The sequence below is a fragment of the Lathamus discolor genome, chromosome 2 (assembly GCF_037157495.1).
Source record: "Lathamus discolor isolate bLatDis1 chromosome 2, bLatDis1.hap1, whole genome shotgun sequence".
Classification (NCBI taxonomy): Eukaryota; Metazoa; Chordata; class Aves; order Psittaciformes; family Psittacidae; genus Lathamus; species Lathamus discolor.
The window spans coordinates 7,560,919-7,692,372 of NC_088885.1; the positions used below are offsets into that span (position 1 = coordinate 7,560,919).

The 131,454-nt window shown below is 41.8% G+C and overlaps 2 protein-coding genes across 4 annotated transcripts; one reads left to right on the forward strand and one right to left on the reverse strand.

Annotated features, from left to right (window-relative positions):
• Positions 1 to 33,668: 33,668 nt before the first annotated feature.
• RAMP3 (receptor activity modifying protein 3) lies at positions 33,669 to 106,722 on the reverse strand. Of its 3 annotated transcripts, XM_065665634.1 has the most exons (5): positions 106,545 to 106,722; positions 103,591 to 103,711; positions 63,977 to 64,006; positions 61,205 to 61,337; positions 33,669 to 34,631 (listed from the first exon to the last, which is right to left on the reverse strand). In XM_065665634.1, the coding sequence occupies exons 3-5, from the start codon at positions 63,993 to 63,995 to the stop codon at positions 34,376 to 34,378; spliced, it is 408 nt and encodes a 135-aa protein (XP_065521706.1). In that variant the 5' UTR covers positions 63,996 to 64,006; positions 103,591 to 103,711; positions 106,545 to 106,722; the 3' UTR covers positions 33,669 to 34,375. The 3 variants fall into 3 exon arrangements, with proteins under 3 accessions (XP_065521706.1, XP_065521704.1, XP_065521705.1); XM_065665632.1 differs by lacking the exons at positions 103,591 to 103,711; positions 106,545 to 106,722 and adding an exon at positions 80,789 to 81,127; XM_065665633.1 differs by lacking the exons at positions 103,591 to 103,711; positions 106,545 to 106,722 and adding an exon at positions 68,008 to 68,050.
• Positions 106,723 to 108,095: 1,373 nt separating this feature from the next.
• PDIA4 (protein disulfide isomerase family A member 4) lies at positions 108,096 to 121,267 on the forward strand. The gene is made up of 10 exons (XM_065665635.1): positions 108,096 to 108,387; positions 113,650 to 113,821; positions 115,387 to 115,592; positions 116,238 to 116,376; positions 116,877 to 117,082; positions 117,758 to 117,916; positions 119,028 to 119,179; positions 119,582 to 119,738; positions 119,831 to 120,064; positions 120,612 to 121,267. The coding sequence occupies exons 1-10, from the start codon at positions 108,288 to 108,290 to the stop codon at positions 121,025 to 121,027; spliced, it is 1,941 nt and encodes a 646-aa protein (XP_065521707.1). The 5' UTR covers positions 108,096 to 108,287; the 3' UTR covers positions 121,028 to 121,267.
• Positions 121,268 to 131,454: the final 10,187 nt, after the last annotated feature.

A 131,454-nucleotide genomic window follows, 5' to 3' on the forward strand; every position in this document is an offset into this window, starting at 1 on the left:
CTACCTCTTTCTTCCTTTTATCCCCTGTCTATCCTGCACTACTTGGGATGGGTTTTTTCTTCCCAGCATCACAAATATTTTGCTTCCACACAGGGCATATAGACCTTCGCAATCCATAGAAGAAAAGAAAGGGAATAGCTTTAGAAGGAGTTTCTTGTGAGTCACTCGAGACTTGGGACTGCAAACATTCTTTCTGTGTGCAAAGGGCTTTCCATATACTGCTGAAATCTTAGCCAATGCATGAATCTTTTTGCTAGAACTCTTGTGTCCTTAACTAACCTCTTCACACTAATGAAACCAGCCAAATGCAGGACAAGATCTCATCAATTTTTATACTCGGGCTGCAGGAAAGCATACAGCTCTGGCTCTTCAAGGTTGAATTGCACATCTCTTTTTGAAGAATTGATTTGGTTTTCATGTAGTGAAACTCTGCTCTGATCCCAAAGAATAAGCAGCAGTTCAGAGCCCAAGATACCATGGATCAATGGAGAGAGAAATAGAAAGGTCAAAGGGGCATGCCTGAAACAGTTGATTTATGTGTGCATCACTGTTATAATTAAGTAACTCTTGTGATGGATGGAGCTATGTTATAGACCGAGGTTATGTTTCTACAAAAAAAAAAGTCCATTCACTCTTCCTGGAATGAGTTGTCAGCATCTGGGTGTAAAGAGTACAACTTTGGGAGGGGGGAAGAAACTGGTGGAAGAGTTTATGCCTTGCAAGAGATCCATGTGCGAAGAAGGAGAAGAAGCCGAGATTCACCACTGTCCAGTTCTCAGCATTGTACTTCTAAATGTAACAACACGTAAGAGTTGAGTGAATAAGATTTGTTCTGTAAAAGCATTGCTATTTGGTTCGTGCATTAAAGTGGTAAAACTTATGTTCTGGGGCACCAGAAATATTAATACAATGTCCCTGGGTTTCTGGGTGACACCTGTTTTCCCTCAAACTTTTTAGATTTGAATCCAGCCCTTGCTGCTGCCCATCAAATCGTGACATGGTACAGATAACTGTAAGGAGATTAAGCTTGACTAAATATCCTGATCTTCAGCCCTTGGAAGCTGTCAGGACAGCAACATTTTCATATAAGCATTAGCTCCATGAGTTCATAGAAAGAAATAGAAATTAAGAGAGAATGGGAAAAAGGTACCTGGGGCATTCATGGAGAAGGTTGAGTTACAAGAGACCTCTGATACCAAAGAGCTTTAAGTTTTCTTGTACATAAACGTGTGACAACAAAACAAGCTGGTATGAAATTCAAAGGGCAACATCAATGTTGCCCGGTCAGGCCCATGGTAGTTTGGATTTAATAACATAGGTTTCAGTAGTAAATACACAACTTGAGTCTCTGACAGAAAATCTTCCCAGAGATTCGATTTTGCTGAAGTGTATACTTTTATGGATAACACATGAACTAAATAGATGTCTTCCTACATTAGAACATACATTCAACCTTAGCAGAGCATAACTAAACAGAGCATGAGAAATCATACAACAGGGAGAGCTGGATTTGCTTACAAGATGTCAGGTCACTTCACCCAAACAAAGCTTTGTCTATTTGCTTTTCTTAAAGCAAAAAAAAAGTGGCTCTATATCAGAAGAAAATAAATGTGGAGAAAGCACTAGATATTCTTTGGAAATTCAGTCGGGACCATCAAATCAAAGAAATTCTGCAAAGTATTCGCAGGCCTGTGTGAAAAGTGCAGTAGGTAGTTCAGTAACACACAGAAATGTTTGTACAGTTCATAAGTGGCTGTAGTGATCTACTTGAAAACATGGATCAGCTGTGTCTTTCTGTTTCATGAAGAATGTGTTTTGCTGGTAAATCAAGGTTTACTAAATAGACTGAGAAAATCCAGAGCATGAGCATAGTGTCAAAAGGATCATTCAGGGCACTCAATGCCTATGTTGTCCTGAAGCCCCTTAAGTATGTGTGTACCTTTCTGAAGATGTGGTATAACAGAACAATTCATTACATCATCGCACACATGAGCTAATTTCAAACAGAAAATTCTGCTTAGTAATTCATTTTCATTCTGAACTGGAACAAAGTTTCAAGAAAAAAGGTTTTCAGATGGATTGAAATATTTGCTTCGTCCCACTCTCATTTGTCCCTATTTACATGTTGTTGAAATCTGTAATAAAAGTGTGGAGTGAAAGTCATTTCAGTACAAAAAGGAAAGAAACCTCTTTGATATGGTCAAAAGCTGAGTGTCCCCCTAAATACAATGTTGTCACACTGATAGGGAAAACTTATTTCAGAGGAATAATTTCAGCAGAAAAACTCTGAGCACAAAAGCAGTTCATCAGAAATAACTTGATCACTGCAGAGCTCCACCAAACCAGCTCCCCCTTTGTCAGAGTCTATGGAAACAGTGAGCTGGGTTACCGGCTTGTCTGGTTCCTTCAGAACACAGGATGGAACCACCCTTACTTTCACTAACAATTCAGAACTTGTATTGAGCAGAAAAGCAAAACATTTCTCCTGAAAGAAACTGACTCCACAGGCTGAGATAACTTCTCAAAGAAAAATAAACAGGAAACAAATAATTGAAGCCCTCATAGCAGCCTTCTAATATCTGAAGGGGGCCTACAGGGATGCCAGAGAGGTACTTTGACAAGGGGTGAAGGGTTCAAACTGAAACGGGAAGCTCAGGTTAGATCTTAGGCAGAAGCTCTTCCCTGTGAGGGTGCTGAGGCACTGGCACAGGGTGCCCAGAGAAGCTGTGGCTGCCCCATCCCTGTCAGTGTTCAATCCCAGGCTGGACAGAGCCTTGAGTGACATGGTCCATGTGAGGTACCCCTGCCCATGGCAGGGGATTGGAACTGGATGATCTTAAGGTCCTTTCTAACCCAAACCATTTGATGAATACAAGAAAGGTGACCATACCACAGTAACATAATTAAAGGTGAAAACCTCTAGGAAAGAAGTGACTTGAAGGAAGATCTGATCAAGCAAGCTTTTAGCTACACATACCAGAGCTGAGGAGAGAGAGGGAGATAGTCCTTCAAAGTGAGACTTTGCATCTGCCCAGCTCTTACTAGATTAATCCAGTAGCCACTTGAAAACAGAAGCAGTAGCTGAACTTCGCAAAGTCAGCAAGAGCTATGTAACAGTTCCCTGATACATTTGAAGTGGGAGACCAGGTGGTGATAGAAACCTCAAGTGACACTGCAGACTGGCTTTGTATATGGAGAGAATCAAAGACGTTTTCCTGGAACTATGTAGTTAGTGAGGCCATTTGCAGTTTGTGTCAACAGTCCAATAGAGAAAGTAGTAAGTAGTGGATAGAGTAGCCCCATGGGGAAAGGGCAGGAGGAAGAGGAGAACTTGCATGCACAGGTACCCAACATCATGTGAAAGCCTGAGTCCACGGTGGAACTGCAGCACACAGGGAAAACGTGCCAGCCAGGACTTAGCCACATCGAGTGGTTGGAGTAAGTGTCCTGTCCCTCAGGTCCATGCTGCCAGGCAGAACTGGACCAGAGGAGTTGAGGGCTGATTTCTGCAACTGTGTGAGAACGTTACAGGACAGAAATCACTGCTTGTCTGCGATACCTGTCTCACTTCACAAACAAGCTTAGAATTTTATCTTACTTAGTATTGGTTCTGTTCTTGTGTCTACTCCACCTAAATTCCCTTTAGCAACTTGCTGAGACAAGAAAGTATAATTTTTTTTCAGACTATGAGAAATAATAATCTTAATAATTAATTCTGAAGGGCATAAACTAATATATATATTTTCCTTTGACAAAGGAAAACCTTAAATCTTAGCGTGCTTGTTAGGTGATACAGGTATTGATATTCCTGACTGGATAAATTTCAATATGTCTTTCCATCTGCTTTTGCTTTTACAAAATACCTCTAGAATAGCCTGGGAGGGGGAGCAGGGAGCAGAGTTCAGCAAGTAGTTTTCCACTCAGCTATTTTCACTTTCCTGCCTCTTTTTCCGAAAGGAAAAAGGCTAGGCAATTTTCCCATCTGCCTCACTAGGTAGTGCTGCCCAACCGTTGCCACCAGGTGTAGTGGTGCACACACACCTCACCGGGGAGGTGGAGGTCCAAGTTGAGTCTCATGTGTGAGGCCACTGCTGTTTCTGTTCAAACTGCATCATTACTGAGGCTCTGTATTGACCAAAACGTGCCCTACTGTTAGTCAGGGAACCAAGTTCCCTAGAGAACTCAGGAACCATAAATCACTTTATAACAGTCTATCTGTTGCTTACACCAATTTTAGGTCCCTTTGTTCAGGTCACTATGTTCCAGTGTTTTGTTTTACATAGCTGATTTTGTGACACACATACACACACACCTCTCCACTGAAAAGCATAAGCTATTGGAGGAAAAAGAGGCTTTGTTTCCTTAATTTCATGGGAACCCCCAGCGCTTCCAGTTCCCAAAACACAATGAAAGCGTGACGTTGCAATTGTTGCGTGTTAGTGTTCTTGCTGGAGTATAAATCCCAAGGGAATGAATTCCCCTGTTCCAGGGGAACCTGGAACAGCAGCAGAAATTCCAGGGGTTTTTCCTCACTTCTTTGACAAGCCTACCCATACTATGGTAACTACTGGAAAGGATCTTTTCTACTTTTTTTAGTGTCTTTCCTTCTGGTGTTGTAGTAATACTGGTGAAGCCTTTCCTGTCAGTGTTGTCTCCCCTGTAACAAGGGACATAATAAGGTCACACATAGTCCTTTCTTGCCTCAGAAGATACATCAGTGTTCTCAGCCTTGTAGTTTTGGTCTTCTTACCCCTTTATCCACAGAAACCAAGCAAGTACTTCACATGGCTGACATCAAAACAACAAACATTGCAGTGGATTTGGAACTGGTCCACACATGATGGTAACATTCAACTTGTGTTGTCAAATCCAAGGAGAGACCTTCTTAGCTTAAAATGTCTGATTATAGTTTTTGCTTTAAGTTTTGTCAATGATTCAGCTGCTATTCCTTTAGTGGTGAAACTGCATGCAATTTCAAGGGGTACAGGCGGTAATCAGTTGTCAGGAATTAAGCTATAATTTGCTCAATTGTAGATCAAAAATAATAGAGGTGACTTGACTGTAATTTTATATGAGATAGAGTTTCAACAAGGCAGAGTTTCATAATTGAGATCCCAAAAAAGTCATCATACTAAATCCGTAGAAACAGCAATCTAATCATTTCATCAATTGATAAAAGCAATAGACCATTTAGCACCAATTTAGTTCTTTTCCCCAAATTCCTCAGCATTTCAAAAGGGAGTAAAAAAACCAAAAATCATTTGCTTAAGGCTCACTTCAAACTTGTCATTTTCAGGTGATTTAATTATTTATTGGTTTAGAAAACCATTTTTCAGCCTGGGAATGACTGTTCTCTACCTGGATCACTAACATTACTATTAGGTGAGTAAGTTCTATGTAAAAACACAGCAAGTTCACTCTTTCAAGTAAGCCCATACACTGAGATGATCTTTATATGTTCTGAAATAGCTCTGTTCAAGCCAGCAGAGTGGTATCAACATAAAACTAATGCGAGGCAAAGTCCTCAGACCTTAGCTACCTTATCAAAGTTGATGTGGATTTCTCTCTTACCCCTTACCTCCCACCCCCAGCCTTCAGGTGGGTACAGTAGTCATCACATGTGAGGCCACTGAGTACCTCACCGCCTGAGTGACACCATACCAGTAGAAATGTTTATAGTTATGCTTCCTAGAGAATGCTAGATATTTTCTATCAGCTTTACCACATCCAGTTAAACTTTCATTCTCCTTAAGTAAAAAATTGAATTGATTTGCATCACTCATCTTCTAAGTTTTTTTTAATCAAACCCTATTTGGGAGAGTCCATTATTTCATTTGGAAACCATAACAGCTTTACTTGTCTGGAATTTCTGGGTAGTTTTATGTAGATGCTGAGCTAACACTAATTCTAGTTTTCTGAAGATTTGCCCAACACTTCAAGACTTCAGTTTAAGGTACAGTTTAACTCCTTCATCAGGATCTTCACTGATGTTTAGATCATTCCATATACTTACTGCACTCAAGGCATCATTCAAGCACGTGTGGGAATGATGCACAATTTATTCACCTAGGACAAAAAACCCTCCCACATGCAGTGACCTACACTTTACGGAGATCCTTGCTCAGAGGTAAACCTCCAGCTATACCTGTAAGGACAAAACAAGACTTTCCTGACAGTGTTCTGGAATTCTCTGTGGCAGAGTCAGCATCACGTAACTGCTTCTTTCCTCCCATCTGAAAAAGGGACCATTACTTGACCGCTGTGCAAAAGGTTGGGTAGCACTTACCCATGGTAGGTCCCCCCCAAAAAGGCAGTTTCTGCAATGTGTATCATATTTTGAAAACACAAACTGCTTTGCAACAAACCCATAGGCATGACAGAGCCTCCATTACAAATTCCGACATTCAGAGTGCACGCTACAAAACATGATCAGATCATTTCATTATGTCCTAAAAAACATAGGGAAAACTACTATTTTGACTTTTATTTCAGTAACGAGTCCAACAATCGGACCGGCTCAGCATGTCCTAACCCCAAGGTTAAGGGAAGTAACAACTGCTTAAAGTACGGGAAAGGAAACCAAGTTAAAACAAGGAACAGAGGAAAATATGAAGGGCTGCACTATTACATATATTGAAACAAAAGTACCCATGCTGACAGCAACAAGTTAATACAGCTTACATGAGGTTTCTCTACCTGTAAGGTGAGCAGGGACACATGAAAACAAGGCACCTATTGATTGCAAATCAATTGATGAATTTCTCTTTTTTAATAAGAACCATTTCTCTATAGGTGTGAAAAGGGATTGTATTGTATCAGCTGGGCAATAAGTAAAGACTCATCTGCAGCGTCTAGCCGTTACACATCCCTGCTCCCAGTCAATCACATGAATGCGAGGACTGATTTTGAATAAATGCTGGAACTTCATAATTTGGCCTACCTTTTCCCTATTGCTTTAAGAAATTCCCTTTTGCTGGAGCCAGTATCCCTTTTTGAGTCATAATTTATATAGCCTTCTTCCTTAATCAGATCAGCAGTAAAACTGTATGCAGTGCATCTCCTAATGTGGAGATTAATTTACTTGAGAAATACTACAACTGGCCAGTATTTCTTAACCTCATAGATGTAGAATAAGAAGTATCCAGCTAATGAATCTCAGGACCAGTTACTGCAACTCCTAGGCAGAAATGATAGTACTGCCATTACATACTTAAGATAATAGCTCCTAAACATCTCACTGATGAGGAGATGTTTAGGAGCTGTGATCTTTGGGAGGGCTACCATTGGTACTAATGGTGCTAAGTTTTGTCTCCTGACACTTGAAGGATTAGATACTTTTCTCGGTACAGACCTTCAAAACAAAGTTAGGGGAAATAGTTAACAGCAGAGGTTTGCTAAAAAGAAAGCAAGCTACATCAGCTGAGGTAATAGCACATAATTCATAGCGCACTGTTCTGACTCATATTATACTCATATAAATAAGATTTACTGACACAATCAGACTGGGAAGACTTGTGTGATGACATCCAACATGCTCAGAGCCTGAATCTGCTTACAGAGATTCTACCTTGATTTCCCAGGCTAATCTCAGGACAAGGTCCTCAGAGCTACTAGAAAGCTGATTTTCTCACCTTCTAATGCATCCATTTACAGAAACAGGAGAGATTGGGAGACACACAAAACCCAGCATAGAGGAAAAACAATACCCATGGAAGGGCATGTTCCTACTGCTCCTAAATCTTAGCCATTAGACAAAGGATTGCCAGATTATAATCCCAGGTTCCTACTGCTTTCCGGTGCACTCTACTTCTCATTAAACCATGAAGCCTAGAGTTTACAACTGGTACAACATAGTTACCCAAAGAGAATGGCTAAACTTATAAATAACCACTAGATTTCATGTAGAAGTGAATTGTGTAAGCTGGTAACTGGTTGTAACAGCTTTATGTTTTATAGTAGAAAGGGAGAAGTCAGGTGTGTGAGGAAAATGGTTAGAGGGCTAGAATGATCTATGTGAGGAAAGGCTAAAGGGATAGAGACTGTACAGTTTTAGGATGAGATAAATAAGAACAGACACAGCAGATATAGCTGTTATTGAGACGGTAGATTATTCACTAATTCCTTCTTTGGAATGATGTGTCTACCATATGTGTCTTTGGCTCTGAGCTAAAAGTAAATGTGTAGGAAAAATGTATTGCACATTGTAAGTTAATTATGTGAAATTTATTGCCTCAAGAGATCCCTGCATATCTAGATACATGGATATCTATCTATATATATATATATATATATATATATATTTGGGGAGGTCTATAAAAAGAGCTAAACATTCAGGTAAGTTTTAGTCAGGTAGATGATGGCAGCATTTGCATTTAGCTGTATTAAAACAACAGTAAACCTTAATCCTCAGCCATAAACTAAGCTAACTTCCTCCATGCTGGTTATTCCCTAACACTGTACACTTCCCACCAGCTGATGCCTGACTATGTAAACATCACTTGCTTCTGATCTCTGTACACAGGAAAACACTTTCAAATTCCTGAAACCCAAACTGTTTAAACTATTTCAAACACTGTTTGTTTGAAGGTATTCACTTCTCATCCCAATCTATTTTCAAGTCTAGTAATCGACTGTACAATCACAAGCCTTAGTGGCGTTTAGGAAGTCTCGTTTTACTGCCCAGTTTCAGATGTTTTCTGTGGTTATTTCAAGAGATATTCTAAGTTTTTACTTACCCAAATGGAATTGTTTATACCTGAAACATATTCAGCATCAAATCTGGATTTTTTCCTAGTTCCAAGTCTCTGCCTTTGCTCTATCAGAAGCAGAATTCTGGTATTTTTCTAGCTGTCCTATATATACACTTGAAACAGGTTTCTGCCTGGTTTTCGCACAGCTTGTTCCAAGCTTCCCAAAGAAATTAATTACCAGTCTTTGATATTTCAAAAGTTCCTCATATAGCGTGTGTCATAGCTATGACATGCTTTCATCCAGGAGATGTGATGGATTTTACAGTGTCTGAATCCTTGTACAAGCTGGAGCTGATTCTTAACCTCCGTTTCTGTCTACTTTAGAATTTTGACTAACCTTTTACTAGAGGAACAAAAGGAAATTTGGCAGACTGTTTTATTTCTGCCATTCTGAGACATAAACGGAATCTATACAAAGAATACAGATACAATAAAGATACTGTGAGGAGCAAATACTACTAGAATCATTATAAGGCCACTTGTATAACTTGTGGAGCAGGGATTTCCAATTGCAAGGTTGTGCTAAATTGTTTGGCACTGAGCCACAGAAGATGAAGTATTTTAAATAGGTCTTAAACAGCACCCCCCGAACAAATGCAATACTCAGGGATACTACCTACTTTTGAAAATGCTAGGTGTTAATTGCTGCAGTGATGGTCTTCTGATTTCAGTTTGTTCAAATGTCTTTTCATGATGGCAGAGTTTTGATTTTAAATGCCACGTGTTTATTTGGGGTTGGAGGTTAGTTTCCAACATTCACACTTCAAATTCAGGCAAGGTCTGTGGGTGCAATATCTAGGCTAATAGGGATAACCACTAATAAGTGGTTATCACTGACTTAATTTTCAGTTGGGAACCTGGAGTCAAATCAAAAGGTGGTAGCAAATAGCCAGTATTTATCATCTGAGAGCAAGTAATGCAGTAAAACAAGTATCTGGTATACTGATTAATCACCATGGTTAATGAATGTACCTGATGAACATGGAGCTAGATTTAATACTTTCTATATATCAGACATCAGAGCTGTCATGCCATGCAAAGACAACATCTGTTCCACATTGAACTGCTGACACTTTCACTTTAATCCTCTATAAGTTTAAAAGACATTCAGGAGAAAAAGATGGAGAAGAACGCGTACCATTCTTAATGTCCTTTCCAAATTCATATGACGGACTGCACATAATCATTGTATTGGGTGTAAGCATAGGAGGTAAAGAAAACAATGGTCTATAGTAGCATAAATTGCAGATTTTGTGCCAAGGAGAACTTGGGGAGCAGAATAACTCCTACAAAACTGCTCAGCTCTGGGAAAAAATAAATTGCTGTTTCTTGGCATTGAGGAACACACCAGCAGCAGGGTTACCATCTACTCTTCCCTGCAATAAAACATATGCAGCTCTTCTGAAATCACTGGCTACTTGTGTATGAGGATTTATGACAGCTTAATTCAGTCATTAATGCTGTAATAATTTTACCATTAGGTTTGGTAGACAAGTGAATTTTAAAATAAGCTAGCCCCACACTGAACTTCTATTGGCAAATACCACCTAACCATGGTTACCAGATAGCTCAAAGTGCATAAATCTTTACCATTTACATACAGGAAACAAAGGAGTAAATGATTTAAAGTCTTGTTCTTGCTGAATGTGAGTTCTTCCTATCCACTAGAAAGGTAACACAGACAGAAAAGCTGCATACTGGAGGGCAGTAAAGAGGCAAAGAATGAGGAGAGTTGTATGGAATACTGAAGTTCCAAAGCACAGATTGGTCCAGAGCAGTGTATCACCAACAAACGGTTGTATGTGTGAATCACAGAATCACAGAATCACAGAATCCCAAGGGTTGGAAGGGACCTAAAAAGATCATCTAGTCCAACCCCCCTGCAAGAGCAGGGTAACCTACAGTACATCACACAGGAACTTGTCCAGGCGGGCCTTGAATATCTCCAGTGTAGGAGACTCCACAACCCCCCTGGGCAACCTGTTCCAGTGCTCTGTCACTCTTACAGTAAAGAAGTTCTTCCTGATGTTAACGTGGAACTTCCTATGCTCCAGTTTACACCCATTGCCCCTTGTCCTATCACTGGATATCACTGAAAAAAGCCTAGCTCCATCATCCTGACACCTACCCTTTACATATTTGTAAACATTGATGAGGTCACCCCTCAGTCTCCTCTTCTCCAAGCTAAAGAGACCCAGCTCCCTCAGCCTCTCCTCATAAGGGAGATGTTCCACTCCCTTAATCATCTTTGTGGCTCTGCGCTGGACTCCTTCAAGCAATTCCCTGTCCTTCTTGAATTGAGGGGCCCAGAACTGGACACAATATTCCAGATGCGGCCTCACCAAGGCTGAGTAGAGGGGGAGGAGAACCTCTCTTGACCTACTAACCACTCCCTTTCTAATGCACCCTAAGATGCCATTTGCCTTCTTGGCCACAAGAGCACATTGCTGGCTCATGGTCATCCTCCTATGATTGCAGCAAAGAAAGGGTACAAGGTGCATATCTGGTTGTTGCCTGTTGCTCTACAGGTTTTAAATAACAGAAGAGAAATGCTTTAAGAATATTGTCACAAAACTGCAACAGGCACAAATTATTTTGTTTGTCGGAGTTTTGGTACATTTTAGAGGACCACTTCTGTGAGTGTCACCTGAAACACATTTCAAAAGCATGGGAGCAAAGCACACGCTTCCACTGGCAGGATGGCATATGGATTGTGTCCTGGAAAAACCTGAAGCCTGCACAGCTGCATGTTTTTTGCCAGCTCTATCCTTTCTTAAAAGTACAAAATGTCAGAGGTAATCTACCAGCTCAGTGAATCAGAGAACAGCACAAACTGTTCTGAAGAGTTACTCAAAGATTGCAAAGGATATTTTTTTCTCTATTCACCCACCCCATCCATCCACTTCAGTGATGAAAGTACTACCTACTGCAGACTGCCACAAGGAATCATGAGAAATTCTAACTCATTATCTAAGCCCTGATGAACTTTGCGTAGGCAATGCAGAGGCACATACAACTAACGCTAGCTAAATCACTAGCTGTGGAACTTGTCCCTTTCTATAAGCCTCTCACAACTTGATTTCACTAGATACCAGTAGTCTCATCACCTTGCAAGATTAGGCCCAAAGATCTAGTTTTGCTCATTCTGTTTAGTGGGAAAGGAACAGAAAAGATGGCTAATTCCCCTCATTTTCCATTTCAAGGCCAGTTTTCTATGTGTATAACTTTGATTCAGTATGATGCAAACAAAGTCAACTGAACAAACTGAATCCTTCATATCCCCAACAGCCTACAGAATGGAAACAGATGATAAGAAACAACACGTCAATGGTCTTCTAGGACACTAGAGACCTGCTGAGACACTTAAGATCTAATCACTGGCAAATTACTCTTTATAAATATTTCCTTCTTACATTAGTGGGAAAATAGAATCCAACTGGGCTCCCATATATGCAGTCAGTAGGCAGCATGCACACACCAGGTTACTCATTTGTTAACACTGATGTCATAATGTGATGCAGTATATTTGCTTAATGTATTCATCTGTATATCCATTACCTCAGTGCATGGAGCTCTGAATTATGTTCACTGTACAAGCTGGCCACTGCTGGCAAAGATATATTTGGATTAAAGTATATCAATACTGATGAGAGCATTTTCCTGGGATTTTCCCACCTCAGAGTTCTGAGAGCACTCAGTAAATCTCTGGAAATCACACAGGAAAGTCCTAAGAGGTCATGCTTTAGGATGTGGAGCAGAGCTATGCACATTTCTATGCTTGAATAAGGTGCAGAATACTCAATTGAGCGTCAAAGCCAACTGAAATCCACAGGGATCAGCAAACAGACCAAAGCGGTTTGGACCAGGCCCCAAAATAGCTGTTCACACCAGTTTGACATCTCCTATATGATTCTTTTCCTTGCTTCTACTTTTCAAAAGAAAGAGGTTATAAACACTTTGGAAACATTGGAAATCTTCATGTAGACATCAGGCATGTACTTACCAGGCACCTGTCTTAAGCCCATGACACCTAACATGTATGAATCTGCTTACAGTAATGTTGGTGATTTGGACTGCGTTTCAGATACTTTAGTCAGGCAATGATATCATTCGCTTCATAAATATACAAGGTCTCATGTCAAACTGCTATTCCTTTTATAATAAGAAATCTTTATACAGAGGGTATGAGGTAAAACATCATTTTGGGTATATTTGCTTTGGGATTTTCTAGGCTTCATGTCTTTGAGCTTTCATTTTTATTATAGTTTGTGAATCACTGGTAGGAAGCCAGGATTGCGAGTGTTTCAAATTACATAAAACCAATATAAGTACGCAATTCCATAATAACCTAAAGATTACAGGGATGATCTCCAGTTTGGTCCCTTTTTTGTTAATACTGCCATTTTTTAGATCCCTATTTGATAAAAAACTTCTTTGAAATACTTAAATTTACCTTGATAGCATGAAAAACAAGACTTTAGTACAAGCAGAAAAAAACAGCAGTCCTAAAACCTACTGTAGACAACTGAGCACACTCAGATAGAATTCTAGTCAAAACAAGAGCTGTTCAAAACTCAGCATCATGATTAGGAAATAATCTACATCAGTGAAAAGCCTGGTTAGAAACATTGATTGGTTTATGTTTAAAACCTTTCCCTCAAAACATGTTTGTTTTGAGTACCCTGTTCTTCACATTACAATCTTCCCTTCTTCAGGGACTGTAGCAATAGGACAAAGGGTAATGGATTTACATGGATTTAAACAGATTTAAACTGAAACAAATACAGGGGAAGTTCAGGTTAGATATAAGGCAGAAGTTCTTTACTGTGAGGGTGATGAGGCACTGGCACAGGTTGCCCAAAGAAGTGGTGAATGCCCCATCCCTGGCAGTGTTCAAGGCCAGGTTGGACAGAGCCTTGGGCAACACGGTCTAACGTGAGGTGTCCCTGCGCATGGCAGGGGGTTGGAACTGGATGATCTTAAGGTTCTTTCCAACCTAAACCAGTCTATGATTCTATGATATTAATGACTTCCACTTTCTTCCATCCAGAAATACAGATCAGAATGTGTTCATGTATAACAGAGCTCTCATGTGTCAATCAGTTTCAATGCTCAGGGCTATTATCAATGAACGATGCCCAGTTTTGGAGCAGAAAGCTGAGGATTTGCAAACAAGGATGTATTGAAATTTTCACTGGGAGATAGCTGAAGAGTTAGATATAAAATGTGAGTACTTTCTGAGACAAGATGTTGTTCATCTTGATGTTTAGTTGCTTAATGTCTCTAAGGCAATTTGAGACACTAAGATTGCAATATATTGCCAAAAAAATGCTATTACTATTTTAATCGTTACTATTAACTTTGAGATTTTATTTTTCTCATGTGGGTTTTTGTGTCCTTTAATTGTCTTTGTCTTTCATTGTCTGTGTCTCCTTAAAACTGTAACATCAAGACAAAAAACATTACTTAAGACTGCAGCTTCACTGACCACACTGTGGCCCTGACCACTGCCTACAGTTATGTGTTACACAGATTATGTAATGTCAGGACTAATTCTCCAAGCAGTTTCTGTTTAAAATATATACACGGATAATATTTCATCAGCTGTAGAATACTTCCATGTCTCTATCCAGGTTACAGAAACATAAATTCTAGAGCAGAGGTTTCATCTAATGTGTATCACCTGCATTTACCTTAGGGCTCATTTTCAGCTGAATTGCTTCTAAGTACAGCTAGAGAGACAGGTAGCTTCTATATGTGCTAGGAAAGATCACAGCATGGCTCTTTGCCAATTCCAAAATTCAGAAAGAGTGTGAGTGGTGAGGAGGACAAGTACTTCAGGTTTTGGTGTTTGCTATTCCAAGGACAGTGGTTACTCCTCCACACCACACTTTTCCCCCATGGCAGCAAGACCACCACATTTAGCTCTTCAGGAAGTTTGTCCAGGTTTCTGTTTTAGCTCTGGCTGTTCCTCTTCCCATAACATGCATAGCTGTGCCAGAACCACACTGTTATCCAGCATCCTTCACTCCAAACAGTTTGATTTTGTTGGCACTGCAGACAAATTCTGACCAGCCTTTCAACTCATCAGGTTTCTTCCACTTTTGCTGTCATATCTCAGCACCTGTAGGTGCAACGGCTTCTTACACTGATATACATATGCAGGGATAATAAACTGCCAAGTGCTGCAGCCTTTGAGATAGGTCTCGCTGTTTCTGAGGAGGATTTGTTGCTAATGAGCACACATGATTTTGTGAGGAATCTGACTGACTGAATATACTCTAAAAGCATCAAAATGGAAATAATGCTTCCCTTTTATGTTTTGAAGTTTCAACTTTGGACCAAAGTTAAATTATGACATGAATAAAGCCACATGTCAAATACTCTCAAGGGGAAGTAACCACAATGTTACCTTTGGACCCAAATTTTCTGAAAGGAAAACATTTCACTCCATCAAGACCATAAAAAGAGTTAAATCTGGACCACAAGTATGAAATATGCAGCGCAGATGCAAATGGCTTTCCCATTCTCAGACTTACTTTAAAAGTGTGTCAATGCTTTGACTGTGTTGTTTTAGTAAGACTGATTCTGGGTTTGTGTGCAATTGCAGAGCACATTTCGCTCAGTTGTAAAACTTATACTAATCCAGGCATTTCTGCTCATAGACAATGATAAAAACTCTGAAATTTGTTGAATTGGGCCTTGAGCAACCTACACAGATGTGGCCCAGGAGGAGAGTATTGAAGGAGAAGCCCTCTCACCAGAGCAAAGAGTTAATTTCTAGAAAAATAGAAAGGAATCAAGCAACTAAGAAAACTTTCAGACATAGAACACAGCAATTTAGAGGTAGATTTAAGGAATAATATCCCCACACTACATCTGAAATAGTTTCGTGTGATATAGCTAGAATCTCAGCAATTCTTAAATGACATCATTTGCTTTCTTTGGAATATTCTAGGAATGTTGTCTTGTCCAACCTTCTTGCTCAAAACTTGGATCAAGTAGAGCAGGTTGCCCAGGACCAAATACATAACTACGTTGTTGGATAATATAGCAGTTTAGATGTAGCTGCTTGAAAGTCTTGGTTGACAACAGAATTTACTGCTGAACAGTATGAGCTTTGCTAAAATGTTAAGTTCTGAACTTAAAACACGGATGTTTAAAGTAAAGATTTGGTTTACTTCTAATAGTCACTGCAGTTCTCAAACAGAACACTTTTAATTGGTAGTTCAAGAACTACTAATTAGAAAGCACAAAGTAACTGGTCAACATTCTTTCCATTTTGAAATTAGGCTTCCATATTAAAATGAGCTTCCAATGTGGCCATGCTTTTGTTTTGCCAGGCCTATGAGGCAAGTCTCAAGCTGCAAGCAGGAGAGAGTTTATACTTATTTCCATAGTCAGGCTTCTATACTCACACTGATTTGCTAACAATTAAGCCACAAAGCAATTGTCACCAAAGGTTAAATTAATCCATTAATCCATAAGGTATTCTTCTTCTTTAATGGGATCACATACATAAACATTTTCTATGTCAAAAGCCAGAGATCGTGATGTATTTTGTATCATTTATATTTGGAATATGGCAACAGCAGGAGCTCTCTCCCTGTGACCAGAGCTGACTATAAGCACTCTCCCATGTGCTATTGAAACTGCAAGCATTAATTACAGCAGCTGTTCAATACAGATGTGAGCTCCCTACAGGGGAGCAGGAAGACAGCGTTTCCAATTTGGAAGACTGGAAATTTAGAGCAATAAACCATAAATGCAACATGTCTGGCCAAGCCCTTGAATAAGATAGGATATGTAATATAGACAGCACATATACTTGCATTCAGATAGAATCAGCTGGGTTGGAAAAGGCCTTCAAGATCATCAAGTCCAATCATGCCCCAGCACTGCCAAGGCCACCACTAACCCATGTCACTGAGGGCCTCGTCTGCATGGTGTGTGAACACTTCCAGGGACAATGATTTCACCACTTCCTTGCTCCTCAGAAAAAGATGATTACTCCTATGCTAATTCAATTTCTGTAGTAATCTTAAATCATAATGATAATCTAAGATGAAGATATACAGACATACAGAAGATCTTCCATTCTCTTCATTGAACAATTTAGATAGAGGCTAAATAAGGCAGTCTCAAAATAGCCTTGCTTCGAATGCATCATATGTCACAATACAGACAGCTGACTTCATATACTTCTCAGAGGAGGCTAATCAGATTTCCACCACAGCACAGGAGACAAATCAGGTTGGAGCCACTGAAGACTTCAGTTATACCCTGGAACATCCACATTCACTGTAAATTCAGTTCTCGCAGCAATCATTTTATGGTGTCACAGTTCTACTGAAAAAGGAGAAAGTGAAAAAGGACTGCAAGTGCACCCATGAAATCCTGCCACCTAGGAAGAAACGTGATGGAACCCTCTAGAGGTGTAGCAGAAAGTATATGCTCTTGTACTGCGAGAAAGCAAATTGGATGTTTTCTTAGACAGTCTGCTCCTCGCATAACCCAGAATGAGTCAGTTTGGTCTGAGGGTCTGGGCCAAATCAGAATGTAATTTGGTCTTTGCCATAGTGTTCTTTGTGGATCGTGTCCTATAAAAATAAACTCAATACAAAGGGAAAGCCCTCTTGCCTCCAGTTATTTTCTTTCACTAATTCTCCCAACACAATTTCATCTCCTGTTTTGCAAAGAGATTCATTCTGTATTTAAAGAAAGAGAGACGCAGAACACGTATTTGCATGGCATTGCTTTGCTTCCAGCAGTAGAAACAAGAATTATAATTCACTGGCATACATTACAGCAGGAATATAGTAATTTCATTATTCCATATCAGGTGATGCCTGATTAAGTATAATTTCACCCAGCCAATGATTTCAGTGTGGTTTTAGTTCAGAAGACTGTGTTTGTATGTTTGTTGAAACATAACAGCATGGTGAATGCTTATCTTTGCAGTACTTGTTCAAGAGAACAATGGTCTTGGAGGTAATGCACTATCTATGAAACTTGGTTATCCTGCAGGGAGCAATAAAAAAAGAAAGTAGTTGTTTGAGGCTGATGAGGGAGATAACATACTGAAATAATGCTTCTTTTGTTTCCTTACTTCCCTGCTAACTCCATTAGGACATAAACTTTCCCCCGGTGGTAAACCAGCATAGGGCCCTGTGAGTAGCCCAGTGCCAAATGCAAGTCTGGCTTTTTGAGGAGACCACACTTTCAGACATATGTAAGAACTGAATATTTCCAATAGAGATTCAGTCAGAAGGAACCTTGCTGCCCTTACTTGTAGGGGGACTACAGTTAACACACCAAAGAAAGCTGAAATGAGTCCATTTTAATGGAGGTTTAATCTCTTTAGAATTAGTTTTCATACTGAGATAGGGGCCTTATTTTTTTTTTCCAGCTTTGTGCTAAAAGAAAACAAGTATGTTTCTTATTAGCCTCTGTATTGATCTTTTATTTTTGCCATCTTTCCTTGCAGCCACAGAGCTGTCCTTTCTCTTCTAATCAAACCCACTGGAAATCTTACTGCAGCAGTGCCATTGTGCAGTGCTTTTATTCTGAACCCCCTGGGATTTACAAGTCAGCTCTAACCATTTGTTGCGCAACCCTTGCATTCCCTAAAGTGACTGAATAACTGTGGGATACTGTCTGTGCGTGTGCTGGAGTTAAGTGCATTTAGAAAGTCTGGGAGGTTCACAATGAGCACATACAGGAGCATGCTTCCTTTTTGATACAAAAATAAATAACTTGAGTGGACTCGAGTTCAGAGGGATCGGAGATCACCCCTTTTCATCCACACATCCAGAGCCACGTACTAACCATGCAATAAGGACTAAGTATTTTATTACAAGCCAGTTCTTCAGTAATTTAAAATACCTCTGTCAGTTAGGTTAGGGGAATCTAGAGCAGAATTTGTCCTAGTCAGGCTCACACAGCTATTGTGAGACTTTCCCTGCAGACCAAGCCAAGCTGTTACTTCATTTATATTGTAAGCTTCTATAAATTGCAGTATTTCCACTTTCTTCTTTAATATTTTTTTCATTGCTGTTACATTGTTGCCATATAGTCTCATGCTCCATAGTGACATGAGATGTACTGCATTTCCTTACTGCCTCTATAATCTAATGGCTTTGATCTGGATTTGCCTTGGTGTTCTTAACTCAGCGCTCTCCATCATACATAGCGTGTAATGTATACTTATTATGTCATCACTTATACCCATACGCTTGCAATGCAAAAGATGTTACCTATTCCTTATAGGTTGCTAAATCCTTTAACTAGCCAACTTCATTCTAAAGCACAGCGACAGCAGTTTATAAAAGTAGGTAGGTCTGTGGGCCTCCTTACCTGTTCCGATTCAGCATCTGACCCTCTCATATCCTCAGCAGACCACAGGGGTAATAACTTCTGAAAACTGGCCTGTAGATTAGTGGTATAGTAATACAGTGAGAAATCTAGAGCTGAGAGACAATATTCTGGGACATCTGAGCACCACTCCACAAAAACACCTCCGATTTTTAATGGCAGACACAATCAGATGGTTTTTACTCCTACAATGGCTCGAAGTGACTAATGCTTTAGAACTTATTCCAAGCTTCACCCTGTAAAACGCTCAGTGTGTTTTAATAGAAGCTAAATAATGAGAGTTCTCATCACTTCACAAAACTGATCTTTAAGACTGATCCTACCCTAACCTGACACCGATTCCTGCATTCAGCCTTTGACAGGGAATTCAGAAATGAAATTAACCCAGTGTACAAGTAAAGCTTTTTTCTTTCCTCTTTCTGGAAACTCAGCATGTTATCCATAAACATTATCCATGCGTTTCCTCTCCACATGGGATTGCTAACAACTCTGAGCATACCCAGGCTCTTCAGTTCCACTTAAAATAAGCAGAATGCAAAGCCATACATCGTGCTTGGATCCATATACTGAGCCGCCTCTGAAAAGCTCTCCAGAACATAGCACTTAAAGACATGTGCTGTTCTTTGCAGACCCTGTGACAGAATAACAGTTGATCTGTACTGCACTTTTACTATCCCCATGCAGCAGTCTGAGCACAGGATTTCAAGCTTAGCTTTACAGCTACTTCTGCTCAACTATGAACTGAAAAATAAGACAGCTGGTCTGTAGTGTTTTCCAAAAGAGAATGGGTTCCAAAGCAAAGATACTATAAACTCCCTCGGCACAGTGAAATAGTCAAATTACATTTGGATCCAGCTTTTCCATAACAAATCCCATAAGAAATCATAGTTTGCAGATGGGAAGTGTCTCAACGAAATGTGATCTAAGTGGTCCAGTGAGAGGTTTTTATAAAAAGAGCAACTTAAAAAAAGTAATGGAGATTTTATTGCTTTTCTCTTCATCCCCGTTTCTTTCATACGCACACTCCCAGTCATACTCCAAGTCATCAAGCAACCATTTATTTACAGGCATGTTTTCATTACTATTTTACAGAAGAAATTCATTATTTTTAATTACCATTATATCCTCTAGACATTCAAAATACGTCTGTAATCGTTTCATGACCCAAAATTCAGATATGGAACTGATCTTGTCAAAGATTGCTCTGTGTTCACAGACTCAGTTGCAGCAGAAACACCTCAGGATTATTTTAAGTGAAATACCTCAGACCCTTGCAAAGAGCTGCTTTATTCAGAGGCTTTTAAGTGCTCTTGCTCATGAATACCCGACTTACATTGTTTTGGTATCAGCAGTGGTAAGAGTGACAGCAACAACTTCTCTTTCCTCAGCTTCCTAATTTCTCAAACCAGAAGCTCAGCTTCAGAAGCCAACCCTTGTATTACACTGCCAGACTTTCAAACTAGGACTCCAACCACATGCCTTCATCTACTGTCTCCACTCTTCTACCACATACACATTACATAAGATCTGAATACAAACCCATTACAAAGGCCACCAGTTGCATTGATCTCCCTGCCATATACATAGGAAGACATCCCACTAGGGCATGGAATAACACTGTTTTCCTTGAAATCAGTAACTGTACATGGGGATTACATAAGATAAGTACCATTGATCAGGCCAAAGGTCCATCTACTGATCCCTCACAGGACCCATGAAATCCTAAGGAAAGTAGAAGAAATGAGTTGAGTGTAGAACATAGTTCTGCAAGCTCCTCCCAGATTCCAGCAATCATTGTCTTGGTGGCATTCAGAAGTCCCACATCAGACTGGAGTATTTCATAATCTGTGATGAACCTGCCTTCTATAAATATTTGCTTCTTTGATCTTCATTTTTTCTGAGTAATGAGAACATATTCAAGCCGTAAAGTTAATACAGAATCATAGAATCATAGAATAGTTAGGGTTGGAAAGGAATATGATATGTAGCAAGTCAGAGCTAGCAAAGTGAAATGACTAATCCAAGATCACTCGCAGGTTTTCATCAGATGAGTTACTGATTGGTCTTTGGACATCTCTGCTAAATCAACATTGCAACAAGTTGATAAACTGCTGTCTTTGTTCATCACTTAGTTTCTTTTGACTATTGCAGCAACTTCTTACAGGCTAAGTATGTGCAGGAGAGTACTGGTGCATATTCATTTTGGGGGGAATAGAATGAGCATGTGGGTTTCCATGTCATTATTCAAGGTTATAATTCAAACACTATCATGGGTAAGAAATAAAGATATATTTATGACCCTTCCAAATACATTTTGGGTACATGTCTGTCATGATGTAGAAGCTGACAATGTCTTCGCACTTGTCAGGAAGAGTCCTGCATCCTGAAACTCTTCCTCTGCAGCAGATCCCAAACTGTGGATACCCAAATTGTGGGCCACACACAGGTATAAAATGCTGCAGATAGATTTCTCAACAGGCAATTAAAATACTAATTGGCAAGTGGCAAGAAGTGGCACATGAACAAACCCACAACAATATTCAGCATGCATATTTTAGCCTGAAGCCCAACGGATAAATAGGATGTATGCCCCACAAGATTCCCATTTTAAGTTTTGACAGAAGTGAATAGTATTTTTTCCCCTCTAACAGTTTGTAACATAAATGTGGATATTAGCAGTTCCATGCATAGCACTGAAAATTATTCATTGAAGTGCCCATCACAGTCGCTGTAACTGTTATCTGTATCATTATGTGCTATCTGTATCACTTATCATTAGTTATCTAGCACTATTAGCTTGACTGAAGTTATCGTACCTTTACTGTTTCCCAGAAGACTACATCAGCAAAGTAACACATCGCAGTTTTTCCTCATGCACTGCTAAGAGAATGTTTCATGAAAACTGCCATTCGGTTCCACTGTAATATTACTTTTTTTTCCTTTTAATTCTGCAGTTCGTAGCACTGATTGTGAACAGGCCAAGGAGGTTTTATGTTCCTTACACAACTGTCTGAATCCAGCCAGCCAACTAGTAAAATGCAACTGTTCTCAGTTGATGGACCACCTCAGTACACAGTGTGGTCTTTGGGTAAGCAGAGCAGAAGCCAAATGAGTGCAGCAGTTATTGGAAACAAAGTCAGCAAGGCTGAATTGCCTTGAAGACAAATTACCAAGGGGCAGCTGAATTGGAACATAAAGAGTGTGTCTGTATTCAAGATGGAGTGAAAACACTGGAAGTAGTAGAAGAGGGGGGAAATTGGCAAAGTTGAAAGATTAGTTGGAATATGGAATGAACACTCAAGGGAAGGTGGTCCTGGGAACACGGCACCAGAGCTAAGCTCAGGAGGCTCGATCCCACCATTAGCCTTAAAGGACCCTAGTTTTAGGAAGCACTGAGCATCCAAACTCGGAAGAGCTGGCCAGTTTAAGGTAATAGGAAAACACTGACCACAGTTTTGATTCTGGAGGGTCCCTCTTCGCTTATGGGAACAAAACATACCCAAGTTAGAGTTCTGAATTCATTATAATCACTTCTCTAACCCTGCTTCATGTGCCTCTATCCCAAGAGGTATATTCATTTATTCCCAAAGGGGTTCTAAGAGGAGAGAGAATGTCAACAGCAGTACTGCAAAGCAAGTAATTCACCAAGCTATCCACTCCAACTCTACACTCTAATACTTGGAACTGCTGCCAAGTTTGCATCTTTAGCATTCAGAAAAAGTATGTTTCCCCTCATAGCCACTCTGTGAGGAGCAAATGTTATTTACTGTGTAACTTCCATGTTCAGAAAGGAAAAAAAACCCAAAGGCATAATTCATCACCACTAAGCTTTACTTCAGGGTTGCTAAACTGAGTCAGTAGAATTAAAGCAGAATAAAACTGGAGTAGCTTGATGGTGAATCAAACTCCCAGTCTCTGGAAACTTCAGGGTACTTGTGGCCTGCAAAATGGCAGCCACTTAGAAAAATCACTGCAGCAGTCAGCGTTTCGTCCTTGGCTTCCCAATAATGTACAGCATTAATAGGTTTATAAGAAAAAATATTAGGAAAGTTAGGAAAGGATAAATTTAATAGTAACTGAGGGCCTGTGACCTAACTTGTGACCAGGCAACACAGAAGTGATTCTCATGACAAAAAAATACCAGTTTTCTTACTGAGAAGTTCTGAAAACATTGAAGGAAAAGCTTAAAATGGAAGTCAATACCTGATCCACAGTCAGACAGGGTTTGCACTTCTTAAAGCTGCAAGTATGTTACCTTTCTAATCCCTGTTTCACGTAACAAGAATTCAGCATTAATACCTTTGGGGATTTGGGGGTCTGTTTAAGCCAACAGTCCAACAGCATATCTGTATCAACACAGTCCTGAGCACTGGGGCAACTGAACCCTTCTGAGCAAAACAAGTAAGGAAACATCAGTTATTTTTCCTCCAAAGTGGTACAGTTGATAGCAAGTCAAAGCCTAGGAGACGACAAGGGGTACCAAACACAAAGCAGCAGTGCTTCGTGTGGAAAATCTCATCTCCTCTGTATTTGGGGCCTAATCTCATTCACACTCTGTAAGATTTCCTTAAGTATCAAAGCCAGTTCCTGAGGAGAACATTAAGGGTAAGATGAGATCCCAAAGACCTCCAAAGATCTGAAAAGACCTATGATAAAGCCTATGGCATGATCCTGGCTGAAGCAGTATAGAAAACAAGGAGGTGACTACTAGAATAAGCACTTTCCAATTTGTATAGCCCAAATTCAGGGCTTGACCAGTGATATTGCAGTCACACTTGAGTAGTTGCAAGCCTGTTAAAGAGGGTTTGGCAACTTGGCCGTAATGCTGTGTACCAGATATGTTGTCGCCTTAAAACAAAGGCTTGCTCTTTTTAATACTGTAATATGCATTAGAATTTAATTTACAAGTCCCATGGAAAGTAATGGCCTGAATAACAAGCAGCTGCACTACCCCTTCACAAATATATGTGACAGATGGGATGACGAAAGCCTGAGCTGCTCAGTAAATTACCTGCAGTACAACATGCAGTAATTCCCCCACCGTGCCACTTGCTGTTCTTCATTTTTAACTACACTGGGCCTATCCCTTACTTACATACTCAATGATGCTCACACTTTTGCAACTAAGTATATTATTTTTGGTCATCCCAAGTTCGGAATGAGCAAGGCACATTCCTTAATGCAGGAAGTAGTTAGAGGTATAATCAAGTAGCTACTTACTGGTAGTTAGCTAGAGCCATCCCATCCCCATTCTAGGATTGCTGGCAACTCATTGTCTGCAGGAATAAACTTCAAACTGAGTTGGCAAAGCCGACTTAGATTGCCAGCCTGTGAACAACTCTGCGTTGGGAAGGTATCTGTTCTCAAGCCTGTGTGTGTCCAGGAGACAGATTTCCTTTGCTGCCAGTAGCTTTACCTTTGAAAAAGCAGGAAGACATTGGAGGCAGTACCTGCTAAAAACACTTCTCCCCTCCCATACTTCAATTTCCCCCTTATAGAAATCACCTGGGGGCTCAGCTGTAGGCAGTGAGCAAACCAGCTCCTTCAGGGAAAATCCCACTCCAGCCTCAAACACAGTTCTCTCTGGGTTAAATGGCAGTTCACTGGTTTCACCTCCAAAGTCGTGCTCAGCAAAGCTGGTACTCCTGAAATGCCTTCTCAGTCTCCAGCAGGCAATACTGTGTGGATTCAAGAAACCAAACGAAAGTTATACAGCAAGAATGGGAAGCATGAGCACAATTGTCTGCTGCTCCTCCAAAGCCACTCTCTGCACTATATATTTGTTTTATTTAGCTTTCAAGGCAGAAACCTATATGGCCTAACAAGGACTCCCGTACTTGTTGACAATAGGAGTTATCAGTATTCTTGATTTGCATTCAGGAAGCTAACCTGGGGTTTTTGCTGTCACCAAAACCGTGATCTCAACAGCTCCCTGGGGCAGTAAGTTCCACAACTAAACCATATTTCATGTGAGGAGGTTAGACTGGAATTTTGTATCTGTTAAATTTACCTGATATTACCAGCTCCTGTGTTACACACCAGGGAAAATGGGATTAATAAAAAGATCTCATTGGAAAGCTGAAGACTGATGTACTGTACATCATACAAAGCCTGTGGTATATTCTTTGGCACAGATATGTCATCAGTGGTTCAAAAACCTTGGGCAGATACGGAAATTCTCCTGCCAACAATATGAATATACTTCCTTCTAACTGAAAGGAACTGCACCTCCTGTATGGGGACAGGCTGAGAACATTGGGGCTGTTCAGCCTGGAGAAGAGAAGCTGCATGGAGACCTCAGAGCAGCTTCCAGTGTCTGAAGGGAGCTACAAGGATGCCGGAGAGGGGCTCTTCATCAGGGACTGTAGTGATAGGACAAGGGGTGATGGGTTCAAACTGAAACGGGGAGTTCAGGTTAGATGTAAGGAAGAAGTTCTTTACTGTGAGACACCAGCACAGGTTGCCCAAGAAGTTAAATGCTCCATCCCTGGCAGCGTTCAAAGCCGGGTTGGGCAGAGCCTTGGGTGATACGGTTTAATGTGAGGTGTCCCTGCCCATAGCAGGGGGGTTGGAACTGGATGATCTTAAGGTCCTTTCCAGCCCAAACCGTTCTATGAGTCTGTAATTCTGTTTCCATTCAGTTTACTGATCTGTGACATCCTCAGAACTCATAAAGACCAACTCCCAAAAATTACCACTGCAGAATTCTCGTCTTTTGATCACTCATAAACACTCCCTGGTTAAATGGATGTATTTTTGGTGTCGCTGTACTGTGCAGTACCTGTGCACGGTACCTGGTGCTGTATCCTATGTACCTGGTAAGTGGCAAAAATCTCACCTTGCTTCTGCAGACTTCTATGTTAAAATAATGAGCCACACAATTAATGACTGAACTTGCTTTATTTGTGCAAATTTCCATCCCCTCACAGTTGTGTTTAGTTAATGCATCACCCAGGTTTTGTAACAGTTTGTTGTATGTATACACACATATATAGAGCACAGCAGAGCTCCAATTTCTCACTGTGGTTTCCAGCTAGATAATAGCAGATCATGCTTCCCAGTGGCCATACCACCTTACATGAATGAGGTGAACTAGACAAGCTTGATAAATGTTCTGTGGCCCCTTTTCTTTTCCTTTGTAAGTAATACTGGAATAGGGATATAATCAGCTATTTTCACAGAGCATCTATGAAAACTTATGTGCCTCTAATAACATCTGCACTGATGAGTGACTCCCACTGCCCAGAGCTGTAAAGTCAATAGAAAGTGACAGGCTCTCCTGTTCACATTATTTGCCATGGGTGTAGCCTCAGTATCATCCTTAGTGCCTTCCGTATCGACTGCATTGGCAGAGAGCTGGAACATGGCACCTTCTGGAGAGAGGATTAACTCACTGTCCTGAGCCTAATCATATCACACATACTAAAGAAAAGCAGCTTTGTGGCACCACAGTGTCTAACGGGGCAAACATACCTACCAAGCCATCTCTCCATCCTCTTCCACAGGGACAAACTGGTGCATAGGGTACCAGGGGAGTGTTCAGCAACAGTGCAAAGCGCACAAACCAGGGCAGAAGCAAAGGACATTCACATTAAGCACCAGAAGAGTGATTTGAACATTCAGAAGAAATAGAGCCAAAAAAGCCTAGTCAAGGGTATGGTCAGAGCGAACCCTCCTAGGATTATGCAGTTGTCTAGATCCCCATCAAAATGCAAGCCAGTTGAAATCAAAATGACCTAACTTTCCTATGAATGACGTTATAATGTAAAGAAATAAATGTAAATAATAAAGCCCTCTGTAGTAAGTGTCCATACACCATCAAGTAGGTTTCGTATGAATTGCATTGTCCTTGCCAACTGCTGAGATTATTCCTTGTCAATTATTCCTCGGCAGTTATTCCCCAGAAGAGGAATATAAATAGAGCAGGGTGGTCACTGCTGCTTCTGATCCACTGCAGGAGCCAGAAACGCTGCTAAACTGCTTAAGAGAGAAACACATAACACAATGCTATAAATATTCCCATTTTCTTCTTTTCTCAAGCACTTTGTTCACCCCAGAGAGTGGAAATAAGACTGAGGAGGCTGATCATATGACCCTGGGAGTTACTGGAATGATTGCTCTGATATGAACAGTCTCTGGTGGGATCCTAATGAACAGTATGCACTGGTGACATTAGCAGCAGTCATTAACTTCTGGCCTAGATCATCGGTCTCAGGAAACTTGTGGCTTGCAGCATGCTTCATAGTTACTGATGTTGTTCTCATATATGGGTTACTACTCAAGATGATCTTCCATTCTGGCAGACTTGTGCCTATCTCAGCTACATGGAGATAGGCACACGGAGTTACACGCCATCCTAGGGGTACTGACTGGTAGATGGCACTTTGGTAGACGTGCACTTTAACTCAAGTTTGTTCTCTGACTTCAATCAGTCAAAACATTCCAGGTTAACCCGGTGATTTAGCTCTCCTGCTTTTCTTCTCATTAACTTACAAACATCAGGGACATTTGCTCTGCAGGTTGGTCTTCAGTTACATATTGGAAGGCAGGCAGGACAAGGCAGCAGAGCCCTGGAGGCAGGGGAGACATCGTTCACCCTCAGCTATTCACTTTCAGGTTACATCAGTAGCTACAACACTTCTTTTGCAGGTTGTATATGCTGAATTCACTATCTTCTCTCCTTTAAAAGGCTGCCCCCCAAAACCAAGTGCTTCCCTGAGTCAAATGACACAGCTTCACTGAAGGAACAGCAGGGCCAACACCTCACGTGCCACCACAGTGCAGGGTTTCCACAGGCCCGTGCATCTCCTCCATGTCACAGTAAATAAGCAGCAGCTCACATCTGATGGTAGGAGTCTTCCTCCTGGCTGCACTGAAATAAGTCTGGAAGGACCTTCTACTTTTTTACTCTTTAATGTCATACTTTTTAATGTCACACTCAGTTTCGACCAAGGATATTCGCTGTGTGGGCTGACAGTGAAACGTGACAGTTCACACAAGTCATACATAAAGAGATGACTTGGAAACCCTAGCACATGAATCACAAGTGATAACAATCTACCATTAGTGGCCGATTCATTTGCCATGTCAGTAAGTGCATTGCATAAGTGCAGAACGGAGCCGGCTTTTGTTGGATGCTCACAGTACTGATGGCTGGCCATTGGGAAGCTCCACCCAGTGAGGCATCTGCTCCCTTGGCTGTCTCCTTGAACACTGAAAAACTGCTTCATATGGGACACCAAGAATTGTATTTTTTTATATATTGCAAGGATTGGGGTTTTGGGGATACTCCATTACGGAGGAGAAAAGAAGTGAAGCATTCCACTTGTAAGAAATGTTTGGAAGATCAGCAACCACAGTTTCTCCCTCCAGTGAAGTATCCCCCTGAGCCAGAAGAGCCTATAGTCAACAAAGAGAATGCTGCTTCTATTTTTGCCTGGGAGCTGGGTGGTCCAGTGGGTTAGTGCATTGGCCTTTCTCCTCTGAACACTTTGATTTTAATAATAGCTTTCAGCATAATAGAATGTGACACATTCATCCTGCTTGTGTTACAAAACCTCTGTACCATATTTAATACACTGGGGAAATTCAGAAACAAAGGAAAAACATCAGTCTGGAACTATTTTTGCCATAGTATTTTGCCATATAATTTTACCAATATAATCAAAATTTAAATGAATATTTACATTGATCATATGCTTTTTGAAACCCCACTTGTTACAGCTGCTGTAAAACTTCCATCGAGTTTTACACAAGCTAGCAATTTTGTCAACATTTATTCTTAATAGATGATCATTTCTTTTTACTTACCCATATATACATCTTTGTAACCTGCCTAGAAGTTAAGATAAAAGGGGATAGATAATATTTTCCATTAACATGCTATTAATACCAGCAATATTTTAAAAGAACCTTAAATGGTGCTTGGTATATTTCTGGGGGCCAAAAGGCTGTAGTCTGCATCGGGAGTGGGGAAATGCAGTGGTGAAGCTAATGTTTAACTGACATACGTTTAAAACTCTTGAGCTAAAATGAAGGTTAACCTCTGTAAAGGAGGGTGTTAAGAGAGTCACACACTGAGGTCTAAAAGGAAAGCCCTTGTTCTTTGAATTCTCCAGACTTCAGAGTATCTCCATCACTGGACTCAAAGGTATTTGAACTGAACAGAAAGTGCACTGGAAGACAGGAAAGATCAGATCCTTCTGTGTACTTCTTTGTCTGTTCTTAAATAGAGAATGTAAAATGACTGCCAAAGAACACACTTCTCAATGTCTTATCAGGCTTCTCCCAGAATATTCCCATCGTAATGACTGGAGTGATATTAATCTGCACACTTAGCATCCAGAGAAGGAGAACTTCAGAAAGCACCTTGTGTTCCCAGCCAGAGAGCTGGTCACCCCTGTTACTGCTCTGAGAGCAAAGGAGTCCAACTCTCATCTCTTACCATGGAGAACATTGGAAGAAAATTAATGTTTTCATAGCGCTCTATAAACACCATACACTTAGACAATGCAAAGCACAGTTTGAGCCTGTACAGTTATTCCACCTCTAATCCAGTAGATCAAAACGTGCACATTTGAGAGCTTAAAGTGAGATACCCACGTTAAAGGTAACTTGATTTTCAAATACAGAGCAACTGCAGTTCTTAACCAACATCTGCTTCAGCTGAAACAAACCACAAGATGAGCAATGTGCAGTTACCTTCTTGCAGTTAAATCAAAACCATTCAACCCTAAATCATCATTATTTCAGATTACATCAGGTATATACAGTGTTCAGACCCAGTGATCGGTCACCACAGTTGAAGTAGTAAGATTATGCTTATTGGCTTGACTTTCTTACACTCCTTTCAGGCAAAGAGAGTCTATATAGTAGATTTATGAGAGCAGTTTGCATTAAATATTAGAGCTTTAGTTATTAGAAAGGTGCTTTGAAATTCGGACTGCAAATTCTGCTACTCTGCTAAAGGAAGTACCCTAAACTCTGTTAGTTTTGCTAGCAACATCAAATTGTTGAAAGACAGGGACAGGAAAGACAGGAATCTGCAGATATTCTGCCAACGCGATTGTCAAATACTGGTGTTTCTCCAGAGGTTTTAAAATGTGGTTTTAATGCCCAGATTAATTCCTAAAAAGGGTCAAGTTTGCTGGCAGAGATTTCACTTGAAAATAATCCGGGACAAGAGAGCTGGGATTCACTCACTGCTGGCAGGAAAATTCATTGCAGCCACCTCATAAATATTACACTGTAGGCAAATATCTCTCCTTAGAGACTCAAGCTCATGGGAATCCACCCATTCAAAATCTCATCAAAGATCCACAGGTCTCTAAGATGCTGACCCGACAGAATTTCTATAAGCTGTGACCTCAATTAGCAACACATCCTTAGAAAATGTTCTCTTTGTCAAAACCTGGTGAACTCGAGTCTTCCCAAGTGAGGCTTTTAAGCCTGCAGGCTGACTCCAGGTAGCCCCAAGCTGACCAAAGCACTCCTGTTAGTGACCCGTTAGGACTAGTAAGATTTCATAGAATCCTAGAATAGTTAGGGTTGGAAAGGGCCATAAGGTCATCCAGTTCCAACCCCCTGCCATGGGCAGGGACACCTCTCACTAAACCATCCCACCCAAGGCTCTGTCCACCCTGGCTTTGAACACCCCCAAGGATGGAGCATTCACAACTTCCCTGGGCAACCCATTCCTGTGCCTCACCACCCTAACAGTAAAGAACTTCTTCCTTATAACTGACCTGAACTTCCCGTTTCAGTTTGAACCCATCACCCCTTGTCCTGTTGCTACATGCCCTAATGAAGAGTCCCTCTCCAGCATCCTTCAGATACTGGAAGCTGCTCTGAGGTCTCCACACAGCGTCTCTTCCTTCTGCCGCAACTTGTCTCCAAGATCTTCATCTAGAGATGTCCCAAAAGACTATCTAGCAAACAGGACATGGAGCTGTTGGAGCAAGTCCAGAGGAGGCCACGAGGATGCTCAGGGTCTGGAGCACCTCCTGTATGAAGACAGGCTAAGAACATTGGGGCTGTTCAGCCTGGAGAAGAGCAGAGAGAGCATGTAGGATTTCCTCACTATTCCTTACCAATCGTAGAATCATAGAATGGCTTGGGTTGGAAAGGACCTTAGGATCATCCAGTTCCAACCCCCTGCCATGGGCAGGGACACCCAGTGCACCAAGAGGCATCTTGGAAAGAAATCCTGAATTCTTTTGTGTACTTCACTGTTTCGTGTTCTCAACCATCTTTTTCCTTGCACTTCCGTAGCTCTTTTCCTCCTCTGGCCTTCATCCTTGATATCCTTCTTGAAAGCGATGGCAGCCCTCTCAGCCTTTGTCTTGATCACGGTAGTCGTTGTCTTCTTCTGGCAAGGGCTTGCTGAAGCTGTGGCACCCCATGGAAGGACACTTCCCCAGTTGTCCCTGAAGGCAGAAAACCCCGCAACTTGGAGCATTTGAGCCATGCCAGACAGCTGCACAGCCAGCCTGTCACTTCTCTTCTGCCTGAGCATTTCTTGGGATCAAACACTGTTCTGATTCTAGGAAGGACTTTAAAACAGTTACTTGCTTTCAGGCTGAATCTCTGCCTGTTTTCCTCTGAGACTCTGTTGTAACATAGAATTAATTCATAATTAGAAAACAAGCCAGATTCTTGGTCCGAGATGCGATTTCCTTGGCAATGGAAACAGGCTTTGGGGGAAAGGTAGCGGACTCCATGCATTAGAAAGTAACCACTAACTCTCACTCACATATAGCACAAGTCAGGTCAAAGGATCCAATAGCCACCACTGTGGTTCTCCATTCATGGTCACAGCTGTTAAGAACTGGACATGGCAGTTGCTTTTTTCCTTGAAACACTATAAATGTATCTCCAGATTTGACTGCTGAGGCTGCATTAAATTCAGCTTCTGTACCCTTCTGTCAAGTATATAAAAAACACAGAGGAAAATCACACTGTGGACGGGGAAGACACACAAAGCACATTTACAGCAGCAGAATCCTTCCCCCTCCCCACAGCACATGAAGGAAAGCCTATTATCTTTCATTCTTTGAATGTTACATTTCCTAGACTTGTTCATTGTAGAGTTTGTTCTCATATTAAACAGAATCCATTCAAACAAGGCATTTGTTTTAAGACTACCATACACATCTAGTAGCACGATGCCATCAAGGTGACAATTTCTTCTCCAGTCTGGTGTACATTGAATGAAGGGGGCTGATAACTCTCAGATGAGCTGTTGATCAGCTGATCTCAGTTGCAGATGAACCAGAACTGGCCAAGACTTTGGCCCACACATGGCAATCACATTAAATGAACATGGGCTTGAAGAAGTCTGTAAATATCTGTGCTTTCCAAACTGAAGTGCTGAGACTCGCTTTGAAGCTTGGTGAAATTTAAAGTAAAATGAGGATTACAGTGAAACTCCATGCATTATTTGGGGTTTGGCCACAAAAAAATGCAAAACTAAACACTGTTCTGGATCAGATGGATGGGTTGGGGTTTGTACCCATCACGAGTTTTGGTAATGCAGAAAATCATAGTTCGGTAGAAAACTAAAGCAGAATCCTCAGTGCGTGTGTCATTCTGCTTTTACAAAGGGAAGTTTTCTCCCGGGACCTAGAGAATGAAAAAGGATCTTTGGAAAAACACACAGGAAACACCTTTAGAAAATGAATCATTCGAACATGAGGGTAATGAAAAAGCAAGCCAGTGCCTTCAACCCTTGTGAAAGGATGTGAAAACAAACCAGTACAGCTGCAGGGGTTCTTTATCTACATATAAGCAATTCCAGTAATGGGGGCACTTCTGCTTTGATTCCAGCCTGGAAATGCTTCTCACACACACAGACCTAAGTCTCAGACACAGGGCCAGAATCTTAAAGGAGAAAATCTAACTAGCAGAGATACAGACTCACAGAATGGTTTGGGTTGGAAAGGACCTTAAGATCATCCGGTTCCAACCCCCCTGCCATGGGCAGGGATAAAACACCATTCAACCTGTATTTCACTTGTGTGTATGGAAAAATGAAGAGTCACTTGTGACAGATACTGCTCAAAATATAATAGAAAAGCATTCAACTGAAAGCATTTTGTGAACTGACAGAAAAGAGGTTTACAACACAAACATGGAAGTTGTTTTATTTTGGGCATATAATCTTTATTTAATCTGTTACATAGGAATAGCTTCATAGCATAAGATTTCTGAGTAGAATTTTTTCTCTTTCCTCCTCTGTCTGTTCCTGTTTGATGTTCATGCTTTAGCTCCCCACTCTTCACGGGATGAAGAATGATTTATGTACAAAATTAATTATACTCCGAAAGGCACCTCAAGCAACATGATGCCTTTATATTGATTTGTAGGATCTCTCTTGCACAGAGTGAAGTGAGAGCAGGGAATATACAGTGAACACAAGTCGTCAAGAATAATCACTATAAAAGAGGAAAAACAGACTCTGGCATAGGAAAGTTTCTTCATTATTCCTTAGTATATTTATAATCAACTGATTTTCCATTTTTCAGCTCTGTAAAATAAGACTCCCAGAGCTTGTTTGTAAGCCATACAATTCCGAGCAGCCATGCTTAAAGGCATTTTATAACCTGTTTTGAAACTGGCATGATAACTTCCCCATGGTGATAGTCACTGGACACAAATTGTTCCTTTGCCAGGACAACACTTCCAGTTCTTGATAATGATGTTTTTGACTGGCTTCCAGGAAAAGCTGCCACTTGGTTACATCCCATGTTCAGTTCCTTTGCCAGGGAGTGATCTTCTGTCCGAGTCACGGGGTTCACAGATGAAAACCTCCAGTGTCCTACACAAAAACTCCAGAGATGCCATCTTCCCCACTGTCAGGGTTACACCACATGTACATACACTTACATACAGTTCTGCAAAACTTAGTTTACCAACCAGCTTTACCCATGTAAAGTAACTTTATCCCTTTTGCAGTTAAGGGGTCCACTTGCCTGGGGACTCTCCTGTTTCTGGGAGCTGCCTGAGAATTCCATGATGATGAGGCCTGGTGGAAGTAGAGAGCTTTGCACCAGCAACACCAATAGCCAAGCTCAGAAGCAGTGACTTTGGGCAGCAGCAGGAGGCAGCTCTTAAATTCAGAGCAGCACTGTCTCAGTCTCAGTATCTCACAGGTTCCATTGCAGCAGATCTGAAATCCTTCTGTCGAGTTTCTCTCTCTTTCTTAGTGGTTTTGGAAGAAGGAGATGGAGAAGAATAAAGCCCAGAGGAAGAACTTACACCAGGATATCACTTCTCTTGCTGCACCATACTACCAGTGTTATCATGGCACATGTCAACATGACTGGGATCAAGATGAGAGTTACAAGGATTTCATCCGGTGGATCCTCCCAGTGAACCTTCTCTGAAGTACAGTTTGAAAAGAACTGTTTATGAATTCCAGTGATGAAGCCCTCTGCAAGAGGGTTTGGCCAAAAGCAACTTGCGTTGTTGGCTTCACGTTCTGTGCACTGGGTAAAGTTGTCATAATACCTGGGAGAAGAAGGAAATGAAGGAAAAAGTTTAACTAGAATGCATGTGCATATTACACTTAAGAGAAAGCTACGTAAGGCGCCACATAGAATCTGTAAGAGTGGGTCTGTTATGGAGATACTCTGCTGAAGGACCTGTACTGGAAACTGTGAGCACCAAATAGGTACCAAACAGTGAGGCAGAAGGAAAACTGACTCGCACATATATTCATACAACTGGGAGATTTCATGTGAAACCCTGAGACCCCCCAATGGACAGTCTTCTGCGTGATGCTACTACAGCCAGGACCTCCTAATGCCACTTAAGTAGAACCCTCACTAAAGGCATCTACAAGATCTTTAAAAAACATACACACAAATGTGCTAAGAACAGACTGTTTTGAGCAAAATACGGGTAATTCATGCCTTGTCTCTCATTGGGCATGACGCTGTGGTGAAAATAATGATGTGGCACTGGAACTGAGCAACAACATGCGTTACTGTGTAACAGTTTCAGGTCTGTTGTACCCTCAGGCAGTAAGGATAATGATAAGATAAACATGCAGAAAGTCAGCTTTTGACAACCTTCATCTTTTTCCCACTTCCAGCAAATGCCAGGCAGGGGGAAAAAAAGTAATTCCTAATTACACATGTTAACAGTCCTAGAATCATAGAATGGTCTGGGTTGGATAGGACCTTAAAGCTCACCCAGTTCCTACCCGCTGCCATGGGCAGGGACACCTTCCACTAGACCAAGTTTCTACTCCTGTCAGTTCAAAGCCATTCCCTGTGTCCTGTCCCTACAGGCCCTTGTTCCAAGCCCCTCTCCAGGTTTCCTGTAGCCCCTTTAGGCACTGGAGCTGCTCTCAGGTCTCCCCTTCAGGAGCCTTCTCTTCTCCAGGCTGACCCAGCCCAGCTCTCTCAGCCTGGCTCCAGAGCAGAGCTGCTCCAGCCCTCACAGCATCTCCATGGCCTCCTCTGGCCTCGTTCCAACAGCTCCATGTCCCTCTTGTGCTGCTGCCCCAGAGCTGGATCAGGACTGCGGGGGGGGGGGGGGGGGGGTTTCTCCCCAGAGCACAGCAGAGGGAGAGAATCCCCCTCCCTCAACCTGCTGCTCAGGCTCCTTTCTTGAGAGGCACTTGTAATGCCTAACACCTGATCTGAACACCCCATGTGCTGAAGTTAACCTGTCCAGGGTAACTATGAGAATTGGCTACCTCTCAGGAAAAAAAAAAAGGAAACAATAAGGCTAAATGAATAATTGTATGGCGTTTATGGTGTTATCATAAGCCAAAGAAATTCAGGAAATTCAGGAAGCAAATGCAGGAGGAGTTTGGAAGTTAAGAAGACAAGGGGTGTCTGGTCAGTACAGGAATAGGACACAAAATAAGGAAGCTGAATTATTGTCTGTTGCATTTTTCAACATTTATTTCAGTTCTGCATGACTCAATAAGCTCACTTCAAAGGGAAATTAAAAATGGAAAGGAGAGGGCAAGAAACCGTATGACACCTGATGGGATAGCATCCTGCACATTGATCTGAAGGCCCTGCCCTCCCTTTACAGTGCATGTAAATATGGTAACTCCTGGCAGATGGCTTCTTCTGACATTAAGTACCAAAGGGGACTAATGCTGACTCAGTCCTTTGTTGCGAAGTAGTGCAGGGGAGACATTCAGTGTCTGGGTCAGGACTGAGGTCCACTGTCTATTGCCTGTCAAGGGAGATGTCTGCCTGCCCATGCTACAATCACAGAGCTTGGGCTGATGCCACTTTATTCATAAGCAAATACACTGAACAGTCTAGTGAGTCCACACCCAGATGCTCTGACACACAGATGCCTATATCCACAATGTATGTATATTGTAAGCAAAACAACTAGAAAGGAAGCTTTTGTGACAACAGCAGCAGCTGCAGGGAAACAACAGGAAATAAGCTAAAAATAAACCACAAATACAAGCTGTTATTTCAGTAGTGTCATTCTTCCATGTGACCCAGTAGCATCCATTCTTTATGTCCTTGGACTAAATTAGAAGCTGAAGATGTCTAGCTGAATATGGGAAAGCCAGTCCCAGAGGAATCATACATCCAAAGGCAAGCCTACAAGGCTCAACAGACTGCAGTGCAATGCAGAGATGGTGCACCCTGTTGCCCAGGCAGCTCAGTGCTCTGTCTAGCACAGACACCAGGCAGGTTGCTGTGCTCGAGAGAGAGCTCCAGCTCCCCGCTGCCACAGCCACCTCATGGTCATGCAGAGTAACAAAACCAACAATAAATCCTGATGACCTGAGCAGACTTCATAGTAAAACACCCTAAACTGGAAGATTTATTTATAGAAACCTTTCCTCTTCTTTTGTTTTCTCCTTTGGTATAAAATCCTATAGAAAGCTCAGTGGTCTGCCCGGAATTCTGTGGATTTTCTGTGGTATAAACAAGAGCTTTTCCCCCCTGATTTTGCACATCAAGTACAACATAGCTAGAAAAAATATCTGGTTAAAGGTTGCCAAAAGGCCAGATAAAAACCATTAGAGAGTTACATTGTATTTGAAAGAGCAAATCCCGAAGAGCCAAAATGGAATAAAAATGCTGTCTTAATAGTTTGAATTCCTCACAATCTTCCCTTAATACCCTCTTCGTTACCTGCACTGTAACTGGGGCTTTCCCACAATTCTGAGAATGTAGATAAGGAAAAATCTCAGCTATCTGAGAATGCCACATCTGCCAGGCAAGCTCAATTCACTTAAATATTTATGTAATTAAGTAATGCAGAGCTTATGCACTGCAGCAGAAAGCTCAGGTTAAAACCAGTCCTCTGCATGGTACCAACAGCTGCCTCAGGGGGGAGGAACTGAATCCTCATTACGTGGCATTTTGTACTCGGTCAATTTGTTAGCAAGTTGTTGGGCTTTTGTAAGAGGGAGGTGGGGGTTAATAGATCTTTCATTCCAATTTGATTCTCCTGCGCTTAATTCTCTTATGCCTTATGCAATTCTCTTTGTTCCAATGGGAAAGGCTAGAGTAGGAAATCTATTCATTCCGTATAATAAAATGACTACCACAAAGATGCCCTGAGCTCTGACTGGAGGTACTGCAACATCAATGCATAAAAATTACACACTTTGGGAAAGGAAAGAATGAGAAATGACGTTTTCCACTTATACCCAGAACAAGTAATTGGAGAGCAGTACAGCAGCACAAGCTTCTTCACCTCTTGGACCATAATGAGGTGTGGGGAGGTTATTATTCTCTGTCCTGAGTCACATTTTCATCTCTTTCAGGCTAGCTCCCAAGTTAGTTAATACTCAGCAAAGGCACATTCACTGGGAGCCAGGTAACAAGCTTTGTGATCAGTGGGCTGAAAAATTAATGTATTTCTCTTGAGTTTCAACGCGGTTTGATAGGCCAGTACCAAACAACAAGAGCTAAGCATAGTCTGAGCACCAAAATTCATCTAAAGCTGTGTTTTCCCCTCATATGCTCAGGGGAATCATTGTAAGTTTTATTGAGGAACCAACTACTTGGGCATAGGGCATATTATTGAACATACTTCCAGAGAACATGACAAATCCTTAATTCCTCCTTGGAGCAATCTCTGAGCTGCAGCACATTTGTCATGAAAGACAATATTAAATATTCTAGAACAAAACTTCATTTTGAGAGCACAAACCCTTTTTCTCCTGTACTTTATGTTTCCACTAAAACAGAAAATAACAATCTTGTGGCTGGTTTTCTGTAAAACCTGAGGAGAAATTTAGTTTGGGAGTTATTTTACCCATGACAACACATATTTATATATATTTATCTATAAGCAAGAACCTGGACAACAGGCAGTTATCATGAGTGCACACATTTGCCTTAATGGGACAGTGTTTCCTGGAGTGCCCATTCACACTATTTAATGAGCCAGATGGATGTGTTACATCTCACCCATCTTAGGGTACCCAGCTGCCCATCACTCGGGGCACTGACTGGTCTAAGTGGAGCTTCATCTCATCCATAGTTTCCCACATTCCCAGGAAGGAACGTGGTTAAGTCCTTGCTCTTTCTTCTTCAACATCTGTACAGAAAAACTGCAGGGATGATTGGTTTATAAAGAAAAAATACAACTCCCTCCTCCAGGCTTGCATGAGACCAAGGAAACAAATGGATTGTTTCACGATGAGCTTCAACAAACCAGCGCTTCCTAAAGAAAAATGTGCTTTCGAAACCCCCCAAACAATTCTCCAGCAGCAGAGCGCCATAGATCATGGTACTGAGGACAAATTGCTGAAGGCATCTGCTGGCTGCAGACAGCAGACCCACCAGCAGTTCCCACAGGAGAATTTGCCACCTCTGAAGCACTCATGGGTAGAGACGCTCTACGCACACAGAGTCAGGGATGTTTTGCCATTGCTTAGTGAGATGGGTGAGGAATTCAAAACCAAAACAATCACTCTCCTGTTTTACATAAATCAGGATTAGTGACAGAATTATGGAAGGGTTCGGTGGGGTACATACATCATGAGCTCATTTTTGTTGTTTTGAGTCATACCAAGTATTCAGAAAATACAGGGGAAAATCTCTCTAGCACAGACAAGTCTTGATATAAATCAGGTAACAGATCCTCCAGAGACACTCCTACTACTCAACAGGCCTGGAAAGGAATCCAGAGGCACTGTTCAGGATACCCCAAGTTATGTGGTGTATTTTAATAAAGAGGTTTTAATACTCTTCTCCCTCATACAGCCCCAGATGCTTCAACCAAGAAATTTCTTTATCCACAATTATATCTTAAATTAGAGTTCAAAGTGAATCATCCTCCTTGTAGCCTCCACCCAGGCTGGAATGAGAAATGCTGAAAGAATACTTATAAATATCTTCTGATGAGATTACTTGAAGCATTTCTGGACGGAGGCAGGAAGTACCAAATAACCTCACAAAAGAAAACACAAAGCCTGTTCTTGTGTGATATGCAGCCAGATTTGATAGAATTTAAGGGTGTAACAATCTGGATGAACTTCAGATAAGGATCCAAACCTTAAGATTACCATCTCCTGATGTTTCATCATCACGTTGAAAGCAAAGCTTTAGTTCTATAATCAGCTATGAGCCTACAGATACGGTGCAATATTTCTCAGCGTTTTCCATTCAGCATCTCTCCAAACAGATCCATGACTGTATCTCAGCACTGCTTCTAGAGGAGCATTCTCACAGACACACTTCTACTTCCCTGTTCATATCATGTCTGCTGTTGTGCATCTGCAGCATAGAATTCAGCTAGAAGAAAATAATGCTCTACAAAACATAAGGAAGGAAAGGTGGGGAAAGGAAAGGGGATACAAGAAAACCCTTGCTGGTTTAATGTCAACATTGTAAAGCGTAGTTTACTCTCATGTCACTAAATAATGGGCATTGTGAGAGATTTACTCGCTTGGGTTGAGAATAATAAATACATTCTGGTGTCCTTTGAAATAATTACAGATCTGCACCCTTGGCTTCACATCAGCAGTGTCTGGGAAATGCAAGATGGTTGAATAACCCTCACTGAAAACCCCAAAATGCACAACTGTTACTAAATTGTTCATTTCCTAAAGAGGCCAGGTTGGATGGGGCTTGGAGCAACCTGGTGGAAGGTGTCCTTGCCCTTGGCAGGGGGTTGGAACTGGATGAGCTTTAAGGTCCCTTCCAACCCAAACCAGTCTGGCTTCTATGAAAATGTAAATATAAAGAGCAAGTGTAGATGTAAGCAGTAGTTTATCGACTATTATCCATCTCCAGTGAGCAACAGAAACTATACATTAAGCAAATCTAGAGCAAGGAGGGAAACAGCCTGACAGCAGGTACTATGTTATAAAGATCACAAATTTAGTAGCACTGGAATCTTACCAAGCCAGAAGCTTCTGCTACCGAGTGTGCTTTGCCTTCTACCACTCCTGAGCTGTGTGTTAATGATTACTTAGCTGTAAACTCAGCCTAATTTGGGGATACACCAGTTCATAGGGGAAGTATTCTCTGAAGCCATCACTACACCATGTCCACAGGAGACAGTCCCATAACTCCCTTGAATTAGATAAAAATCGAAAAAGCAAGTAAAGGCAGATCCTAATCCCACAAACACTTAAGCGTATGTATCCAACTTCTTATATGCACTGCATCTCCTAAGTAGCATCACCATCAGTGAGGATGTGTGGAAAAAGATGCCCTTCATCTTCATCAGTGAAGAGTCTGCACTGGTTTCAGATGCTTTCTGCCACCTCATGAATTCCCAGCTCTCCAGCCCAGAGAGAAACAGGGAATGGACTGTGGAGGGCACAGGAAAATGCAGGATGCAAGAGCAGCACATGCAACTGGCATCCTCCAACACTGAAATGCTCTGCGAATGTCTGGCTTGCAAAGAGTCTTTCATGTGCTGTATCTTCCAGATAAGAGTTTTGCTCCTTAGAGATGAGTACAACACTGCAGTGTCACTCTGCTCTACGCAGTGATCTGGCTCAGATACAGCATTATATACTATGCTATTGCATGAACTTCAGATTAGGCCAGAACGTATTAGTTGATCATGAAGTCGTCATGGGCAAAGAATAAAATGAAGAAGGCTAAACTACTCCAAAGAAATCCTGGAGCTAGCTTTCAGAGAAGAAATAGGTGCTATTTTAGTGGTGAACATGAATTCTCCACAAAGGTGCCAAGCTGAGGCACATCCCCTCACCAGCTTGACACAACAGCTACCAAGCTGCTGTGTTAATTAACACACCATCAAAACCTCTGCATTTCTGCCTTAAAAATGTACATTTCTTTATTGCAAGAACAGGGCCATCTGTGGCTCACTGCTTTTAAATCACCACTGCTCAGTTTCTAAAGTTGACTTGAATTACAGCTTTGGTGCTAGAGCACTTGAGAGAGAGCACAGTTACCACCACAGCTCATTTCTGCTTAAGCTCCTGAGGCACAGCAATGCTGCCAGTTAACAAGTGCCTTGGTAAGCTGACATCCTTGCAGCAGCAACCCTGCTATCTTGGTTCAGAATGAGCTTAACGTGTAACAGTGCAAACAGGACTGAGGATACTGAGGATTCAGGACTATTTTAGGAAGTCTGATGCCTGCTCTCTGCACTGGTCCAACACCAGCAGCTATTGTAGTAACACTGACATTTGATGGGAAACAGAACTGCCAGGGGGAAAGAAGGGCCATTTGTTACTCACTGAAAGCTGAAAGAAAGCAGAGTCATTTTTAAAACAGGCTTTAGTGCTGTGAGCTGAAAATGACACCTCCTAATCCTAAATGATTCCTAAACCTTGAGAAGGCACAAAATGGTATTTGGAAGGAGTATGAGACTATATGTGGAGGAAAAAGCATTAATTAAAGATGCAACCTTGTTACTATATTGTACCTTCCATTTAGAAAACTATGCTATTGCAGCTAATAAAGATACCAGTAATTCCAATGTGTTTTCTCATTTTCCCCCTATCTTCTGTCTTGTGTGAAGGGTTGTTTGGGCTGTATTTGCTTGTTTAATACGTTGTGCTGAATTCTACAAGCTCAAGTGTGCAGTGTGGGTCTGGAGGGACATAAGCCCTTATGAGATCTACAGCAGTTGTTTAGAGACGGGTTTTTAAAACCAGTCAAATCCCTGAAAACAGGCACTAACAGTCCTTGAAATTACGTGCGTTATTTTGTGGCCAGGAGAATACAGGACACGGGACACACATGAATTCCCTGGGAGGTATATGTAAATCCTTTTTCTTTCCTCTGCTTTTTGGGACAAGTCTCTGTAGCTGAATTTCAGCTACAATCATCCCCAAAGTGTTTGGGAATTCAGGTCATATAACCAGAAAGCAAGAGTGGTTCGACTTGACAGAGATGAGAAGGTTTCTACAGTGTGCTGTATTCCTCCTCCTCCAGCACCACGATATACGCACTCTTCACAAACTGGTTCCTGTACAGCACAGCACTGAGCACCACAAAAACTGTGGCGGTTTGCCCTGCAGATGCTCATGAAGAAGAGATGCTGCCAACCCAATCTGCGTGTGCTCATCAGTGAGACATCGCTGTTCCTTGTGTGACCCTCTGTAAAATGAAGCTAAAGTAGCATTGTCCAACCTCACAAAAATACTGTGTAATAAGACAGTAAGGTCTCTAGTGACTACCTTAATAGGGACCGTATGTGTCATATACATACAGATTAGATGGCCAAAAACTCCCCAAGTATATAACAACAATCCCCGTATTATTTCTCTGGAGCCCCCAGCACAAGAGGGATGTGGACCTGCGCAGGCGAGTGCAGAGGAGGCCCTGGAGATGCTGCAAGGGCTGGAGCAGCTCTGCTCTGGAGCCAGGCTGAGAGAGCTGGGCTGGGTCAGCCTGGAGAAGAGAAGGCTCCTGAAGGGGAGACCTGAGAGCAGCTCCAGTGCCTGAAGGGGCTACAGGAAACCTGGAGAGGGGCTTTGGACAAGGGCCTGTAGGGACAGGACACAGGGAATGGCTTTAACCTGCCAGAGGGAAGACTGAGATGAGCTCTTAGGCAGAAGCTCTTCCTTGTGAGGGTGCTGAGGCACTGGCAGAGGTTGCCCAGAGAAGCTGTGGCTGCCCCATCCCTGGTAATGTTCAAGGCCAGGTTGAACAGGGCTTGGAACAGCCTGGTCTACTGGAAGGTGTCCCTGCCTGTGGCAGGGGTTGGAAATGGATGAGCTTTAAGGTCCCTTCCTGCCCAAACCAGTTCAAGTCTATGATTCTGTGATTTGATTGATTGCCTTAGAAGTATTAAAATTAAGCACACGCAACTGTTTCCACTTCTAATTCTGAATCCTGTTTGCTGTGCTGCTCAAACTGTAGATAGCAGTTTGCTTTTTAAACAAAGCCGACTTTAAACAAAGTCGTTTACAGTTCCTGCTATGAAAGAGACAGACAAATGTGGTGAACTTTCTGTATTAGTTCCCATCTGTACTCAAAAACTGACCCATGTAAATACCCATGCAGTGACAGCGGGAGAGCAGATACCATTGAAAAATGAATAAACACATAAAGCCAGCATGGATAACTGGCTTTGTTTTGGTTTCAAAGTCAGAGACCAGTTATGAAATGCTATCTAAAATAAAACAACTGTTTTCTAAATGAGGGATGGTAACAGAAAACAAGTGTGCCACACTGCTATTTCAGACACTGACTTCTTTGGGCAAACCTCTTAGTGGTTTGTATTTTTTACTAATGGATACAGGCAAAAAGATATTGCAAATAATGCCTGTGTGTCATCTAATACCTTCATCCATTCATTTGCAAAGGACGCAAACATCCACATTGTTTTCTAGATGACAAACATCACACAAGGAATCACAATATGCCCATAGCAGAGTAGTTCATGGCAGAACTGGGAACAGAGCATGCATCTTCTGGGCTCAGGACTAGGCTCTGTGTACAGTCCACACTGCATATGTAGACTCTAATTCTTACCCTGCAACTGGGGTACTGAAAACAACCCTCTCCTTGTGAGATCTCCACTGTCTGAACTATAAACACACACACAAAGCATGTCTACATATGACTTAATTCCATAGGAAACCAGGCCGGGAAGTATGACAGAGAGAGTGGAGCTCCAGAGGAGCTCAGTCTTTGGGGACTGTTTGGACAATAGAGCACCAGGTCCATCAGAACCTGCCAGAGGGAATGGAAGGATGCCCTGAACTTCTTTCTCCTTTTCCCTCTGCACCTGACTGAAATACAGACAGGAAAGAAAAACGCTGTCCACACTGAATACAGGGGCAGAAAACAAAGCACAGAGTTACCACTGAGCAGTTATCTAGGAATATACACAAAACAGCAACAGCCTGAAGGAGATCCCCAAGTGACAGACCCAAGCTTCTCACTTACTAGTAAGGAATATATGAACTACCATCTTTAATTCAATGTATAAAAGACACCCTGTACCTCAGTCCTGAGCATATGCTCCCAGAGTTCATGCAAGTTTTGCTACAAGCTCCAGTTTCATTTATGTTACTGACACAGTAAGTGTCACATAAGTAACATAAATAGCACAGTCCTCAGGTTAAGGGGAACTCAGTTACAGACTAATTCTACACTGCCATCCACTTTCCCTCTCCCTTTGTTTCCCCAGGAAGCAAACCTCAGCACACAGGCCAGATGAGCCCTCTGACATGCTTCGACAGAGCCATGATAACAGGCTGCTATCAGAAGAGAAAGCTTCTAGAACACTGTACAGCAAGTGAACCACACCACCAGAAATGAGACAAAACGGCGGAGCGACTCACTGCACCTTGCCTTCATCTCGCTTCATTCCCCTGCAAATGCACTGAGATTGAGTTTTTCACCCAAGGATCAAACCTCTGTCTCCATTCAACAACTGGCTCGTAACCTTAAGTTCTGCAAACCCCACTGGAAGAAGTTTATGTTACATAAACTTGCATATCCAGACAACCTGAAATTGTACTTTTGAGACATGCTGCAAATAAGTCTGTAAAGGTGAGGAGGTAAAAGAGATTCAAGAATCCTCAGGACTTTTGTGACTACTTAAAACTTGATTTTCACACCTACTCATTCTCCCTGCCACAGTTTTTCATGAAAACTATGACCTCAACAAAGATCTTTGCTGTGTGGGAAAACATACATTTCGCAGCAGAAAAGAAGTGAGGATTCCATTTAACAATAGGCCAGATATTTGAGTTCAGCTCAGCCACACAAAAGAAGTCTCAGTGTTCCTTATTTACATGGAACATGGAATGTTCTTGAAGATACCAATAGCATTTGTGCCCTGAAGAAGCTGATCTTTCAGAATAAACTCTGGGCACTGACTCTAGTGTTAAATACAGAAAACCACATGAACACCTGGTAAGAGTTCCCCCCCCAGTGACAGGCAGCGCTTGTGCACCAGGCCTGCTGCCCCATATGGAACACTGTCTCCATCAAATCATCTGTGACCACTCCTCACTTCTCCAAGGACTGCAGAAGTGGTCCTTGCCAGACAAAAAGCGGGTTTTGTACTTGCCCATGGGTAGCTAGGGTCTGTATTTTCAACACATCTGTCAGACTCCTCTCAAGGTCTGTTTTGGAAGCCTGCTCCTCCTAAGATTATATGAAGCACTGCTGTGGTGGGTGTTACAAACTCATACTGTTTCTTCTCTCTCCAAGTGCATTTTCCCCATAATGCAGAAGCAAGCTTTGTTTTAGGATAGACAGATTGTGCTGCTACCTTTAATGTAAGCAAAATGATGCGTGTGAGCAGCTTAAAAGACACAAACCTGCAAAAGTGGAGTTGAGTCTGCAGTTTGCCTGGGGCTCTGCTTAAACAGTCTCTAATACATAGGTCTCAAGGGCAAAACAAATGCATATGAAACCACAAAGACACCTTCCCTAACATTCTGGTCCCCAGCAAAACTCGTGCCAATTTGCAAGAGAAATGTGCACCTTTCCATCAGATTCTGTAGCAATGAACCATCCCCTAGCCCTTTGAGAATTAATCATACTATTAAACCAAACATATTAATACTGCTATTATTAACCTATTTCAAAATGTAGATTAACAGCTAAATTACTATGGGTATTAACTGCTGCACTGCAAACCAGTGTGGGAGTGGTTATTGCAAAGCCGCAGCAATGTTCTCCTCAACTTAGGTTTAACAAAATGTAGTGTTCCCATAGGAACAGAGTTTCCTCCTTCAGCCAAATCACTGAAAAAATCCTAACCCTCAAGCTCAGCAATAGAAAAAAACCAAAATCACAGCTAAACCACAGACCTAGAATGGAATTCCTCAGCTATGTTTTATTGCTATTTAATCATCACTTCCAGACCCAGATAAAGGAGGTGGAGTTCTAGTGGGAAGAGCAGTAAAAAAGCCTCCGTGTAAACAGCCCACATAACATGTCAAAGAACTCCTACCTTCAATAACATGAAGTGGCAAGGGACTGAATGGTATTAATCTGACCAAGCAGCAACATGATTGTTTCTCACTAATGATTCCCTGGAAAGAACTGAGGTAACTCTAACACAGCAACTTTTCCTGCAACTATAATTATACGTTAGTCCATTTGTTCCTATGGTAAATGAAGCACATATAAAAAGATGTTCAATCTGTAAATCAGCTTATACTTAAGCAAGTAAACTAATGCAGTGCAATGCAATTATTCCATGGTAACTTTTAATTAGCCAGCCTGAATATTAGAAACAGTTTAGCCTTACCTACATGCACCTCAGAACAAGCCCATGTATCGCCTGTGGTGCACACATCTTTGCTCAGCTCCATTCTCCTGTGGAGTGGACTGGTATTGCTGCCAATCTGCTTTGGGTTTAAAGGTAGGCAGTTGAGCTGACACTGCGCTGCAGCGGGAGCTTTTATGTGGACACATCCTCCTCAAGACTCCTTCTCTTCTGAAACACAAACCTCAGGTCCCTGCTCAATTCCAAAAGCAGTGATTCATATGAATGAGAGGAAAACCTGTTTGCTTTCATTTGAAAAACGGGGATCTCATTTGCAGAACTGCAGCCAACAGTGAACGTCACGTCTTATTAGTAAACATATTTTCATGCTTCTGCAACGTGAGTTGTGTTTTCAGCACTACTTGGAAATGAAGAATAGCAAGTGGTAAGTGTTCCTGTTGATCAAGTCCTATCCATTTATATTCCAAGCAACATCACTGAAAGTCTGAGGATCCCATAGCAACATTTGTACAAGATTACTGAGCTGCTTTGTTCCAAGATTTCTATGACCCTCCAAGGTTCTTTCAAGAAAAACTGAAAGCTGAACGTAAATGAATCTAATAACCAAGGGACATTTCCTTGATACCTTCAAATAAGCAGAGTCAGAGATAACAAAATTAAAGGACCCTAAAGGATGTCAATGAAGGCTTAATTTTGAGTTCTTACTGTTATAAAATAGATGCTTTCCTTCCTGGAGTATTCTGAGTGCACAAAGCACTCTCTCCGTGCAGAAAACCTCAGCTGTGCCAAGCTTACCAATCAGCTGGTGACGCTGCATCCTCAGACACCAGCACCCCAATCACCAAAACCTCTTACACTTGCCACTCATGTCCTGCTCAGCCTTGCTCTTTACCTCGCAGCTGAAATGCCAAACAAGTGCCTGTGTGTCAGCAGAGAACACAAAGTACAACCTAACAGCATGCTGGAAGGAGGAATTGTACAAAAGCACAAGATGGCTCAGTGGCTCAGAGAGTTTAATTGCATTAGACATCCTAAGTGAGGACAGTTACCTTGATACAAGGGCATGGTACTGAACAATTCAATACTGCTCAGCAGTGATTCTTTGTTAAGAAAAACAAAATCCACACTTCCCCCAACATCAGCATCATTAACTCATATTAGGTTACTACTTTGAAGCAGAATGGGTCTGAATGATAAATTCTGTAGAAGTACCAAGTACTTCCAAACCTGAGTAACATTGCGTAAGTTTTAAGGAGAAGAAATATTTCATAAGGACAGTACTCTCAAAAACATTATGTCCTACCTGTATTTTGTTGTCTCTAGAATGGGAAAATTCTATCAATAGAACACATCAGCAAGGACATCACACAGAATTGTTATTTTATTCGAGGTATCACATGCTGCAGTTTTGTTACAGACCTCTACTGAAAGGGAATTACAACAGCCAGTACTCAGAGTTCTAAGTCACAGGGAGCAGAACTGCTGCAGTAGCCTGTTCTCTCACTTAGCATCTAACAGTCTCCAACCACTGACTGCTTTTCATGGGGAGCAAGTAACACATTTCTGCTTGGTAAGACTTAAAAGCAAAGCTTTTCTGAACCAGACCTCTTTCAGAAAGCTGAAGGGACTGCTGCTAGAAAACAGCTTTTTTGCTCCCATGATTTACATGACAGTTTGTATGGGGATAAAAGGCTGCTTCAACTGATGATGAATTACCCCCTAAAAACTGAAAAGACAAAATAGGTGCATGTCAGTTGTCACCAGTTTTCCAGCCTTATCTATCAGGTGGGTATATTTTCTTTAACCATACTTTTCTCACCAGCATACCTGTAGAAACCCTTATTACTCTTTGCATCTCTAGCCAATTTCAGCTCCAACTGTACCTTCGCTTTCCTGACAGCACCACCACACATCTGGGCAACATCCCTGTATTCTTCCCTGGATACACGTCCCTCATTCCACTGCCTGTGCGTTTCCTGCCTACACTTTCATTTGACCAGGAGGTCCTTACTCAGCCATGCTGGTCTCCTGCCTTCCTTGCCTGATTCCTTACACATAGGATATATCCTTAAAGAGCTTCCAGGTCTCTTCTGCTCCTTTATCCCTGAGGGCAGTTTCCCATCTACTAATTACTTGAGCAACTGAAAGTTTGCTCTGTGAAGATTCATGGTCCTAACTCTACACTTCACCTGGCCCATATCCCTCAAGAGAGTGAATTCCAGAAGGGCATGATCACTGCTGCACAGGGCTGCCACCAATCTTGACCTTTACATGAACATTACCTAGTCTGTTTCCAAAGGCCTTGTCAGCCTCAGAGTGTGGCTACAGAGATGGCAGCAGTGCCATCTTTGTCAAACAAAAAGCACTCTTTTTAAAGCAAAAAGCAAGGGATGAAATTCTCTTTTCAGAGAAGAGAGTATCAGTCAAGAGTTCCTTTAGAAAGGCACTCCAGCCACTGAGTGTTTCAGCAGCCTCCGAAGGATTTGAAGGCTGAGATGCATCTGCTTTAGGTTCTTTCTGAAGTTGAATAGCTCCTCAAGATGATGCTGTATTTTGGAACCTCACATGCACACCTGCAGTGCTGACATGCAGACAATATAAAATCAGAACCTTTACAGAACCAGAGAGGTTTTGTTTCCAAAGAGATGTTTTATTATGGCTGTTTATCTTCCCCTTTCTAGTTTGCTTTCCAAGACCCATGAAATGCTGGGTGGTTACATCAGTGTGTCTAGCCCCTGAATCCTAAACTCTAACATCTGCAGTTTGGATAAAGCTTCCAGACAACTCTGTTGAGAATTAAGGCCTGTGTTTCCAGCACTCCTCAAACACATTGTCCACTGTGCCTTAGTGTCTCTTGTTCCTATTGTCTGGTATAAGCTTCACAATACTTTCTATGTAATAAAGTTCTAAAGGTGTGTTGGGGCCTGTCCCATGTCTATTGAGCCACTGTCCAGTGCCCTCAAACTGGTACTGAGACTAAACCAGAGACCTAACCCTCAACTATAATAGTTCTATAGTCTAGTAGAAACAGTGGAAGCAGAGGTCAGCTCAGTAAGAGGAGAAAAGTTCCTCCTGAGAAGGGGAGAGAGGAAGCATCAGAACAGGTAGCCTATACTGTAGTAGGACAGGAGAGGAAAGAGACGGAAATAATAAAAGAGGCAAAAATTATCCAGTCCCTATCCATGACCAAGCTCTGAGACAGGCAAAGAGATTTCACCCATCACCAGAATATACATGTATCTTTCAAGAGACATCAGTTGACTACAAGTAGCAAAAACCATTACATACCTATCCCTTACAGTCAAACAAATCAGGCTTGTGTTTCTCTAAGTTAAATGTAAACTTTAGGACTCCTTACTTACGGATCAGGTTTCAAACTTTCTGTCCAGTTGGTCAACTAATGAAAGCCCTTCATCTTCTTGAGCTTCTCATGAGAGGAGACAAAATGTTTCTGGAGCGAGCATTCAAATACATCACATGTGTTTGTATCACTGTTCTCGTCAGTAGTCAAGAGTTTACGTTTAAAATGTCAATCCTTGTGCTAGCACATGGAAGGGAAGCAGGAAGCACTCCCAAATTCAGACCCAAAGGTCCGAGTATATTTAATTTCTAGTAAGTACTTCTCAGTGCTGAAAACCACAGGTGCACAATCTCTGCTGCCTCGTGTGCTTTTTCTCTATAGTACATTTAGCTATTTCTCCATCCAATTCAGATTATTTCACAATAGGTCAAGGCAAAGGCAAAATCAGACTAAGATCTGGTATTTTTTCTCTCCCATCTGCTTTACCTCTCCTTTCGATCTCATTAGAAGTACCATTAGCATTTTCTAGTGCATATCCTCCTTCAAAGGCCAGAAATGACAGAGATGAGACCCCTGAGAAGCTAATAACACCATCTGAAGGTGTGTTCTCACTATTTCTTGTCAGGTTAGATTTCATAGCAAACTTCTGCATGCTTAGAAATCAGTCTGCCTTTATAGTCAGTGGAGACACTGGAATAACTATAGGGCATGATGTATAGACACCTAGCTTAAGTTTCCGCTGACTAGGAAGGAGGTCCAGGAACAACTGGTACATTGGGCAGATGAATCCCACAACTGTTCTGTGTAACAAAGAAGAAAGCATCACAAAAAAGCATCACAAAAGGCAAGAATTACACTCAAATATGCCACTGTCAGCGATGGAGAAACATGCAACCAATATGCTATCCTTATATCTACCTGATTTCATCTCTTTTCCAGAAACATTACCATCAGAGTCATCATTTGTTTGCACAATCTTAGCTCCAGTCAGCCCAAGTGCAAATGCTCTTGGTGCATGCAGGTATTCAAGAGATATCAGTCATTTGTTGAGGCAATTCTGGTTTCTCCCAAACACATCAGTCTCTCAGTTCATTCACTTTGTAAAGTTTGCTGACTAGTGATGTATTTGTCACCACTTTTCTCCACATGTTCCAACTCCATGCTAACACCATTATCCCACCAGTGCTTCCACAATTAAAGGCTCAGCCAGCTTCAGTCCAATCCTCCAACACATCGGGAGGAGCCAGAGTCAGTGGGGAAGAGCCAGTCCCCAGCCCAGTGCCGCTGTGAGCTAGTCAACAGCATCTCACTCCCTGTATCATCTCCGCAGCTCCAGGCTGTTCTTTACATCTAGATGAACCAAGCTGACACGCAAGCAGAAAAAATGTGGCTCTGATCCAGATCGGTGCTACACAGCTGGGCCTCCCAACAGCTATTCCAAACAGGCACCTGCAAACACAGTCATTTTTCTGACCAGCAGACAAAAACTCACAGGGAAAGCAATAACAGAAGAGCCCTCCTCATTCATTCCAGCTTACATCTCCAAACAACTGCTTCGGTTCCATTTGTAAGAGGATAATAAAGGATATTAAAGTGTCATCTGCTGAGTGGAAGCTGTTATTAGATTCCACTTAGTCCAAAGTAGCACAAGCCTTTCATAACACTACAGCATCATTTCTTAAAGTGAAAACAGGGAAAAGAAGTATCTGATGATACCCAGCTGTGAAACAGGAAGCATGGGTCAACCAGGTTTACACTTTGAGAAACACCCAATGCAGCATGTTCGCAGAGTGAAAAATACATCAAATAAAAAACCCAATTCATATGCTTCTGAGTTGAACTTCCTATAATTCCCATACCCCTCCTTCCTTAACTTGTATGAGCATGCCAAGAATATAGATTTTTTTTCTTTATGGAAAATGGGTTTATATACACTAATAAAATCACTGTAGTTACAAAATCCATTTGCTATGGGAGGAGAGTGGTAGTTGTTTTCTATTCCAAGCAAAACACAAATAATAAGGGTCAAGAAGCAAGTGACCAATTGCAGACCCAGATATGTATTAGATATATATACTTCCCAGTAATATGGTGCAAAAATCCATTACAGATTACAGTGAAACATGATAAATTATACATAATATAGACATTTGCAAGATCATCCTGCTTCTGAAGCTGCCTTTCTGCAGATCAAAATGAGACTCAGAGCTTCAGTGACTCCCAGTCCCACAGGCTCCATAGTGGAGGCAGACACAGAAACCAGTTCCAGATGCCAGAATGCTCATTTTAACTTTTCTATGTCTCTGGTGCAATCTGATACTCACATTAATATGAAATGGTACATTTTAGCAGTCAGTGGAATGTATGAAGGACATTTGTATACCCGAGAGAAATGCAGAACATCAGTTTCTTGAAAGCTCACGAGTGGTGCTCTTAGTTGTTCATCTCTGCACTATGCCTTGGCAACCTTTGCTCTTTCCAGCCCTTATACACTCAGGTCTTATCACAGAGAAGATCTTTAATTTTACAGAGCTCTCTTTTACCTGTATCATGTTTCATAAGTACTATAATCATTTCATACATTGCATCAAGTTTGTCTGCGCAGCTAGCAACATACAGGGTGCCCGAACAAGTGGTGCATGCTCCATCCCTGGCAGCGTTCAAGGCCAGGTTGGATAGAGCCTTGGGCGACATGGTCTAGCATGGGGCATCCCTGCCCGTGGCAGGGGGTTGGAACTGGATGTTCTTAAGGTCCTTTCCAACCCAAACCATTCTGTGATTCTATGTCTGCCTTTTCCAAACTATATGCCAGGCTGAAGAAGGTGACTAATCCCTGTAAGAGTGCACAACACTGCTTTTTTTTTTTGTCTTGGAACTACTTTCCAACACTGAATTAAAAACTGTTGTGCAAAGATAAATAGAAATGCCAGAGCCTTGTCAATTAACCATGTAAAATACTTGTTTTAAAACACCGTTATATAATAAACTTCTGTAATTGAAACAAGACCCTGAATATAGAACAAATGGGTAGTATTTATTCGTACCTCATTGTGCAGTCAACAGTTAATCACATGACTAATACTGCATGTAGCTTGAAGCAAGCAAATCTATTTTCTTTGCCTCTGCTGAGTTAATCTGGGTTGGTTTATATGTTTGTGGTTGGTTGATGCAGTTAGAAAACAAACATGTACAAACTGTCTTGCAAACCAGAACAGAAGAACCGCTAAAGTTGGTATTATGCATTCATTTTCATAACACATTTATTGTCTTTCATTTTCACTGCCTCTAAAAATAGACTGTCCATGATATTTGCATTGCATAATTGATACCAGTCTATCACTTATGCCATATTGTTTTACCACAGAGTAACTTTAGACAGAAAACTTATGTACTGCTTATTTTCAAATATGACTTTTTGTAATAAGCTCCATGAATACAGTTTTCTATTACTGATCTTTCCACAGTAAAATTCAGAGGGCATGAAAGGTGATGAAAGGGCCTATCAGCTGGTAGCCATGAGAATCAACAGCAGAGTGCTTTCTAACATCCCCTCTAAATTGTTTACAGTATCTTTTGCAAGTGATTTATCCACTGGGATCATAATATTCGTGTATTTTGAACTATTTGTTACTTGACTTACTTTACCGAGTGCTGACATACCAATCCCACCTTGTGAGTACAAGCTACCATTAGTCTGATGCATCTGCAGCAGTACGCATCAGTTTGACGTACGGCATCCTTGCTAAAAAGTTGCCTGTGGTGCCTTCTGGTGACCTTAACTTCACCAGTGTTGGAAACTCTCCAGGACTTTCGGAAGAAATTATTGATATATACATTGGTGACCTTTTGGCAAATGCCAGATTTCACTCTCTTCTTAAAAACAATGACTCATGACAAATGTAACAGATGTCAAAATTTGTTGGAAAAAAGCACTTGAAAAATTGAAATCTGATATTAAAAATGGAAGAGTTTTCAGCTGTTGGTAATGAAAAGGTCACACAGTGACACAACTTGCACAGAGATTTGCAACATTCTCTGTAAACTGAAGAACAGGAAAGTTTGGGCTCTCAGAAACTTTAAAGAGATGGAGAATGGGCTGCAAAACCACACTATTTTGGCATGATAGCATCATCTCTTTCTCAATGGCAGACACTGGGTCTCCAGTGGTTTAACAATAAAGAAACAATTATTCTTGATGGAGAACAAACTCCAATCGTTTTCTCCCCATGCCTCACCACTGGTATCCCCAGGTTGAGGCTTTTGTAGGCTGTGATTACATGTGTTTTGGAATAAATAGTAAATAACATTGGGTTTAGTTCAAGAAATTTGAGCTTCTGGAAGTTCATGTATTTAACTGAGCAGCCTCCCAGAAGATCGGCCAGTTTCTCCTTATCCTGTGCATTCACCCATTTACTGGTTTCAAGGAAGCTCTTCAAAGAAAGGTTTCCCTTGCAAAAAGCAAGAATTTTCAGGGTCTAAACCAAAACTCATCAAATGTAAAGCTGACAAGGCTTTCCTAGTTTGTAGCATAGCTATTACTATAATGTGCAGCAGAAACAGTGATGGCTTTGCACAGAATTCATAAATTCCAGTGTCCTTAATACATCATTAAAATTTGGAAGTCAGAGTAATTCATTTAAAATTCAGTGTCCATTAATGTTTTTCATCACCCTTCTGCATCACGTAAGTGGCTACAGCAGACACAGATTTGGGAGCGGATTGCTGTAATGTTGCACCAAAGTGAGTAACAATGATAGAAATGAGCATCCAAAGCCACAAGCCTATTCAGTCCTGCATCAGGAATTATCAAATACAGGTTTCATTTTCATAGCCACTATCTGTATCTTTCCCTCTCCTATGTAGCAAAGAATTAAAAATGTAACTGTATAAATAACCATATTTCAGCCTCCACATCTACCAGGAAGAAAGCAATTATGTGGCAATGGAGTGTTCTTGCCTCGTGGAATCCTGCTCTCTGAATTCAAGCTTTACGCACATTCATCAGGACATACTCTTAGCTATATGGTATACTCCAAAGCTAATATATTTTGTATGAAAGTAATGGAGATTCATCTGAAATGTAGTTCCTATCTTAAGATGTTCTAAAATCCTCAACCAGGGAGGGACAAGCTGTGCCTTTGCATTAACTTCACAGCAATTTTCTGGCTAGAACGGCTGATCCCAAACGGGAGGTGGGTGTATACATTTTCAGCACATCCCTGCATCTGGCAACCTTGTGAGACTTTACTGGGGGGGGGGGGGGAACACACTGTTATTTCCATTGTTTTAAGTGATAGATAGCAAACAGTATTATTTCTGCAATGAAAAATTGCTGCTGTCAGCTACCAGCACGATGGCAACTGCGGAAATATGACATTATTTTTCTTGCACACACCTAAGTGATTTATAAGCTTTGCTTTGCTTTGGAAAAGGAAGGTATGAGTCACTGAAGGAAAAGAACAGATTCTTGGAGGTAATGATTACCAGCCTGGTTTTGCCACTGCTGCCATGACCTCTAGGAGGTTTTAGAATGATTTTTTAATACAAAATGACTGTAAGCTTTGATATATGAAGAAGTGGAAGAAATACACAGGTAGAAAGGATGAAATGCCAGCATTATCTGCCTTTCACTGAGAGCTTAAAAAGAAATCTGTAACTGTATCTGCATGAGAAGCCCAAAGGAAACCCGTTCTATTATACCACAGCAGCCCTTGTTTTACTATGCCACACCAAACACTTGATGGTAAATAAATTACCCTGACATGAGGCCACATAAAGTGCAGGTTTCTTCAGCCTTCCTTCACAAAGTCACTAAGCATGGAATATTTTCTTCTACAGAATCTGGCCTCACAAAACTGGGAGGGTTCACAGAAGGCTAAATAAGGAATTTTGGTTCCTTTCCCCACTAAATCTTTAGAGGGGGGAAAGGGAATTCTCCAGACACACACAGAACATTAGGGGAAAACATTGCAGAAGATAACCTGGAGACCAGGAAACAATACAGTGAGCTTTTGTTCTGCAAGCACATTTGTGATTTGCAGCATTTTCGTCCAAGATAAAGCATAACCAATGTAACTTGTCTATCACCATATAAATCGTAACACAAATACAGACACACGCCCCTCTACATGGCGTGTGTCTGTAGCCCCTCTATGTGGCACAAGTGAGGAAGAGTGGGACTCCTTTAATCAGTACTGCTCTGGATCTAAAATCATGTGTGCTGGCCACTCACAGGGCCAGCTCCAGGCAGCCCCAGTTTGCTTTCATGTGAGAAAATCACATGCAAATATCCAGAATTGAGGCTTTTCTGATAAATGTCAGACAGAACAAGCCAAAGGTGCCCACTTTCTGTGAGACACATTTCTGTGGGAACAAATTAGCCCACACAAATCAGTGTCTCACCTTAGCTGCAAAACAAAGCCAGTGGTTTGTCTGAGATTTCCACAGTACATTCCCCTTGTACAGCTGTTTTGACATTAGCAGCTGGATGCAATCACCACCCAGCGTCTAGATCAGACTTCCTGCAGCAGTCAATGGGGGAGATATAAAAATCCTTATACAACCAACCAGGAAAATGACTCAGTTTGGAGGGGTCTTACATACACACTCAGCCAGCAGATGTTATTAGCTCTGAGCTTTAAGAACTGGGGACATATAATTTCACTTTGGATTGCACATGTTTCTTCCCGTTTGTTTTCCCATTGATTGTAATGTCATCTGGCATTCTTTTCTTTAATGTTTTACTGTGTTTCTTTGAAAACTAGACACTTAGTAGTAGTATAGTTTAGTTTAGTTGGGCCAAGTTGTAACAGGCAAAACTCCCTTTGACTTTAAAATTGAGCAACAGCTTTAGGATTATTTTTCCAGCAGATTAGATCAAGTTTGGCTCTAGTCGGATGTATCTTTTTTCCTTAATTCCTTTTTCAGATCTTCAACATCTGTACAGAACATGGTGGACTCCTTCGTCATCTTCAATGGGATTAAAGCCTATTGCTTCTGTTTATAGAATTCATTTTTGATATACAGTGTTCTGGGAAGCCTACACTGAGGCCGTACTGAAAATACAATGGTTGTTCAGCATGAAGATAGACCTCGGGCTGTGCTCACAGCAGAGCAGGGAGTTCCACCAGGTACACAGACATACTTCCAATGAATCAGCTTCAGACACAGTTTTGCCCTCTCCTATGCTTTCAAGGACTCAAATTTAAAACTTTAGAAAAGTACAGTTGTAACATCTTCCAAGGGCCATAGGTCAGTGCCACACAGCCACTGCCTCAAAATGAATTAGGGGCTCTCTGAGCTATGAAAACAGGCTTGATGTGGTAGAATAAAGTAGGGACTGTAGGAAGAGGTCTGTCACAGTCAATCCTTCTGAAACAGAAAAGCTGGATCTTACATGTGTCACACGCACTGCTTCGCTAGAACTCTCTTCCTAAACAAATACTGCTATTTCACCCTCAGCCTCTTGATTCACAAGGTAGCAGTATGTTCCCTTACACACTTGTGAGATGGCTGCGGCAAGAGTAGTATTGGCCTGAAATAATACAATGTCTTTCTTACACCAAAACAGACAATACTTGACTAGGTCAAAGATAACAATAGAATCTTGCATTTCAGTCCATTACCAAATAAATGTTAGTGAGGCTGCTCTGTCCCTTCAGGAAATGTTTAGAGGACTGGAAACCCTAGAAAATACATATCAGCACTATCTTCTGGGTATTAAGTTATCAACTGTTATTTCATTTACTGATTCAGCTAAAGAAAAGCACTCCATAGTTTGCTTTGGATCCATGAGAAGTTAGTTTGGGGATGCACTCCTCAGACAACTCCTGGCTGGCATGACTATGTGGAGATTTCTGTTAAAGAAAGGACTACTGGAGTGACAAGATGTTTAAGGATAGAACTGAGTAAGTGTGCAGCAAAAGACATGTACAAAACATGTAGCCATCCATTACCCTTTGACTTAAGGAAGGTCTTTGAAGGAAAATCACGTTCTGGGCTCATTTGCCATCACTGTCCCTAATGACATCAGAAAGACTGATGGGCTCTACTCAGAGACAAATGCTCTTTTCACTGTATCTTTCCCTGTCCTGAATCATGCAGCATTCTGCCCTCATTTTTATTTCCTGATACACTTGCCTGAGTGTTGGCAATAGCGTCATGTTCTTTAGTGGCATCTGCTGCTCAGTGCCCCAGACACACAATGTGCATCTTTTGCCCAAAACAGGTTCCTTCTGACTGCTCAGTAAATAAAGCCCCAACTCTTAACATTTCAAAGAAAGGAGGTGCTTTAGTTTGAACCCATTACCCCTTGTCCTATCTCTACAGTCCCTGATGAAGGGGACTTATATGTGATAATTATACATTTCCAGCAAGGTCAGTATCAGCTATGAGCCTAAAACTCTGTTACTGGTTTCCAGTACCACCTGCCACACAAGGCCTTGTCTGTTTAAACTCAGTCAAAAGGCTTCTTTTTAAAGAACATGAGTTTGTTAAGAATAAAGTTAATAAATAAGTAATGGAGTTGTCAGAAGATCTTACAGTATAATTAAGTTACAACAAAGTGAAGTCACTGAGATCTCTCACAACTATTTAGCTGAACAGTGAAGCAATGCGGGTAACGCTATTTACAATCGCATAACCAAGGACAGCCATTTACCCCAAAATGCTAAAACTCCTTCATAAAGAAAGAGTTCAGAAAAGAAGCAGATTTCCATAAAACATTACATTTATAAGATACGAAGCCAAATTTTGTAAGAGCTTTGTAAATGAAAAGCACCATGCAGAAATTACTGTATGAAGAAACCACTTCCTTCATAGTAAACTCAGTTTTAAGCCACTATCTGATCCAGGCTGACGGATTTTTATTGCTGGAGGCTAGATGTAAAATCAGAGTAAACTAATACTACCAGGTTTAAATATCTAAATTTTAAGTGGCCATGGCTAGAAATACTGTTTTTCTCCTGATTTGTCAGAATACTTCAAATAAAGAAGTGTTTCAGGCCCATCTATCAGGTTCTTCCTATGAGCAGGAAGAAATTACTCTGCATTCTTCTTATATAAAGCATGACATCAAATCACATTGCCTGTTCTCAAAAGAGTAAAATTCTTAAAGGTAGATGTAAATGTGCTGTTTTTTCAGTGCAGTGAACCCTTAAGATAAGTTTGCAATCACACTGATAATGCTTGATTAATACTTGAAATAAATTCCAAAGCAAACTCATCCCTTTACTCTCTCCTAAGCTTGATCTTGCAATGTAAGTGATAGAAAAAAGTTTTTTTAACATGTATAATGTAAAAATGTAAAGGATTTTTCTTTTGAAAGAGGCTGGAATTCTTCTGGTACTGCATATGGGGAAAAATGAACAAAGCCTCAGACTGACCCATTTCTTCAGACACCCCAATCTTCACAGATAGGCAGGCATTTTCTTGTACAGGGAATGAAAATGACACCAAAGGGGAAGTGCAATCGGAAAAGATAAAAGCAAGGCAGATTCTTAACTCTCATTGAAAATCAGGGGAACTCAAGAGACTTCAGTCACCTCCAAACTTTGGACAAATCTTGTGCCAAAATGTTTGAACTCTTGAAGAAATTTTAGTGTAAAGCTTGTGAAAAGCTGCCTCTTTTCTTCATCTGCATTAGCAAAGGCAGATTCTAACATTTTCACTCCTGGAATGTATTTTCACTCCCCCATTCCTTTCTCTGCTGTAAATAGTCCTATTAGTTGAGGACACATCAATATGAACACAAACTCTGTTTTGTTATTATAATATAACTGTAATGAAAATCAAATGGAGCAAAATTACAGTTCTTCCTGCAAAACAAGTAGAACAACTTGTATCTAGAGGAGTTTCAAAGTTAAAATCATTACCACATACTGTACACATACTTGTTAATAACTTCAGCAGTAGCTGCATTGCAAGGATTTTCTTTTCCTTTGCATAAGCACATCTCTCTGTCAGATTTGAAGGCAGTTTCTGGAAGCTGGATAAAGAAGACTTTACCTCCTTTTGCTCTTCCCCACAGTAGGAGAGAGCTGCATGAGTGCATCTTTCACTCCAGTGCCACGAGTTTTAAGAACTTACCTTGTAGAAGGTTGCAAGGTTGTAATGTCATCTAGAGTGTGCAAATAAAAGTGCTAAGAAGGAATAGTATCTAAGTTGTTAATATGCTGTCAGATTAATGAAATGGGTAGGACATGTCAATACAGATGTCAGTGGTATGAGAAACATGGAGAACTGCTGCAACGTAGCACAGCAGTCCAGCATTTTGTTATCTATCGTGTCTATTGGTCATCCGCTAGTTAAAATCTTGCATAAGGTGGCTGCAAAACTTTGCATTCACCTGAGGTGATACTACATAGGAAACAAGACCAATGGTCATATGAGACAAGAAGATGTCTGGGGCTATTTGACACTGTGACAGATCTCGTGACAGCTAGTTTATGGCTACCCTGCCTCAGGAGCATCCCCTAAACCATTACAGAGCAGTTTCAAAGCCAGGAAGATGCTCTGCTTCAGGCTGGCTTGTAGCACACTTATTCACTTGAGTCTCATCCGCTGAAGTGCTGAACGCCTGCAGTTCCCTCTGATTTCAGGGGGTGTTTAGGATACTCAGCACTTCCGAAAACCAAGCATTATGCATGAGCAGACATGCTCTGAAGAAGCAAAGGCTCCACGAAGTCAAAACCACCACCAATTCCACAAGCCCACTGAGTTCCCTGCAGAGCAGAGTTTTAACTGTGCAGCTTTATAGAAAAAAACATATTACTCAAGTAACATTTGTCTAAAGTGTACAGAGATATAGATTAAATACAAACACAACTGTCTGAGGTAAAAGCAATAGCAGCTAGTATTACATTAGACCACTGGGTGGTTCTCATTTAAGTGGTCAATTTTGTGCACTCTTTGAGTTAAGAGTTGGGCCTTTCTGCGTGCATGGGGCCATACTGCAGGGACTTAAGCGCTACAGCTTAGCCCTCTGCAATAGGCAACCAAATACAGAAGGATTTCAGTTTATCTGGAACACAAACACTTTATATGCATTATGGATGTAGACATTACAGTGTTCGTGGTCTCTGACGTGATCCTTTCTTTAAAAGACAAATAGCATTATCAGGTGAGAACTATTAAAACCAAAACTAGCTCTTACATGATAAATTCTGTCAGGTTGCACCATTTTTTAGAGTCCACTTTCTTCATCATCTCTTCAAAGGATTTTCCACAGGCAGGCAACTTTTCTAACATGAGAGATTCATTGCAGAGATTAGTCTGTTGACGAGCACCTAGGTAAAATGAGAAAGCACCTTAAATATCATCACTGAAACAGAAACAACACAAACATATCACTCACAAGTTACATTGTTGTAAACCTATCAGTTAACTTTCCAGATAATTTTAGAAAATAGATAAAATACACCTTTACATAAATTAATTAAAAACATAACTTAGTATGAAATACTATAGGTTACCATATACAGTATCATCTTTTAGACCTAACATAGAGGAACCTACCTATTCAGTTTTCTAACCTTACTATCTAGTAATACTACTTATACTATACTGACTTACAAACTAACACATAGAAATGCCTATTTGCATTTTTAGTTAAAAGCTAACTGGAGTCACTGACCATATACTTCAGTGTAGAAAGCACTTCTCAAGCTCACACAGATGCATCCCATTCAACTAACTGTATGGCTGTAAATGTACTTCAACATCAAAAACACTTGTGTGTCTTACCAGCTAAAGGGCTTGAATTCCACAGCCACAGTTTAGCTTTTCCTTTAGTATATCCACTAAAAGAATTATCTACCATTATGAGATGTTAATGTTGCAGTATACAGCTACCAACAAAGAAAGAATTAACCCTGACTTCAGCAAACCTGTATATTTTGCAACCTGAAGTGGCAATTCCACAATATTTAGAGCCAAAGTCAGAAGTTTTTCTCATGCAGCCCCTGTCTGCATTGGAATATAAAGACTGTATTTTGGTATTTCTTATAAACTTAAAATTCTGCAAAAAAATCTCTTCAGACTAACTAAAGCTTTTGATTTTGATAAGGTTGAAACATTTTGTTTTGATTGTCTTGCTTTACCTTTATAAATGCCACTAGTTTGAGTATTCTTCTATATACAAAAAGCATACATTTTGTAGAACATTAAAATTATCCGAAAGTATACGTATGTCAACTTATTTAATATAAATGCCTAAATTAAATTAGTCAGAAAAACCTCAGTGTGATTACTTCTTTTTAGAGCAGCACAAATCAGAGAAAAGGATTTACCTGAACAAAACTGCAATTCTAACAGGTCCTCATGTGTCAAACAACCCTCCTGAGAACTCTGGAGGAACAGCTTTTATATGAATAAAGCCAAGAACAGACTACTTCATCCTTTTTAATCATTGGAAAAAGAAGTCTAAGTAGAATCGTATCTTGCACCTTTTTCTCCTTGAACTACATTTTTCACTGAGACCCTATTTATACCAGGGAGAGGAGGTATTTCTTTTCCTTCTATTAGTTACTTTGAAAGCAGGATCCCATCATTGCTGAAAAGAGCCAATGGTTCCAATTATGTGCGGTGACAGGCAAACACACTGCCAGGTGAAGTAGGTTGAAGGCGTGCAAGTCTTCACTTGAGAAGTCAGGCACAGCCCCCACTCTCAACAGGGCACTGTGTTCCTTACCGTTCAGTCCAAAAAACCTAAGCCAAGATGACTGGTTTCAGGCTTCATATCATGACCCAGCCATTAGTCAGAAACTTGAACATCTTCATTCAAAATGGGCCATGTGATTGGAAGACAGGCTGGAGTGCACATTAAGTGCCTCACCCAGGGAGAGGGCTCTGGAGCCTGGGCAGGAGTACCTTGCAACTCAAACTATCACAGCCAACATCTTAGCTGGGGAAGTCACTGATTCAGTGATGCCATGTGCCAAAGGAGACACAGCTGTCACATCTGACCAAAGAAATACTTCACTTTCACATACTTTCCAAAAGCAGCAGATCAACAACTGAGACCCTAAGCCTGCTATTTCATACAGACCACAAACCTCTCCGGGTATACGGCCGACTCACTGGGACCCAACCCTACCTCCTTTGTCATGTCTGACTGACAGAGCTCATAAAGCTGATGCTAAGCCTTCATCCATGTCAGGAAAAAATCAATTAATCAGCAGTGATAGAAATGGTGAAAGTTATGAAACAGGGGCAGCATAATAACTCTGTCCTTGGGAAGTTAACATGGTAGCGTGGGCCCTGCCTATTTAAGTGCTCCTGCCCATGCATCTGGTGGCTGCAGCAGCTATGTTTTATGTTCCACTGCTAGATCTGCAGATGAATACTAAAGCTGGGCAGAATTCAAACCCAGATATGAAAGTTGCATAGCTGGCAACTTGAATCCTGCATTGATGCTTTGTCAAAAGTTAAGCAAAGCTGCCTTCCCTGGCAGACTATTCTAACCAACCAGCTATCATTTGATTTATAACTCTATAAATCCAACAGAATACGAGTGTCTCCTCCATTACATCATGTGCACTAACAATTTACTCCATCTCCTTCCCAGCAGGGTGTTTAAATGGATTTTCCATGGCCTTGGTATTTTTTGGTTAGCTTTCTTTAGAACTTCAGTATTTTGCCGGGTTATAGAAAAAACTCTGATAGAGTCATTTGACAAAAACAATCTGATGATGCAAGAGTTTCTGTCTAAATCCCTGGCCAAAGGGATTTAAAATTAAGAATAATTCTACTGGTTTACCATGACTCTTGAGACTGACCTTTACAAAACACTACAGAACTTTCTGTTCATACAGCTGATGGAGATGACCAGTTGACTAACTGAAATGAGACAGGATGAAAGTGCTTCTCAGACAGCTGCCATCAATAAAACAGAAAGAGAAGTTTGAAGTTTAAAAGCAAAGCTCACCTGCGAATCCAAGCGTCATCAGACCATTAACTAGAGGGAGGGGGAAAAAGAGAGATGAGTTAGCTACCTCCATGCTGTTACGTCAAAAACAGTACAGATACAAGCAAACCTGAGCATAATTTAAGCTTCAAGAGAATACTCAAGTATTCATTTGATCATTAGTTTCAGTTTTATCAAAAAGTGAGTCTGAATGGAAAAAATAACATTTAGAGAACATGATGCTTTTAAATTCCTTTTTACCTATCCTTTAAATGCCTGAGTCATGCAGATGCATGGATCTATCCACACCACTCTTTCCTATAGATTCCAATGTTAAGAATTAGGGACAGGGAAAATTTTACTTTAAGCTTCTTGAGCATGAAAATTTGGAGAAATAACACATTTGCTCAAAATGGAGATGAACTGCACATTCTAAAGTGTAAAGCAAAAAATCCCAAACCCTTTTGCTATTAAAATCAAGCAAGCACAGAATCATAAATAAGTGTGTACTATATTTGTTGAGAAATGTAATGCTGTTTTTCATGGTCTCCACCTTTTGCACAGTGAAATCATACATTTTGAAAACCATTACAGTCAAAACACATAAGCTTCTCACACAGATGTTACTTTAATAGGTATGTCAGAAGAGCATCCAAATGGAAACACAGACTATGCCAACAGAAGGCGGCTTCTGATTAGCAACCTGCAGTACATTCAAATGGATTAAATGAACAGAAGCCCACTGTGTTTGCACAGCTCCAGCCACACTTAGGATTTTACAGATAGACCTAAAAGGGATATGGCTTCAATTGTTTTTGATATCCCACTGAAAAGAAGAAAAATTGCTGACAAATCTTTATAGTATTAAGTATATAGTATGCATCAGAAACTAAATGAGTAATTTCACACACATGGGTGCCCCCTGCTTCTTGTTTATACTCTACATGTCACTCCAGTAGAATGAATCAAGCTATATACATAGCAGAATATTAGTTCAAATCATATTGATCTAGCCTGTACAGTCACTGTGATATGCCAAGCTCTCGACTGAGTTAACTGCAAATTGTGTACATACATCTGAGGAGAATTTAGACCCTTCCAAGGAACGTATTTTTCTTCCAGACAAGCATTAATTTCTGTCTCGGTTACTAATGAGACAGAATGTACTGAAACTGTAAAAAGCAGGAATCCAAGTATCCGAAAACTGAGTTGCATCCAACACACAGAGCTGAAACGCCATTACACACTCTGGCAGCTGTATCTCTTTCACAAATAAAGCACTGCTCTTTCCAGACTGTAATGCCAGGTGTAATACCAGTAAATATACTTGAGTCTCTTTATCCTCACTTGAAAAATGTGACTGATCAACTGCAGAATACTGAAGATCAAATTAAAAGCACCCAATTTCTGAGGAAGCCAAACCCACTGATTCTGAGGAAAGGGGTCTAGATGCACATAGGTGCCGTAGATGCTCCCCTGGAGGACCACAGCCTGCACCTCAAATTTTCTATCAATTCCAGTCACTAATCTCTAGATCCTTCACAGTTATTGCTGTAGTAATCCTCATGAGACCATGGAGAGGCAAATAAACCAGCAATTACAATAAGAGAGAATCGGTAAGAGAAAACAAGTCCATGTTTTACAGAAAAGAGGCTGAGTGACTACCCCAGTGTCAGGCAGGGAAGCTGTGATAAACCAAGTACTGTAAAGGCTCTCGGGTTTGTGCTCAGAGATCCCCCTGCTCACATGAAAACATGCTTTTTGCATTTTCTGATCTGCTCATGACAAAGTAACACAGGATATTTTGCACCTGTCCTCAACCGAGAAAGTCCACATACCTTCAGAGAAGGGTGAAACAAAAATGCAGACCACCACGTGCTATCATGCCCACCTCTCTTTGTTTCTTTACTCCCAGGTATTCAACTCGTAACAAAGATTTAATCAGGAGACTACAGCTTGTTGGCCAGATAGTTCACACAGATAGTTTACACAGACTCTTCCATCAGATATTTTAAGGGGCAAGTTCAACTTATTTCTTGAGAGGTTGATGCCATCACATCTCATTAGAAGATACACAGAGGAAGTAAAGTGGGTCACAGCATTGGAAGATGCTCCCATGACCCCAAAATAAACAGTTGCTACACACTCCTACCTGAACCAACATCTAAAGGAGAAAAAAGGAGGTTCAGTTTAACTGTGCCAGTTGACTACAGGTTAAATCCTGTTAATAATGAACTACAACAATGGCCTTTAACTTTTATTTTCTCCATACACTGTAGCAGCATGTATGATTGCCCCTAGCATTAGTGGAATTAGATGTGAAGGGGCCAACCAGCATGAAGCCACAGCAAGAGGTGAAGGAAAGCATCATTGAAAGAAAGATGGGGAAAAATCAGTTTGAAGAGCCTATGGAAAGAAAAACAAAATAGGATAAAGTGATAGAAAATAAGAAAGCCAAGAAAAAAAAACAAGTTTTTACTAATAACCTTCTTGTATATGAAAAAAAAAACTGGTTCTAGACCTTCACTGCACCCTCTCATTATTCACTCTCTACCCTCCTTTTGTAAACAGGCATTCTTCTGGCATGAAAAAGGGAATTCAGAATAGGATTCACAGCACCATGTAAATTCACTATTGGGATACATGAGAGGGTAAATGTCCTACAATTTTTCTGGTACATAAACTTCTGTTTTCCTCTAAAATGGATAAATATTTCTAAATGGTTGTTTTTCTGCTATACTGTTATTATTCCCTGGTGTTCTCTCTTGACGCTTAAAATTAGCACTGGAAGTCTTTGGATTTGAAGCAGCCTCTGAATTGCTGTGTGCTCTTCCTACTCCACGTTTCTCCAAACACTTTGTAAGGATAATTCTGAAAACCTTGTTTATGAGGGAGATGTCAGAACATTTGCCTTTGCCTGATCACTTCTTGAGCCTGCTGCACTGGCTGACAGGATAAGAAGGTTTTTGAGCAGCTCCAAGACTTTCTCAGAATACATATATCAAATAATTCTTGTTTTACCTAACCCCTGTATGCAGTTCTTCACCAGCAATTACAACAAAAGAACATATAATGGCCTCGAGTTAAATCTACTATCAAGACCCTACTTCTATACCTCTTTCTAAAGACAATCCTGCCAATTGCAATCATCTAATCTTTAACTATGTGTCAGGACATCAGATCTCCATATGGAAGTTATGCATTAAGCAAACACCCGCCTCTCTGCCGAGCCCGAGGTTTTATTGATAGCTTTACTGATGCCAATATTGAAGCTTTATTGATAGTGTGCAAAAACTGCTCTAACATATAGTTCATGAAAGTAGGTGAAACCACAGTTTGAAATGGCAACTGCTGCTCTGCAGTTCTGCACCTCTGATTTGTTGGAAGCACAGGAGAAAGATTAATACTCTATTAGTATCATTTTGTCATATTGATCACATCTCTTTATCCACATTTCTTTTATAAATCTGATTTTAAACATTGAACAAATCCATCTTACAGAAGTGTACCAATGTTTCATCAGGTATTTAACTGTAACATGAATTTACCTGTTGTGTGGGTGGCATTAAAGATCACGTTAAATTCGCTAATCTTTTATGTAAACCCCAAGTTATACCATTACACATTCTCTGGCATGAATGCACAAAGACTTTGGGGTATCTAATGCATAACAGACTTCCATGGAAACAACTCCACCTATGCTCTGACACAATGTCAAGTGCATCCTATTGCATCAGAAAAACAATGATTACAAGTAGCTAGGGGTTCTTTATTACCTATCTTCCTGACATTTACAAGCTCAAGAGCCTCATTTCACTAGGATTTTTATAAATACAGAAGGAAAAGATGAGCTAACACAAGCATCACATGGCTGCTTTCCAAAGAGTTCTCTAAAAGCCCTTCAAGGGGGCAAGTAACATGTATGCGGCCAAGACACAGCAGAATCTGAAGAGGCTAAGCAACCCTGAAGCTTGATGGGAAAGCCCACAAAAGTCTGCTTTGAATAAGACTAAGACAAAACAGTTTCTTCAAAGGTATTTCATCAAACCCACCTTTTCCCCTGCGTAATCTCTATGCCTTTCTTCAGACAAATAACATTGGTAAGCATTGCTTAAAGGCACATCAAGGTACATCTCTCTCTTCCAATTTTATATCATGTTAGGGCACTCAGTTTTGTATCACCAACTCAATCACAGTGCTGGCAGGAGGGGCAGAGGTGGACCAAGTAAGCATATGAGCTGGGCATGCAGAAACCAGTCCCTACAGTAAGAGAAACAGGCAAAAGAACTTAGACCATTTCTGTCCTTTCAGCTTAAAGCCAAGGTTTGCTACACCAGCTGTTGTGAGAAAAGGTACTCATCTTTAGCTAGTATGAAATAACACTGATTGAGTTTTGAACATGTCAACCTGCTGAGGAGCAGATTGACATAGGCTGATTTACCAGACATGGTAACTGAGGTACTGAAACAGATTGGACTTAACACCCACAGTGCCACTGCTTGCAACTGGGAGAAGTCTTAACACAGAGAGTTTCCAGTAGGGCTGTTGAAGCTTGAAGCCATGTACTTCTCAGCAGCCACACAAGATACCTTGTGCCACAGGGAGCTGGCTGGTCCTCCCCCTGCTGCAGCCTTCATCCTTCCTGCCCTTACAGGCCTAGTTTATACCCCCACAAACTGCAGCTCTGGGCTATTTATTAAATTATAAACTGCTTCTCTGAGCCCAATTCTCATTCCAGCTTAATCACACCAGGATGCTAAGTCCCCAACAGAGATAACAAAGTGATAATTTAGCATGAAATTAGTATACAGATTGGCAAAGCATAAACTTCGGTTATGAAAATGTCTGAAACGCATTCAAGGGAAAAAGAATTGATGATGACTGTTGACAAGCTGGGGTGACCCCAGCACCATCCCCCAAGATGGGCAGAGCCACAGGTGGGAAACTGGCTCTATTGGCAGCTCCAGTGTGGCCGGGGATGAATCAGAGAGTGCAGCAGCAGCAGCAGATAGGCCCAGAGGCCAGGTTGGATGGAGTCTTGGATGACATGGTTTAGTGTGAGGTGTCCCTGCCCATGGCAGGAAGGTTGGAACTGGATGATCCTTTAAGATCCTTTCCAACCCTAACTGTTCTATGACTCTATGAGGTCACCCAATACATAGGTCCAGAGCACATGCAGGAAAATAGCCAGTAAGCCAGGAGCACTTATGGTGTAGCTCAGGGCACAGTGGGAGACTCAGGCAGCAGGCAGAGGGGAACTCGCTGGGGCTGTTGAGGGTGCTGTTAATGCACTGGGAGTCCTGACAGTAAGGCAGCAAGTGGTCAGCAAAGTGCAGCCTTCCACCTAGGCTTACAAACATGATGCAAAAACTGGTCCAGATGGATAACTCTATTTACTATACAGTGAAATGTATGCCTGTGTGTATGGGGAAAATGAAACACAGCTTCTCAGGTGGCCACCCTGAGAGAGAAAGTTATCATGAGTGATTCCAAGTCTAGAGGTTGTTATAAAAGTACAGAAAGGAAAAAAATGCTATTGGTACAAAAACTGAAGTCCCACCTGCCAATCTTTAAATAACCCTTGCTACAGTATATATGGCTCAGAAGGTCATCTTTTGTTCTCAGCTACTAACTGTCCCTTTGACACTTTATAAGAGGAGCGGGATGGGGAAGGAGAGGAACAGGAACAGGACACAAGAACATCATCACATAGTGTGAAAGCAGCCAAGGAAATGAGGCAACTGAAGTTCACGGAGCCAGGCAATGACAGGAACCCAACACAAAGGAAGGATGCCAAGAATAAACAGAAGCTTGCAATAAATATAGTACTTGAAAGAAGTGTTACACTTGCATTCAGAATTGACCCAAAAAAACCCATGCCTCAGCATGTGGAGAGGCAGGAGCAAGTAAACCTGTTGGCAGGGTGCATTGATCTGTCACTATGCCCAAGAAGTTATCTAGAGAGCTAAGATAAAAGGTAACATAGAAGTCAGCTTTGCACCATCCCCTGCTTTGATGCTAAATCCTCTTTAATACATTTTTTTCCCTTTGTCAACTTCATGGAAGACATGTATTAGCCATGTAAATGTAATATTCAAAACTAAAAGTGCAGTTCAATGCTATACTTTATCACAGTTTGAGGCATTACATTATTGCTTTTGAATTGGCAAGGTAATTTCAGACAGTTAACAATTTTGGACGTCAGAGTCTTCTTCCTGCAGAGCAAGAAAAGCAGGAAGGCAATTTAAGCTTTTTCGTTTCATCACTGCAAATCAGCAGGGAACATTACTGAGGACACTGGCTGTTCAGGCTCATTTTGGCTCAGAGTTGCCCAGCTTTCCAGCGACTGCAAAGAAATGTGACAATTACTCTGAACTCATACTTCAGCTGGGAATTTTTCAGAGCAGGAATACAAATTATTGCCTTTTACATTCCTTGGTGGAGTTCTTAAATCACTGCTGGCAGCGTATAAATAATGCTGCTCAATTTCTGAACAGCCTATGGCTGCTTCCAGAGGTGTTGGATGAGTTTTCTACTACTTTGTTTGAAAGCAGTATGATTTATTTCAATATATATCTAACCAGTACTTTTCATTAAATATTTTTCTTATTAATATTTATTTACTAAATAACTATTTAAATAAACCATGCCGCTTCAACAACAGACTTAGGGAGGGGATTATTTAGCAACTGACTGAACAAAAAGATCTGTATTGTAATGGGAGTCCTGTGACTCAACCTGAAATGTCACATAATGTTTTCTCCCCTTCTTTTCTGTCCCATTATGCTTTTGATGAAGCACTGTGTAACTGAAATATAAATCCTTAATTTTTTTTTACTGCCACTGACTTTCAGAACGTGGATGAACTGAATATTCTAACCTCAGAACCAAGTGCTTGAAGTAGACCATCTTCACACTCTTTTAGAAGGGTGCTACGGACAAATGTGATCCTTGACAGAAATCTTGAGATCCATCCTTACAGTAAAATTGAAGAAGACTAAGAGGAGTACATTTGTTTCTAGAGTAGAAAGAAATCTGTGGCATTAGAAACTGTTTAAAGATGACACCCAGCAACAATACAGGGACCACAATACGACTTAAGGGGGCTGGAAGAGAGTCTCAGAGGACTAACACTCCTCAGGAGGTGCTACAGCCTACAGCTAGCAGAGACAAGCAGAACAGCTTGCCTAACAAATCCTTATTGACTGAATTCACTTCTGTGACTGTTCTCTGGGACATCAGGAAAACACTGTTATTTAGGATGTATCTACAGGCCTTCTAAAGGCTTTGTGCTCCTTGTTTTCATTTAATTTCTGCCTGTGAGACCTGGTCTTCTGGGTCTTGGAATACACTAGTTGACACACAGATGTGTAACCTCTAAACCAACCAAATTCTCTCTCTTAATAATTTATGATTACAGATAAATATGCTTCTAGCAAGAGGAAGTGAAAATCTTTTTTCACCCCCTAAACATCTGCACTTCTCCAGGTTCATTACAGCCTTGTGTGGTACCACTGGTGTGGTCCCAATTTTACACCAGGTATGGAAACGATGACAGAACTAGTAAGAGATTTGTCTCAGTCACAAGTAGGAACCAGCATCACACCGAGAAGAGAGTGACCCAGCAGTGGTGTGGTGTCAGGACCTCTCTCTCCTCTCAGAAAATGTTACCAAAGTAACTGAAGAACATGATGATCTCTCTGCCCCAAAGATAATAATTGTGAAATGTGTCTGCTGTGCCATTTATGGGAAAAGAACATCACCAAATGAGGCAGCACAGTTCAGATCTATCCCCTGCAACAGGGCAGACAGTCTGCAATTCATTGTGAAGAGAGACACACCCCCCCAGTCCACATCAGCCCCCAAAGCTGGCCATCCACATCCAGGACCTCGGTCTGTCATTGTACCACCTAATCACCTGGAAGCACATATTAGACCTAAGGGATGCTCATTATTGTAACCCAAATGCCTGTCATTAGTCAAAAAGACAGGAAAACACAAAAGAAAATGTGATGTGACATGAGAATTCCCTATAATAAGGAAACATAAGGTCACCACAATACTGACTTCACTCTATACCTATCCACCTGTGAATGAGTGTAAAACACCAGTCCCCCGAGGCAAATAGTCTGCTCCTGTGGATGGCCTGAAAGAGAAGTCAAGCAACATTTCTTTTTTAATAACCTTGGGAAAGGGAAATGACCCGTGAAGGTTTCACAGACAAGGGTCACAACACACTCCCTCCTGAGGAAGTGTTTAAAACCATGGGATACTTGAAGACATTAAAAGTTTCTTCTTCCCTTGACAGGCAGAACATTTAAATCAAGATCTTGTCATCGTAGAAGATCTGGGAAAATGTGGGATTTTTTCCACTTTTCTGACCAGACAACAAAAATCCCCACCCTGCACATCCACCTTCTCTGAATGCTGCATGTACTCCTCCTGCACATCCACCTTCTCTGAATGCTGCATGTACTCCTCTTGCACATCCACCTTCTCTAAATGCTGCATGTACTCCTCTTGCAGACTCCTAATGCTGTTACATACTGTGTTGAGGCATTACATCAACATAATTTCAGCAGTCATGCCTCCAATGAATGCTGCATCTACCATGAAATAGTAAGTTGGCCTGACCATTCAAATGTGGGCTGTTTTGCTTCAGTAGCCCAGGTCACCTGCCAGTGCTCCAGAGCTCTGGATACTCAACTACACAAGCACAGAATATTTTCAATGACATATTGCCATGAAGAACTCAAAAGAGCAATAAAACTAACAAAATCTCAGAGCTTTGCATGCCTATGTATACTGCTATGCACCTGCTTATTGTAGGTCTGTGTGTGTCTTCGCAACAGCATCCTTACTCCAAGGAATAATCACTGAAAACATATCCTTGGCAGTCTGGCATGGCAGCATGATCCCTGCACACCATAACCTTTCCTGGATAGATATCCCCCCACAGGAAACTCCACAGCAGCAGGCACTGGTATAGGAAACTACCTAGGCCAATCCTGGAGTAAATCATTACTCTTAGTGTATATGAGGAGCAGAACTGAACTGCAGAAGAACACAAATTCCCAGGTATCACCCTCAGCAAGGCAGGGCATATCTGGCTGCTCATGCAGAACCCAGTGCTGCTCAGTTTGCACTTTCTCTCTTTATGTTGATTTTATGTTTCCTAACACAGTTGCTTTGTTTTCCAAATAGCAGGTGCCACCAAAGGAGTAAGAAGAAATAATGACATGGTTAAACTCCTTTTTATTTTTCCACCATCTGCTATCTTAGAATCACAGAATCAGCCAGGTTGGAAAAGACCTTTAAGATCACAAAGTCCTTTAAGATCACAAAGTCAAACCATTCCCAAGCACTGCCAAGGCCACCACTAACCCATGTCACTGAGGGCCTCATCTACACAGTGTGTGAACACTTGCAGAGACTTACTCCACCACTGCCCTGGGCAACTTGTTCCAATGCCTATTCCAGTGCTTCTTTGGGGAAGGAATTATTCCTAATCTCCACTCTAAACCTCCCCTGTCACAGCTTGAGGCCATTCCCTCTCATCCTGTCACTGGTTACTTGGGAGAAGAGACCAGCCACCTCCTTGCTTATTTATTAACATTGTAAAAGTTGTGCAAGTACAATTACTCCTGAGGAATAGAAAACAAGGCATTTATTAATAAGAGTTCCATTAAAAACTTACAGTAACAAAGGTATGCATAAAGTATTAAGCCAGTAAAACCTTTAAATTAAAGTTTAATTTAATTTAATTAATAACCTCTGTCCTGGTTTTCATTCATGTCAGTGTTTTATTAAGAAAAGTTAAAAAAGGGTAGTGTATCTGACCTTACTTTGTCAAGCAGCCCAAGACCAAAACACGTTTCAGCAACAGCAGATCAGCAGTGCTTCCATTTTCATGGGAAAACTAAGACTCTGCTAGGAATATGCCAGTTAAGAAGTATGGAAACCCAAAGGAAAGTAAACACTGTAGAGAAAATGCTATACCATAGTTTTTCCTGAGCTAAGAAAACTGCTAGGGCATGAGGAAGAAATCATTCATCACTATTTGTGAAGCCAGTGAACACAACCAACCCTGAGGAGCAGGCTACTGAGGAGATCTTCAGATCTCCGCATTTTTGAGCTCTGGGGTGGCTGATCCGTAGCCTAGAGTCCGCTGCTGCACAGCCACCCTACTGTGGTTACTATCCAAACCTTCTTCACAGAGGCTTTTTCTCAAGCTTTCACCCTGTAAATAATAAAAAAGCCTTCAATAACTTGAGACTGAAGCTAAAGCTGCTTTTGGGGGTTACACAAATAAACATCTGCATAAAGCCAGCCACAGAAAGATTTATGTCCCACTATTCACAAGCAGCATGAGAGCTTACTGTATTTTGTGGGACTGACTACTCAGCTAACACTTCTCTTTTGTAATTTGGTGTGGTGCTGACCCTGGCTGGACACCAGGTGCCCACCAAGCCACTCTATCACCCCTGCCCCTCAGCTGCACAGACGAGAGAAGATATAATGAAAGGCTCACGAGTTAAGGACAGGGAGAGATCACTCACTAGTTACCATCATGGGCAAAACAGATCCGACTTGGGGAAATTAATTTAAGTTACTGCCAATCAAAACCAGAGCAGGGTAATAAGAAACAAAACCAAATCTTAAACACGTTCCCTCCACCTCACCCTTTTCACGTAAGCTCAACTTCACTCCTGACTTCTCTACCTCCTCTCCTCAAGTGGTGCAAGGTGGCAGAGAATGGGGTTGTTCATCACATGTTGCATCTACCGCTCCTTCTTCCTCACACTCTTTCCCTCCTCCAACATGGGGTCTATCCCATAGGAGATAGTTCTCCATTAATTCCTTCAACTTGAGTCCTTCCCACAGAAGCACGTTTGCAGCCACTATGCCAAAAACAAACGTGAAGAGAAAAGCTGTTCCACAGCCCCTGTGGCTACCAGGCAGCACAGCCCCGATGCCAAGGCTGAGATACCCTTTAAGCAAAGGGCCCCTCTCCACTCCAAAGCTGCAGTGTGTCCAGGTCGCTCAGGGACAGCAGTGTCCCTTCAGATCAAACTAACTGTAAGTACCCATGTGGCCTTTGCACCACTGCATCAGGAGGATGTCTTCCTCACAGCCCTGAAGATATTCTCCAGTGCACAGAAGGTGAGCAAGAGAGAAGACTACAAACCGAAACTAAAGTCAAAGAGATCAAGTCTTGGAAGAAACCTGGACTTTGTGTCCTATTGATGAGCACTTGAATGATTCTACAAGATGCTATTTCTGTCCCAGTATCTCTCCATCTCTTCACAATACCCTCTGGCTGTGAACTCTCTTTTCATTTCTGCTGAAGGGAGGAGAGCCATACAGACTAATTGCTGCACACCCTGCCAAATCTCAACCTGTGTATTTGGAGACAGCAAAAATGCAAGGGTGTTTTCTAAAGGCTAGAGTCTCTAGCATTAATATCCACACAAAGGGATGCAAAAGAAATCTGCCACTTCCCAAAAGTCTGAATTCCCATAAAAAGTGACAGTCATTACTGGCAAAGTGAATGACACTATTTCTTCTCACACTGCCCACAGAAATTTTCCCCAGATCACACTCTCCAAAATAATGGCAAATCAGTCACATTTATTCGAGTGTAAAAGCAATAAGAGAGATGCTTTACTGTAGGGTGTGGTGCTTCTGCATAGCACTTCGCTTACTCAGCTTAATCTGGTTAGATGTGAAAAAGATGTGCTTCCACCAGCCCTGTGCTGTGCAAGGGCCTATCACATTGTCCTCTTCAGAGGTCAGAGTCTCCCTGGCTCAGAGCACAGGTGGAGCAAGTGGCATTCCATTTGCAGAAGGCCATCAGCCTAGCTTCAGACAGACAAAATGCTGTATTCCAGGGGATAAATTGAGGCCACCAGCTGCTATGCAGACATGCCCTTTGTTCAAGCCAATATGGTAGGGCATGTCAAGCTGCTCTGGAGATGAAGGCTGGGACCCTCTCTAGCTTTCAGACCATTTCTAACAGTGCCATCTCGTTTCCTTTTAAAGCCTTTAGAGAGGAACAAAGCTGTCTCCTCTTTTCGGGCTCGCTTCAAGGAAGCCAACAGAGATGAAGCCTAGAAACTAATGGAAAAGAAAGCTTTCTCCTATTCTCCTTTCCTACTCTTTTCTTTCCTCATACCTACACATATCCCTCCCAAACAACCCAAGAGTCCTTCAGGCAGCTTTTAGGACCTTCTACATATATAGTCACATTATAATAATGTCATTTTTTGTCATTTATATTTCCCAGTGTATCTCAGTGCAAGCCTGGCTACAAAGAGACTCTTATTTTAGAACAAAAATCACAGCTGCTTTCATAAAACATAATACACTTGTACACTTCTATTCTGAAGTAAGATGGCTCATGCAACAGCTTTCACTAATACAGAGAGGTGCAAATGAAAACAGGCTTTATTAAGTTTGTGAAAATTAATCTCTTTGTGAGCCTTAAATGAGAACACAGTTTGCTTTCTTCATACCTCTCTCTCAAGCACTAATTTCAATAGCAAAGACATGGATGATAGCAAACGGTGTTTTGTAAAGGACTCCCTTGCTGCATTTCTTTCCTTGGTAAGAAAAAGTGGAATTTGCTTTGTTTGCCACTAAGCCAAGAAATCATCTCTGTTACCAATGGAGAGGTGAGAGCAACTGAAACAACAAACTGTACAAAACCTGCTGGTATTGTACTTTTTAAAGACAACTTCATTAGCAAAACCTTGCACAGTTTACCTTGAGCCACCCCAGCCATGCTCAAGACCATGTCCTTAAAACCTTGTGGTCTGTACGTATCTGCACCTATAGCAATACCTGTCTATCCCAGGATAGACTTCTAGCTTCACTTCACAGCCTTTGATGGTCTAGCTCATAGATTTGGCTAAAATGAACCTAAAAGCTAAGCCCTCATACCTCAAAGGTGTTTAAAACCCTGACTACTATGTAGGTGGGGCTCCCAGCACAAGAGGGATGTGGAGCTGTTGGAGTGAGTCCACAGGAGAACACAGAGATGCTGCGAGGGCTGGAGCAGCTCTGCTCTGGAGCCAGGCTGAGAGAGCTGGGCTGGGTCAGCCTGGAGAAGAGAAGGCTCCTTAAGGGGAGACCTTAGAGCAGCTCCAGTGCCTAAAGGGGCTACAAGAAACCTGGAGAGAAGCTTTGGAGAAGGGACTGTAGGGACAGGACAAGGGGAATGGCTTTGAACTGACATAGGGGAGATGGAAATGAGCTCTTAGGCAGAAGTTCTTCCCTGTGAGGGTGCTGAGGTGCTGGCACAGGGTGCCCAGAGAAGCTGTGGCTGCCCCATCCCTGGCAGTGTTCAAGGCCAGGTTGGATGGGGCTTGGAGCAACCTGGTCTAGTGGAAGATGTCCCTGCCTGTGGCAGGGGGTTGGAACTGGATGAGCTTTAAGGTCCCTTCCAACCCAAACCATTCCGGGATTCTGTGATAAGAGCAAGAATTTACTAGCTAAATGGTTTCTAGAAATGGATCTCACTGATGTAAATCAGGTTTAGAAAGCCCATTTTCCTCCTTCCCACTTTCAATCTGGGCTTACCTTCAAACACACAGTGGAATTCCCCCCGGCTGCTGGGACGGAGGCAGCTGTAGATGGCATTTTATGCTCTATGCTACCACCTGCAGCCCACTTCCAGGCACCACAGGCAACTGAGCGCGGACAGGACGAACCTGTCCTCTGTTGGATGGTGGAGACCCCAGGAAAAGACCAACACCTTTCCGAAAAAGGAATCAAGAGATACAAAAAGGGTGAAGGATGGTGGGAAAGATGTCTGTATCCAGGAGTAAGTTGGAACAGAGTTTGGGTTGATGCTCCATGCTTTCCTTTCAGGATGGATGTTGATGGGGTCCGCTCACTGTCTTCCTGCTCGCCTGGTGTTGAAAATTGCATCTTCAGAAAAAGAAGCATCATTTTGGAAGAGAAGTGGTTTTGTTAAAACTCTCTGGTCTGTCAGATGTTCTGCTTTGCAAAGGTTTATTTGTCTTACATGCACACCCACCTGGGTTTATTAAATTCAAAACTCCTACAACGGTTTTCCCTTTCTTTGTTCCACCCTTCGCAGCTGCAGAACAGCATGATATATTAATAAGAAAGTAATGGAAAAAACTTGATTTAGATTTCAAACTTTAGCCCAATAAAGTTGTTTCCTGTTTGTTTGGGGTTTTTTTTTCCATTAAGAGTCCAAACTCCCCAGGAGTTACAGACGCTGTGCTCCATGCAACGGGAGCTCAGGACCGTACAGAACTCAGATTTTAACACACAGCTTTTCATTATTGTTTGCAGGATGAGGTCTGGTCTTTAAAATAGGAGAATGGGAGCCTGGAGCCAGGCTCTGTTCCCATCTTTCCAATTGTCCAGTTGTTCACCTCTGGCCAGAATGCTAAGCTTCACTAGCCACTGTGAAACAGGATGATGAAATGCAAACAGCTATAGACAGTCTTTGAAATCTGCATGGGTAGACTGCTCCAGATAAAAATCACACCACCTCTCTCTACAGGGTATACATCCATATACTGAGAAACATTCCTCTAGAAAAAAATACCCATTTTACTCTGGCAGCATCTTTCGACTCACATACTAATAGTACCACTGAAATGCCAGCATCATGTAAAGGATGAAGGAGTAAATGTCTGGACACAGAAGCAGAAACAGTGACTTGTGTAAAATAACCTATTTAGTCTGTTAAAAGTCTTGGTCAAGCCCTTCAGTTTCTCCTTGCCTCAGTTTCCATAGGTAGAAGTGGAATAAAAGAATCTGGTATTATGGTACACACGTAATTTGTGAGGCACTCACATTCTGCAGTAAGTAGGTATCTCTAAGTACCTCCAGCTCTGCTAAGCCAAGCACAGAGGATTTCACCAGGCAGCTGGTGTTTCCAGCTCTGGATGTTATCAGCACTTCACAGGGTAAACAGTACCGATGATGGTGGTCTGCGGAGCAGGTACCTCAGTTCACACCTTCTTTCCCCTCCAATAAACACACACAAAGCAAATCCAACTCCTATGGTCACTGAGCTTCCAGTAAGCAAACACGCTGCCTTTTTTGCAGTCCTCACTAAGGAGGGACAATGCGTCAGATGGTTCTACACAGCGATAACGTGTCAAGAGCCTCAGGTAGAAGCATATGCAGAAAGCAGTGGTTATAAAAGTACAGTCACCATCCCCATCCAGACAGGCTTCCCACTGGATTCAGTGAGAGCTAGCACTGAATAATCCTGGCAAGAATTTTATCTTAATGACAGAGGTTGCAGGCTTCTGGTTAATCAAAAGAAGCCATCAGGAGAAAGGGATCAATTCAAGTAAAAATCCTTCTGATATAACTAATGCTACAAGTATGTTTATATTACTGAAAGAAGAGCTTTACTTTTCTACCAGTTAAGGCTTTTCTTATTTAAACACCTCGATTTCATATCATTTTTCCCATCACTTTCAGGGCTTTTCTACTAGCAAATTAAACTAGTTTCATTAGTTCTTGATTTTTATCTATCCTTTCCAATTCCAAGCAAAAGTAATACATTATCAGTTCACAGAGATCCTTAAAATCTTTGTGTGTGCTATTCTATTAAGAAAGCAACCAGCACAGCCAAAAATGTCTAGCACAATTGATTTACCTGTGTGTCTCTGGTGAAAAATGTCTTCCTGTAGCTTTCAAAGCTACAGGGACATTGTCCCTCATTCTATTCATCCTCTGAAAATAAATCTCCAGTGAGTAATTTTGTTTTGTAAAAGTCACAGTAACATCACAATGTCTCTACACACGCAAAGATTCCTGCCTGGTTCCTCGAGTTCAAGACTGCATAAATCTTTCATGTGTCAGGACAGGTGTTGGTTTCTATTCCTTTTCAGCTGGGAAATTAACAATAAATCTGAGTGATTAAGGTCAGATTTTAGCAGTCCTCAAACCACAGAGAATCAGAAAATGTATGCATTTGACATGCCATTCTTTAGATAGACCAGGTCAAGATGATGCTACTGAACACTGTCAGTATAACTATCCATGTATTTGTGGGTCTTTCCTAGAAAGATGTCCAGTGTTTACCAGCTTTGTACTTTAGAAGGGGCATAAAGTTAGCAAACAAAGTTATAAAATCCTTAGATAAACCTCCTAAACATACAAGGCCTGAATTTCTTCTCCCCTATCTGTGACTCACGAGGACTTGATCGCATCTCTGGGTTTACTGCTGGATGAAAAAGATTAGAGCTGACTTCTCCCAGCAACTTTTGACCTGACTGCAACATATTAAATCTGGCTAAAACAAGCTACATGACAAGGGGAAAAAAAAGATAGTTCTTCTAGCAGTAGAGTTACTCTAAGTGAAAGATCTTAAGGACATCTGCACTTTACAACTGCCTGTTTGCAACCCAACCGCTCCGACGCGAATCAACCCCTCGCCTGCAGCAGAAAACCTTTCCCAATGGCCAACCCTGCCTCCCCAGCATCGGCTTTGGGATCCCGGACGGAAAGCATGACTAACGATAGAAGTCGCTGAGATCATTTTCCTGGGGGGCTGCGTGCCCTGGGCCGTGTTTCTGAGCAAACCCCCCATTAAGGTGGATAAGGGGGCGCAGCTGGCGGTGGGATGCTAGACCGGCGGCTGACCGGCACGATCCCGCCGCTCTGCTCGGGATGGAGAGCTCCGGAAGGGAGCAGCAATTCTCCGCAGCGGAGAGAAAGCCCCGGAGGGGAGCAGTCCCCGCAGCCCCCCACGGACCCACCCTAATTACCTGCTCCCCAAGGGACCCCCGAGGAAAACCCCCCATCCCCAAGCGATGCTCCTGCCCCGGTGCTTACCCCACAGCAGCAGGACGGGGAGCGGCGGCCGGAGGCAGCCCGGCGCCTCCATCCCGGCGGCGAGGGGCCGCGATGCTCGGAGCCCGCATGGGGCGGCCGGTCCGCCGGCGCGCAGGGCCCGGGCCCGCCTCAGCCGCCCCGCCGCGGAGCCTCCTCTTCATGCCTCGGCGGCCAGCCCCGGGCGGCGGCGGGGGGCGGGACCCCACGGGGGGAGCCGCTCCCCCGACCCCGGGGAGGGGGGTCCCAGCGCCGAGGCGGGAGGGAGAGGCGGGACCCCGCGGCCGGCGCTGCCGCGGAGGGAGCGCGATGTATGCGCGGGGTGCGCACCGTGGAGGGTGTATGTGTGTGAGCTCGGGAGCGTGCCTGTGCGAGCACACCGGGGCATCCCTCCGAGAGCCACACAGCAAGGAGGGATGCTTCTCGCGACCTCCGGGGCAGGGTGGTGTTTGGGGAGGGGGGAGAAGTTCCCATTTTGGGGGAGATGGTTCTGGTCCCAAGTGTCCGAAGGCTACAGGGGCTCCCTGGAGGCACAACAGCCTCCCCCATTCTGGCACAACATCCTGGCACTGGGGCTGAAGGCAGAAAGAAGGATGGAGCCAGGAGGTGGCTCGTCTCTTTACCCAAGTAACAAGTGATAGGACAAGAGGAAACAGCCTCAAGCTGCGCCAGGGGAGGTTTAGACTGGATATTAGGATCAATTTCTTCCCCGAGAGGGTGGTCAGGCACTGGAACAGGCTGCCCAGGGAATACAGCAGGGCAGTGGTGGAATTACTGTCGCTGGAGTGTTCACAAACCATGTCTATGAGGCCCTCAGTGACAGGGGTTAGTGGTGGCCTTGGCAGTGCTGGGGAATGGTTGGATTTGATGACCTTACAGGTCTTTTCCAACCTGGTTGATTCTGTGATGCTAGCACGCTTAGTATGTACAGCTGAACATGGGCAGTGAGCTAACCTAACCCCACATAACACTAAAGCAGAGCAGCAGGAGCTCTAAGTAAATGCTTAATGTGTTTTTGTGTTGCCATGTCATCTCTGCATGGCTCTTTTCAGAAAATGGCACAGCTCCTAATTTTCATCAATATTTAAAGGCTGTGTTCCTGGAGCTCTCTCTCTAGGAAATTAGTGTCTCCAGCAAGAAACACTCGGCTGAGAAGCTGCTGAAGAAGCCTCTTCTTAGCTAAAGGTAATTGTACTGCTCAGCAGTATAAAGAGCCAGAGTGTGTTTCTAGGTACATGGATGCTCCTCCTCAGTAACTGCCTTTTAGCAGAACATCACTGACATTGTTAAAGGTCAAATGTACCGTAAAACTTCGTATTTCAGAAAGATCTTAATGCCATACACAAGAATAAAGGGTGCTTTTATGTATCTCTCAGATTGATCCTAGTGAGTCTGTACACTTGTATTAGCATGGTACCTTCAAACACTTTGTGGAGAGTGGGTACCCAACACAGTAGCAGAATTATGCATTGCACATGCCTCCAAAAGCAAACTACTCAACACACAAACTCCGTCTGATTTATGCTGTTATCTAGGCTGAAGGAAATGGAAAACTTGGGAAACCACAGAGAAGGCTGGGAATCCAGTGCTGAAACAGTTCTGCAGACATTTAAGTGTGTCAGTTATAATGAACCTCCTACCATTTGTGTGCCACTTTTTCCTCTTGGCTGAAAGCAAACCTGGTAACACACCATAAGCCATAAATAAATCATAGCTCAGGAGATCATCCTTCAGCGGAGGGGCTGCCACGTCTGCTTTGTAAGAGTGTTTGCAATCTGCTCCTGCCAGAAGGAACTACACTGAAGTGACAAGCATGAAAGCATGCACACCACAGACTTGCTACAGCACCCTTCCTAACAGTGAGATCTTGATTCCCCTCACAGAATCTGCTAATGGCAATATCTGAAACTACAATTTGCATTTTCAAGAACTTGGACTGATCTTCAGGAGGGTTAGGATGCATCATGTTTTATATGCAATATTATACATTAAACAATATACAGTATATTATACAATATACAGTATACTAGCAACATTTTGTTGACAAATATGGAGATAATGCTAGCTATTTTCCTTTTCATCTTTTGTATTTGTTTTCTTTCAGATGAGAAACTGTCAGTTTTTAAAAGTGAATGTTACTGCTTACAGCTACCAAGATCCAGCAAGGGCTTCCCATTTTATGCTTGCAGCAGGTAGTATAAAGGTGCAAACAGTATCTTTGAGGTAGAACAGCTAAAATTTACAGATAAGTGCACTAATTTGGAATGTTGTATTGAACTACAAGCCAACTATGCTAGGTGGTATCTTCAGCAACATGCTCTAGAGTAAGTCTGATTCACAGGTGTACCTGAACAAAACTGTCACAGTGTTCAAACCATCAGCAAGAGGCTACTCCAGCTGTTGGCAGTTTTTCATTAAGCCTGTCTCTCCCCTATCTGTTGCAGTAATGCCAATAAATATACTTCAGAAGGGCTGGAAACCTTCTTATTCTGCAAATCTGCCCTAGTAGCATCATGTCTCTATACCAACAGTAGAAATCCAGAAATGCTGTAAATGCTGTGCAAAGCTCTGAATCCCAACCCCAGCAATATGCAGTAGCAATAATGTCAAAGCCATAATCTGCTGTAATTTCCAAACAAACAACCCTTTAGAGGTACCCTGCAGACAGTGCTGCAATCACATTACTTGAGGCATGGTTTTAAATATTTAAATCTGATAATAAGCCACTGACTAAAAAAAACCTAAATATAAAATTATAGCAATAGACAGGCAGGCAGTTGCTCCAGTATGGAAAGTTCCCAAGGAGTCTGAGATGAGATGGAAGGAATCAAGCCATCCAGGGCAGGTATTATTGTGAACAGTGCAAGATAATGTAATAAGCTCTCATGCTCCAGAGGTTAAACTGTTCCAACATAAAATAAAAAATAATCAATGATAAAATAAATCAATAAGAAGCTGAAGACATTACACTATGGAAAGCAACCGTGCCTTCCCCTGTCACCTCAAGTACCGGCCTGGACAGAGCAGTCGCTTGCCTGAATGGAGAGTCCTCACCTAGCACTGGGCAGAAAGTTTTCTTCTCTTCCTAGAACAGTTATTTTGCATAAAAGATACATGAATATCTCAAGACCACATTTTAATAGGACTGGTTCCTGGAGTGAGGTTTGAAAAAAGTAGGTTTAGTTCATCTGTGGTTTTAAATTAAAGTAGGTCATCTTTCCCATCCAGTGCTCCTAGGAGTCTTTTCCTGCTCCAGAAATTGAAAAACTAAAAGGCATCTGCAGGTCATTAAGATAGTTTCCTCCTTTATATTCTGTTTGTGTAATTCCACACAAATCTTTTCTGCCTTTTACCATCAATATAGGAAATGTACAAACATGCTAAAAAAAAAAAAAAAAAAAAAAATAGTTACAATGGCTTCTTCCTGTGACTCAAAGGCCACACTGTGGTGTATTGATTGCACATAAAAGCCAACTGCATTTTAAGTCAGTCAAATTCGATGAGCTGAAACTCTTTATCCCTATGTTACCCAAACTGAAGGGGGAAGAAAAAAAGCTCACATTTCTCTATGTAAAGATCTTATTTTTTTTACATAAAAGCAGACAAGCATTAGGGAAGCTCACAAATATTTTGCCAGCCTTCAAAAACTCCACTTTCTTAAGCCATGCATGAATGTGCTCTGTGATTTCAGCAGGGATCCCATGTTCAGAGCAAAACATCTAAGCAGTGTGTGTATGTTTCAAACTGCACTGTTTCACAGCTCTAAATATTCAACACCTCTAAGACCATTTTATTTTACGCTCTTAGCTATGACATGACAGCCTTCCCCCAGGCTTTGTTTGAAGAAACCAGAACATGCAATTACTTTGTTTCCACATTAGTTTCTAGGTTGGTAAACTGTCTCGATCAAGCTACTTCTATATACTACACCATCAACACCAACACCTACAACTAATAAAAATGGTTCCGCAAGTCATGATGGAGATCAAGGAAAGCAGACAGATTGGATGGGAGAATGGCAAACACCATCTCCCCTCTCTGCTGGAGGGAAGGTCCCCTGTCAAGGGTCCTCTGCCAAGATGCCCACCCCTTGTTTTACAGCCAGGGGTACAAAAGGCTCTCATCAAAGGACCCAAGCATGCATCTGCAAGAGCTGGGATGTCTCCCTGATTCCCAGGTGTTTTTTCTCTTATCAGAAGGGGCATCTCAAGGCTGCTGGTAACTCTATGTCATACACGTTGTGGTCTCTTCTCATTGTACACACAGCGATTCTTCTTTTTCCACAATAGGCAGAAGAATTAGTGTAACAGAAAATCTTTGTAATTCATCTCAGGCATGGGAAACAAATCATGCCTTCACTTTTAATGTAAACATTAGCAAAATGCATACAATGCTCTATTCCTTCTAGACTAAATAAAGCCAAAGTTAATTCACGGGGTTTTAAACACTTCACTGTCAGTTATGTTCTAGAGGCCCTGAATTTTTACTCAGAAAATGCATTTATTTTTTCATTACAAGCTGTCTGATCAGACTGGGAAATGCCAGCAAGGGAATATGTAGACTGTCTGTGTACATGGCTGTGTCTCTGAGAAATAACTCAGCTTGGAAAAATCAGGGAGAGAAGAAGAGAAACAGAAACATACTCCATGAAAAAAATAGAAATAAATAGAAATAAAATAGAAATAAAATAGAAAGAAATAGTAACACTGTTATGATCTCTCTTCATACAAAAACCTTAAAGATCTGAAGACTGAAATCTTACAGGACTGAGTCACCAATACTCTTGCAGCCATCTGAAGGAATACTCAAGGATCATTTCATAACCTTTGGAAGACAGCTGACTCTGCAGAGATTGGTGAAGCAGTACAAACCTACCTGCAACAGAAAGCAGCAAAGCCTATTTGAGTTCCCTCTGAGCTCAGGACTTCTGACTCCACAAGTAGGCTCTGATTAGTGGCATTATGAACCATCCAGCATCTCCCTAGCCTGAAACCAGACTAATTATCCTTCTTAGGTACATGAAGACTGGCTTTAGGGCTGAGCAAGACAGATCCTAGGATACATCTCAGATGGGAAATTCCATACCTTTCCATTCCATGGGAAAATGGAGCACTATATAAAGTGGAAAACATTGCCATGGTAAATAAAATGTTATTTGGAGGCACAATATGAGTGCAGTGCATAACACTTCTAATTTTCTGGCCCGAATTCCTACCGTGGTTGTCCTTCTGGAGTTAAACAGAAAATAAAACCCCCATGTTTTCACTAAGGCTGAGTTCACCCCGCTATTACATTCACACAATTAGACATCTACCATAACAAATCATCCTATTTTAATTCTGTCATCTTTACAGCCCCAAGGCAACCCCAGTTCATGCACAGATCGCTTGCACCTCTGTCCAGACACACCTCACGGCATTTGCTACAAACTGCGTAAGAAACGAACCCAGGCACCGAGATTGCCTTGCAGTGTTTTACTTGGCCAGTTTCTCTTGCAGGGTGATGGTGCAGAGCTCCAGTTTCCATTACTTGAGGAGAAGAGCCAGAAAGCTTCCCCATTGTCATGCATTTGCTTTACTACCTTCCTTTCCCCTGACTGAGAAGTGATGCACAGCAAATACTTTTACTTCTTAACGGGAAAACTGGAGAAAATTCATTGGCAGTGTGCCTAAAGCACATCACTGGTCATCAATGCCATTGAAAAAGGGAAGAAAGAAAGGTGAGGTGCCAAAGATACATCTTTGCTTGTGTTTTCTGTCACTGTCATAGGTCTTTCCAGGGGTCTCAAATGTCTCCATTCACGAGGGTTTCTTTCACCTTTTGAGCACACATTTCCAGAAGCCTTGGGATTCCCTCTAAATGACTTCAATAAATAATTATTTCCCTCACATAGCAGTGAAACCACTGTTTGCATTTGAGTGCATCAATTAAAGGTTTAATCAAGTTTATTGCACTTATAGAAGAGAGAGCATCTGCTCAGATTCTGCTGGCCCCAAATATCAGAGAGTAGCTCAGTGTGCCAAGGGACCGTGACTCTCATTTGAGAGAATGACATGTCTCAAACATCTGGAGCAGCACAAAAATTAGAACAGGGCATGCGTAGGAACAGGGACTTGAAGATTTATTGTTGTAGCACTCACTGTCTTCCCCCTACAGCAAATAGCAGCGTATGCTGCTGAAATGTGTGTGCTCAATCTCTGATTCACTGAGAAGTAACCTACGTTTTAAGGACATTCCAGCTATCATTAAGAAAAGTGTGTGCTTATGGATTAGCTCACATTAAACAAATAAAGTTATAAAATACACGAGAAAGATTTTCCTTTCAAATATTCCCTGTTTATAAAAGGCATCTTTCTCCATAAAGCTACCTTGAACAGAATATCTAAACCTTCATATTTAATTGATTTGCTGTAGAAATCTCTCACTGTTTTTACCTCTAGTAATAAAATGTTCTGCATCTCACTGAAGTATCAATGAAGTCACACATGGGATCTCTTCTTACCATCAGTCCTTTTTGTTTTCAACTTAGAAAAGAGTGGAAACAACAAAATGAGATAGCAAGACTGTTCCATGCAAAGGAAGTGAACAACTAATACAGATGAGCACAAATACTTTAAATAACTTAGAATAACTGAGATAGGCATCTATTTTATTGGTAAATACAGATGTAAAATACTCCAAAGGCAAGCTATTTTTACCATTATTTCCTGAGATTTCTAAATCAGAGGAAGGATGTGAGTAAGTGGATGACAGGCAGCGCAGGTGGTGTAGCACCAGCGCGCATGCACACTCACCATCTCCAACTACTGTATCAGCTGGTTAATGAATTAGCTACAGCTCAGTGATTTCAGGTAGAACTTACTGCTTGATTCTGGCAAGGATAACAGGAATACTTGAAGCAAAGCCCAGTGTAAAAAGTACAGGAGAAGCTGCACTAGGGGGAAGCAAGAGGTATCAGAAAATCTGAAATCTCCCCCAGCCCAAAAGCAAAACCAAGGTTTAAAGTTCACAGTAAAGTCTGTGATGAATATGTGCCAAGGTGGGCTTTTGCACTGCTGTTGCAAGTGTGTCATTTGCTTCAATCATCCATCAGATCCTATCAATTAAATGTGAGTTTCAAAACCAACTCTAAACAGAATAACCTGAAACAAAAATATAATTATACTTCCCCAAGAATGCTCAGAGTGCATGCTGGGGGAAAGCATAAATATTTAACAAAAAACATATGCCTGTGCACACCATAAATTAGGCAACTATTTTTAAAAGACAGTATTACCTCCAAATACTTTTAACTTGCTCTGTCTTCAGCACGTGTCCCAACTGTCCCTCTATCAGAACAATCTCTGGTTATTTTTTGCCTACTCTTCAGAATATTTCTATCTTAATTCTGAATATAATTGATAGAGCTTGAGGAAAGCTGTGTTTCATGAGTTGAGCTAGTAATTCCATCTCTTAAATGAATACATTTAACATTTCTTCATTTCCTCAAAGGAATGAATAAAAAGATCAAACAGATCATAATTTCCTGAACGCCATTTCTTTCATTTGTCTGTTTTGCTGGGTATAAAATCAGCATTTTGGGTAGCATTGTGACAGTTTGTGAGATGAGCTCAGAAAGCCTGAGTGTGAGACTATTCCTCAGGTGAAGGCTTGCATGGATTTACATTAAATCAGTCTGTGCAAGAGATGGGCACAGATGTTTCCTGCAATCATAAGATATAGATTTACTTTTCTCAATTAATTTCTTCTGGAACCTAGTAAATATTAATTAACTGAGAGAAGGGCTTCCATTAAAGACACTAATCTCCTAAACAAACTATACAAAAACGTGCTGTCCAAACAGAACACTCAAGCAAAGAATTGATTTAATCAAAGAAATTCTTCAAATGGTGCTATCTTGACCAAGTACAAGAAAGTAATTATCGGCACAGAGATATGGGTAATCACGATTAAGATGTCAAACTCTACCAGTGAGAGACACCCTGTGGTAAGAGCCTGAACTGTCACCACTGCTGTCGCCAGCAAAGAAACTGCAGAACAAATTCCTTATAATGATTAAATAAAATATTAGAAAACTAGATTAGCTAAAGATAGATAACAGATTAAATTAAGATAAATAATAGATTCTGTTATGGAGGTGGGAGAATGAGAGGTTAACTTGGATCATTTTAACAGAAACAGGCTCAGGGGAAAGTACATGTGGCTTTATGCTGGCTGCCTCGATGGACTGGAATCTCAAGCTCGACTGAAACCAGTTTGTCAGCAACTAAAATATACAAATGAAGTAAGAAACCCCTATCACTTAAAGAATCTAGAAAAATTATTTTATTCTCAAAGCATAAAAATATTTGGGAAATATCTCTTAAACACATATACCTCATTTAAACTGCTCCATTAAATGAGTCTGAACATAAACGACATCAAAATAAGGTGTAGTTTAATAAACTAAACTGCAAAGCATATGATTGAGCAGCATGTTGCCTCTACTCTGCTGTCCTGCATGTTCCGCGTGGTAGTGCTTCCAGGTAAGACCATTAACAACACTGACATAAACTCCTCTGACTCACTTCTCTTAATAGCTTAGAATAAATGTCCGTCATCTTCCTGAACTACAATGCTAAAACCTCATGCATTATTCCACCCCCACTTTCCATCTCTACAGGCAACAACATACTGAACATATTTTTCAAGCTTTCAGCTCCCTCTACTGTGGAAACACTATTAAAAAACAAAAAACAAACCTGAGCGTTTTGTTATTTAAACCAATGTAGGAGTGAAAAGATTTAGACAAAAAATAATGTAAGAAAATATGTTATTTTCTTGTTTTCCCCCGTGTTGAGCGTCTTGGTTTTGAACTGCTTCTGTCCAGGAACTGGGCATCATGAACCTAATCTTGAATTATTCTAGAGCATGAAGTGGCCAAACATCACCACAGCCTCTGCATACAACTGTAACAGATCCATCAGATGCACTGGAAAGAAATATTCAACTAGAATTCATGTAGAAGTCATGCAGTGAAGGGGCCACACCAGTTTCTTTCAACATACACTGTGTCTGTGAAAAGCTGCCTCTATATACATCATCACAAAATATCAAGCCACTGAAGAAAACAGCTCTAAAAACTCTTTCAAGAACACAGATCACAAAGGTTAAAAGTGGAAACAGGATTTTATTTTCTGTTATTTCATGTTATATTGCACAGCATTTCATAGCCAATGCTCACAAGCACCAACACAATGCACGTGTGTAGCCAGGAGCAGGCTAATGCATTCTTCAGGTTAGCCTGAAAAAACATCCCTTGCAGTCTGGGAAAGGAAAACCACAGAAAGCAGCAGCAGGAAGACAGAACAAGCAGTCCCTGTCTCCCAAAGACTGAGAACATGAAGAATGAACATCCACACCGACTACACACTAATGTGCAAGAAGACCGGCAGCAAGGCTGGAGCCCTTCCAAGCACAGGCTTCTGTGCACAAGAACCCCTGGGGAAATGGAGCCAAAGGAACAGCAGAGCTCACTCCTGCTTCAAGCCTGCACTGGGCAATGGAGTCAGAGAGAGCCAGGGCACGAGTCGTGCCCTGGAGGTGTGAGATCATTGGGCGAGAACCAAGCCCTAAGGACCCTGACAAGGGGCTGTGCTCAATGCGACAGAGGACAAGCAGCAACCCCCAGGAGCTACCATGGGAGTCGCAAAAGCTTCCTCCACCCGATGTGGGGAACAAGGGGCACCCGTGTGGAGCAGGAACAGCAGCCTTTGGGCCAAAACAGCCCAAAGGAGCCCTATCAAGGGGCTGGCTCACTGCTGCAGAGGAAGGCAAAAAACCCCACACTTGCATGCCTCCATGGGGGGAAGAAAGCCATCCCCCCCCCAGCTGCAGGACATGAGGGGCCACCTTTGTGGTGAATGAGCAGCAGGCAGTAACCCACCAGAATGAACCAGATAAGCCCTGACAAGTGTTCCTTTTTCATGCTGCAGAGGAAGGCAAAAAGACTAGAAAACTCATTGGAAAAGAAGTAGATTCTTGTAGTCCTTACAAATTTAGAAGTACAGCATGCAAATATCATTAATGAGGAAAAATGGTTGAGTGTGAAGAAGGTAAGTTAGGGAGCTATAAAGATTCTGTATGGTTTTCTAATACAAGTAACTAACTCCTTTGTATCTTCTGATATTTAAGAATAGATTAAGTACTCAAAAATACTAAGTAGGGAACAATACCACAAGAGTCTGAGGGAATTGGACTAGGTGACTTCAATTTTTCTTTCAGGATATGCCCTTTAACAAAAGCCAGGATGACTCTTTGTTCAAAGAGGCTGACAGGAAGAATGTAAAAGATACTGAAGATGAAAGCCAAGAGGTTCAGAGCTTGAAGAAATGTTCTGCTTAGATTAAGGAAAAGAAAAATCATGCAACCTGTAGAAGAAAGAACAGGTATTGTAAGAAGAGTGAGGAGAAACCTAGTATATGTGGTTTATAAATCAGTGTAACAGAGACAAGAGATTCAATGTAAGATGGCTCAATTTTCAAACTGACTAAACCAAGGTTAGCCCAATGATAATAAACTATATGAAAAAAAAAGACCAAAATCACAGAAACTAAGAAAACCAGAGTAATTTGGAAATAAGTGTCTCTGGGAGTTGTGGGGTTTCAGTCACTGACTCAAACTGATCTGTCAGTAACACTTCAATGTTAGTAAAGCAACAGGAAAAGAAAAAAATCCAACTTTTTCTTTAATTTTTAACTCATGTGTTTATTGGTGAATGTGCAAGTTTGGAAAAATATGTTATCTTAGGGCTTAAATTTCAAATGAAACTTCGATTTTGGTGGAAACAGTTTCTCTCTGCACACAGAGAATAAATAATGACAATTAACTGATGACATGAATTTGGAGCAAGAAGAACCCATAGTTCACACAGTGCAAAGGGGCAAAAGTGCCTCTGTTCATGCTTACATACTCTGTGTGTGGCCTGCTTCCTTCATCTGCTAGACAGTAAGGTTCACTCAGCTATTCAACTCATGTTCACAGGCCTTGTGCATAGAGGTGGCTGAGCAAAGTATGTAGGTAAGAGACCTTAAAGGAGGACAGTAAAAGTAGGAATTAGGTCAGGAAGGGAATAACTATCACACAAGAACTCCACAGTCATCAGCAAGAAGTTTGAAAGAGTTCAGAAAGCTGAGAAGCAAACATAACCTATTAGCAAATCTAATAGAAAGAAACAAACCAAACAGGATTATGAAGAGATTTAAGAACCAAGAAATACACTCAGACTGCATGACGGAAGAAGAAACAATCATATCACAGTAAACAATGAGGAGCCTGGAGGTCCAATTGATGCTTAAATACACTAACCAAAGAATAGCTGTCAAGGTGATGAATGCCAGAATCATTTGCTACCAATCAGTGGCGAAACCAGAAAGGCACTCAATTTTTATCGGATCTGTTTCAGACTCTGAAAGAATGCTATAAAGCAATGAAGTTATCAGTCTGCAGAGCATCAGAAAACAAAACTGCAAGGTTTCAGGCCCTGAACCCTGTACCCTAAAATAGTACATTCACAGACAACCAGAAAGCTTGAGATCGAAAAATCTAATGGAATTTCCAGGTCTAAAAAAAAACATGCTGAGAGAATAATAAAAAGCAAATGAAACTGAGGCATGGATATTGAAGTTTTCTGCTCTGAAAATTCCTGTTATAGTCAGGGCTACAATTCCCTAAAAAATATGAAAATTAAAATCAAAAAAGAAATCTTGCAAGCATTTTACAATGGTTCATTTATATATAGATTCCAGCACCTTCAAAAGACTTTAAATAGATACAGCAACTGAACTTCAAGTTAATATTACATTCATACAATTTCATATTATAGCAATTTTGCTGGCAGATGAAGTAGCCAGAAGGTCACACAACTGGCCTCAAGTCATGTAGCAAAACATTTACAAGTGAAGATAGCAAGAGCCTTCCTTCCAAGCCTCTTCTCAATCCCAGAGTATGGCTCCCATACTTTTAGTGCAAAACCATGATCAGTGCAGGGCCAGTGACTACTGAGGTTTTGCCGCACCATGGCCATCCTATAGCTTTCCTCAGTAAACTCTTCTCTGCCTGCCTTGGTTAAAAATACAACAATGCATTTTCTTTCACTTGGGAACCAAGAGATTTTATGTCCCTGTGGGAAACTGATGTTCTAAAAAATTCACTTGTCTGGTATTTGAATCACCACAAAGTCGTGTAAGCTACTGCTTCCCGTTGGCTTCCAGCATCAATCCTGGAGCGCTCAGCTACACTTATTCAACTTCTGCTGTCTTACCCAACCTCTCTGGCCTACCCTCTCAAAACCCATTCTATTGGTGTTCTGATGGGAGAAGTGGATAATGAAACACATGGCTCAATGGAACTAAGAGTATTTTCAATTAAACACTAGGGAAAGTCTTAAAGCAGAGCCTGTTAGCAATATAAATTTCCTATACACATCCCATAAACATTTGGTGCACCAAAGGATGGTACAGAAAACATCTCAGAAGTCTTTTTCCTCTTGACAGAAAATCCTTCCCATGATAGCTCTGAAAACAGAGGTTAAAAGAGAGTCTGTCTGAAGAGCTGCTTCACTGTCACAGAGCTGGGCCTCAGTCTATGAAGGTTGTGAACCAAATAAATAAGCCCAGCAAGCAGAAAAGAGCATAATGGTTAACAGAGGGGTTTCTAGGCTTTCTTTAGAGGAAGGAAAGGGCTGTAACACTTAAGTAATTCACTGAAGGTTTGAAAGTAGAAACACCTGAGTCCAGCTTTACCTGTTTACTCTTAAGTGAGCAAGATTTGTTCCCTTATTATGAACAAACACAACAATATACTCTGAGATCTTGCCATTATTCCAAATAGAAAGCAATGTGCTTACTGACATTAGTAAGTATTAGACTCACTAGTAGGGTCTGATTTAAACAGCTTTACCATCACATTTTACACTTCTTCCTTTGCTTTACTCTCACCATAGATATCAAATATATTTAATAACATATTTCAGACTTGCCATTGATAATGTATAAAGTAAACCTTAGCATAAGACAAGTCAAAGAAAGCAGTGGTTATTTTGCCCTTCACAATGATTAGTTCCTTTGTGGTGGCAGAAGAGCAGGTGAAGCTCCTTGGTTACCTGGAAAGAATTCAGGGTTCCCCCTTGAGGTGAGAACTGCTGCAGGGTTTCATTCTGACACAGGTATGTCCAGGGAAGAACACAGGGGAAGAACTCAGCTCTGATTAAGATGAGACTACTACTGCATCTCAAACAACTGGTCATGCTGACCTTTTCAAACATTGTTTGAATGTAGGACATGTAGGACATGACAGGTTACCCGACTCACATGCACCACTCATAGTATTAACCTATTTCTAATGAACACTGTTTTGTTTCCTTCCTTCTTTCTTTTGTAAACACTGTAAGTGCTTAAAAAGAAAAAAATAAGGGGGAGGGGGAAGAGAAACACTAACAGCAACAGCAAACCCCTCACAATACAGAAGTTCTCTTCCTAAAATACAATAAAAACACAGTGCTGAAATCTAGAGGTGAACTAATTCTCTCTCTGGCACCCAAAGGCAGGAACCACGCTACTTATAGCACATTTGTAAAAACTTCCAAAACATGAAGGCTTCAAAACCTTCTCAGTCTCTTTCAACACTTCAATATCACAAAAACTAACCTGAATTTCGTTTTGCTGCAACCTACATTCGTTACTTCCTGTGCGGTCCATTGTTGATAAGGGGAACAGCTTGGACAACAGCCAGAAGCTGTAGTGTAGCTCCATCTAGTGCTAATAGTCTGCTAAGAGACCTTACAAAGAGCTCGCTGATACTTTACAGAAAGCTAAATGCTAGTATGTGAATTATGTCAGCTCTGAAAACTATCTGATCCATTACTGAAGTGATATAGACTGGATATAATATCAGGATCAGATGTTTTGGAGTGCTGGTCATGAACAACTTTTCAAGAGATGGAGGAGGTAACACCTTCAGTGTGGGAAGAAGCTGATAAACGGGACAAGAGAAGCAGAAAGCCTTAGCTATAATGCATAACTTTATGCACTTAAGTCTGGGCTAGAAGCTAAAACTCATCGAAATTCAGATTAAATTAGTTTCAGGTCCTGTTTTTTCTAGAAGTTTGATCCAGTATATGGATCTCCATGCAGGGAAAGCCTATACAGCCTCTTGCAGCCAGACATGAGTTTGCTTTGCCCATCGCTACAGTAAGGGTGGCATTTATCCCCTATCTGCCTAAAAACATTATGTATATAGACACAAAACCAAGGGCAGTGAGCTGGCTTAGGGAATCTGCAGGCCCTTGGCTTTCTTTTCTAAATGGCCTCAGAATACAAAACATATGGGGTCAAGCATTACAGAAGTGTTGGCTTAGAAAGTACTGAAGTAACTGGAAAAATTTGTGATGAGAATGCAGAAATTACATAGCCTGGAAATTGCGCAGTAAAGAATAAACTTGCCTTAAGACATAAAAACAAACACACACCAAGAACCCAGGAAAATAGAAATCTGAAATGCAGTTGCTCAGCTACTGGCATAATTATTGTTTTCTCTATTATTTATGGGTTTAATAGCAAAGTAGCATGATGACATCCATCTGCACACCATTAGCTGTGGTAAAGGACAGCTTTATTAAAACAAGATAAGTAATAAAAATAGTTTGAACAAAAGAGAACTCATTTTCAGTGTGGAACTGTTACAACACAGCACAAGTTACTAGGTGTGAGTCAGACAATCTTAACAACAGATGGCACTGATCTGTGGACTGGGTTGCTAAACATAGTATATTATTAAATCTATTCAAAATTATAAGGAACACTTTTCAAAACAAACATACCAGATTCTGTATATGAACAGTATAGCTGAAGTATAAGCTCATAGGCATGAGTTTATCTATAAACTCTATATGCCTAGATTTTATATAAACCAGATTTTTACCATAATAGTAGGATGGAAAGACTAAAGAAGGGAGTTAAAACCAACAACAAACCCCTGTATCTCTAGCAGAGGAATCATTTTGGATTGAGTAATTTATTAAACAATGCACTCCCTTCAGGCACCTGCCCCACAGAAAAGCCCCCTACATTTTCTCCCTCTTTGGCTGCAAGGCTTTCTGCTTTTGCAGTCCCCTCAATGAGCCTGCAGACCCTTCCAAGACCTCCATGCTTCTCCCTCCTGTTATGGTTTCCCATGTCTACTGGCATCTCCTCAGCCCTGACACCAAGTTTTACCCTCATAGTTTTCTCCTTTCCCTTTTTCTTACACAAATTCTGGTCATCATTCTCTTTCAATATCCCACCTTTTAACCCTATTTTCAATAGGAAACAGTTTCTACATATTAAAAAAAAAAAAAAGGTGCAAGTTTTTGATATTGCCTCTACGAGATATTCCTTGGGGCACTCAGCTTTTGGTTAGCTCTCTTCTTCAGTGCCAGAAGGTGATGCTTTTTGTTACTCAAGGAGCTTTTTCACTAGTTTTACTGTGGCTTTGATACTGTTGAGGAAAACCACATTGCTCTGGACCTGGTCTACTAATACCATAAAGTGTCCAGTATGCCCCTGTATTCATAAGGAATACATAGGAATGTAATTCTCAATAAAAAGCTTAAAGAATCTCTAAAATTTCTGAAACTCGTTCAATTGTGATTACTCCTGTCTGGATTTTATGAGTACAAGAGTAAGTAATGTGTGCCTATTTACTGTCAAAAGGGACAAAATTAAGATTACTAAATCTTTAACAGCACAAGGACAAAAGCCTGAAAATACCCCGAAATGTTACTGCAAAACGATGTTGAAAATATTAGCGGTAGAAAACAGGTGTGTAGAGGAAGATAAAGTCACTTTAGCTGAGACTACAGACATTTTCCATGGACTACATCATCATTCCTACCTCTTGGCACTCTGTGGATTAAAACTGCTCATAAAATGTTGCCTGATTCAAATACAGCACAAAAATTTCCTGTGGGAAAACTGAGTGCAAGACAATTTGCTGTAATCTGTTACCACCACAGATGCGTAGAAATTGCATTAGAACAGCAGGGAGCTTCCAATCAGTTTTCAGCTGATGCATATAAAAAAGTTGTTCCTACCTTGAAAAGGCTCTTATCAAAGAAAGGTTTTCAGGGTTCTTAAGGAATGGTGAAATATATTTGTCTGGACACAGGACTTCCTAGATTTAAAAATGCTGCTTATAAAACTGAACAGTAGGAAACAAATGCTAATAATCACAGAATCATAGAATCAGCTATGATTTGGTCCTTCAGCCTCAAACCAAAAGAAGCCTGGAGATGTGGATCTGCAGAGATAACCACTTCCTGTATTTTACAGAGCTAAAAGAAACGTATTTCATAAACCAAGAGAGGTTGGCAACCCCAGATCAGCACAACTACCAGTGAGAATGAAAGCATGTGCCAAACTCATGTAAGTGTTTGCCCTCTCTTGTCACGGATATTGCTTTGTGCACATTTGCATCAAGAGAGGAGTGGAAGAACATAGCAGTGAAGAGAAGAAAGAAGGCAAAAAGGCTTACTAAAAGGCACAGGGCTTTGAAAAGAAGCTTTGAAAAATACTTTCTTGGACATAACTGATTGTCTGGGGGAATAAGGAACCAACAGACTTGACTTTTACCCTGGGGTTCAGGATTTGACACATTCCTTTTAAAAGGCCATGGCTGCATTTTAAGTTTTCAAACTCAAATAACTAGACTTTAACTCCTTGTTTAGCTGTAAGACTATACAGTTTTGTCCAAACCCTCATGTCAAAAGGTGTAACTCTTTCTAGTCATCCTTTATGGATAAAACTAGTTATTTCTAAGATGATCTTTTAGAGCAACAACACAAGCTATGGGTCTAATTGTCAAACATTATGATACTTTCAAGTGTCCCCAACTTTAGATGGATAAATGGTATTATCTAAATCAAACAGTGCAGTGAGCTACTTTATTCATTTATATACAGCTCAGGGAAATGTGTTATACCTCAACAGGAAAAATGTTCTGAGATTTCCAAACACACCCTCTTACTTTTAACCCATAGAAGTCATTAGTAGTTTCTAGCTTGGATTTTAGCATTAAGTGGATGTGCAGACTGAGCTCAGAACAGGCAAACTGACATAATTTATTCAACTACATGATTCTTACTGATTAGCCCAATATGCTCCCAATGAAAACTATACCCACCCCCCTCTGGTATATTTAGTTATGACTCTGACTGGCATTACGTTTTCTACGTACATCTACTTCAGGTAGCATAATCTTACACATTTATTCAGTGACTGCATGCACTCAGTAGTATTTTTAGTTCAGCTGATATGTGTGGATTTGTGCTCATGTAATCAAGAACAGAGCTAAAGCAGCAGCTCACCACAAGAATAAAAGAGTACTAGCACTCAGATTTCAGCTGTGATGCTGGCTGCAAAAAGCCCTCTTATTGACACATAGTCCCCTTTGGCACCCATGGACAGACTTTTTGAGGCCAGGGAGGCATATATATGACCTCTCTCATGACTTTTGCCTTAGATTTGGCCAGAGGGAGTTAAGAACATGGGATGAAAATAAATACACTGTGAACCACATTTACTAAACAATGGTGTTCTCTCTCCTCCCCCCAGCCAGACACTCAAAAAAGAAAAATAAAGTATTTGTACCAAAGTATGAACAGACTTAAATGCAAGGGTAACTAAACTCAATACTTACATAAGCATCTCTAAGGTCTACATTTTCCCACTTTTAAAAATAGCTCTTTCTTAAGGACAGTGCAGTATAAACCCAACAAATTATTGTAACTAAGCATGAATCAATCAATAAATAGTTAATCTAAAGTTTTACTATAACCTGCAAAAGGAGCTAGAAAAATGCTGTCTAGGAAAGGCATAGAAGTCTTAATGTTTATCTCTGCCACATCTGAGTACAATGCTACTCTTAGAAAACAAGCTAGTAAGACAGACCCTGCATGGAATAGCAAGCAGAATGCGGAGCTCACCCCCCTGACATGATCCTGCTTCCTCCTGGCAGTGGGCAGAGCACCCCCAGCCTATCTGTGCTGGTGAGCTTCTGGCTTCATATAAAACATGTCACATCAGTGGAGGACTGGTGTCACAGAGCTGTCCTGTGTCCTGTTTCACCCAGGCCAGAGCCCAGAGGAAATGGAGGCATCAAAGGATCCTGAGCAAGTGCATAGGTAGTAACAGCAAAATGTTACCCCTTTACTCACTTTTAAAAACAGTTCCAGCCCCAAATCTTAGAATCACAGAATGGTTTGGGTTGGAAAGGACCTTAAGATCATCCAGTTCTACCCCCCCTTGCCATGGGCAGGGACACCTCACACCAGACCGTGTCACCCAAGGCTCTGTCCAACCTGGCCTTGAACACTGGCAGGGATTAAGCATTTCCCACTTCTCTGGGCAACCTGTGCCAGCACCTCACCACCCTCACAGGGAAGAACTTTGTCCTTGTATCTAATCTGAACTTCCCCTATTGCAGTTTAAAATCTTGATCAGCTGCAAAATGTTTCCTTCTTAAACTGCACTACAAATAAACACTTTCTTTAAAGCAGACAGATCAGATACTCTGTGTTAAAAACTACAATCAACAACCCCATTAATACATGTGGCAGTGGGGTAGGATTCAATATATTCAGTATTTGCACCAGCATTTGAGTATGTCAAGCAGAAGAGGTGTTCTCCTGACAGCAGGAGGAAAGGCTTTCTCTCACATCAAACCAGAACACCCTGGAGAACAAAGCCTCCCCAGATATCACCACACAGACACCAGAAGGTGAAATCCAACACTGAAATCAGTGTCTAGTTCTCACTGCTAAAAAAGTTGGCTCACGCTGACCAAGATGATAGAAGAAGTGAATATAGTAACAACAGCAATTCCCAGTGCAAGGAGAAAATAAACCTCCCAATAACCTGATGGTTCTCTAAATCTAATTGTGTATTCTTTCATATGTCTCTCCTCTCATTTTAATTTCTGGTATTTGGTATATTTAAGCGTATTTAGGGACAGCTGCTTCTGCCTGTCCTGACTCTGAGGCTTGAGGAAAATAATAAAAACATACTTAAAAATGTAATAAAATCACTTTTTAAAAAATCTTACATCCAGACCAGAAGACAGCTAAAGGTATACAGGACAAGGAAACATAGCAATGTGTTCATTGTCTTCTGTGTTGTGTCTTGCAAGGAGCAGTCAGCCAATACTGAGAGCCATTCATGTGAAAACAAGTGGATTTTAAATGCTAATGTTGTCATTAACAAGTAATGTACACAAAGTCTTGCCCCTCCAAACACATGAAGAAAGCAGATTATTCCTTTGCTTAGAAACTCTCAAGTTTAATATTCAAAGCAAGCTCCTTACCCAAAACTACCCAAGTAAATACACCCATATCATCTATGAACAAACTTGGGTTTGTTCTTCCTCCTCAGTAGACACTACTGAGATGTCTCTGACGTCCCTGGCCAGATCCAATTCCATTTGGACTTTAGTTTCCCTAGCTTCATTCCTGGATGCCTGGACAATGTTTTTTGTATTCCTTCCAGGTTTCCCCTCCTTGCTTCCCCATTGTATATGCTTGAGGTCCCTTAGGAGCTCCTTTCCCTCTACATAGGCCTAACGGCATTTTTGCCTGACTTCATATTCACTGGGATGAAGCTCTCTAGAGTATGTAGGAAGGGATGCTTGAATACTAACCAGCTTTCTTAGCTCCCTCCACTCTGCCCCGAGCCTTATCCCATGGGACTCTCCCAAGCAGATCCCTGAAGGGACCAAAGTCTGTTCTCCTGAAATCAAGGGCTGTGAGTTTGCTTTTTGCCCTCCTTCCCTCAGGATCCTGATCATCATCTCATTAAGTAGATCTCTATTAATGTGCAGAACATATTTTTCTATGTTATTTTTTTTCAAGTTGAGGGAAATGTCTTAATTTTATCTATATTTAGGAAAGATTCCCCCCACCCCCCCAGTAATAAATGATTAATTGTGTATGCTATGGAATTAATCTTTCAATACCTATGTATTCTAAAAATGTAATATTACAGTATTGGCTTACTATATGATGTTTCATCTGCTTCATAACACCCCAGCACATCATATAAAAGAAAGTAATTTCATAAATGTCTGTTTTTCAAAGACAGTTCCAGTGACATGAAAGGAAAATAATAATGAGAAAAAGGTTTCGTATTATATGTAAAACAAATAAATACCATTTAGACACCGCAGCAACTTCTATTTACTTTTGTAATGTGAAGCAGAGTCAGTACACACACGTAATTTCCTGCTCTTTCATAAAAGTAAATATTCTGTAACTCCTCATCTTCAACATGTAAAAGCACACATATAAAAAGGAGTTATAATTTATATCTACATTATTAATTCAGGTTTCTTGGGGTTTTTTTCTTAGCAATCCTGAAAAATAGAATCATAGAATCAGCCAGGTTGGAAAAGACCTTTAAGATCATCCAGTCCAACCATTCCTCAGCACTGCCAAGGCCACCGCTAACCCATGCCGCTGAGGGCCTCATCTACATGGTGTGTGAACACCTCCAAGGACGGCGACTCCACCACTGCCCTGGGCAGCCTGTTCCAATGCCTGAACAACCTCTCAGTAAAGAAATTTTCCCTAACATCCAATCTAAACCTCCCCAAATTCATTTTAAACAAAATCAGTGAAATATGGCATTTTGGTTTTGCCAATTTTACAGCAATTTTGGAGGGGAGAAATAGAACTGTAGGACACTGCAGTTCTACAGGTATTTCTCTACAAGTATAGTGTATTTAAGCTGTTCTCACTACAACACATCATTTCAGTGGAGGAGGCAGGCAAATTTAAATCACTGGGATAATTGTTAGAATAGTTTGATGTTTCTTAGTATTACATGAGAAACAGTGCTGCAAATTATCAAAACATTGAAGACGTGAATGAAACGTAGCAGGACAGCAAAGGAGAACAAAGCACTGGGAACATAAAATGATGGTGTCAATATTTACCTTTCTTTTTTAAGTACCTGAAAACACAACAGTGCAGAATAGGAGCTTCTTTGACTGCTGAGACAAATGGAATTGATCTATCAAGACATTGGTAAACAGGTTCATACTGTTTCCAGGGAAATTTCCACCTACAGAATAAAATACAGTACTGTGAATAGCTTGAAGAGTGCTATTCTGCCAGCATCTGCTGCAGATGCCATATTTTCTTTCTTTCCATCCTCAAAAGCAATTTTTTTCCTCCTAAGGCCTACCTGGCATTAGAAATTGACCTGACTCAAGTCCCACCTGCTTCATAGGAGGGAAGATACATTCTTGTTAATGCCACAGAGTTCCCTTTGCTTAAGAACTGATTGGAGAGACAGGACATAACCCTTTTGGCTGCAACCTAGTTAGCACTTCCAATCCTTTCAAGAGTAAATCAGCGCCAGCACCTTCCACTGTTTCCAAGTAGAAATGTAATCATGACTTTAGTCATGGCAAGTTGGAAACTCTCTGTTTAAGAGTTATGAACACAGATCCTTAACTTTTCTTCTAACATGGAAATAATTTTGACTTTTGTGAAGTGCTGTGAGCCAGAGGAAGGTGCTAAATAATGTATGTTACTCAATAATTTATTTCAGCACAGCCATTGCATTCTTACTGCCATGTCTCCCTATATGAATATCTGTAAACTTAATGCAATGTTCACATGCAAGAATAACAAACTGCTGTTGTAAAGAACCTATGCTACAATCATAAAAAGCTTCTTCTAGAGAGTTTGAGTTTTATTAAGTGAATCCAGAAGTGTTTCCACATTGAGGCTTACAAATGAAACAGAAATAAGTGTTAAGGCCTATTGCTGCTCTCTAGAGAGCAAGATTAAAATAAATTATCTGAAGAGGAGATCCTGAATTTAAACCAGTTTTAAGAGTCAATCTCATGGATATGAGTATCTCATACATAGCTAAGATGTACCATTTTCATTGCTTTACTATAATATTCCCTGTATAGGAGAAAACCAAGTGTTGAAAACTATGAAAACACAAGTGGTTTATTACTGCATAACATACACACACAGAGTTCTTTGGAAAAATAGTGATATACTTCACCTAGCTTGGAACTGTTATCAGCTTGTAAGGAGAGCAGGGTTGAGATTTTTCCATCCTCTGAATAAATATAACATATACACTTCCTTTGCCCAAGAAATTTCAGTGATAGTGAGTAAAACCTCCTGTCTGAGCTGAACCTTGTACCTCAAGTTGTGACTGGCTCAGAGGAGTGAAACTCATATCCTAGCCACAGTACACTAGCCCATACGGTTCAGAGCACCGCACCTTGACAGCCTCCTCATAAACACAAAGGGAAGAGAAGGGCATCTAAAGTATTACTTAAAAAAGACAAGAAAAGCCTAAGTCTTTCCCTTCAGAACGTTAGATAAAATATACACCATGCAGACCACTTGTAAATTCTGGATTCATAACATTCTCTCCACTCTCCCAAGACTCAAACTTGTACATTATTGATAAAATGATGACTTGAGAATAAAAACAACCCATATATAAACAAACACAACCCTTTGGAAGCCTTTCCTCATGCCTGCAGGCAGTTACAGAAGGACCAGCTGGTTTAAGTCAACTATAGTTTGTTGAAAGGTACCATCTAGTGGTGATTTTATATTATGCAAACTCACTGAATTCTACATACTAAAACTTTCTTTGCCATCAATGTCTGAGCACAAATTCAGCAAAACTGAACATCACATTATGATACCACTGTACAGAACAGTTTCACTCAACCCAAAGAAGAACATTATCCTTTGTTCTTACCTTTGTTCACACACCAGCTCGTGAGTCCCAAGAAAAGGGTGATATTCCTCAAACGAGATCAAAGGTCTGTGACCTCACTGCTGAGTTTAGCTCATTTTCAGGCTTGCAGTAGTGAAGACTTCTGTAAAGGGCATGATAATAATTACCAAGTGAGTTTTGCTCTCTTAGCAGAAACTTCAGATGGTGCTTTCTATCAAATTAACTCAGAGAGCAACCCAGAAAAAAGGCAGTGCCTTGACCTTTCTCATGCTGCCAATTCTCAGTGTAAGCAGGGACATATTTACAGTAAATAAAACTACAGAAGGCTTTACTGGATTTTTTTTCTATTCATTATCTATATTTGCTTTAATTCAGAACCCTTCCACCTCTCTTGAAAAGTCTAATCCACATCAACTCTGATGTAAAAACATAGACTAAATTGTTCAACACGTGCTTGATGATAAATATGACTGTGGAGCACATCAACAAGCCACATGTTCTCCTGAAACCACCATGACCCAATGAACAAAAATAAAGTAAGAATTAATGACCATTCACAGTGTTACAATGATTTTTTGAGGGTCTTTAGGAGATATGGTAGCAAAGCAATAGGTGATAACCAAAAGTAGGTGCATTTGTTGTAGCCCCTGGTTACTCCAAGCCTGTGGACCCTGCAAAAGGACAGAACATCTGGCACTGTATTCATCTGCGGAGCCTGAAGATCCAGCCTGAACACTCAAGTCTCTCTGTATGTCAGGTGGCCTTGGCTGATGTTATTGAATACTCCTGTAGGCACACCAAGACCCATTCCAAAGAAGGAATAAAAGCCAAGTCAAACAGAGCTAATGGTCACTTTTAAAGAATATGATTTAAACTCGTACTTAAGTACCTGAAGTTCAGGTTGGAAATGTCAGGTAAAGGATTCTCAGGCAGACTGAAAACTGCAGTAGTTAGAACACCAGCAGTGGTCAGTGATTTGTGGGGAATAGGAAGAAGAACATATGCAACTCTTAAAATAGTTCTTTGCATGAACCACAGTTGTGCTGAGTATGTTAAAGGATAAATATTCACCCCCTGTAAATGTTAAAAAACCCCAAATGAGATACAAGAAGCAGAGTATAAAACATTTTCTTAAATTAACTGTCACAGAACCATATGCCTAGGCCTTTGTTTTCCTAGCCCAATTCTTGTATAATCCTGGGCTTGCAGATGCAAATATCATCTTCCAGTAACTTCTTTTTACAAAACTCTTCCCAAAGGAAGACTCTCAACATTCATTTTGTAGCTCCAAATCCCACCCATGTATGTAAATACTATGGCAAGAATTTCCCTCTGTGCACATACTATCTTTCGAAGTGCTTTTGACTTTGAAATAGTTTAATCAGTAACTGTAAAAATCTGTTCAGTTGCCAGACTGCAGAATATGCTACCTCATGGAATTGTGTGTCATGTGTCACACAGGTCCTCCTCATACAGACAGATCTCAAACCATTACCTTTTCCTAAAAGAAAACACACTCATTTTTATATCTGCAGTTCCTGCTCCCTTTATATTATTCTATTACTACTTCAAGCCCCACTAAGAGCTTCTGTCACGACTGATCAGAATATACTCCACCAGGCTCAGTTTATCTATATTCTGCCATAGGATAGTTTCATTTAACTGGTTTAACTATTCAGCTGTTGAAAACAGCTCTACCAGAAAATCTTGATTATTCTGACTGCTTGGCAAATTCAGTTCAATGAGAGCTTGTGAGTGCTTTTAAATACAGTCAGTATAACAGAAGTCTGAGTTTATTTCAGTTTTTACAATAGGGGGCCACATAAAATATTACTTCTGCTAGATGTCCTATAGGTATTTTTGAAACCTAAAGCATATACACTTTCTCAAGACAGTTCTTCCAGAGGCCAAGTTACAATCACATGATGTCAAATTGAAAAGAATTAACCCGTACTGTTCTACATGTGAATTACTTCCCATAATTTATTTCTGTATTGTTGTTTGCACGAGCTGCAATCATGCTGAGTTAAAAAAAAAGGATAATCAACCCTTACAAATATTTAAAAAACCCAAACAAGACAGTAAAAGTGGATGATAAACCATTTTTTTCAACATCTGTGTCTTATCAACTGCTTCAAACAGATAAAGCAGGGAAATGCAAATGCTGATCTACTGGCTAAAGCTGGTCAAACCCATGGGCTAAAGTGTCTGTCAATGCTCAGCTACCTTACAATTTAGAAGCCTTGTAACTTCAGAGACACCTGAAGCAATCTCTTCTGACCCTACATGCTATGATATGAACTCCGAAGAAAAATAATGTAAGAGTGTGTTCAAAGCACATGTGACACTGTGCCAGTTTAAGACTGGCATATTGCATAAAAGAGAGGACTTGTAACTGAAAGGGTTTTTTTGTTGTTTTGGTTTTTAGGAAAAAAGTTTTGAAAGCATCCCTCCAAAACCATTCAGTGCATGTGCTGTAACATCAGGTGTGTTTTAGTGGCATTTCAGCCATATTTTAGATTTGCCAGAAGGTGGCATCAAGAGCACCATCAGTTCATGCTCTTTGGAAGAAATGCTGCATCCGAAACAAATCACAGAAAGACAAAGTGGTCTGTCACACAGTCCTACTGAAAAAGCTGTGCAACATGGTCCAACACCTTAGCTAACTGACATGGTGCTGAGGCTGCACACACTCCTATTAAAATGAATTTCCAATCATTTAAGCACCATCAGCAACTTACTATAGCATCCAGATAGAAAAATTCACGTTTAACAATAGTAAATTAATTGGTTGCACCTCGATTCAGCCAATATCAGTCAGCATCTAATCAGTATCACTCTGTGATATTGAGGATTACAATAATAAGGATCAGCATCATCAGACTGTGAAAGGCCAAGTAGGTTCAAGCCTACTTTTAAGACTGTAATATAGTTTAACAGCAGAAATTAGACTAATATGGCTTAGTCTGGCATACCTTGCAATTTTCACGGGTTTTGAGAAAGAACACTGGCTTCTTCTGCTTTGACATTCAGTGCTAGATATGCCTCCTTTAAGGTGAACAATTGTACCCCACTGAACTTGCAGAATGACATACAGAAGACGACGAGTATCTAGGCCTCCTTTGGAAGGAGAAAATTACAGTACAGATATCGCCAGAGTCCACCACTTAATGGTGCTGGCAAACACTGGTGCAACCTCTTAAGACCTTAAGGTAGCCATTGACAACTTAAACCAGAGGAAACTCCTCCTGATGTTCCTGAGGAAAAGCATATTTAAGAAATACGACCATCTGCTTGTTCCTGAGGATGTGCTGCCAGTGGTGATGCTGACAGGTTACAAGCATCAGAAAACACAGTATGCACAAATCATAATCCAGTTTCAAATAATTCCAGTGACTGGAACACCTGGGTTTTTCTGCAGGATAGCAGATGTTATCAGATAGCAATGCCTTTTATCCAGAAACTGCTCCATAGACGCTCTGGGGTCTCACACTTTCAGTGCTTGTTTTCTGCCTGTGTGGGAGCAGACATGACTGGTTAAGTATGGCCAGTTTCTGACATCAGATCGAGTAAAGGTAAGGATCGCCTCCCTTGACTGCTGCCACACTCCTCCAACGCACCCCAGGGTATGTCCTTGTCCCTCCCGGCTCAAGGGCGGCACACCCCTGGCTCATAATCAACTGATGATCCACCAACACTGCCAGGTCCTTCTCAGCTGAACTGCTCTCTAGTAGCATTAGTACCATCATCTCTCATTATCCCTCCATGACCACCATCAGTAACAACAAGAAATGAAGTTATTAACACAAAAAGACCTGCCATGGCGATGTCATCAAGGGCAAAGGGGAAGAATCTGCCATCCCCAAACATCCGCCTATGAGTTTGCTTACAAGACCTGCTCTCTATTAACCTAGCTAACCGAGTTTCACCACAGCTTTCTGGCAATACTAACAGCTAAGCTTAAGAAGACTTTTGGACAGGCGGAAGCACACACTCCTCTGCCCTGTCCTGAGGTACAGCACGCTTCTGCTCGCAGAAAGTCGTCATGCCTTTACAAACAGGCAGGCTGCGCCCGACACCCTGAACTCTACGGGAGCCCCTCAACCACGGCAGCACTGTCAAATGCTCCAGGTAAACGGCAAGGAGTTACTTCAGTAAGAAGATCGAACAACTCTGAGGCCACACAACCACATCCGACACCAACCTGGCCGGACAATGCCGACACCTGCTCCCTCCTTCACCCCTGAGGTAAAGCACCGCCCCCCCGCTAGGGAGGCTCCGCCTCCAAACGTAACGCATTCTCATAGGCTACCATCGCCAGATGGCCCCGCCCCCTCGCGGCACCCCGCCAATCGCGAATGGCAATGTGTCTTCTCGCCCTTGTGGGCGGGGCTCGGAGCCCCCTCCCCGCTCTGCCAGGGCGGCTGCGCCGGGGCCGCGTGTCGAGCGGCGGTTGGTGGTGCCGCGGTCAGCCAATGGGGGAGCGGCACCTCAGAGCCGCCGTCTAATCAGCGCCGTGCCTGCCGCTGCGGGAGCGCCGCGTTACGGGTTTCCGCCACGCACGCTCGGGCCTTGCGCGGCGGAGGGGCGCGGAACGCGATTGGCGGCCGCGCCGCTCGTGTCGTAAGGCGGCAGCCAATCAGGGGGCGCGGCGTCCCCGAGCGAGGGGGCGGCGGCGCGGCGCGGTCGGGGCTGGCGAGAGGCGAGGCGGCGGCATCATGAGGCTGAGCGCGCTGTGGGTGCTGCTGCTCCTGCTGGGGCTCGCCCAGGTCGCGGTTCTGGCGCGGGGTGCGGCGGCCGAGGAGAACGGCGATGATGGTGAGCGCGGGGGCATGGCGGCGGTGGCGGGGCGCGGCCGGGCTGCCGCCTGGGAGACGCGGATGCGCGCAGGCCGCTGGGCTGAGGCGGCGGAGGCAGCGCGGTGGTCCCTGCGTGAAGGCGCGGGTGTTCCGGAGAGAATCGTGGAGTCACAGAAGGATTTGGGTTGGAGGGGACCTTAAGGTCGTAGGGTGCTAACACCCTGCCGCAGGCAGGGACACCTCGCACTAGAGCAGGTTGCTCCAAGACCCGTCCAGCCTGGCCTGGAACACTGCCAGGGATGGGGCAGCCACAGCTTCTCTGGGCACCCTGTGCCAGCGCCTCAGCACCCTCACAGGGAAGAGCTTCTGCCTTAGATCTAACCTGAACTTGCCCTGTTTCAGTTTGAACCTATCGCTACAGTCCGTGATGCAGAGTCCCTCTCCAGCATCCTTGTAGCCCCCTTCAGACACTGGAAGCTGCTCTGAGGTTTCCCCGCAGCTTCTCTTCTCCAGGCTGAACAGCCCCCATGTTCTCAGCCTGTCTCCATACAGGAGGTGCTCCGGCCCCTGATCATCCTCATGGCCTCTTCTGGACTTGCTCAAAGAGCTCCATGTCCTTCTTATGTTGGAGACCCAGCGCTGAGCGGCTGCTCTGCCTCACTGGCTCTAAACGGCAGTAAAAGCTTGCAATTAGCCATGGGGCAGTTACTGACTTTGAAATTGTCCGTAAATACGCAAGTCCATTATCTGTTGGCGTGACTTCAGTTTAGTGCATTCCGTGTGTTTCAAGTCAATTGCTTATTTTTTCCTGAAAGGAATGCAGTGTGTTGCTGGTTTCTTGGTGTTTCTTCCTGTTGTCTTCTTTCCCAAATTAGCTGAAACAAAGCTGCTCTGACTAAGTTTAGCACCTGTTTGTAGGAGGCAGGCATTTGAAAGTGCTTCTTTTCCTTCTTTTCTCATTTTAAGCATCTTTCCTGTGGATTTTTGAGGAAATCTATGTCTTTTGTGTTACCTACATCAAAGTGCTGTATGTTGAGTGTTAGAGGGTGGTCAGGGAAGCCAGATTATGCATGACTTCCTGAACTCCTGTCCTGCAAATTCTTGCTCAGTGAACAGGCACTGTAACTTAGAGAAATTCATTTATGTCAGGTATCTTATCTGTGTTACTGACTGTACCATCTGGAGGATAAAGGATCAGGAGATTTTTCCTTTTCATAGGATATAGCATCTGCAATAAGGGGTTACATATATTTCAGCTTGAATTTTAAAAGGAAGATTCTTTATTATGTCTGTTTCTCTGCTTTTAGCTGGAAGACTTGGTTATCATCGCTTTGTAGCATGTGACAAAGCCTGGTACTGATTTCTCCCACTCCCTTCAAACGATGAAGTGACAGCAGTGATGTTACAGCAAAGCCTGGGTCCTGTGACTGGTGGCAGTAGCTCAACTTCTCCTGGAGCAGACTCTCATCAGTATTTCCCATGTGTGCTCTTCTTCCCATTAGATGAGTTCTTGGGATCAAAGATGCACAGTGATGAAAGGATTTCCTCCTGTGTGCAAGTTGAGCACTAATGCATTACGCAGCTTCAATCATTCTGTTTCTGTTGTGTATCTCAAAATCTGTATAAATCACAAACCAGGCTTTACCAAGCCTTTGCTTTAAAAATGCAAGTAATTAGGGTTTTCCATTTTTGCCCTTGAAACGCAGAACTGTAGGAGGTGGAATAAATTTACGTTGCAACAAGTAAGGAACCTTATGTAAATGAATTGTTCAGGAGATGAAAAGTTCAGATAAAACTGGGCTTGTTGCACTGAATGGTTTTGGAAGTGGAGTTTGACTTGGGCAGTGAGGCAAATACACTTGCAGCAGGGTTAGCCTGGATCGTGACTTTTGCATCCTGTTGAAGGAAAAAGAGAGATCACATAGAGGATTGATGCACTACAGAATAGTCTGAGGAAGACTGCTTTCATAAACAGGCTTTTGAATACCCTGGTAATAGATTGTGAGTCTTGACCTGGGTGTTTCTGAAAACTGAGCCCAGCCAATTGGGGAGCAGTCATTCAGTGGCCTCCTCAAAAGGAAAGTTTCAGGCAGAATCCTGAAGTTATTTCCAAGTACAGGTTTTTTGTACAGGATTCACTCTGCTTAAAAGAAAGTTAAAAGGAAAGACTTCTAATAAATGCTGGAAGTTCAGTGAAGCTCCTGTCAGAATTCATTTCAGTTCAAGTGGCTGTCATCCTGAAGGAGGCCTGCCAGCCAGCGTCATCTACCTGAAGTCTTGAAGTTGGTGCCATCTCCATCATGCGTTTCAACTTGTGTAGTCATGTGGGAATGCTTTGCTGGGATGAAAGGGAGTAGTCCATATTCTACAGGAGGGCAGGTTTTAGCTGATACTTGTTGCTTTGTCCACCTTGCTTTGTAAGTAGCTTTAAGAAACAAAGACACTTCAGTCTGAGTGCAGCTATTTTGTTTTAGTGAGCTGCCTTTATAGAAGTATCTATTAACTACTTCTGGCATTTCAGCTGTCGCAGTTACACTCATTTTGTATCTGTTCCCTTCAAACTGTAAATCAGTGGTGCAGAGGAAACTTCCTTACTCTTAATGAAAACAGTCCTGCTTGCTTATCCTTTACTTGGTCAGGTCTTTGAATCAGGTCTTACAGTCTCAACACTAAAGAGGATGTGGAGGTAGCTGTGATAACCCTCGGTATCAGTGAAGCTGGAGTCTATAGAGGGTGAGTTTGCACTCATAAAACCTAATTTATAGGTGTGGTTAACTTCTTTATGTTTGGCAATGCCTTCCTTAAGCCAGTTAGGAAAAGCTGGAATCCTGCTGTTATGCACTACTGTCCTGCCATCTCCTCCTAGGGAGGAAGTGTGTGTGTCTAATGTCCATGACGGTGTATCCCCATCAAGGAAGTTTTATGTTGTGAAAGCTCTGTAGAGCTTTCAGGGAAAGATAAAAACTTACTTTGGTGATGTTTGTTGGATCCAGTGGTAATGATGTTTCCATAGGTAATGCTTTGTTATCAGCTTTCAAATCCATGTAGCTGTGGTGGCCTTTTTCCTCTCTTTGGGACAGGTAGTTAACATAGTAAGCAAGAATGAGAGTCGCAACCTGGTGGTTAGTTTCAGACATGCATGCGCGGAATTGGCTGGCTAGTTTTGCTCAGATTCTTTTGTGTCAGGAAAAACTCAAGTCTGAAGTGATTTGCCTGGAAAAACTATGGGCATTGGACAACTCCCTAGGAATTCAGGCACAGGCTGACCATGAGCAAACAGCCTGCAGTGAAAATTAGACCTCAAAAGTGCTGGGCCCACGTGTCAGCAGAAGTTTTGACTGTTGAAAACTATCTTTTTCACCAGGGTAGTCCCATAGGTATGTGACTGCCGCAGAGTCACTTCCAGGGTGTCTGACAGTTCAGCCCTTTCACTTCAAGTGCTCAGAGGCAGCAACACAGGAGGCATTGTCCACTTGCAGATAGTGCTTTTTGATGCTTCATAGAGCAGCTGAAGCAGTAGTAGTTCTTTAAGGAACTTAATCCAGGTGATTACTGTTGTGTGATAAATGATCTCCTGTGATCTCTCTCCTCATCAGAAACTTTAATATTTTGGTGGTGAATAAGGTTGGGTTTTAATTAACACATTTTTGTCCAGGAGCACCTATTGTTTTCTGAGACCATATAGGCTTATTTCTTTAATATCTTCTCCTAAAAGAAAAATGGCTATTGCAATTTAACAGCATCATTGTGTCCACTGTGAGCTTGTTCCTATAGTCTTCAATTGGTCTGAGAACAGTGGGGTTTGGGGTTGTTTTTCATACATGGATACTACACATTTATCATTCTTCAAAACTCCTGGTGAAATCAGAGCATTTTGAGGATTCTTGTGCTGAATCAGTAACTCAGATGTACATGATTTGCTGTCCTGCTGCAGTAGCTCCTGTCAGCTTAGTCCAAGGCCAGTTAATTGAAGAATAGTTTTGATCAAGAAACCTCGTTCTGTTTTGGTATTTTGTTGTATTTGTTGGGTTGTTTCCTGATGCTGGGATTCCAAGTGGTTCAAAGGCCCTTAGTTTTGTTGTTTTACAGTTTTCATTTGGGATGAGGTGCTTTCACTACTTGGTTTGTGACTGAAATTCCTTTCAAGTCATTCAGAAAGGTCTGCTTGCCTCAGGTGGTAGCATTTAAACAAATAAAAGTTTAAAGAACCATTTGGGAGAAGAAATATTAAAAAAAACATCTCAAATTCCAAACCAACAGAGACTGAACCGGTTTAAATGTCTTGGCCTCAACTTTCACATGCAAACTGCTTCAGTAACTCAACAAATCTGCTTTCTCTTTAAAAGACCTGTTCTGGACCAGCAGTCTTGGTCTTCTTAAATCTAAGGCTTCCCCAAAACCTCTTCGAAGAAACTTTTCACTCTCTTTATTTCAGAAGAGTACCTTGCATCTGCAAAGTGGGTTTTCATGGGACTCCCATGACAGTCACTTTCTTATTTGATGTACACTCAGGCTGCAGCCTGTTGCTGATCCAGAGCAGAGGAAGTTGGAAGCTTCTTCAATGAATGGCAGACCTGAAACATCACTGTAACTGAAAGATAGACTGAGGTTGCAGGGGTGGGATGGAGCAGTCAGGAACAGAAGCATAACGTTCAAGTGCTACCTCTGAACCACCTTGCAAACGATATCATTTGAGTTTATAGCAAGTCTGTTAGAGCCTCACATTGGCAGAACGTAGCAGTTGTGATGTTACAGATATAGTGAGTAAGGGCGCAAGAAAAGCATTGGGGAGAGATGACATCTGCTTTTTTGGTGCAAGACACCCAACTTTTCTAGCCACAAGTTCCTGTGCTTGAAGAACAGCCCTTTTGGGGCATCTTGGAGGGCTTCTCTTTGAATTCAGGTGTCATCTGCATGCCCTTCTTGCCCAGCAAAACAGGTCTGGCTTCCCAGGTTTCAACAAAATACACAATGTACCTTGGTGGCAACTGTTGCATAGGTCTGTATGTGTCTGTTTTGTTAGATTGCCTGCATGTGCAAAAGTACATGTTGACACTTCACTGTCATACTGATATTGTTGGCTGGTGTAACATAGACAAAAGTGAAATGGTCAAACATCTGAGTCCAGGCTCTGTGCAAACTGAGGTAGCTGTCATTGTAACCTGTGTTGATACCTTTTGTCTTCACTGCAGGATATACTTAATCCATCTTTAACCTGGTAGTGTTCTTTTAATGTTAAACTTGACACAGTCTAATCCATGTTGCATTTTTATCTTTCCAGAATCTGTTATAAAAGAAACTGATGATGACAGTGATGATGATGATGAAGATGACGAAGATGATGATGATTCTGAAGTTAAAGAAGAAAACGGTGTATTAATCTTGAATGATGCAAACTTTGACACCTTTACTGCAGACAAGGACACTGTGCTGCTGGAGTTCTATGCACCTTGGTGGGTTCACAGCCTGAGCTACCTCCTTAGGTGCAGGATGGGGTGGCTGTCAGAGCCTTCTCTTACAGAACACAGTCTTAAAAAGTGACTTAGGCTACAGTTCTGAATATGATATAGGAATATCCTACCTGCAGGAGAAGCACTGGACTCTACCATATCCCAGGGTATAGGAGGTGGTTCAGATGGTGTGGAGGTACCTTTTTTCCTCTCAGATGTGGGTCATGCTGAGGGATCCCATGCCAGGTGAAGCACAGTCCTGGTTCCATCCCTGTTCTGTGCCTGTCAGGGAGCAGAAATGGCCTCCATGAGCCCTAGAAAAGTCATGCTGTGTGGTCTTGCAACCTGCTATAATCCTTTGGCCTGGTCCACTGAGAACTTGTGTGCTTGCTCATCTAGATGAAGGAGGCTTCCCTGGTTGGGGTATTGCTAGAAGGTTTTCCTTCTCAAGTTTAAATCTCTGTCCTTGCCAGAAGGGTGTAGTGTGAGTAATGACTTGTTTGTTATACCAATTTAAACAGTGCCTCATACATTTGTGTAATGATGGTAATTCTGCTAGCATGCCCAGGTACACAGCGCACTAGAGTATTTGGGGGCTACAGTGGATTTATCTGCATATAACCAAGACAAAGAATTCAGTCCAAAACGTATCTTCTCTTGCATTCAATCTTATGGACAAAAACAACAGGGATGGTGTGTGTGGGGGAAACAAGAGTAGAATATATTGGCAGTCAAGTTGCAGACTTAGTGTTGCAGCCAGAACCTCTTTTCCTTTGTGGCTTGGTGGTATAAATACAACTTACTCATTCGTCATTTTCTAGTCTTTGAATAGAGAGGGGAATATGATCTTGTGTGAGGTGGAGTTCCATTTTAACTACTGCCACTCATCTTAGAGAATCCCATCCCTGCTTGGCTCTAGGTACTGTTTCTGCAGCCGTAGTTTTCATGCATGTCTGCATGAAAACTGAACATGAAATGTAATTTATCCAAGCAAAAGGGTGTGTGGTCATCACAAACTAAACACCTTTTTTTTTCCCACTCCTCCTCCTGCCAGTTGAGAGGCTGAGGAGCGCAGGCTATCTGCTATGCTTTATTCTCTTCTTTTTCCTGGTTTCATCTTCAGCTTGTCAAGCTATATTTAGCTTTTCTGATGCTGGTATCCTCTGTCATACCAGCTTTTGCAGCAGAAGCCTCTGATCTTCCCCAAGAGTTCTGCTGTGGCCACAGAATGAGAACAGATGCTGTGATACTGTGGTGGGTGTGAGATTTCATTAGGTCAACTGCTGAGTCATTTTTCTCTTCAGTTCCATTCAGGGTGCTAGGTAAAGGAGATGAGTCAAGATTAGGAGAAGCTGAAGTCTGAATGAGACTATACTGGGAGGGGAGTGGGGAGGAAGAAGTATAATACAAGGTATACAATGAGATAAGACTGTTGGGTTTTGAACAAACAGCATATTAGCTATAGTTACTTTGTATTTTCATGATCTGAAAATACAGTTAAGTCAATGCATCCTGAAAATACAGAGTAGCAAAATACGTTTCTCCATCTACTTGTCTTCCTCTGGCAGGTGCGGGCATTGCAAGCAGTTTGCTCCTGAATATGAAAAGATAGCCAAAACTCTGAAGGAAAATGACCCTCCTATTCCAGTTGCCAAAATAGATGCTACTGCAGCCACTTCACTAGCAAGTCGTTTTGATGTCAGTGGCTACCCAACCATCAAGATCCTGAAGAAAGGCCAGCCTGTTGACTATGATGGCTCCCGGACAGAAGATGGTAAGCACCAGTCCTTTGCAATTCTCTGTAAGAAAGCAAAGTAGTATATGGTCCTGCTTCTTCATGTGACTATTTTGAAGGACTTTGATCTTAAGCTAGTTTATATCTTAAGCAGAATAATATTATGAAGCCTGAAATTCTGCTTCTCAATTGGCTGCATGCGAGAGACAGTTTTGCAGGTAGTGGGTAATGCTATTACTGGTGGATGTTTTGAGAAGTATAATTTGTCTAGAGGAGGAGGTAGTCTCATGCTTGTTGAAGGATCAGCTAATAGAAGCATCTGATCTATACATTGACTGTATATAAAGCCACTTGGGTTTTGCTTAAGGAGCGTGTCCAGCTTCAGTCAGAGGGGGAAAACAACCTTTTGTGTCTATCTTGAGATAGAATTCTATCTGCTACAGTGCTGCAAGGTACTGATCTGTGTTCTGCATAAGTAAGATGCTCTGTGGGGTGACGAGAAGACCTCCTTGACAATAATGAAGCAAAACATAAAGGAGTATGATTAAGAGAGTGCCTGTAAGCTTTGGTCCAAGAGAATGCTTGCCACTCTGATTTGAAGTTCTTGACACCAAGTCTTGAATTCAATATGCTGCTGGTATGAGAATGCAAACTTGCTAATTGGGTTTTTGAACTCTGTTTCAGCAATTGTGGCCAAAGTCAAGGAGGTTTCTGACCCCAGTTGGACCCCTCCACCAGAAGCTACACTGGTATTGACCCAGGATAATTTTGACGAGGTTGTGAATGACGCTGATATAATCCTAGTGGAGTTCTATGCTCCATGGTAAGCAAGAAGGCAGTCACCTGTACCTTCCTAGCACAGCTGGCCTGAGCTGCTTGGTTTCTGTTGTTATGCCTCATTTTTAAAGAGGCTTACCTTGTGCAGGTGTGTGCAGCTCTAATCTGGACCGAGGGTCACAGTAGAAATCAGTTGAAGATTAGGTTGGATCTGTGTCTCAGCGAGAGGTGGTCTCCAAAACTTCCCTGAAGATTCTCCTCATTTACTCATTTGGGAACACATTGAAGAAATGCTGAAAACCAAAGACAGTTGATCCCTAGTTTAAAAATGGCCTCTACAAATGAAACTACCTATAGTTAAGTGACATAGACATAGAGGCTAGCTTCAGATTGAAGAGACAAGTCTTCCTAGACTGAAGTCTGTAGATCAAATAACCCCATTTCCACTTTCTTCATTCTGGAATACTTTACTGTTCCATTTAAGAGGTAGAAAGTACACAGCAGGACTCGTGTCTTCTAAAACTGCCCTCCCCTCTCCTTCCCTAGGTGTGGGCACTGCAAAAGGCTTGCTCCAGAGTACGAGAAGGCTGCCCAGGAGCTCAGCAAGCGCACGCCTCCCATTCCCCTGGCTAAAGTCGATGCCACTGCTGAAACTGAGCTCGCAAAGAAGTTTGATGTTACTGGTTACCCAACCCTGAAAATATTCCGGAAGGGCAAAGCTTATGACTACAGTGGTCCACGGGAAAAATACGGTACTGCAGCTTCTGCTCCTTCCTATTGTCTGAGGGCTTTGACCGCAGATGTTTTGATATGTCTGTAAGAGTTGCAGACTTGTTAACATCAGCAATTGTTGTTGAGGAAACCTGGAAAACTCTGTCCTCATACCTACATAGGCCAGCGGTATAAATCCATCTCTAATCTTCATAACATTTTATGGTGGTACTATAAGTTCCTCTTAGTATTAGGTTAGTTAAATACCCATAGTGAAGTGCTGGCAGTATGAGTAGATGGGCAGTTTTTATTTGCACTGGAATGCGCTGTGAGGACTGGCAAAGTACTCAATATTAGGTTTCAGTAAGAGGGAAGACTTAAGACTATCCGAGTAGAATTTTGGTTCATAGCAGGAGACAGTGAAGTGTCTGGAATTCTAGAAAGGAGGGTTACTTGAAAGACGAGCTGATATCCATGGAGCTTGTGTTTGGTCACCTCTTCTGAAACCAGCCTGAAAGAGAATATCCAGAACTGCAGCTTTAAAGTCTTGGACCGTGGTTTTGCTGATTTGGTCTTTAAGTTCTTGTGGGATGGCTGTACAGAAAGAAAGGTGTCCACAGGAAATGTGGTGTTAAGCAGTGTCTTGAAGGGAATGCCTGGACCTTTCAGTTCAGTAAATGTTCTAAGCAACTTTCTGGGGTGGGTTTGTCTTGCAGGCATTGTCGACTACATGATTGAGCAGGCTGGGCCTCCATCCAAACAGATTCAGGCTGCCAAGCAGGTACAGGAATTTCTGAAGGATGGGGACGATGTCATCATCATTGGAGTCTTTAGTGGAGAGACTGACAAAGCCTATCAGCTCTATCAGGAAGCAGGTAAAATACGAATGAAATGTCTGTTTTGTTGAGATCGAGGCCAGGACTTTGGGCTTGGAGACATCCTTTATTTCTGCTCTTAGTTCAGTGGGAGGAGGCTGGAGAGCAATAGGAGGAAGGAGATTGAAGGGTGATCTTCCACTTGTATTCTGGCTAATGGCAGATTTTGAGACTATAACTGAAATATCAGTCTGTCACAGGAGATACTTCCTCTTAGTACTGTGTCCCTAAAAACATGTGGACTAGAGAGGAGGTAAAACTCATAGCTGAGGAATGAATCACAACATAAGACCTTGCTAGCTTTGCCATCTGCTGTTGCCTGTTTCATATCTGACCGTTCCAAAGGCTGGGCTTTGCCAGGCTTGTTTGGGGTAGGAAGACTGGAGAAAGAATCATCTTCCACCCCTGCATCAGGTTAGCTATGACAGTGTTTATTTTTACAAACCCTTTTGACTGTGACACATTGATGGTCCTGTTAATGACCATATTTGCTAGCACAGAGAAGAGACTAAGCACTTGAAGTGTTCGGTCCCTGTAATCAGTCCCTGTCTGTTACATGAACAAACAACTCGCAGTCAGTCTTGGTTTCTGCCACAGCCTTCAGAGCAGAGTGGGCAATTTCCCCCTTGCTACACCTGCTTCTGGGGCTGTTGTTATTTATAGTTGGATTAGGAACTGATTGGGTTGCTCCAGCAAGATACAGAACTGTTTCCCAGGCTGCCACAAAGCAAATAGATGGGCTAGGTGACCTTGTGAGTTCCTTTCCAGCTCTACTTTCTGCTATTTGGGGGGAAGCCAAGAGGCAGGAGACTGATAAGCAAATAGCTGTTTTACTGGGTATGTTTTGGAAGCTGTTCAAGGTTTTTGAATATGTAGAATAAGTCTTGCAGTAGATGGGTTGTTGAACAGCATTCAAATAGTGCTACTTGAATTGTACGTATTTTTGCATGCTTCTCACCACTGGATGAGAGCTGTTCTCCAGACTCTGGGTGTTTTCATGTCCCACTGAGAACGGGAAGAGAGTTCCTTTGCAGTGCAGTCTTAAGATTCTAGTCAGAGGCTGACACTTCACTTCTTGATGACTTTCCTCCTTCCTAACCTTAATTTTCAGCTAACGGTTTAAGAGAAGATTACAAGTTCCATCACACCTTTAGCAACGAGATTGCAAAACTATTGAAAGCATCTCCAGGAACAGTGGTTGTCATGCAGCCAGAAAAATTTCAGTCAAAGCACGAGCCCAAGATGCGTGTTTTGGATCTTAAAGTGAGTACCTGATCCAAAGCTAGAAGCTTTGTGTATGGGTTGAAGGTTCTCTTTCTTTGTATAGATGAGCAGTTAGTGTTGTCTTGTTGGAAGCACTCCACTAGATATTTGAGGCAACCTGTTTGTCCCCTAAAGCTGTATTGCTTTGTTTGAGAAAGTTTTATGGAACTAGCCCAGAGGTTATATATTCAAATAATAATTTACCAGTAAAGTTTTCAGTTTAAGGGTAGGATGCTAAATTATCTTAGTGCTCAAGGTTTTGAAGAATATGGTGACAGCATTGTTAGTAACATGCCCGTTTCTCACTCATGCATGCATCAATATTTGGTTTTCGGTACTGTGTAACAGAAATACCACTTAAATCCATTTCTCTGAACTTTTTCCACACTTTTTCTTAATCAGGACTCTACAAATGAATCTGAGATTAAAGAGCATGTGACAAAATATGCTTTGCCTCTAGTTGGCCATCGTAAGCCTTCCAATGATGCTAAAAGATATGCTAAACATCCTCTGGTGGTTGTCTATTACACTGTAGACTTCAGTTTTGACTATCGTGTTGGTAAGTTTGCTGAGACACTGTTCCTCAACTTCAGAAGGAAGCAAGCAGGAAGTGACCAGAAGTTACTAACCCGTTGTGTTCTGGTTTTTCAGCTACCCAGTACTGGAGAGGCAAAGTGCTGGAAGTGGCAAAAGACTTCCCTGAATATGTGTTTGCTGTTTCTGATGAGGAAGATTATTCTTCCGAAATAAAAGACTTGGGCCTGCTTGAGAGTGGAGAGGATGTCAATGTGGCCATCCTGGATGAAGGTGGCAAGAAATACGCCATGGAGCCAGAAGAGTTTGACTCTGATGTACTCAGGCAATTTGTGATGGCATTCAAAAAAGGTACAGGTTTTAAAATAGGGTTTGCTCTGTGTCCCCTTCTAAGAGTCTTTCCTGAGGCAGTGGCTACAATAAAGTCATATATATAAACAGGACAGTGCTCCGTGCCCTAAAGCCTTTGGATGATTCTTGCCTTTTTGTTTTAAATCTTGGTTAATTTACTTTGTTGCTTGAGCTGTGCTTTGGCATCTAGCTATATTTTAAACGTGAACGTGTCTAGCAAGCCTAAAGTGTTCTTGCAGCTTTGAAGTGTGAAGTGATCCTACATATTTGGGACTAGTATGCTAAATCACTACCTAATACATTGTGGATGGACAGTCATAAAAAAGAGGGAGAAAGGTTCTAGGGAATTGAGAAATTGTTGCCTGTATTCACAAGGTTATTGTGCTGAAAGGTAACCAGCAAACTCACCTATGTATCATGCAGAGGTAAGTTCATTTACTGGTGCAATGCTGTTTCCTGGTGGGATGATGTACTTCTGCCCTTTTGGGCAAGACTGTAAGGACCACTCTTACTGTATTCTAACATTGTGTGTTTTCCTTCCTTCTAGGAAAACTGAAGCCTATTGTGAAGTCCCAACCAGTGCCAAAAAACAACAAAGGGCCTGTGAAAGTGGTAGTGGGTAAAACTTTTGATACCATAGTCATGGATCCAAAGAATGATGTTCTCATAGAGTTCTATGCCCCATGGTGTGGCCACTGCAAGAAACTAGAACCAGTGTACACTGAGCTAGGCAAAAAATACAAGAATGAGAAAAACCTGATCATAGCCAAGATGGATGCTACTGCCAACGACGTGACAAATGACCACTACAAAGTGGAGGGCTTCCCCACTATCTACTTTGCTCCGAAGGACAAGAAGAACAACCCTATTAAATTTGAAGGCGGGGACCGAGATTTAGAGCATCTGAGCAAATTTATAGAGGAGCATGCCACAAAACTCTCCAGAACAAAAGAAGAGCTTTAGATAAGATGAGGGTGGTGAAGAAAAATTGTTTGTACATTGTAGTTAAAAGCAAGTTACTGACAAAACTTTGAGAGAAGAATTAAGCAAGGAAATTCTTGAGCAGTAAAGTAATTACAGTATCTTTTTTTATATGGCAGAAGAGTTTTTTTCTGGACACTGAACTCCTCTGATATGAATGTCTTCCCTTAGTTACGGTTTTGATCTTTGGAGAAAAATACATCCTTTATTTTTTTGTGACTATTTTGAGCTTGGTTATTTGACCCCAATGCAGCTGGTTTTTAAGTTAAAAGATAATACCAAAAAAAAGAGAAGCAGATCACTCTGCCAAACAGGTTTCTCTGTCTTACTTGTTGGTGTGGTTACCAGGGGGGCAGTGTTTTGATCCAGTCTTCTGTTACGTTTCTGTATACCTACTCATTTGGCTGTATCACTGTATTCATTGCTGAGGGTAAGAATGGAGGGGTTTTTTAAAGTATGGACAAGTTATTCAGTCTGATTAAGACACAGTGACTCACAAACTAAATGTGCTTTAGACCTGTCTGCTTTTGCTCTGTGCCCCTCTGTAGAGACATGTTGGGGTGGCAGGTTTATGTACTCCAGAAGCACCGTCTGCCTCTTCTCAGAGCTGTGATGCTGTAGTGTGTGCAACTTAAGTGTTGCTGGGGCAGTTTTGATGCATGTTTCGTTTTACAAGTAGTGCTTCTTTCCTAGCAGCACTGTTTCCTGTCTTGTAAAAGACCAGTATCATCAGTCTTCCTTCAGTATTTCCTTGTCACATTAGTTTTCAGCTTTCTGGATGGTGTGCAAATCTGAAACCACCAGCCAATTTTTTTCTTCGGAGGAGATGCAGCCTTCTATGTAGCAAGAATAAACCCATGTCCAGGAGGTGGCTGTTAAGGTATAATACAAGTACCCAAAGGGACCTGCAAGGGGGTTATGTAATCCTTATCCTTCCCTATTGCAGTGTGCATCCTTGTTGAAAGGACTGATGCCTTGACAGGGCACTGTTCCTCGCTTTTAGCCTATGCTGTAAAGCATGATTGTTGCATTATCCTTGCAGAGGTCTGTGAGGCTGCATGAAGGCTTTCTCTTAGAAACTTAGCTGAAGCTAATGAACAAAGCTCACCAGCAGATTACGAATGAAGGGGACAGTATCAGATCGCCACAGTGTCAGGGTGTGCTTGAATGCTATTCAGGTCCTGTTGTTTATGAGCGAAAGCTGGGAAGTGCTAAGCAGCTATTCAGGATCAGATCTCAATTGCTGCTTTGTGATAAAGCAGGATAATCACTCATTTCAGGCCTTGGCATTGTCAGTCTCTTCATATTAGAGGTTTTTTTTCTCTGCTGTCCTTAAATGTACAACTATCTGTTACGCTTAGGCAACATTTCACCTAGAAGACTCTTACCAAGTGCATTATCTTCCCATCATTTGCAGTTTCAGTTTGCAGCTTTTCTGTAGGGCATTCAAAGGTTATGATCTGTGATAAATGTCCTGTGCAGGCAACAGGACCAAGCTCAGACTGAGCTGAGCACCAGCTGACATCAGTAGTGACTTTTCCAGCTTTAGAAAGTGGACATAGCTAGTTAGCAAGTTCTATCTGTCCTGTCTGCCAGTTGAGATCAGCTCAGTTCTTCAGATAACTCTTCAAGGCACAGACTTCTTGAATCTGTTCTTAAACATAGTTCAGTTTCTATCCTGAAGCAAATACCTCACTTAATACTGCAGGGAACTAAACTGCTCAGGCTTAGTAGTTGCAGGCTTATAGGGATTTACTCCAAAACAGATGTTGTCTAACCAATGGGAGAATATGGCTAAATATAGACCATGTGGGAGGGAGGGTGAGAAGACTGCAGTGAGAGCTGAAGCTCCATTCTTTCGGGGAAGAGAAGTTTTAAGTATAAAAGCTTTCTGCTTCTCGTCTTGCAGGTGCTAACTTCCTGACACTGTCATTGCCAGTGCTGTGTTGTTTCTGTAGACTGCTCCCTCCCAGCAGGAGCTGACACCAGTCTGGGTTGAAAACAACCTCTGGGACCTGCTGGGAGTCCTGGTGGCAATAAAAGGCAGGAGGCCCAGGACAGTGTCTAAGGTGTGCTTGCACAGAACTCCAGCCACCTCCTTCTTCCTTGCCTCCACAGGTGGAGGAGCCTGGTACACAGTTAACTTTAGGGCTGAATTCTGTTCTGGAGCAGCAGTGTCCAAGTCAGATCTGAGTAAGTAAGAGGAATACACTAGCTGTAGTATTGCTTAACTTTAGCTTCTTTACAACTGTGAGCTGCAGAGGCAGGCAGCATTATCCCAGGCAGGTTATGGGTTTAGACTGAGTGGTTGAGGGAATCAGGATCTGATCCATCTTTACACTAGTGTCATCTGTCCACATTTCCTGCGGGTCCTTGGTGGCTGTACCACACACGTTGGCAGGTAAACCTCATAACTGATGTGTTTATCTTGATTGCTTCCCAGCAAGATCATAGAACAGTTAGGGTTGGAAAGAACTTTAAGGTCATCTAGTTCAGATAATCTTAAGGTCCTTTCCAACCTATTGCCTCCCAACTTTGGACAAAGTCGTACTGGAAAGCAAACTGCTTTCCTTGGCTCTGGTACCCTATCCCCTGCTCTGTGCACTGTCAACACTGCATCAGCTCTGTGAAACTCACTGGGGTGGCTACATCCTTAGATCTTCTATCTCTGTAGAGAGTTAAAGCACTCCACCAGAAAAGTGCTATTAGTGTGACTGATTGAGGGAGCTCCCCTCACCTGCTTTGAGCCACGATTGCAGGAGCATATGGATCATTCCTGATTATAGTTCCAGGTGGAAGAAAGCCTCCAGTTTGTGCTTCAACACAGGGCTTAAACTTTGTGGAGAAGTCTCATCTGTCCTCTTGGACGTGAGGCTACATGTTGAGGAGACAGGCTTCTGAAAAGTAGGATGTGAATAAGAATATATAATACAGGTTAAAGGCTTTTCAGAAGGTAGCATAAACTGGTCAGACTTGTGTTTTTTGTGGTAGCCACTACAAACTGTCAGTGCTCCAGGAGGCTCTTTGCTCACAGCCCTCATTGGAAATGGACAAGAATTGGAGGATTGAGTATTGCAGTCTGTAAACTCAGCCCTTGATGTGGTGTATTGAGTACATCGAGTCCCATGCATGTGTGTAATGCACTTCATACAGCTGGGGAAGAGCCTTGTGTGTGTTAGGGAATTTGGCTTTGGTTTGCTGTGGAAAAGGAGTTCCATAACTGAAGCAGTGCAGAGCAGGGGTCTGTCAGCAACTCTAGCCAGAGGCACTGAAATGCTGTAGTATCTCTCCTCAGATGCCAGGGGTTTTCAGTCAGTGTTACTGCACAGTTTGAAGTATGGAGGTGTAACAGGAATCCCTGAGCATCACTGCAGTGTAAATCAGGTGTAACAGGAATCCCTGAGCATCACTGCAGTGTAAATCAGGTGAGGGCTCCCAGTTACCAACTAGGAATGGTTCCCCTTCCTTTCCTGCTGGGTCTCGTGGTACATTGCATGAAGCCATGCAGCCATGGGCAGAAGAAGCATTTTCCTGACGTGTGACCTGTCTTGGTACCTGTTTCCAGAATCCCATAGAGCTCATAAGTCAGCTTGTTTTCTTTCAGTTTCTTAGGTTGCTCTGCACTGAAGATGGTTCCTTGAGGCATAGCTCTGTGTGCTCTCAGAGGCCACAGACTGATGTCATGTTAATATTAACGCTGGGTTTTCTGTATCATGGATAGCTGGTTTTACATGAAGCCACTGTGCTGTTATCTGACCCTTTGCAGCATTGCTTTCTGTATCATTCCTGAACGTCTGGACAAGCTCTGTACACACCATGAAATCTAAATTGTCATGTCTTTGCAAAGGCGGGGTGAGACATCCTGGGTCTGGAAGGGCTTGGGTCTGGAAGGACATGGTCATTCTCCAGTTTCATTTCTGCATATAGAGGGGAAGAGATTTGCTCTGTGAATTGCCATTAATCCTTATGTTAGGAAGGTGGAAGTTTCCGAAATGCTGTTTGTTCATATCCCAAGGTGTATGTGGTTTGATTAACAGAAAGGTAAAGGAGATAAAGCTAGATTTAATCCAGTCATGCAAAGAAAACCGTTACCACAATTGGTAACCAAATTCTCTGATGGATTTCCATGTGCTGGGGTTTTGAACAGCCAGTTGTTGAAGATAGTAAAAGCTGCTGCTTGTCAGCCTGCTCTTGCTTATTGCTCTCCTCCCTGCTTTGTCCCAGGTTTGCTTTGCCTTTCTGAAATTCAGTATGCTTTGTCTTGCAACAGGGGAGAATTCGTCTGCAACACAGCCTAGTAAATTGCTGCTCAGAATGGTAGAAGCAGAGTAAAAGAAAATACAGCAGAAGCTGGGCTCAAAAAAAACCCAACCAAATGGTAACTGAAATGTCCATGAAGTCAGAGGAACCAAGCCTAGAAAGGACCATTTACTCTCCTATTCTGATTGCTTTACTTATCAGGTCATTAGTTTTCATCTTTCTGTGTTTAGCCTAATAACTTGTATTTAATGTATGCAACACAACCAAAGCTCCGTAAGTGCTGATGCTACATTAATACTGATTTCTAACCCACAGAATGCATTCAGGAAAGGGAACTTGCCTCTTAAGGGGTACTGCTTTGAGTAAGGAAGGCAGTTTTTGCATTTGCTTGCCATATGAAATACTTAATGTGTTACTTCTGCTAATGTCTTTGGAAAGTAGATTTTAGCCATGTATTTTAATGAGGGGCTTGGCTGCTCTTTTGTGCTTTGGGTTGTTTCTGATCTCTTACAATCTCAAGAGGATATAATAACTAAAGGACAGCAGGAAAACTCCAGTAGCTGAATAAAGCCGTAGCTCTTCCCCAGCCAGCAGATCTTCACAGAGGTTGTAGTGATAGGTGGGTTGAGCTTTGTTCAAGGAACCTGGAAGAGCAGTAATAGAGCAGATGCAAATCCAGAGAGGTGTTTATTGGTATTCTGCCCATCTATTCAAATGTAAGTGACCTTACTAATAATCTGCCTGAGTCTGTTTTGCTGAGAGATCACCCTTAATGTTTGATTTGAACAAACCAGCCAACCTTTAAATAGAAAAACCACATTTTAAATAAAAAAAGAAAAAGGTCACAGCGGGCTTTGTTTTTCATTCTTTCGCTTCAAGATGCACCACAAGTATTAAGGAGATCTTGGAAGCATGCTGGTTTCTGTAGTGGCACAGTAGTTGGGTGTAAGGGCAGCACTTCCTCATACTGTCCAAAAGAACAGGTAAGGATCAGAAGGCCTTTCTTTGATCACAGTGATGTGGCCACAGCTTTAGTGGTAGGAGCAATTCAGTGTGTGTTTGGTTCTTGCTTTTCTTTTTTGTCCTAACAATGCAGCCTGTTTTGCTGAGAACTGTAGGAATGGCCAACCTTCATCGGACATACAGTACCTAAACTCAGCAGCCTGAAGGATCCTGTTGAGCTATGGATGTATAAAGAAGCAGCCAACCTCTTGGCTGCGACATGCTGTAGTTTGAAAGACCAGACCTAAGTCAGTGATGGAAAACATACTGCTTGGAAAGGAAAAAGGAAATAACAGGCAGTACCAGGCAATACAGCTATCAATCACCAGTATATACCACTAGAAAATACAGATCAATAACTATGGGAATGCAAGAAAATCTGGGAGAAGATTTAGGCTGAGAAATGAATCAGCTCAATCATAGAATAAATAGAAGAGTATGAAGATGTTATAGTGGGAACTGTGGATGTGTTACTGTTTGGAGAGGGGAAGGAAGAAAAAAGGCACAAAATTGATCTTGTTTGAAACCTTCCTCATTTTCATTAATGGCAAGATGAAATCGGTAACCAGTTTAGACCACACATTTGTAATGGTGATAAAAGATTTAAAAAGCATTGCCTGACTCAGAGAGGTGCTTCTCTAACAGGCAAAAACTAACAGCTAAATTTAGTTGCTTCAGCAACTTTGACTTCAGGGACTCCATCCAAATGCACTCAGAAACATACTGCTGGACTCGTTCTTTTGCCACCGGAAAGGAGCGGTTTTCATGTGGTTCTCTAGTGTCTGTGCTGCTTCCTTTCTCTCAGGTCAAGTTTTCCTTCTTCTCTTTCATTAACTTGAAGCCAGTGTTTACCTTTCAATGATAGGAAAGGTACATCCAACATTATGGTGGCAATGACATTTCCCTTATCACAAGTCATGATTTATTAAATCAAGTCAAAGACTCGGCACCTAACAATAGGTAACTGAAATATAAAGCCTGAAGCTTGGTATCTGGGATGCACCTACAGCGGGAAGATCCTGCTGGTTTGGGAGACTTTAGCACCTAGACAAGATCCAAAATTAACAGTGGCAAGTCAGGAGCAACCAAGCTCCAGCCACCAGGAAATGTTGAGTAAAGGGCCCAACAGAGTTGTCCAGGCTTAGACAAATTTCTTGAGGTCATGGGAATGTGTTGGCAATCTGTTGTGACCCTCAACATAAAACTCCCTCTGCAAAGCAGGTGCCAGACATGTTCCATCAAAGAATTTCTCTTGAAGCAGGAGCTGTGACCCTCTGGTTTTATAATGGGTTTCTCCAAACTGCGCCGAATTCCTCAGTCTGCCTCTCCTGAGGTGGCCATATTCCCTGAGCCAGGACTTTGGGTCATTCATCGACCCTCCCCTTCCCCAGCTCTCACAGTTTCTCCTAAAACACAAACCTGATATGCTCTTGGGTTTACCCTGGAGCTTTAAGCCTCCACGATTTCTGATTCTTCCTCTCTTCTAGCCTTTATTTTCTATTGGGTTTTTAGTCTCTCTGATGCAGGGTTTAACTATTTGTAATGCCCGGTCACAGTGGAGTCTGCAATACAGCTGCAGAGCGGTGGCTGCAGGAAGCACGTGGCTGAGAATCCTGTGTCACCCCGGTCCCCATCCACACTGGCCGCTGTGAGGTGCAGTTACTCTTTATGTAGCAAGGTCTGTCTCAAAGGGCCTTCTGTAAGGAGCACCCTGCTGTGCTTTTGCATGTCACGGAGCTAATCGGAATTAGCAGGATCTGTTTTGTGCTTTGGCGGCTTGCCGGCAGACTGAACCACCAAGAATTTGGTGGGAATGGTATCGAGGCAACGGGGTTTACTTTTTGGGGTGGTTTCCCTTGTGCTCAGTAAAACTGCGACACTGGTAATGGTGGCTGAATGATGCATAGAATCCCAGGCTGGTTTGGATTGGAAGGGATCTTAAAGCTCATGCAGTTCCAACCGGCCACAGGCAGGGACTCCTAGAGCACATTGTTCCAAGCCCCTGTGTCCAACCTGGCCTTGAACACTGCCAGGGATGGGGCAGCCACAGCTTCTCGGGGAAACCTGTGCCAGGGTCGCAGCACCCTCACAGGGAAGAGCTTCCCAATGTCTAATCTCGGTCTCCCCTCTGTCAGGTTAGAGCCATTCCCCGTTGTCCTGTCACAACAGCCACTTGTAAGAAGCCTCTCTGCAGGGTGGTGCAAAAGACTAGTCAAGTGCAGTAGTGGGAAGGGGGGAAAGAGAGAACGAGGAGATCAATCTGTAACTGACTGTGAACAATCAATTGAGATAACCCACTACATTCGGACCAGCCAAAGGTTTCGTCTTTCCACGGAGCGATTTATAGCGCCCACAGTTGGATTTCTCCTAAGTTAGGGCTAGTAGGGAAGAATGGTTGTAATGTTCCTGCTGTCAGTGTATTTTCTCTTTCAATCGCGAAAGCGCAATGAAAGCCACGACAGCAACAAAATGTCGGGAAAAAGCTGTCCCTTTCTGCTGGGCGGCCTCACCGCATCCTGGGAATGCGGGTATGCAAATCTTAAGATCCCGCCCACTGTTGCTTTCCCCTCCTCTCCCTGGGGGGGTGGCTGGAAGCGGCAGAGACCGGTCGCTTCTCCCATCCAAACCCACCTCCAGCTCCTTTCAGCACTCTAGCACCGAGAAAGTATATTGAGTCACCTTGGTGAGCACTTAAGGGTAGCACACGGTCAGAAGCAAGCTGCTAGATGTGGAACTTTGTGGCTGAGAGCTTCCCTTCAGCGTGTTTTACAGCCGCTTCTGCGTGTAACAAGCACAGTATCAATAAGCAGTGATTCGTGTGATTTAGTTTCCCCTGGGCTGCTCTCTCCTTTCTCAAGAGGGCTGTTTTTGCTGCGGGAGCACAGCACATCCCTTCTGCCTAGGGGAAACCTGGGCCAGACACAGCCACGTTCTCTCCATCTGTAGTAAGTGGAAGGTAATCTCTCTAATAGCTGCCTTTTTCCTTTCCCAAAGGCCTGATTATTGAAGGAAGCTGGGTTCTGGACTGGGAGGGCTCTCTCAGATTTTCCTCTAAAGGCCTGTGGGTACTCATCTCCATTAGGTCTAGTGTAATTTTTCATTGGAAGTGTCTCCATGACTGACTTCACCTGATGCTTCCCTGCTCAGCCTCTTATCAAATTTGCGACAGCTTCCTTGGGTGCCTGTGTACATTCTGGGGAGAACCTGTCCTGGTTAAAAGATGGGCGGGAGAATGTGCAGTTTTATCCCCATGGTCCTGTTCTGGTGAGTGTACAGCGAGACGAAACATGCCCAGGCTGCATGTGATTTTTGTGCTCGCTGCAGAAAGACACAAGTATTTGGTTGTTTAAGTTCCCAATATACATGCAGGAGCAGACTGCCTCTCTCCCATTGCTATGTTTCCACAGTGTCTTCCCCCTGACCCTTCCCATAGCCATGGCTATAGGTGCTCTTTTCCTGTGCTGGCCTTGCAAACTGCCACTGCAATTGCTATTGCATGACGTGTTGAGAGGAGCGCCAGCAAGAGTATGAAAGTCTGATGAAGCAGACTGTTAAAAAATCTAGTGGCTCTCTTGGATCTGGAGTGACCCATGGTTATAGACAGAAACATGGCATAGGTCAAACTGTAGCAGGAAAGGGAACTCATCACCGTCAAAAAGCTTTCAGAAGGGCTCTGTGTTACGTGTAGAAAACAGCTAGATGACCCCTCTCTGCAGCAGCAAAACCTGAAACAGAATGTGGTAAAGCAGAGAGAAATCCTTCAAGGGCAACAGTTGCTGTACTTGCTTTGGAAACATATGATAAACATTCCCTGCGTTTTTCCCCGCATGATTTTTTTGTCATGCTGAGGATACCCACCTGTAGAAAAGGTGGGTATCTGTGGATACCCGTGGTGGATACCCATCTGTAGAAGAGGTGGGTGAAGAGACACAGTAAAAGGGTGGCAGTTAGCAAAGGGTAGGTGCTTAAACGTTTGGGTGGATTACTGCTTGTAATGTTTTGACTTTTTGTTTTGCAGCATTTTCAGCTATCCAAAACTAAAACCTTCATATCCAACCTTTATCTAGTGTTTTCAGAGCATGGGCTGCAATTAAATACAGTCAGAGATAGTCACTGAGATGCTAAGCTCCTGAACTTTGGTATTAATTTATTCTTCCTTTCTTCTTTTCTTCTATGAAAGTTTTATTACACGTCATTACTACAAACTGAGTAAGTTCTGGACTGTTTGATTTAGTCTGGGTTTCTCTTTTACTTGCTTATTAGAAGGTCATGACTCAGATCTTTATCTGCCCAGCTTTCTCTTCTGGAACCAATTACAGTAACACAAATCAGGTCCGACTTGTTGTCTAGTCCTGCTTACAGAGAGAACTCTTCAACAGCAGAAAGTATTGGAAACTATTTGGAGTCTGTGGTGCCATTCATTGTGGCTACAGAAATTTTCATTACCATAGAATTGTTTGCAAAATGGTTTATTTTATCTGTGCTCTCTGGCTTCTCTGAAAATTGGGTTGGTGTTTCTTTTTTCCAAGGGAATGTTTCACTGTATTGTAGCTGTCTTATTCCAGCTAGCACATGAAATGGAAACCTATTACATCTTATTTTTATATTTGCTGATATACTTGCTTACTTTTATACTTGCTGATAATTAGGCCCGCACCTTCAGTAAGTGTAAACCAATATTGCTTTATTAACATCAATTACTGTTAGCTATTAGTTACATCGAAAAGGCACCCACATGTCTCAACAAAACCAGCACCCCCTCTGACAGGCAACAGTACAAATAACAGGCAAGAGACACTTGCCTGCAAGCTCCTTAAGGCAGAGATTTAATGCGTTCCAATTTACATCAGCTACGGTCTTTGGAGTATTCACAGGGCTAGGACAGTGACAGGGAGTGATACACACGTATTGCAGCATGTTCTTGAAGCATATACCTCCTTTAGATGTGTAACCTGCCACTGGTTTAAATTGGTAGGGAATGACTTCTTAAATTACAGATCTGTATTTTGAGGACAACAGAGAAAATGATTTTATGTGACACTGTTAGCAGCACTTCCTTCTGAGGCCAAGTAAGACTTGGTTTTCTCTTGCCTAGTGTTTCAGTCCTAAAAGACAGAACTTGTATCACTATGAAAACATTTTGTGTT

Coding starts and splice junctions, on each gene's coding strand:
- RAMP3 (XM_065665632.1), bottom strand. CDS start 80,840: ATGGAGGCGCCGGGCTGCCTCCGGCCGCCGCTCCCCGTCCTGCTGCTG. Junction 61,338..63,976: donor GATGACGCTTGGATTCGCAG/GTGAGCTTTGCT, acceptor CATTTTACCTAG/GTGCTCGTCAACAGACTAAT. Junction 34,632..61,204: donor AACCTGACAGAATTTATCAT/GTAAGAGCTAGT, acceptor TTCTTCTCCCAG/GTATTATGACAACTTTACCC.
- PDIA4 (XM_065665635.1), top strand. CDS start 108,288: ATGAGGCTGAGCGCGCTGTGGGTGCTGCTGCTCCTGCTGGGGCTCGCC. Junction 115,593..116,237: donor TGGCTCCCGGACAGAAGATG/GTAAGCACCAGT, acceptor ACTCTGTTTCAG/CAATTGTGGCCAAAGTCAAG. Junction 119,180..119,581: donor TGCGTGTTTTGGATCTTAAA/GTGAGTACCTGA, acceptor TTTCTTAATCAG/GACTCTACAAATGAATCTGA.